The sequence below is a fragment of the Scardinius erythrophthalmus genome, assembly GCF_964197995.2.
Source record: "Scardinius erythrophthalmus genome assembly, chromosome: 11".
Taxonomy (NCBI): Eukaryota; Metazoa; Chordata; class Actinopteri; order Cypriniformes; family Leuciscidae; genus Scardinius; species Scardinius erythrophthalmus.
This window is the reverse complement of record NC_138231.1, coordinates 41,803,350-41,947,528: the sequence shown is the minus strand read 5'-3', so window position 1 is coordinate 41,947,528 and position 144,179 is coordinate 41,803,350. Positions and strand designations below refer to the sequence as shown.

Here is a 144,179-nt window from a genome sequence, read left to right as displayed (position 1 = left end):
TCAACCATATTATAAAAGATGCCACAGAATGGTCTGTGTTTGTATTAAACATCATTTTAAATTATCTTAAAAGAAATCTTACTTTTAAAAAAAACTAGTCATAATTTTGTTCATTTCACATTAGGTATCAGTGACGAAAAAAGTGAACGGACAGCAGAAAATAATTCGTAAGATGGGAGAGGGGGAACATTTTGGAGAACTGGCTCTTATACGGTAACCATAGTCACTGTTACTTAGTGACAACATCATTAGCACTGTATCAGGACTAAATATTTGTTCTGTCTGGTTTAAACGTAAAATTCAACCAAATCTTCTATTGTGTATAATCCAGAGAGATCCTCAGGACAGCCACATGTACAGCGGTTGGAGTTGTCACTTGCTTTTCCATTGATAAAGAGTGAGTTTGATGTCAGTGATGACAATATTACTTCACTTAATTTGTATATAATGCCTATGATTTAGGATTTGTTTAAAATTTTTATATTGTCCTTAATTTCTCACAGAATTTTTGAGGAGACCATTCCATTTGAAAGTCTTGAGCTCCATGACGAGTGAGTTTTCCTGCTTTGTGACTTCTATATTTGTAAATATATTCAGGCTAGTCTTCTGCTTAATCACTTGTAACATGTAGTGCATTTTTCCCCCTACTTGTAATCAAGAGGAAAAGCAGGTCCTTTTTGATTGTGGAGTCGAGACTGTGTTCACTTTACTGAAATACAGATACGCCTGCTGGTTTTGTGCAGGTCTAAAATAACTGATAGCGATAGTACCAAAATAAATATAATTTGCTAAATAAACACAAAATAAATGAAGTGAGAAAAGGCAGTGCCTCCACATCACTGTGATCGGCTGATTAGTCTGCCATTGTTTACAAATCTGCATGCAGGTCAGACTGGTGGAAATGAATGGACTTGGTCTCCGTGTCTGCAAGATTCAGGGCACCTGTGGTGCTATTTGTAGGGGAGAGAAATTATTTTGTCCATAAACCAATTTTTGCACAAAATGATTCATAAGCAGAAAGCATTTCTTCGCTAGCTGTCTAACTAGTAAGTGTAACATATTTGACAGGCGGTAGAAACATTTTGTGCTATTCCTGACCTGTTTACAGGTGGCTCATTATCAACATTTAGTGTGCATTCAGTTCTCCAACCAGCTTTTTTGCTAAAAATATTCCTTTTTTTTTGTGTTTTGCATCATTGGTATTGGTTATTTTCATGCTGAAAAATATTTATTGATCACAAAATGTTTTTGTAGTGTTGATTCACTGGAGGATGATGAAAAGCCAGAGAAAGTTGGGTAAGATATTTTGTTAATAATTCAAATTGGACAGAGAACAATTTCAAAGTCATATATTAAGCTTGTTTCACATACAATACTGGTCAATTGTTTGGGATCAACATTTTTTTTTTTTTTGGCTGCATTCCATTTGTTAAAATTGATTTCTATTCCAAATAAATGCTGCTCTTCAGATTTTCTCTTCTTCAAAGAAAATTGATAAGACACTGCATTGTGGTTTTCAGATGTTCCAGGTTTCCAGGCACAGCCATTTTTAAAGGGTAACTCTCGCCAAAATTGAACCTAGGCTCTTTTTGTTAATATACCCGAGTCAAATTTTCTTTTCAAAGTTTCTTGAGCAGCAAAGCATCATAGTAGAATGATTTCTGAAAGATCATGTGACACTGAAGACTGGAGTAATGATGCTGAAAACTTAAACTAACCCAAATTCAAACTATTAGGAAAATGATGTTCTATAGACTGTATTTCTTTACTATTAATATTTAATTGGCATTAATGTATAATATTTATACATATTAGTTCAATATATAACATCTTTTTAAAGCCTTTCATTAATCTGAGTTTGAATGAATCTAGTTTTTCCTATACACATACTGCAGGAATTATTGTGATCTGCCGGTCTACTGCTAAATAAAGCCTTTAAAATAAGTTAGAATATGAATTATACATAATGTAGTAATTTCTGTTGAATATATGTATTATGTGTATTGCTGTCTCCAGGCCAGAAACATCTCTAAAGCTGAAAGAGCTCGTCCCTGTACTGTACCAGGAGGGAAGTTATCAAGGAGAGCCGGTCACTCTTGGTGTTGGGGGATTTGGAAAAGTGGAACTGGTATGAGAGGAGAGTCATTCTGAATTAAAAACACTGTTTAGTCCATCCAGACTATAGTAATGTTGTTCTGATTTGACCTCCTGAAATACTAATATATTTGCTTGTTTACTAGGTAACTACCTTGCAGCACAGAAAATACTTTGCTATGAAGAAGATCAGTAAAAAGCATATTGTTGCAAAGAAGCAGGAAAGACACATTATTTTAGAAAAGAAAATTCTTCAGGCAATCCGATGTGACTTCATTGTCAGGTTGGTGCTGCTATCTACATAACTGATAATCATACATATTTTTTCAAACCATTCGAAAATTGTTCACATACAGTTGTAATTGAAATTATTCAACCCCCATTGCAAATCAGGTTTATTGACAAAATTGACAGACTGTTTACAATGAACAAATCAGCAAAACAGGGAAAAAGCTGAATGATTTATTTGAACTTTCAAATTCAAACTTTCAGAATTGATTTGAAAATTAGTGTGAGCCCTGTGCTTGATGTTTTTCTGCTAATTTCTTTACTGCGGGTTGCAGAGATGTTAGTTTCAGCCGTAGTGCGCCTGAGGCATGCAAGTCCAAGCGATTGCGGTACTTACACTGCATGTGGATGACCTGGCTGAATCCCTGCTCAACGAGATATGTAGTTGGAAAAGCAAGAATCAATTCAAATTGTTAAAATATGCTATTATAAACTCGTAGGGGCAACAAATAAACTTCCTACTCTCTGAAATGGGCTGTAATTGGACAGTAAAAACGACTGTAGGCTATACGGTCATTAAAGCGGTAATGTTATTAATTACAAATTACAATTAATTTGGTTTGTCATGATTAATTTGTCTTCATGATCATAAAAAAAAATCTTCTAACAAGAATAGACACATATGAACAATTCAATTATTACTGTATTATTTTGAACTATCTTGAAACTATCCAAGTAGCGTTTCTCGCTCAGATGTGACGGCGGAATTAATACATTACCAAAATGTGATTACAGAATACATTTAAATTATCCATCAAATTGTCATTTTCTCCTTGCAGTCTTGCGAGTTAACAATAATGCATGACCAGTAAATTACTTGGTGAACAAAGAAAACATTTTGGCATTAGGCATTAGTTAATGCCTAAAATTTTTAAAGTTTTACTGTAATGGCTTTCCAATGCCGTTGCCGTTGATAATAGGAGTAAGCAAGTTTAGAACGCGTCCATGCAAACGGATGTAGATTCAAACAAATGTCTTTCTTTATTACTTGTGCTCCATTAAAGGAGAACTCCGGTCAATTTTAACATTGAGCTCATTTTTTGTAAATTTGGAGTGCTGTCAATACAGAGAACAACGACAAAAATCGGTGTTGCCTACACCGAGTTATTCTATTTTTAAAATTTGCACCCTGTTGACTTCAATGGGGCAAGCTTTAAACCTGCTTTTAGCCTCTTAACATCCTTGATGTGTCATTACAAGTGCACAGGTCATGTGAGTGATTCCTTCGGAGTGAACGCGTGTGAATCTGACTGCAGTAGATGTGAAAGATATTAATCAAAATGATAATAATTCAGCCAGCGCTCATACCTGAATTTACATCCTGTTTTCGGTCGAAGTCCATAGTAATCGATTGTCGAGTTCACAATCTAGTCTCAGCCTCAGACGTCACGCCCACGGAACGTTGGCTAAACGTCTGATGCATATGGCACACTTTTCTGGAAACACTTCAGGAGTTTCGAAGTCACGACCTGATTGGTTGAATTCTACAGGATGTCCGCGAGACGTGTGTGTCGCGTTCTTTAACGGTCCGTCTGAAAACAAATGCCGTGACGCCAAAACCCCTCGTGGAAGAAGAAAGCCGTTGTGTTTACAACTGAGACAAATGAGCGCTTACCAGGATCAACTAAACGCTGGATTTTCAAAAGTATGTTAAGTTTGCGGCTCCATTGTTGCAGTAAACTTGCACAACGTCCTTGAATGAATAATTTATTAAATGCACGCTGGTCTGTTATTGTAGGGACATCGACATTATATTGGCACGCCCCTAAACATGACGCGGAACAAAGCGAACTGTGATTGGTTGCGTTATATGTCAGTCAAACGTCCTCTTGGCCAAGAAAAGCTGCGATAGAGTCCAGACCTTCTGCCGTCAGTCTGAAGGTCTGGCTACGCGAGACTACCTATGATCACGCGCGTGAACTCGACAATCGATTACTATGGACTTCGGCCGAAAACAGGAAGAAAATACAGGTATGTGCGCTGGCTGAAATAACATCATTTTTATCCATATCTTTCACATCTACTGCAGTCAGATTCACTCGTGTTCACTCAGAAGGAATCACTCACATTGGCTGTGCACTTGTAATGACACATCAAGGATGTTAAGAGGCTAAAAGCAGGTTTAAAACTTGCCCCATTGAAGTCAACAGGGTGCAAATTTTAAAAAGAGGATAACACGGTGTAGGCAACACCGATTTTTGTCATTGTTCTCTGTATTGACAGCACTCCAAATTTACAAAAAAAATGAGCTCAATGTTAAAATTGAGCGGAGTTCTCCTTTAAACATGATCTCAAAATTTCTTGTGGCCTTTCCTTGTTCACACGTACACACAAAGTCATACCTTATAGACAGCATAAAACTAAAACCCACCTTGCGAGCTACTCTGCCATAGCCTGGTTCTACCAGACTCTCGTACATTTCATTTGTACAGAGAGTCTGGCCTCGCTCCATTGAGAAACGTTTACTTCCTTGTAGGCGGGTTCTCTGTTAAAGTTCAAAACTATTGGATCTGCCCAGAGTCACTCAGGATCTGCCATAGCCAATCGCTAACGTGTGGTCGTCCGAATGATCAGAGGATTATGTTTAGAATAAGATGTCTGTCTTTTATAAAGTTTATAAAGCGACGAGAATACTTTTTGTGCGCAAAAAAAAAAAAAAAACGACTTTATTCCACTATTCATTTCCTTCTCTCTGTTCCTCGAGTCTTGATAAAGCAGCGCGTCTGTGTGTTGTGCGTCACACGTAGGCTCACTATTGGCCGACGCTAGTCATGTGTGTGATCACATGAACGTCATCGTTCTCAGCCACTCCCTCTATTCGCTGATTGGTCCTACAAAAAATTTGTTTCTGGAAACCTAAGAATATACAGCAGTCCCAGACGTAGTACTGAAGGAAAATGAAATTGAGCGGAAGTACGTAGGAGGGCGGAGCCAGGCTAACTCTGCCATGGGGTCAAAAAACTGTGTGCTTCCCAATTACCAACACACACACTTGTTGCTCAGGTGCTCTAATTATACACAGCCACAGCACCACCCAGTGGACAAAAACTTTAGCATCCAGCAAATGGCTCCTACATTTACCTTATAAATAGAATTTAGTTTAATAATATTAAAATTCATTGCCGGAGTGAATGGGAACATGATTTATTGAAGAATTGTTATTAAGTGGTTCTTAAGTCAATACTTTTTAAATGGCTTGTCAACTTTCCATTCCTCCGCTGTGTGATTCTAGTCAGCGCTGGATGCTAGCCACCACCGGATTGTTGTCAGCGCGAAACACATTTTTGAGCATGTGAATGCTGATTCTTGTCAGCGCTGAATTCTAGTCAGTGCTTGAGTCTATGACTGGAAAAATAATAGAGTCGTTGCAAAAGAAACGATACATAGCTTACATGTCGCATTAAACTGGCAGATTTTAGAATGTTGTTGGCATTACATGTAATTCACAAGTAATTACATGTTTAATCTTGTCTTGCCTGGATCTTTGGTGTAAACTCGTGAACACCTGAACGCCCCCCTTTCAAAAATCTTGCTTCCAATGTCCCCCGTTGTTCTCTGAACGCCCCCGTTGAGCTCCACTATCCTAAGAGAAAACATCATGCCGTCAGTAAGGAAGCTGAAGCTTGGGTGTCATTGGACCTTCCAACTGGACAATGATCCCAAGCATACCTCAAATTCCACCAAAGCTTGGTTTCAGAAGAAGTTCTGGAAGATTCTACAGTCATCACAGTCACCTGACTTGAACCCCATAGAAATTCTCTATGGAGATTATACCTCAAACTGGAGGCCATTGCTCATGAGGAATGGGCTGAGGTTCCTCAGAAACGCTGCCAGAAGCTGCTGCCTGGTTATACATCTCGTTTGCAGCAGATCATAACAACAAAAGGGTGTTCTACTAAGTACTAAAGATGCTTGCCATGAAGAGGTTGAATAATTTTGAGACTGCAGAAGTCAGTAAAAGTTGCATTTAAGTTAAATTTGGGAAAACCAGAAACATTAGCTGTGTTGAGCTATTTCAATTGCTTTTGTTTGATTTGTTCATTGCAAACAGCTGAAAGTCTGTACATTTTGCCAATTAAACCTGATTTGCAATGTGGGTTGAATAATTTCTGTATAACCTTCTGTCTGACTTTTCTCCTCTTGTTCAGGCTGCATGCTGCCTTCAAAGATTCTCGCTACATCTATATGATAATGGAGTTTTGCCCGGGTGGGGAAATCTGGACCAAGCTAAAAGAAGCGTAAGATATTCATGAGTTTGTAGAGTTTGATTAGGAAAGCATGCCTATTAAGCCTACTTTTGTTCTATTTCTGTATTGCATATAAACTAGCAGGAACACCGTAGCAACAGCATAATGCATTAACAACCACTCACAACATCTTGGATAACGCATAGCAACACCCTGGTGAATAACCACAATAACCACCTTGGAATCAGCTTTCTTGCTCATTTTGCTTGAATAATATGGTACACTTTAGAATCCATTTCCAGTCTCTCTCTAATGACTGACTGCGTTTATTTAAAGCTAATATCACAATTCCTAATTAGTGCTGTTTGAATGTGTGAATGTGGGTGTATTTGTTGTCATGTTGCAGAGGACGCTTTCAGGAAAATATAGCTGTGTTTATAACAGCCTGTGTGGTTGAAGCCTTTGCATACCTCCATAACAAAGGCATCCTGTATCGAGACCTGAAGCCAGAAAACCTCATGCTGGACTCCAAAGGATATGTGAAATTGGTAAAACAAATTATCTGTTTTTATACTTTTCACAAATAGATAAACTACAGGCATTTACATTTATAAGCTGCTAATAGATAGATTTTAACAAGATATATTTCAAGATTTACCATCTAGGATGGATGCCCAAACATTACACAGGGCATCTGAATTCACTGAGGAGTTTGGTGATACACATATTGTTCTTGCTTCCTTCTTTACAGCACATGCCAAATTTGTGGAATGTGAATGTTAGTGCAAGTTATCTCTTTGAATTCCTCCAATCTCTGTCATAGAGAACTGTAACTCCTTTTTAGAGTTGCTATAAGTGACAAATTTGAAACTGTCTTTAAAAAATAACATGTATCTAAGACAAATTCCAAGGCATCCACTAAAAGCTGGAATACCCTACATTACTTTTAAAATCAGAGCAGATTGTATACATCATACACTTGCAGACTTTGTAGTTACAGAGAAAAATGCACTTAACAATGTTCTTAAGAATGTTCTTAGAAGATGCATGACACATTTAAACTATATGTCTACTAAAATAGGCTCAAAATATCAAACATGTTTGGTATCCTCTTGATGGAGTCATGGTCTGAAGTTTAAAAAATCTGAGCCTGTGCCCATTATATACAACGTGATTTTCTGTGAAATTTGCCAACACTATCTGCTCAAAATCTGCAGTCTGGCTCTGACTTTCAGCAACTAGTGTCGACTCTTCCAGACTGTAAATCGTGGAAAAAATCTGGGCAAAAGTTGTGTAGTGTATTCCAGCCTTAAACGTGAACTATGCAGGATTTCTGTTACTGTTTGTAAACACAACGTTCAAACCTGGCCCCTTCTCACAGGCGAAACACCGCCAGAAGAACAAGCCCTCTCCCCTGATATGATATCAGCACACGCAGCCCAACCAACTATGTTTTGCAAATATTGTGTTTATCATGCATAAATAGCATTTTATGTGCAGCCTACATGAAAGAACAGATCTATTAGAACATATCTGTATTAGACATGCGAGTTTTAGCCATCTTCAATCTAGCTTGCTAATAATTACAGTATGTGTCATCATAAAAACGTAATTACAATGCCCAATAATCTAACTCGAGTTAAAGATATCAGACAGTCAGTAAGGCAATAAGCAACATAAGTGAATTGTTTTTGTGTCGAAACTTACTGAGCTTCTTAAGCTTCCGACACAGGTTGTCAGTTTGTTTTGATTTATGTTCTTGTCTGTGTTTGGTTAATCTGTTAATTAGTTCAGTCTTTCTCCACACCCTGCCGGTTTGTTTCCACGTTTACTGATTTGATTTGAGTTTCAGTTCAGGTGTGTCTCGTTGGTCTCGTGTTCGTGCTCATGTTCCCGAGATTAGAGATGGGAAACCGAGGCTTTCTGAAGCATGAGGCTTTCATCAAATTGTGCCTAAAAAAGGTTCATTACTCAAAGCTTTTAACACAATGCGGATTAGCGACATCTGGTGGTCAGACTTGTTTTCTCCACCATATCTAACAAATCACCGCAGAGCAGAAAAAGCATGTGACCAAACAAAGCATCAGAAGTCTGTGAGTGACATACAAGTGTGGGATCGATACAGTTCAGATCTAATCTCATCTAAATTAATTTGTGCTAATGAGACCACAACTCCTGTCATGTGTAGCCTGGTCAACAGATTCACATATTGATCAATAATATAAAAATATACGTGTGTGATATACAAGTATGTGATCATAATTATAGTAATTGTAATTATAAAACAAATTGGGGTGTTCTGTTTTAAAAAAATATAAATTATGTTATAGGGAAGTGTAGTGTTAAATAATTTAAATAATGCCTCCCCCACCCCCGACCTTCCGATACTGCATGACGTTCGAAGCTTCAAACGTCATCAAACACGTGGTATTGTCATTTCGATACAAGCATCGGTACAGTGTGTGATACAATAGTGCTTTGAAAACTGCGTTGGAGCATCGGAGCCCCGGTCTCAACCGTCCCATCACTACCCGAGATTCTGTTTTGTGAAGTTTTGAGCTTGTTTCCAAATAAAGCTGCTGCACTTAGATCCTGTTTCATCTCTGCTGCAACCACCTTGTAACAGTATGAGTCTATTTCCCCCCGAAAATCCTGCATAGTGCACTTTTAAGGTGATGAAAGTGGAAAAAATACTGTATCAATATGCCAAAAAACTGGCCATCCATCAAAACTGAGTGTCAAGACAAGAATGCCAATAAGAAACTTTTACTTTTACTACAAGCAACACTTTTCATACAATAATTTAATTTTTACTTTATACAAATTAAACAGAGTTGAGAGTGAATATTCTGTTAATATGTGACAAACACTGCCAGAAAAAAATGTTGTAACAGTCAAGTACAGTGAAGTTTACTTTTATCTTATTTTCTTGTATTCTTTTGATTTCAGATTGATTTTGGTTTTGCAAAAGAGCTTTCTCGGGGTGAAAAGACATACTCGTTTTGCGGTACTCCTGAGTATATTTCTCCAGAGATCATTCAGAACCAAGGCCATGACTTTGCTGCTGACTTCTGGTCACTTGGTGTTCTAATCTATGAGCTACTCGTGGGCAGGTATAAAGTTTTCTCATATATTGTTTTCTGCATGCCTCAAGAGTAAAGCCGGGCGTACTCGGTACGCTTTTTTTTTTCTGTCTTACGAGCATGCAGGCTATTTTTTTTTCTCTCAGGAGAAATCATATGGAAATAACTGATGCTCGTATGGTCGTGGCTTGAGGAGTTACGAGCCGAGCATAGTATGTTATGAGCACCTCCCGACCTACCAACAATTTTTAAACATGTTGTCCCAATTTTGACCAGTGTATAGGTATTTTTTTATCTGAAGCTCCAGTCTCCATGTTTAGCCTAAAAGCTCCCCAGTCAACACTTTGATCTCACAGTGATCTCTCCATATGAGCACAATGTGAGGTCACAGTGAGCTAAAAGTGTAACCACAATGTGAGGTCACCCCAGCAAGAAATGTTATTGGACGTGGACTCCAAATTTTTGGTTGAAAATTAAAATAGGGTTGACGTCTAAACATTTGATGTCAGACTCAAACGTCATTAAACAATTACTTATTACTTATTATTAACCAGATTTACTTCTGTCATATGTGTACAAAAGTCCTTATTGAGATTAACAGTGGTTTAGATGTTGATGATTTATTGAAATTACTAGTTTGGTTTGATGTCACCATTATGGTGATCAGTGTTTGCTTTAGTTGTGCAGTTTGACTCTTGATGTTTTAATGTTTGTTTTTCTCTGGCTGATGTAACTGTATGTTATGGCAAGAACAGTCAGAGAAAATGTGATCAGATGATGTCAGCTACTTGATAATTATGCAATCATCATGTAGTGTTCTGATCAGCTGATCTCTTCTAGACCGTCATGAGTGTTATTACTTTTGTATAATTGACTATAGTAATGTTTCTACAGCATAACATCCAACAGTGTTTAAATAAGAAAATCTGTATAATAATTAAAAAAAACTAAACATTTTGAACTGCTGTTTCACTTAGACACACTCAAACCTCAAGAATCAGCGCGTGAATCTCAATAACGGTGACATGCTTCATGCTGCAATGTATTCTGGGAGCCACTGATGAGTTTTGTATGATGTCTCAATGAAGGAGTTTAAAACTTATTGTACACAGATTCTGTTTTTTTATATTAAATAATCCAGATTTTCTGATTCAAATGCTGCAGGATCTCATGCTTTAGAAATCCTGGATTGTTATGATCAACTAAAGCAAACACTGACCTCCACAGTGGTGACCAAACCAAACTATTACCTTCACAAACTTCTTTTAAGAGGTTCAGTCCTGTGTCTGCTGGGAAACTTTATAAGACTATTAGGGGATAATGTTCTACTGTATCAATGTTATCACTAAACATGTTTAAAATGTTTTTAGAGAGTGTTATCCTACCTTTTAGGAGAACATTCTTGTAACAAAAAATAAAATTAGCTACAGAAAACATTACAAGAACAACATAATGCTCTCAAAACATAACATTTCTAGCTGGGATGAGCTCATATTGCTGTGAGGTTACACTTTTAGCTCACTGTGATCTCACATTGCTGACGTTGTGACCACACGGTGAGATCACTGTGAGATCAAAGTGTTGACTGGGTCATGCGACCGCCACCGACGGGGTATGGGGGTTTACAAACAATAACTTTTAGGGCCCTATCATACACCTGGCACCCAGGTGTATGTTACAGGCTTTTCCCAAATCACGGAAGTGACCTCGACGTCCGGGTTAGCAGTAGCATGAGCCGTCAGGCAAGTGTTAATTGTTATTAACTCCTGATGTACTTTCAAACTTTCCAATGCCTCGTTTTATTAGTACAGAACCTATTTGTACTACTGTAGAAGTTTGGTGCCATTTTGGGCATTATTAGTGGAGTAATTTACAAGATACAACCTTGGATCCATTAGCGCCTGCACTAAGCCATTCGGCTGATATCTCTAAATAAGCTCTAACTTTAATAATGTTCGACCAAGTGAAAAAAGCTTCTGGGGGTGTTTGGCTCGAGGTCATGGTGCAAAGGTTGAAATTACTCCGAACCATCCCTTTAAAGAGCGCGTTAGTAATATGCGCCTATAGGCGGGTCCACAACTCGCGTAAACTTTATCTCGTAGATGGTCTGCTTGCGCAATTTAACCTAGCGCACGAGCAGATCCGTTTCCTCACTAGAGAAGCGTTCACTTTTTCCGCATATAAATAGTGAATCCGCCATGGCGCGAGCGCAACAGGCTTTTAAAGGGAATGGTAGATGAGACTCTGATTGGTTTATTGCACGTAACGCCTAAAACATACCCATTACTCATTAAGAGAATAGGGACAACCCTTTTAGACCATACGCCAGGTGACCCATATTTCCCGTCGTTAAACTAGCAAAAGTGGATTTAGACGGCCCTGTTTTCACACCCTATAAGTGTGCTTGCACTGTGCGCTTTAGACCATGCGCTTAGATTGTTAAAATAGGGCCCTTAGACTTAGTAAATCAATTTGGACACAGTGGACAAGGTGGAGCTAATCCAGCCAGTCACATTGCAGATATTATATACGGAAAAGTCACTTGTGTGAATTTCTTGCTTGCATTTATTTGCTTGAACTTTTTTCCCCCCGCTTTTAGTCGGGACTGCCACTTGACCACAGACAAAGGACAATGTCTGCAGACACAAACACCACCACACTTCTAGTGGACCATAATGCCTTGTAGTTTGTGCACCTCGTCAACGTTGTGTTGTGTAGTTTGCACACCACAGCAATTCAGTTAGTCTTACAGTCCTGTACTGTGAGCTTGCCCTAATTTGATCAGCTCATACAGTATTTAAAAATGTGTCCTATCAAGTTTGCACTTTTTTTTTTCTCATGAAAATCTTTAAATCAGGGCCCATAAGACTTTCTGGGTGAAAATGAATAAATTATTCCTTTTATGCGTGTTTAAATCAGAGTTTCTCTTGTTTAGGGCAAATTTAATTACTTGTAATAATATAGTTTTATTTGTCCTAAAGCCCACCGTTCTCCAGTTCAGAGCCTCAGAAGATCTATGCCAAGATCTTGGATGGTGTGCTTAATTTCCCTTTATATATGGGGGAAGGTGCCAAATCTCTCATCACTAAATTGTGCAGGTAATTACAGAAACTATTACAAAATCTCTGGCTTGTTTTTACATGTGGTGAATTTATTTGGCGCAGTTTGTGATTTGTTTTCTATATGAGAAGTAATGAAATGTCTTTTATCCCAGTTTATTTTATTTGAACGTCACCATTTTTTAAACAGTTTTTTAGGTATTTACATTGCTAATTTTCAGTTTATGTGTTATTTAAATGTCTTGCAGGCCACGTCCTGGACTGCGTTTGGGCAACACGAAAAATGGAATCAAAGATGTCAGAAATCACAGGTGACCTTAATGAATGTGTATTGCGCTTAGTTCAGATTAATATTTTCAATTAATACAAATATTTTCATATCCCACAATTACAATTTAGGTGTATGTGCTAGGCTTTTGTGTAGCATTTGTACTGTTTCTATTGTTATTAATGACAAATTTTCCCTCAATTATATCTCAGGTGGTTTAACAGCATTAACTGGCATAGATTAAGAATGGGACAACTGGAAGCACCGACTGTACGACTCATAAGAAAGGTCACATTTTAACTTAAATCATATTCTTTACACAGATCATCTGACACAATGTAAAAAAATCTTTAGCAAGAATGTTTCTCTTTAGTACAAAGCTCAAAATATATTTTCAGTTATGAGTGAAGGCCAATGGGCAAATTTGAAAATCAGGTTTCAGATGCTTTTTAAACTGTTTTAGGATGAAACTCAGATCCATCTACAACATACAGTAAGCTTCAAAGTAACAAATTGTGTCTGTGGGTTTTTGGTTTTCAGGGTCCCTGCTATATAAACTTTGACCGCTATCCCTATGATAAGACTCAAGCAGAGGAGGAGTTTTCAGACTGGGATTGTGATTTCTGAACATCAGCCAAGTCTTGAGGTCTCTGACTGTGCTGACTCAAGTTATAAACTCTAAAGTATACTCAGGGTTTAATATTCTTATCAGTATATGTTAAAGGAAGATTAGAACAGTAATTTTATGACTCTTACCATACAATATGATTGAACTTTAGAGTCTTTCACAGACTGAAGTTAAAATTAAAATTATTTTAATTTTCCACTACAGGAAATTCTGGATGAATTTTGAGTCAGCAAAATTTCAAATCTCCTGCTTTTTTTTTTTTTTTTTTTTTACTATTTTGAACACAGAAGTTTTATTCTTAAATTATTTCAGATATTGTGATGATTGGAAGACCTGCAATTTATAAGGGTCTAGTTTCTTGAAGTTTCACACTTAAAAATTAACATTTTAAAAGTACATCTTCTTATTTTTCAATTTAATGTGAGAAGCTACTGACAAATCCAAATGGAAGGTACAAATCCTGGACTTCAGAGATCATATTTGTTCCCTTTCAATAACTGTACCTTTAAAAAAATACATGCACATGTAAGACCATTATGCCACTCTGGTTCAGATTTATTGGTTGGTTAATAAATAACAATGTGAATTTATAATTAAATACTAATTACTTTACTTTATTTTGAATGTACCGAAATGTATATATATATATATATTAATGTGACTTGGCAGGATGTTAAGAATTTTTATTTTACATTTTTTTGCAACCTGATAAATATTTTTTAATTCAAATGACTGCGATTGTGGTTTTGTGATATTATTGTTAAGGTATTATAATAAAGAATTATAGTGACAACATATAATGGAAATAGTAATTGAAAGACTGCAAAATGCCTTCTTAAAAGCACTGAAAAGCAGCATTTCTGCTGCAGTTATGGAACAAATAAACTTTTTTTCTGTGCTGATGCCTCTAAGGAATAATGTTTGAAATCTGTAAGAAACCAAATCAAATTAAGTCAAATTTATTTGTATAGCGCTTTTCCCAATACACGTTGTTTCAAGGCAGCTTTACATAAAGTTATATTGTTTGTCTAAAATGGCTGAGTGATTTAGAATAAAGCAAGTTTGAGATATGAAGATAGATAGATATGACAATCTGTCTATTATGCTGTATTTATTGTTCCTTTTCAGTCAGTCATGTTCAACATTTCGTCAGAACGACTGAAGAATTGGGATCTCGCCTGAGAGCCCAATCAACTTCGAGTGTAAGCTAAACAAGCCAATCCACATTGGCGTGCACGATTTGCATCATGCACTCCGCCCTGCAAAGCGGGTAGATAAGGAAGAGCGCATGCAATCACACATTCCAGCTTTCGCTTCTGAGGCGAGTAGTTGTTGTTCTGCTCTGCAATCATCAACGAGTGTGCTACGAGTTGAGAGAAGCTCTTCATTCGCTGTTGTTGTGACAGCGCTGCATTGGTGTTCGCAATCTAAAAGTGCATTTCCTGCTGTTTCTACAGCTTCTAAAATAACTCTTTTGCACACTATTTTATTTCCCTAAAAGAGCAAGCAAGGGGTGTGACACTGCATCTTTTTAAGGATGTTGCACACCGGTCGTGACTCTTCTTTCTCCGGAAAGCTTGAGTTCCCTCTTCTGTTGACCAGCCACCACTTGTGTGTAAAAGCACAGCCGCAGGTCTGCTTGACCCTATGGGAGATCGAGAATCTCTCAGCGAGAGCTTATAAGCTGGGCAAAATCCCTGTGGAACTCCCGCTCCTCTCTGGACGGGACACGGAGGACTTAAGTGGTATACCCCAGGAAGTGGTAGACACAATCACTTCCGCTAGAGCCCCCTCTACAAGGTGCACTTATGCTTTGAAGTGGAGCCTGCTTGTTGATTGGTGTTCTTCTCACCGAGAAGACTCCTGGAAATGCCCGATCAGAGTCATACTTTCTTTTCAGCCTGAATATATTAATTAACCGTGTTTGTTCATTGGCCAGACTCTCACGTAATCCTAGACCCTGGCCCGGATACGTGCCCAAGGTTCCCACCACTCCCTTAAAAGACCAGGTGGTGATCCTGCAAGCGCTACCCCTGGAGGAGGCAGACCCAGCCCTTGCTTTGCTCTGTCCCATCAGTGATTTGCGCCTGTAAGTGGACCGAACGCAGAGCTTCAGGACCTAAGACCAGCTCATTGTCTGCTATGGAGGCCAGCAGAAGGAAAAGGCTGTCTCTAAGCAGAGGTTGGCCCACTGGATAGTGGATGCCTTCGTCTTGGCGTACCAGGCCCAAGGCGAGCTGTGCCCTTTTGGGATGAGGAGTGTTGCTTCCTGGGCGCTGTCGCATGGCGCCTCACTGGCAGACATCTAGAGAGCTGCGGGCTGGGCGACACCACCTAACAAGTTTGCTAGATTTTATAATCTCTGTGTAGAGCCTGTGTCCTCCCGTGTACTCTCCACCAGAAGCAAGTAGTCGGGATGGCCCCGCTATGTATTGACTTCCCTCTAACTAGGCCGGAGATACCCCAGAGACCATCTATATGTTACATTGCCCTCTTGGTCAGTCCGTATGTGTAATCTCCACATGTTACCTCCCTACAGACAGGATGTGGTCTCCGTAGCATTCCTTTCCACTTGGAAAAGGCTCGCTTTCCAGTGATATCCAATAGTCTCACTGTATGGGTCAGAAGGAAAAGCGGTGATCGACCTTCTCTGCGTAAAGCCCTGTCCCATCTTCCACCCAGTAGGTACAGGGTGATCAAGTAGCTTACGTGGAGCGCTGGGAGGGGCAACAATAGTGGTGGTGATAGGGAACGATTGGGTTACTATTGTAACCAATGGAGACATTACGTCCCATTGCCACAATTGCTGCACCACCGCTAAGCGGCCGAGTCACCAGCTCGGCACCTCAGCACAAACTTTAAAGTGCAATTGCATTATATACCCAATTTGCGAGGCGGGTTGCGCGATGCAAATCTCGTACACCAATGGGCATTGGCTCATTTAGTTTACACTCAAAGGTGATTGGGCTCTCTTTGATCTGACGTGACATCTCCATTCCCTCCTTCAGGCCAGATTGTTATCATGCTGTGGAGGACTCTAGCCTAGAAGCCTCAGTAAAACTGGTCAAGACTGGTTTACAATCACAACCAATGAAAGGCTTGAATGCTATTGGTTTGTTCTATAGTTGGTCTTTGGAAGCAAGAAAAGCCTTCAAAAGGAAGAGACTGAAAATAAGTCTTGATGAGTCTTGGAGTGCATGGAGATGAGCAAGAAAGATTTGTTCAAAAATACTGATTTATATGATTTATTCACAAAAGAAACACCACTAATTCCCATTTACTGTCAAGATTTATTGCCACAGAACAGCCACTGAAAACACATCAATATTAAAAGAAAAAGGCTGGTCCAGTTAAGAACACATTAACAATCACACTTATTATCAGCTTTACTCCCCTTATTTTAGTTGAAAGATGCAGAGCACCAATTTACAAATAGCGAGTGTAAACTAACATACAATCATTTGTCAACTATGATTATTACTTTTCTTATTTCTCCCCTGAAATATTTGACCTTTGCCTTAAAGTTATCCTATAGTGTGAAAGTACTGAATCTAATTACAAAATGCAATATAAATTCTAATTTGCATGCTCACATATTGGAGATAACTCAAAGTCCCTGTGCTTTATAGAAACTTAAAGCATATTTAATAAATAAAAGCTTTAAGCCTGTAGAAAATGCTTCTCAGTTTCATTTGTTATTAATCTACGATGACACTTCTTCTAACCTCTGCTCTTCACCTTTTGATGCCTGAAACTGCTCTTACATTGAGATCAGTGTTTATTGTGCAGCATCTTTCCAAAGGACAGTATTTGAGCTGTGTTTGTAATTTAACATGAAGTTTTGAAATCAGGTGATCTTCAAATGTATCTCCTAAACAGACCCTTCAAAACTCATAAATGCCCATATTGCAGGGTAGGTATAACTGTACTCAAACATAAGTAGCTTCTTTTTCTTTTATATCTTCACTGTCAGGGTTACACCATCTCAAACTTAGATGCAGCCAATATAATAGAAACAAGGTTCTCAAAAACCTTCAGAAACCCATTTTTATGCAGCTTTATGGATATGTCACCATGTAGCATATGGTAAATCGAATAAACACAGCTCACTGGAAAAACATGCCTTTTTGCAAAACTCCAAAAACATACCTACTGTATTATACATAAAATTCACTGTAGTTTTCATCTGAAATTAATCCTAGAGGCAGTAAAATGGCAACTTTTATACCATTTTCTCACAAATGATGAGCACTGTGGCAGATTATCTATTAGTATTGTGCAAGGAACCATGCAAAAGTCTATGTTAAAGGGTTAGTTCACCCCAAAAATAAAAATTCTGTCAGTAATTACTCACCCTCATGTTGTTCCAACCCCGTAAGACTTTCGTTCATCTTCGGAACACAAATTAAGATATTTTTGATGAAATCTGAGAGCTGGCTTACTCCTTCATAGGCTGTGTAAGGTAATTTCATCTGCCAGCCCAGAAAAATTAGTAAAGACATCAATAAAATAGTCCAAGTGACTACAGTGACTCAACCTTAAGTTTATCAAGTGACGAGAATACTTTCTGTGCAGTAAAAAACAAAAATAACGACTTTATTCAACTATTCATTTTCTTCTGTGTGGGCCTCTGACATGAGTTCAAGAGAGTGCCACGATACATGCGCGAGAACTGAGAAGATGATGGAGTGATCCAGCTCTCAGATTTCATAAAAAAATATCTTAATCTGTGTTCCGAAGATGAACGAAAGTCTAATGGTGTGTTCACACCAAATGCGAATAGAGCGTCAAATTCGCGTCAATCGCGTCTAGTTAGACGCTTGCACATTTTAATCCATTCGCGCGTCCGTGTCACTAGCGAATAAATATCCCGCCAAAAAGAGTATCAACAACAACAACAACACTTTATTTCTGCCGTACGTTTCCGTCATGTCTAGAACGGAGCTGCGGGTCCCTAAAACGGAGGACATCCAGTGAGGGAAACTGAGGGAACGGACGAAACCGGTGACGTTTCAATGAGCTCTTTGTTGATTGGCTTGCGCAACTAAGCGTCATGCGAATTTTCCGCTCGAGTTCAATTTTTTCAACTTGCGCGGAAGACGCGATTCAGGAAACGCGTCGCTCAATTCGCGTCATTCGCACCGCCCGGCAACAATTCGCGCCGATTCGTGTCTTTGCATTGACTTTGTATGTAATCTACTCGCGCCAATAATGAAATTCGCATTTGGTGTGAACACACCATTACGGGGTTGGAACAACATGAAGGTGAGTAATTACTGACAGACAGTATTACAAACATTTTTGGGTGAACTAACCCTTTAAGGGTGTGTTCACACATGTAATTCAGTTTTCTTGGTCCTTTTGGTCTGAGCCAAAAAAGAAAAAATACATTTAGTCCTGGTTTGCTTAGTGTCCACACTATCATTTTAAGGTCAAATCTAAAAGTACAAAAAGAAAAAAAGAAAAGAAACGGCTTGCATGATGTATATTTTTTGATGGAACTTACCGCACATCCAAATCAATTCTGTGTGCTTGGCTAAATGCATCAGCTGAAATATAAACTGTGAAAAGGTGTCAATACAGTGCCAAGAGTTCCTCCGCTGCACACAAGTGAAGATCTGCTGCAAGGAGACAGTATTTCCTATGGGCAACATTTCGACTACGACAAGAAAAACAAGGTACCGTTTTTAGGGTCGCATCTTGTGACATTACGTTCTGTTATTGATTTGTTTTAATGTCTTTGGTCCGTGTTGCGTTCATATATCCGTCAAACCAAACAGAGATTTACAGATGTTACTCCATGTTGTAAATGAATCAGTTATATAAAATGTACATAACATGCCAAATATTAAAGGAACACTCCACTTTTTTTGGAAATAGGCTCATTTTCCAACTCCCCCAGAGTTAAACAGTTGAGTTTTACCGTTTTCGAATCCATTCAGCCGATCTCCGGGTCTGGCGGTAGCGCTTTTAGCATAGCTTAGCATAGATAGTTTGGGTTCTCATTGCGAGGATATGACTATCGCGATCTTGAGATCGAGATTCGCCTTCATGCGTTAAGGTGGAGTCCCCATTACCACGCCCCGCTACGGCGCCGCGTGGGATGGGTGATCAGAGGATCATAGTGAGGCTTCCCCGCTTACAACCGCGGACTCTAGTGCGTGCATCCACTTCCGTATTTATACCCGCGCCGCGGGGCAGAGTGTGTGATGCAAATCACGCACGCCAATTGCATTGGCTAGTTCAATAGTACTCGAAGATGACAGGCTCCCCAGCGTGATCCCATTCAGTCGATGTCGACTAAGTCTCCGTTCCCTCCTTCAGGGAACGAGGGTTGCATACACAACAGAGACGTTCCTAGCCATAGCGGCCTAGAAAATTGCAACTTTTCCGTTGGTCTTAGTACACGATGTAACTACAGAAGAGTCAAGTTTTAAATAGGAAAAATATCTAAACTCTTTGGTAATTTTTTTGAGAGAGATGCTAACGGTCTAATCAGATTCAATTCGATCTATGCTAAGCTATGCTAAAAGTGCTACCGCCAGACCCGGAGATCTAATGAATGGATTCGAAAACGGTAAAACTTAACTGTTTAACACCAGGGGAGTTGGAAAATGAGCTTATTTCCAAAAAAAAAGTGGAGTGTTCCTTTAAAGATGAACAAGAAACAGTTTATCTGCAGCAAAAGGGCAAATGCTGGTCTATATGGGCTCACGAATCCATTCAGACTCAGAGTCAGCACGGCGAGTACCACCGAATGTAAACGGAGACATGTCATAAATTATAGGACAGTTGCTGACCTCTAAAATGAGCTTCTCCTTCATCTTGCCTCGTCACTGAAGAGCGACGGTCCGGATCACGTGCGCTCCACTGACTACACACCCATTGGTTGTCGCTCCCGAAAGTCGCTCTTCATTTGCATAAAGTTGAACAGATCTCAACTTTGTCAAGTCACTGGACACACCCCATCCGGTTGCCAATGGTCGCTGTCGACAGAAATCGCCTGCTCTCCATTGAAATAATTCGTCTCGCTTTGTCGCTTGTAGTGTGAATGCAGCATAACAGCAATCGCACCAGGGTTCGTATTAATAAAACCAAACCCGTCAAGTGTGAACACACCCAAATATAATACTTTTTTTTATTATTATAGCATTTAAAAAAACAAAAAACAAAACAAAAAGATTACAATCATATTGAAATCAGCATTTTGTTCAGCCAGGTAAATCTACCCTTTACAACAAGACCAAGGCATTTTAGTTAATTGCTTTCAAGAAAATGTACAGACTTAAATAAATCAATATTAATTTTAATACACCAATCCTGAATGCTTTCCGTTGTGAGTCTACGACAAGAGAAATACTTTCTGTCTCTTTTTGAGAGCCTTTGACACCTTTGGAGCTCTGGTTCATTTGAGGACACATTTCATCTATAAATAATCTTGTGTCTGATTTGTCTGTCATTCCAGCAAGAGTGTCAAGTGGGTACGAGAAGGGCGAAATGTACAGTCATGGCTTGACAACTACAGTAGTCCTTGCAGTGATGCTGGTGGCTTAAAATGTGTCTCTGATCTCCATGGCAACTGTGCAATCTCTCCGTCTCAGCCCAGCGATCTGGATGTCAGAGGTTGCAGCGCTCGCTAAACAGAATAATACATTTACATTCAACTGAGCTGTAATGTGGAATCAACACAAAAATCATGTATTTTAAATATTTTGGTCTAATTGGATAGCATTGAATGATCATGGAAACAAATTCATTGCATTCAGTAAGTTCATTAACAGTAGTTGTGATGTTACAGGGCATTTTGGGTGGTACCTTGAGGTCTGATTGGTTTGGGTGGGGAAGGCTATTTGTGTCAGGATTGTGCATGTGACTTTCAGTCTGGGGCAGGAGAATCATTAGACACTGTATGAAGAGAATCAGAGATTGAATATTAAATGGCTACACAGAGACACCACCACTTAAATTCACAATAGTGGGAGATAAAACTGTAGGAGACATGCATACAAGACAGTGAGGTATATATAAGTCATGTGACACTGAAGACTGGAGTAATGATGCTGAAAATTCAGCTTCACATTACAGAAATACATTTTAAAATATATTCAAATAGAAAAAGTTATTTTAGGATGTAATAATATTTAACAATATTGGTAGTGTATATTGACATATATGATGCACTTGTATCATTTTGTTCCAAATGTGTCCTCTGATAATATAAAAACAGTCTCCATACTGGAGGGCCTTCTGTGAGCCTGTGAGGGTTGCCATGGGAAACAGTAATTAATTAACCATGAACTGAAGGCACCTGTTCCCAATTATACACTAAGCATCCTCTGAGAAAGGTATGTTCTCCCAATGAAATCTAAATACTCTTCTCATATCCTCCTTCATGTCTGCAGTGGAAAAGGTCAATGATTTGAGCTTGTCTAATCTGCATATGTTGAAGTTGCACAGATCCATCATGTTCATTAACCGTGGATCAGCTGTGAGTTGGGGATAGGTACTGTATGCATCAGCAAAAAATAAAATGGGTGTTTTGTATGCTATAATTGTATCCTACATTATTTTCAACAGAATACATTGCTATATAAAGGGCTATTGTAGAACACCAAAGCAATGCTAAGTACAATGTTAGAAGTTTAGAAACCTGGAATGTCTTGAACGTTCACTTGTTATGTCCCGTGTCACCCTTTTCTAGGTCCAAAAGCTCCTTCAGATCCCAAAAACAAACAATAAACGCTGCTAATATACACTCATGGAAGGCAATGTCTTGTGACTGTCAAAACATTTGGTAACTAAACAGAATTTCATTAAGTTTAGTGACAACATTTTACAATGTTTACATGGCACAATGACTGGTAGGCTACTGTATTTATTAGTGCTTGACACAAATTTCACAATTTCAATTCATATGCTTATGATTTGATTCCGATCTTGATTCAATATCAATAAATACAGATATAGTACAGTTCCTACATGTAAAATGTTCTCAAGGAAAAAAACAAACAAATCTCAACTAATGCTGTAAACATACAGGGAGCCCTGTCAGCTGGTATTATTATTAAATATTAAAATTAACAACTCAAATTAATAATAGTTATCTTAGACATGTAAATCTGCTTCCCTCTCAGTCGTTCACATTCGACACCACGCCGGACTGACCGAAGAATAGGAATGTTGCAAGAGAGGCCAATCTACTTCGAGTCTAACTAAACGAGTCAATGCACATTGGCATGCAATAGTTGCTTCATTTGTATATTTGCTTTGTTCCTGCTTTAAATCTTTGAAGAGTATCTTCTGAATCAGAGCCAGTTCTTCTACCCTTTCTGTTTGATCTTAGTGTTATGGCACTACAGCGGCAGTCCGGTTTCTCTCACTGAGCACTAAAAAGCTGTTCTGACAGCTGGTGAGTGGTGCACTTTAACAGAGCGCTGAAAATCTGTTCTCACTGCTGGTGGGCGGTGCACTTTCAGAGAACGCTAAAAGGCTGTTCTCATCAGAGCTGGTAAGTGAGCGTTTTCAACATCGACATCGTTGGACATCGATTGATCTGATCGATTGCTCTTGTCTGCCTCGTTGCTTCTGCTGCTGCGTTGGTTTGCTTCTGTAAGCTTCGTATATCTTTCTGTTTTAAATCATTATTTACTATCATTCCTTGTTGTTTATACTGCTAAATATAACTTACTCAACATCACACATTAACCTGACATCGCTAGCTTCAATCTAAATCGTTATCACTAGCACAACACGCTAGTAATTCGCTAGCCTGTTAACGTGCCACCCATTCGCTCTTTATTATTTTTTTCTCGCGCCCTTTACGAGTTCATCAAACAACTTAGGTGAGTAGGATCAGTCAACAGACACGGTGAGTCATGTCATCTTCTCCTCTTATTGTTACCTGCACCTCATGTAACATGTTTAGCATAGCCTTCTCTGTCAGCACAGGATTTACATGTGATAAATGCAGGGAGATAGTCAAGCTGACGGGGAAGATTTCAGAACTAGAGACACGCATCCAAACTTTAATCGAGGATAGTATGCATGCAAGGGCTTTAGATACTGCTTTGGATGCATCTAGCTTAGTGAACTCTGTACATTGTTCGGTTCCGGCTGTAGGGCCCATGCAGCAGGGCAACTGGGTGACGGTGAGGCGCTGTAGTCACGGGACAAAACACCGCTCTTCCGTTCCGGTTACTACTTCAAATAAATTCTACCCACTCAGTGAAACACCCACTGAGAATCCTGTTGAATGTGCCCTAGTTATTGGCGATTCTATTACACGGAACATGAAAATAGAGACACCAGCCACCATAGTCACATGTTTGCCGGGAGCCAGAGCCCCTGACATCAAAGCAAATTTAAAAGTGCTGGCTAATGCTAATCATAAATTCTCTAAGATTATTATTCACGTCAGCACTAATGATGTTCGACTCCGCCAGTCGGAGATCACTAAAATTAATGTTAAAGAGGTGTGTGAACTCGCAAGTACGATGTCAGGCACTGTAATTTGCTCTGGCCCTAGATACTTTTCACTCCTAGAAGACTGTCCTCACTCAGTGGCTGGTTGTCTAAGTAGTGTCCGCAAAATAATATAGAATTCATAGACAATTGGAAAAGTTTTTGGGGCAGACCTGACCTGTTGAAAAAAGATGGTATTCATCCCTCCTGGGATGGTGCTGCTCTTCTCTCTAGTAATATGGCACAATGTCTTAGAGCTCAAACATGAATTGAGGCTCAGGTCAGGAAGCAGACAGACTGACTAATCCGACCGTCGGCCAGCCGTCTCATGTCACCAAGGTCAGATAAATCCCATCACATAGAGCCTCTTTCACCTAGATATCATCATATAGAGACTGTGTCTGTTCCCCGAATTAGGACATACAAAAAACTTCCAAACCCATCTAAGGATAAAAATTTGATTGATGTTCAACAAATAAAAAACAGATATAATACAAATGAGCAAATGATAAAGCTTGGGTTGCTGAACATTAGATGCCTTACTTCAAAAGCACTTGTTGTTAATGATATGATTACAGACAATAATCTAGATGTCTTGTGTTTAGGGTTGGGTACCGAAACCCGGTTCCAATAGGGAACCGGTTCCGACGTAAACGGTAGTAACGAGACCGAATAAGAACGAAACTTTCGGTGCCTGATTTCGGTGCCTGACGTTTTTTACCGCCCCCTATAAAACATCTTGCGGCACGAATGATCCAATAATAAAACATCTCCAGTAAACCAGCAGAGCATTCATTTAGTTCGTTTCTTAAATAAGAGACGATCTAGTGCTGAAATGTGTTTTTTAAATAAAGGGATCAAAGTGCTCGTTGCCGCTGCGATCAGTGGCGCGGATACAGTGTTTTCTCTTGTGGCTCGCGCACACCGCACTGTCTTCACTCGGACACGCGCTTCAATACGTTGCGGAGATCGATCTATTTATGAGGCGCCGTCCATATGATTATGTGCGCGGAGAGTTTGTGTGTGCGTGCTCGCGTCTCAGATGAGTATGTGGACGGAGAGTTTGTGTGTGTGTGTGTGTGTGTGTGTGTGTGTGTGTGCTCGCGTCTCAGATGAGTATGTGCGTGGAGAGTTCCGCGCGTCTCGTGTGTGTAGAGTTTGCGTGTATGTTTTGAGCGACTTTAGATGTGACGTTGTGCATTTCATATTAGTTTGAGCATTCAGCAGTATACATGTATGTGTGACTACTTAGTATATGTGTATGCAAGGGTTTCATATGTGCGTGAATGAAGTTTGATTTAAGCCCTAGATGGCGCCTCATATCTATTTGTTCTGGTGAAATCACAAAATATAATGGACACAGTGTCCCTGCTTGATATACAACCACTGATGAGCATAATCGGTAAAAAAAAAACAAAAAAAAACTATGAATGCGGATTAGAACCCAAAACCTCTGACACGCTTGACTAAAGTTCAAGTTCAGCTGCCAGGGTTCCTCTTCGGGTAAGGCTAGTATTTTAATTCCAACTGCAAATCTTGCATATCAAGTATGAAGTATATCAATATCAAGTATATTTATATGAGGCTATACTGTGTGTGTTAAATATTTCTGCTCAGTGTCAGATATTTCTCTGTTTTGTAAAAGTCATAATATGAGAAGACAAAATTTTGATCTTAACTCAAGTGTTTTCGGCTACATCAGTAGCCTTTTAAACGGCACAATTTTTCATTTAATCAGAAATCAGAATCTTTTTCAGAAAATCACACACACACACACACACACACACACACACACACACACACACACACACACACACACACACACACACACACACACACACACACACACACACACAGAGGTATTATTTTTTTGATAAAGTGTGTGCGCGGTTTAGTTTTCTTAAGTACTGTTTCAAGAATCATTTAAGCACCGGAACCGTTTGAAAAATACCGAGTATGTACTGGTATCGGATAAAACCCAACCAATACCCAACCCTACTTGTGTTTGACAGAAACCTGGCTAAAACCAAACGATTACATTACTTTAAATGAGTCCAGCCCGCAAGATTAATGTTATAAACATGAACCTCGTCTGAAAGGCAAAGGGGGAGGTGTTGCTGTAATTTATAGTAATATTTTCAGAATTACTAAGAACTTTTAACTCTCTCTTTTCCAGCACTTTAGACACAGTTGCTCCATTTCACTTGAAGAATAAAGAAAATAGTCCAACGCCGTGGTACAATGAGCACACTCGGGCCCTTAAGAAAGCAGCCAGAAAAATGGAGTGCAACTGGAAGAAAACAAAACTAGAGGTATTTCGCATTTCATGGAAAGAAAGCTTGATTGCATACAGAGAGGCCTTAAAAGCTGGTAGATCTGCTTATTTTCCAACCCTATAAGAAGAAAATAAACAAAACCCTAGGTATTTATTTGAAACAGTGGCTAAACTAACGAAGGTTAGACGAGGTTGGACGGCTGGTTTCTCGGGGTGGCTCGCGCTGGTTCTCAGCGTCCTGCCCCGGGTTCCTTTCTTCTTGGAGGTGCATGAGGAGCTCATTAGTTCCTGGACGGCACCTTTTTATGGCACCTCGATGGTGGGATGGCTAGAAGTTACGCACAGATTTCCCAAGTGGAATGGGCCGTTGCTATGCAACTGTGCCCTAACTCTTCCTCACGGGGAAAACTGTCTCCTTTTCCGAGCCTGTAAGCACTCGTCTGATTTAACGGGCAAGGCTTACTAGGCTTGTGGAGAAGCCGCCTTACACGGTATGGTGTTGTTGCTAAGGCACAAGCACTGAAGGACCTGCACGAGGGTGGTCACGATCCAGAAGTTCAACAACAACTTCTTACCGCAGCAGACCTCACGCTTCGTGCGACGGTTACGGCGCAATCTCTGGGTCGTGCGATGTCCACGCTAGAGGTCCAGGAATGCCATCTCTGGCTGTGTCTGGCCGACATGAGGGATGCCAACAAGGTCAGGTTTTTAAATTCCCTCGTATCCCAGACCGGCCTCTTCGGCGATGCAGTCGAGAGCTTTGCCCAGCAGTTCTCAGTTGCACAGAAGCAGACTGAGGCCATCAAGCACATCCTGCCCCGGCTGACAGCTGCTGCTTCCACCTGACCCTTGGCCGCAGCACACCAGTCTGCTCGTCGCCAAGGGTGCCCCCCTGCATCTGCCCCCGCTCCCGTGCCGCAGCAGCAGCCTCCATCCAAGCAGCACCATGGAGCCGGTCGCAGGAACGGCGTCCAGTCCGTCCAGGCCCCTTCCAAGCCTGGCGGCAAGCACAAGTCCAAGAGACTCTGAGACGATCTACCCGGAGATGGAGGGGACAGCTCTTTGGGAGATGGTGACCGCACCACTCCCTCCCCCAGAGGAGGGCCGGGTGGAGAATCATTTGTTTCATTTTGTTTTTGTTCCCAATTCTCAATAAAATAGCAGTTTCCCATATCTCTGGTTCCCAAGAGGGCATGTAGGGCAGTGGACAGTGCAGAACCGGACCACTCTTAATCTCCTTTTCTATTGCCACCGGGCCGATTCCCTGCGTTCCACCTTGCTGCTCCACTGCGTGTACGCCTATGGTCCCGCTTGCACAGTGTCTACGAGCCTGGCTAGCGCTCCCCAGTCCGTCTCACTGGCTCATTCGGACCATCAGGCTCGGCTATGCGATTCAGTTCGCCTGCAGAAATGCATTTTCGAATGCATCCGTCCCCAAGATTGGTTTGCAGTGATCGACCTGAAGGACTCGTACTTTCATGTCTCGATTCTCCCTCATCACATGCAATTTCTGCACTTTGCATTCGAGGGTCGAGCACATCAGTACAAGGTCCTGCCCTTCGGGCTGACCCTGTCTCCCTGTGTCTTCACGAAAGTCACAGGGGTGGTCCTTGTTCCCATGAGAGAACGCAGCATTCGCATCCTCAACTATCTCGATGAGGCTCATACTAGCACAGTCCCGAGATCAGTTATGCAAACACAGGGACCTGGTGCTCAGTCACCTCAGCCAGTTGGGTCTTCGGGTCAGCTGGGAAAAGAACAAACTCTCCCCCGTGCAGAGGATCTCTTTTATTGGTATGGAGTTGGATTCTGTTCCCTCCTTCAGGGAAGACGTTTGTGTGCACAAATATTACGTTTCACAATGCCGCCTAAACATATTCTGTGATTGTCATGCAGGTGCGTATTATATACAGTGACAAAATGTATTGTGTGATTGGTACAGACTGGTTCAATTAAGAGGTTGCAGGTCTTCATTGGTTTAATAAACATACCTTGTCAATGCGTGCGTTCGACTTCATGCGGTGCTGCGCAAACCGAATGGCATATGACATCAAAATACAGCAAGAGTGACTCGAAAGCATAGCATTCTTGATGTCATATGCCCAACGGTATGTGTAGCACGTTGGCTTTTTTTATTTGACGTGAGATTTATCTGGGCAGTGTGAGAGTGTGAGTGTCTAACGCCAAATGCGTGAGAGTTGGCAACCCTGCTCACGGTGTGCTGAAAAACCATGATCTAACCTTTATCTCCATACAGAAATCTCAGTTGGCCAGACAGTGATTTACTTTCTCTGAATCATTAAATTATTGGTGTTCTGTACGCTGTGAGCCTGCAGTCTGTAGTGTACACTGTAACTTTTAAAAGTTTAGCTTAAAGGTGTGCTATAAATGAAAGGTGCTCCTAAACGGCTGTTGAGATTGAGATATTCTCAAATATGTAAATGGAGTAAAGGCTTGGACCTTGAAGCAGTATTCAATACTTAACAAGCAGATAGCAAGGACACAGGAAAAAAGTGCTGGGAGTATAGTAACGCAGCACATCAAAAACAGGATTGGGGCAAACAAGCTGGGCTGCCACAACAAATACTTGCAGTGTTACAAGCTTTGTTGATTATAATGGGAGCAATGCAGTTTTCTTCCATCACCATGCACCACTCTGTCCCAGTGTGAGAGTAAGTGGAGATTATTGTGCTTAGTGTAAAAGTTTGTCTTAATTAATTGTTTAAATAGTGGGTGGAGGGATTAGAGAATTCAACACACTGAAGAAGTCCTGCGAGCCGTAACGTCTGTTATATTATTCCCCTGTAAAATAAAGTGACTAAAAGGATTTTTAATTTTGAGTACGGATCACAGCTATATTCTTGAAGTAATTAAATAGATTAACACACAAAATCAGAATACAAGACATGAGACGAGAGAGCGTGGTGTAAATGACTCTGTGGAACCATAACAATTATGGTGAAATAGAGAAATTTACACATACAGTAAATAAATTGCCACAAGTGCATAATTTTGTTTTATTGTTATACTTCAGGGAAGTTAGTTCCCTGATCATCTATTTTAAAAAAACAACTTATTACACTGGCTGTTCGTGGCCATTTTTGAAAGGCAGGGAACAATACATGTGTTGTGACCCTTTTTAGAAAAGCTTAAAGAAATAGTTGACTTCAAAATTAAAATTCTGTCATCTTTTACTCAACCTCAAGTTGTGTCAAGCCTGTATACATTTCTTTCTTCAAAATATCTTCTTCTTTGTTCAACAGAAGAATGTCGGTAACCAGACAGTTGATGGACCCCAATGACTTCCATAGTAGATTGTACGATGGAAGTTAATGGGGTCAACAACTGTTTGGAAATTCATACAAGTTTGAAACAACTTGAGGGTGAGTAAATGATGACAGAATTTTCATTTTGAAGTGAACAATTGCTTTAAGAATGTTAAAAAAATGTCTCCCACTAGTAATGATGGCATTGTGGTGGTGTTCATGTGTACTAATCTCATAAATACGATCATTTTAACATGACTGAGGGCAGGACTGTTATAATCACATTCACTTACCTTTTTTCTGTGCATCTGGTCATGGACGGTTGGGAACGTTCAACTTATGATGTCAATGAATTTCCTCACTCCCTCGCTGCAGTGTATGCCTGCAGTTGGGACAGAGTAATACAAAAGACTTGTGTGATGTTGTGCCTTCATTATGTGCTGGGCTTTGCAGACATTGTCTTGGAGTGTGGTAGACTTGAGAGAGCTCTCTGTTTCCATTGCAGGTGCTCGGCTGCCTCATGCAGTGCCGGAATGCTGACATCCAGTAAATGCCACGTAAATGCTGTCTATACTGACTATTCTTGCAGAAGAATGATAATAAAAAAAAAAAAAAAAAAAAACCTTTCATGCATTTTAGAGCTATCCAAAAAAAAGGGGCAGCACTTGTGAAGCATCTACAGTATATTAATATGTAACTATAATCATATATATTACAAATTATTTAATCAGAATACATGGCTATTTTTGCATGGCCATCAATGGAGAACAATTCTGTTTGTCCACACAATGGTGTCATTCTATTTTCTTTACATACGATGTATGGTCTTGTCTTTGTCCTCTCATTTTTCCTTTTGTCTTATCCTTCCTTATAAATCCTATGTTTTTTGCTCTCACAGTTTGTCGGTGAATGCCTTTAGTTCCAGTTCATTTTGTTTGTATTGTACTGATATCTCGATTGTCAGCGTAATCCGGGATGAGCCCGTTGAGGTATAAGCTTCCGCTTCGTACAAATGTGTAGGGATACAACTCTTCTCTCTGATCTCCGAGGTTAACTGAATGTGCACGTTTCCCTGGTGTCATCTGCTGATTGATGGGTGGGCTGAGGTTTATTTCAGCGGACAGCTTGCGGTTGATCGATGCAGCACGCTGGAATTTGTCGTAAATGTCGACACTAAGTCGCCGACGAGTCTCCTTAAACTCAGCGGACACGTTAGCAGTCCATTCAGCGGCATGAGCTCGAAACTCTCCTACCTATGACAAAAAGAACAAGATTAATATTCTAAAAAACATTTGTAAAGGTTAGTGCGCCATAAGTCATGTCATGCCAGACCAGTATGTTTTTTTCTTCTTTTTTTTTCTGAAATACAAAAGGGGAATTTTTGAATATTTTTATACAATACCTCTATTTCCATACTGACACAGTGTCAAGCTCCAAAAAGGACAACAACAAAATAAAACAACATATGCAAATATATACCAACTATGCACTACATTCCAAGTCTTCTGAAAGCATGGTAGCTTTGTGTGAGAAACCGACAACAACTACATTCAGTAATTATATGCACATGTACAGTATATGGAAAAAATGTTAACTTTAGCTTAAAGCCAAATGCCATAGGTTCTCACATGCCTTAATCGAACACAATTTTAAATTTATAGAATGGAGAATGACATTTGAGAGCTGGACCGAAGGGGAATATTATCTGTCAGTAATGACTTAAATTACATTTTGGTCAGTTCTTTACACAAAGCTATCATATGACGTCAGAATAGTTAGTACATTAATTTAACTGTATGGATATTAATAATACATCTATGGCTCTTTTATAGTGTTGTTTTGCCCTTTTTAGGGCTTGACAGACATGCTGACTATGAACTGCCACTGGAAAAAAAGCAGTGCAAATATTTTTTAAATATAAATATATATTTCCTTTTGTGTTGATGTAAAAAAACATCATATGGGTCTGGAACAATTTGAGGGCGAATGATGAAAAGCAACGTGATATTTAATTTTGACAGTTGCTAGGAAAACTGGAGCTATATCTGATACCCTAATATAACCATAACCATAATATAAGTAAATAAAAAATGTTTGTGCTTTGTATTTAAGTATATATCATTTGTGACCCTGGACCACAAAACCAGTCACATGGGTAAATTTTATGAAATTGAGATTTATACATCAGATATTTATACATAAATAAGCTTTGCACTGATGTATGGTTTGTTAGGATATAAAAATATTTGGCCGAGATACAACTATTTGAAAATATGGAATCTGAGGGTTAAAAAAAAAACTAAACATTAACTTTAGCCGGATAATAACTTTATTCTACCACTGCTGTAAAGCCAAAACATTATCTGTTACTGTAATTTCCTATTATCACTGTAAAGCTGCTGTGAAACAATATTGTTAAAAGCGCTAAATAAATAAAGGTGACTTGACTTGACTAGAACCAAAAATACAAATTAATCTGAACGAAAGATGGTAGCACTTTATCTTACAGTCCTGTTCCCCATGTACATACTATGTATTTACTATAGTAATTGCAATAACTGGTTAATAACTAGGTATTAACCCTGAAACTACCCCTAAATCAAACCTTAACCCATGTTACCTTACATTACCCAGTACTTTGTTAGGCGTGTGACTCAACATTGATCATTGCATGATATTGTCATGAAAATAGAGGGTTTGAAAATATCCAAATAGAAAATAAAGGGATTGTTTCAACCCAATTAAAAGTGTCACAAGGTGTTTGTCATTATTCAACATGAAAAATAGATTAGTTAAGGATTTCGTTTGAAGCTTTAGGTTCTTTTTTAAAAGCAACCTATTTATTACTTCGCTTCCTTTGAAATCAAACAACTGTGATTTCGTTGCATCCCTGCATCAATAGGAAGATAATTACAATAATATAAAAAGTTCCAAGTGCAAAACCACTAATCACCATAACGGTGAGTTAAAAAAAAAAACCATTTTTGAAAAAAATAACATAAATTTATGAAGTCAGCTTATGTTCTCTCAAAGTTTTAAGTTGTATTGACAATTCAACATTTAGATGACTTTGGGAAATGAGTGAATGCAACTAGAGAAAGACAACTAAAAGATAACTAAGAAATTAGTAAAAAATCTATTAAGAATTTTCTTCACTTAAATTTTTATTTATTTTTTTGCTTGAAAAATGGCACTCAAACCAATCAAATAATACAAATTAAACTTTGGTTTTCGGAGTAAATAAGGCATAGTATGAGAATACTAGATTTTTACAATTAAGTAAGACATTAAGACATTAAGTAAAATTAACTAAAAAGTGTTAGTTAGAAAAACTGTTGCATTTTACAGTAAGTGCATGTATTGTAAAATAAAGTGCAACCTAAAAAGTCTTATGGGTTTGGAACAACATGAGGGAGAGTAAATGATGAAAGAATTGTTATTTTTGGGTGAACTGACTTTAAAGCATTGCATAGATTTGTGGGTGCAGATGTTGTTTGAAGGTGGCATCATTTATTGCATCACATGAGAACACACCTCCTCCTTTGTTTTCTTGGATATGACACGAAACCAGTCTCCAATCATACTGAGAACAGCGGCGAAATATGCTAAACCAATCAGGATCCAGAACCAGACCAGGGGCTTGTAATAGTCCAAGTACTCCAAATCAGAACCACCTGAACAAACGAGACACAATGCTAGAATCCTTTTTGAAAACAGCTGCAAACATGCAGTCATGCGTGTCCTGTGTTAATGCTCACCACTGCTCTCTTCATGGAGGCGTCGCTCACCCTCGCCCGCAACAAAATCTCCAAAGCCGATGGTTGTCAAAGTAATGACGACAAAGTAGATGGACTCCAGCGCACTCCAGCCCTCAATGTGTTTGAATATGACAGCCGGCAGAGTGACGAAGAGGAGACAACCAAAGAGAATGAAAAGAAAAGTAGAGATCACACGGATCTTGGTTTGACTCACGTTCCACTTCTGAGGAAAGAAAAAAAAAGCATGGATGGAAAGATGTAGGAGTTAATAGATGGATGGATGAATAAATAAATAAATATATAAAGGGTTAGTCAATCCATGGATGGACAGTTTGATTTGAAAGTCTGATAAACTAATTTGAAATACAATATGTGACCCGCGCTGGCAAAATAAGTCGCAATGGGCAAATTTGAAAAAAAAAAAAAAAAATTCTTGTAATTCCCATTCTCTATTAAACAACCTTTAAAATGATGTATGATTTTTTTGGAATCTCAACAAAAAAGTCGATAGAGTCCACAAAGTCAATTTTGAGAAAAATTGAGTTAAATATTTCTAAAGGTTCCTAAACAAAATCACCTAGCAAACATATACCTTACAATCCCTGGTAAAAAACACCAAGTCCAAACCAAAAATCTATAGGAATTTTTTTTTTCTGCAATAGTTTGATTAACATTAATGAAACACAGCCTATATATATTAAGATCTACGCATGGATCTGATATAAATGTTACACATCGGATGTTTTTCCTCATCAGGTAACCAAATGTTCATTTATGAACCTCACATTCGGATTGTCAGTCAGTGCAAGTAAGATCATTTTGTTTACATCAGCATGAAAAGATAAAGATAACGTAAAGAAACAAGACATGTCCAAGACTTTGATATCCTAGAGCTGATATATGACTGGGGCCTCCAAGGTCACAAAGAATTTATAATACTAATACACAGGTATGTAGCTTGTTGCAATAACTATTTGAAAGAAAAATACTAGGCGCATAAAAATGTATATGTGCCATTCTACTCTCTAAAAACTACAAATCCACTGCTCAATTTTCAAGTTATCAACTATTTCATTTGTTATCTAAAATTTCATTAATTAACCCAGAAATTACAATTAAAGTTGATATAATGATCAACATTATTATGTCAACAGAACTTTAAATAATGTTTGCACTTATTAGGTTTAATTCAATCATTTATAATTGAATGTACAACCATGCATTTATTTAAGTTGTAGTAATAGGTCCCCTGAATTTCTTTAGAGTGTAGTTGTTGGGCTAACTTTGTTGACCGGCAGCAATGAATAAATGGGGAGAGATAAAGCATTGAGAAGTGCCACGTGTGAGGAGGAGAGATGGCCAGATGGAATCAGGCCCAGGGTCCTCAGGGCGTGTGTGAATCAGCTGTTTGCCTGGTTTCTCTCAAGGTTTCGTTCTATCAGCAGATGGAGTTTTGGTTCCTTGCCACTGTCGCTCTTCGGCTTGCTCAGTGGTGGTTAAAATTCAATCACTCATTTTATTTCTAAAGCACATTTAAAAACAACACGAGCTGACCAAAGTGCTTTACAGACCCGAACTTACAACACATATAGACAAACACACCATAAAATAAAACGAAGCACTAAATAAACCACATGTAGCTAAGAACAGTTAAAAGCAGCAGAGAAGAGATGGGTCTTCAACCTAGATTTAAAACACTCAATGGAATCACAGGATTTAATGTGTAAAGGGAGACTATTCCAAAGACGCGGTGCTGCTACCGCAAAGGCACAATCTCCCTTAGTTTTTAACCGAGATTTTGGAACATTTAAAATAAAGCTTTGAGAGGATCTTAGTGGTCTAGCAGCAACATGATGCTGTAACAAACTAGAAATATATACAGGGGCAAGCCCATGTAAACCTTTAAAAAACATTAAAAGGACCTTGAATTGCACCCTACTCAACAGGGAGCCAGTGCAGAGCCAGCACCCGAGAGATACTGGAACATTTCCTGGTGCCAGTCAACAGTCTGGCCGCAGCATTCTGCACCAGTTGCAGCCATGAAAGCAACTTCTTAGACAACCCCAAATAAAGAAATTACAGTAATCCAATCTGGACTAAATGAATGCATGGATCACAGTTTCCATATCTTTGAAAGTCAGGAAGCCTTTCAATTTGGCAATCAGGGTTTCTGCAGGTTTAAGTAAGTCAAATTTAAGACCTTTTTAAGACATTTTAAGACCATAAAGATTGAAATTTAAGACCTACACAACACATTATCCAAGTTAGATAGATAGTTACCTCGGGATCATTAGAGTATCTATCTATCTTTCTATCTATCTATCTAGGATCATCTGATGTGTGTGTGAGAGAGAGAGGGAGAGGTAGATTTTTTTTTAATAGAAAATTGTACTTTTGCATATTATACTGTAAAAACACAATTATTGTTGATTTTAGTTGATCATAGTTGATCATAACTAGAGGAAATGATGAGATGATTAGTGACCAAAATGATCACAGTTATCACAGAATCCTGTTCAAAATGTACTAATACTACAAATGAAGTCAATTCAACAAGTTTTATGTTGAAAAACAGCAAAAAACAAATTGATTAGCATCAATATGCCCTTTTTGTTTACGTAAACATTAAAATACCTTTAAAAATGATGGCCAGATTTTGGTCAGAGCAACATGTTATCTACTAACATGTACAAGTTCAAATAAAGTTTTGACAAAAAAGGTTTTATACAAAGATAAACCTCATATTTCAACCTTTAAATAATTTTCAAAAAAGAGTCAAAAAAGATAAATTACTGACATTTACACATTAGCTTATATTTATTAGTAGTGTTTGGGTGCACCCCCATCCTTCATGCTGACTGAGCTTTCAATGTTATGGAAAGGGGTGATTGGTTGGTTCCTGTCACATGACCTGCTGTGCGTTTGCGGCATTCTGAAAAGTTTAGATTTTTTTCATCTCGTTGCGCCCAACCGCCATTAAACTCCGAAAGAAGAAGAAGAAGAATCTCGTTGCGTCTGGTAAAAAAATTCGCGGGTCGCTTCAATTATGAGCGCGCTTGCCGCGCGCCTAGATTTGAACAAACTTGAGCGCGCACAAGCCACGAACTATTGGTAGCACGCAAGCGACGTGTTGGAGACCCCTACTCTTTTGTAGGCTACAACTCGATACTTTTTTGCTACTTTGTAATAACTTTCTGCGGCCAGCGTTTCTGGAAATGAAAGAGGGTAAACACTTTTTAAGACCTGACTAAATGAAATTTAAGACCTAGGATGAAAATCTGGCCATTTTTAAGACTTTTTAAGGCCTTAAATTTAAAGTTCAGAATTTTAGACTTTTTAAGACTTTTTAAGACCCCGCGGAAACCCTGGCAATGCTCCTCAACTGAAAAAAGCTACCCTTAACCACAGCATTTGTATATCGAATTTCAGTTCGGAATCAAAAATCACACCAAGGCTCCACACCTGAGTATTAACATTAGAGGCTAAAGGGCCCAAGTCAAGTGCAATCTGATTTGCTAGCTTTGTTGGGCCAAAAATCACCACTTCGTATTTAGATTCGTTCAACTTAAGGAAACTTGATGCCATCCACAGCTTTATTTTGTCCAGACAGTTAAGCAAAACTGACCATTTCGAGATGTCATTCGATTTCAAAGGAAGATACAACTGGGTATCATCAGCATAACAATGGTATGCTACACCATACTTTTGACAGATTAATCCCAGAGGGAGCATATATAAGGAAAACAAGACAGGGCCGAGACACGAACCTTGAGGGATCGCAGAGATGATGGGACGAGTGGAAGGAAACAAGAGCTCCCTATTTCCACCGCAAAGGTTCTCCCCTGTAAATACGATGTAAACCACCTTAATACAATCCCCCTAATGCCCACCCACAGACTCAGACGCTCAAGGAGAATCCCATGATCCACTGTATCGAAGGCTACACTCAGATCCAGCAGCACTAAGGCAGCACAGTTCCCAGAATATACCTACAAAAGCCACTGGTCACCTTGAGAAGGGCAGTTTCAGTACTATGCTGAGGTCGGAAACCCGACTGGAATGTATTAAAAATATTGTTTTTATTCTAAAAAGTTGGTTAGGAACTACCTTCTCCAGCATTTTAGCTAAAAAAGGCCCCTTAGAAATAGGTCTATAATTGCAGACGGGTCTGAACTAGTTTTTTTTAAAAAAGAGGCTGCACAAGAGCGTGCTTAAAATATGATGGTACCCGCCCCTCTATAAGACAGTTAATATATGATAAATCATGATATGCTCAGTTGCGACATACATAGCATATGGAAGCATGAGGTACACAGTCCTAATAAAGTTTCTGCGGGTCAGTCTAGGTCAAAGTTAAAAAAAAAATGTTCTAGTCCTTCCTTGAGGTATATTTCTATGTATAACTGAAATGAATGTAAGTTCAATTCAATTAAATTCACTTTAATTTGTATAGCACTTTTCACAATACATATTGTTATAGAGCAGCTTTAAAGAAAATGCATGTCTACATTACAATTTAGTGATCTGTTATCAAAGGTGAGGTGACCGTCTAAGTTATGTTTTTCAGAAACGTACATATACAAATCACATATACAGCTAACAGTGTATTTATTTAAACAATGTATCAATTTAAGGCGGAAACAGTGAGCTCATTGAAGTAAAGAATACTTCTTGTTAACAAATGATTAGTATATATAGAACAATTTAGCATGGTTCTGCTCATTATGGGATCAAACCTTAGGTGTACCCAGAAATGAGAAGTAGAAATATCATTAAAATAATGTGTACACTCACATGAGACCAAGACTCCAGATATATCAGTCTTTTAAAAAAGCAGTTTCATTTTACATGGAGTTGGTCGCCTTATTGATGTCACATGACAAGTCATGTCATTTATTTAGTTACTGATAATAATAATAAAAGTAGTACTAATAATAATAGTAATAATAACAATAATGTGTACTATATGGAGCTATTAAAAACATAAGCTGATATGCTTTATGCTTTATAATGCAATAAACAAGCCATATCAGTGGAGCCAAAGTCAACAGCACAGTTCAAAGTGATAGAAAACAATAGCATGTGTGTGATGGAACAATATGATGTCCAAACAAGCAATCTCTGCTAGAGTGATGAAATAAACTGCAAAGACCCATAGCTTTCATGCCACAGATTATAAAAGGGAATAAAAAAAACAGACAATAAAAGCTTTAGAATCAAGATCCAACTCTAGACACACAGCAGTAACAGTTGCTAAATGTATCTTTAACACACAGCCACTGCCGACGAGAGTATGAGCATGTACCAGTAGCCAATATTTGCCGCATTAAGACCTTAAAAAATTAAACAGGTCATAAAGCATCATCATACACCCATTCAAAAAGACAAATGTAACCGTTTATAATGTTTATTCAGCCTCAAACCAAAGTGGCATGCCATGTCCAAATGCAGGTAAATGTTTATTTAACAAGAACAAGATCAAAACAAAATGAGAACCAGAAAACAGAAAAACACACTAGAGCTTATACAAAGAGGGTAACGAGGCATAGGTAAGAATAATCAAAGAGCAATGAGGGAACAGAAAACTGGGGCTGAATCTGAAATAACCCCTATGCCCTCATAATAGGGCATTATTTGAGGGGACATCCATTTGTAGTGGTGTCCGAAACCAGAGTGGACGTTATCAAGTGCACTCATTCAATCCCACATTGCACCGCAATAACGAGTGTACAGCCAACGTACACTCAACAACCGTCCGAATTCGCTCCCTCGTTTTTATTCAGTTCAAGTGAACTGTATTAGTGGACTAATGTAGGGAACAGGGATTGAGGGTTTACAGGTCGATTTTGGATTCAGCCAGGGACTAGACAAAAATACAAATAAAAAATCTACAAAACTACAATACAGACACAAGACAAATTGACCTTAAAACAGATAAATAACTGAAAGTCCAAATAGACAAACAAGTTGCTAATAAGCCTCGTTGATATCCACCATTTTGTCCATCAAACCTAGAGAACTTTCTGGAACATACTTTGCAATATTCCCAAAATTATGGCAAAAATATGTTTTACATGTAATTTTGATATTACGTATAGAGGTTAGCGAATGTGCAGGTAGCACAAACAATTAATCTAGCACATTTTGAATGATCGCTCAAAAGCAAAAAAAATCTGTATTTGAGCAAAAGGAAGAAAAAATAGAATAGTGCAGTGCTTCTCAAACCTGTCCTGGGGACCCCCACCACTGCACGTTTTGGATGTCTTCACCCTCTAACACGCCTGATTCAACTCATCAGCTCATTAGTACAGATCGCAAGACTTGAATTGGGTGTGTTCAATGAGACATACAAAATGAGCAGTGGTGGGGGTTTGCAGGCAGTGTTTGCACTTTAAGGTATCTTATGAAACAGCGTTATGGTTTAATGATCTACAACAAAATAGAGTGAGCTTTAGTGAAAACTAAGCGAATATTTAATTACTACAATAGTAATTTCTAGCTTGAAATGACATCAAAAGTGGAAAACGTTGGTCAAAAATTTACATTTACACACAAAAACTCATTGACTTCAATAGTAGGAAAAAAATATACCATGGAAGTCAATGAGACCAGAAACTGTCTGGTTACTGACATTCTTCTAAATATCTTCCTTTCTGTTCAGCAGAAGAAAGAAATTCATACAGGTTTGAAACAACATGAGGGTGAATACATGATGACAATTTTCATTTTAAAGTGGAGTATCCCTTTAAGCAGTTTATTTAATCTCAAGTCTCAATGAAATACTGACATTTTCTATTTCTCTCTTATACACTCTTTCTCTCTTATATATATATTTCTCTTTTTTACCTGGATGTGGCATTTGGATGATTCGTGGTATTTTATGGCTTCCAGTTTTACGTTTTTAGTCCCAACAATGAAACTATTAGGCCCTGTTTACACGAGAACGCTTGCGGGTGAAAACGTAAAAATATTTGATCAGATGTGCCTTTCGTTTAGACGGCGACGGCGTTTTTGGGGCTTAAAAACGCAAAAAAGTGAAACCACCCTTCAGAGTGGAAATCTTAAAAACGCTCCACCGTCGCGTTCCCGTCGGTAAGTTCACACCGGACGCGAATAGTGCGTCAGGCGCGAGTGATTTCAATGTTAAGTTAATGCAAAGATGTTTTCTCTGCAGACCTCTTAACCAGCAGCTCTTAACGCCTGCGATGTAACGCCACATTTTTTTTTGAAAGTGTGCCTCCTCTAAAAGTGTCCCCCGTCTGTGTGAAACAGTATGCTATTTTTATTTACCCGCCATGGTGGCCGGTAGGTGAAGCGAGTTTACCCGCCACAACACAAAATCACCCGCATTTGGCTGGTGGCGGGTGCTAATTTCCATCCCTGCTGGTTAGTGCCAGCAGATTGCATTGACAAAATCCTCGAGCCAGAAGATGCATTCACTTTACATTTTAGAGTGAGTGAAATGTACAAAGACAAGACCAACAGCCTTTACATGCATTTTTTATATATATTTTTTAATAATAAAAGCTGTCAACAAATGCTTTTAGTTAGAGACCGGTGATAGCCTTGCAGTTTTTAGGGATCTCAACCAGTTGTACATGTCAGCAATGGAAAGTGTAATCAAGCCGTTGATTACGTGTTTTCCGTATGAATGATGAACAACTCAGGGAATTAGACCTAAAATCCTCTAGTATATACCTTGCACTTAAAGATGCTAACTTGGGGACCACATTTAGTCAGAAGTTGGAGGCAAATGCTCTGTCACTTGAAAAAAGCAGGTGGTCTTAACATGCTTAACACGAAACAACTGCTTACAGGATTTAGCACTTGGTGCAAATAAAATCCTCACTCTACCCTTAACCAACACTTAAGTTGAAAGACCATTTTCTCAAGTCACTGCTAAGAGATGACACCAGAATTTGAATGGGATTGCCGCTCCTTTCGATGTGCGTTCATGGCTGGCATGGAAGGGATGGACATTGGCTACTTTTCATCCTCCCCAACAGCTGCCAAATATTGCTCGCTGTAAAGGGACTTAAAGACGTGAAATATTATTTCCAAGCATTTATATTGTCCCGCCGAGCAAGATGAGGCATGGTATACAATTTCTGCTAATAATCTCAGATATTGTAACGTAGGGCCAAGCAGGAACAGAATGAGCCCACCAAACATTTCAGCCAAGAAGGACAAGACTTGGCAAGGAACACTGGGGTTTAAATGCAGAAGGGGTAGGCAAACAAGACACACCTGGGAATAATAACAGAACTAATCATCAAGAACTACAAAACATGGCACAGAACGGGAAGACATAAAAGCTGTTAATATCTAATATCTGTTCATATTTAATATGAGTTGAAATGAAGTTGCTTCTGGTACCGGCATGGCGCCAGTGTTTGGCTTCGCCGCTGCGGCTGGAGGTTCGTCACGACTCCTCGTTTTATTTGTTTAGAATTTTGCCAAAGGTATTCTGGTGGTGGTTTTGAAAGTGATAAATGACACTTTAAAAACACTTTAAAGACGTCTAACTGCATGCTTTATGCAAATCATTTCCACAGGGGAAAGAAGGGTGGACAAACAGACATTTGACATTTGCAACAAGGTTAAGCTCCGGAGAGCAATCCTTCACTTCAAGGTTCCTTCGTCTAAGTGTTCCAGATTGTTAAGAACCTTCTGCACCTACTTCAGGGCCTCATCTGCGTAATCCAGATTTTAGGACTATTTGGTGCTCCAGGAGATCAGCATCCCATGAAGCTTCGTGTTCAAGGCTGTTGAAACTGATTCCGGCTCCTTTCCCCACTGCATTGTCACCTAGCACAACCAGTGGAAGATGTCACCGCAATCGGACTGCTCACTCGACAACGTGGAACGTAAATGTCACTTTACCAAACCTCTTTCCAGAGACCTTGGCATTGTTGTTTATTATCAGTATATGATTTTCTAATTTACATTAGAGGTAATATAGCTGATAATAGTTAATAACAAATGATCTTTCATTTATTTGTTTGATGCATAAAAAGTTTCTTCACCTAATTCATTTCAGAGAAAAAACAGTTTATCTTTCCATTAGATAACATAAGACTTCTGTAGCCACACTCAAATTAATCACTTGTATTTTATGCATCTCATGCACTTTATTCCTTTATCATTCATGGTATTCATTTAGTAGTTGTGTTAGTTATTCTTGTTTGTCTTTTGTTATATATTTTAATATTGTAATACATATTTTCCCACCGAATCCCGAAATGAAAGCAGAATATTAGCAACATTATACAACATAAAAAATTGTATATTTTAAATATTTGTTTATTGGCATCTTTATACTAAGTGGAATGAATGAAGGCCAGTATCTCCAATACCAATACTGCTACTTATGTCTTTATTAAGTGGATTGTTTCTTAATTTTTGGAAATAAAATAAGAAATCATATATATAATAGAACATTATACTTTTTGAAAAAAACATTATTATTATTATTATTATTTAACATTTAATAGGCTTAAACATTTTATAACATTTATAAAATTAGGTGAACTTTATAATAATAATCATAAAAGCCCATTTAAGAAATGCCACAACATATGTCTTTGTTGTATATAGTGTATAAACTGATTAGCCACAACATTAAAACCACTGACAGGTGAAGAGAATAACCTTGATTATAGTATTACAATGGCACCTGTCAAGGAGTAGGATATAGCAGCAAGTGAACAGTTTTTTTTTTTTTTTTTGTAGAATTGAATGTGTTGGAAGCAAGAAAAATGGGCAAGCGAAAAGATCTGAGTAACTTTGAGATCTGCTGCTAATGTCTTAGTGCCAGATACCACAAGACACAATATTAGGCAGATGGTTTTAATGTTGTGGTTGATCAGTGTGTATAGTACTACAGTTATATTTCTTGGTCAATATCAGATCTCTTTGTTTGAATAAGAGCTGTCAGTTAATTTCTCCCCCACTAAGTTTATTTTGCACATTCATTTTCATATTAAGTAAGAAAATGACTAGTTAAAACACAATAAACTGCTTGCTTGCCTTTGGATCTGCGACTCTCGTTCTGACAGAACGAATTGACCACATCTTGTCAACTGTTTTGTCAATAAACCTGTTAATACTCGTTCTGCATTTGAGTCCTCCTTCATAGATCCGTGACAACTTCATGATGTTGTTTTTCACACAGTGTGTTTTTTCAATGTCTGTCACCCAGTATGGGTCAATATCACACTGAAACATTTTTTTTACACATGGCCACAAAAAAGAGAAATAACAACAAACCTACATTGACTTCGCCAGGATAAGTACTGCATTATGCTGTCAGGATGGTTAGGGGGAGTCATTAAAAAGATAATGTCATCACTTTTTTAAATAAAGAGAGTGTTAAGAACACTCTAGAAATCATCTATGATACATTTTGAAGTGTGTTATTTTAAACTGGTATTTTAAGAGCTAATGGCAGATTAAATTATGGGACAGGTTTTGTCACATATCTCTGTGGAACGCCATTGATTTTGCTGTATAAACAGTCAACGAACAAGTCAACGGAGAGCAAATATATAACATTTTAAATTGGAATGAATGGAAACACTCATGAGAATGAATGAGGAAAACTCCCGCGGCGAGTAGAAAGGCTTACGGTTGATGAAAAGAGCTTCTGGGCAGCACATCTTCTTCAATGCTGTTACATCTGTACACCACCTTTTGTTGATGTAGAAGCATGTCCCACCTGATTCTGTGTCGCGATCCGCTCTGAACAGCTGAAAGCCCGGCAGATGCAGCGCGCTGTCCAGAATGGCTTCATTCTGCCAGGTTTCCGTGAAACAGAGCAGCAGAGTTAAAAAGTCCTTATTTGTCCGAGACAGCAGAAGAAGTTTGTCCATTTTGTTGGGTATAGAGAGGAGATTTGCCAGATAGATACTAGGCAGCGTGGTCCTAAAGCAGCACTGTCTGAGCTTGACTAGCACGCCGGCTCTCTTCCCACGCTTGCGCATCCTGGGGCGCTTCAGCAGCGCCGCTGCCCCTCCAACTAATATGTGTACTGCCGAATGTTCAGCAATTCATCCCTGGTAAAACTAATTATAGGGATATAACTAAAGACAGGACAAACTAACAAAAACAGTAAAACAGCTGTGTACAGCGACACCCCAGGGCAGCCTTCAGGGGCGCCATCTTATTCATCATAGACTCTCTGGTCCTGACCAGTTCCCTAGCCCTTCCTTCCCCTGCTGGTCCCATCCAGAAGTTTCCTCCTCGCCTCCGGTCCCACCCAGCCTCAAGTCTCCATTGCCACTGGTACCCCCCAGTCTCAAATATCCTTCATCGCCACTGGTTCCCCCCATCCTCAAGTCTTTTTCTTCGCTGCTTGTCCCGCCCAACCTCAAGTCTCCTTCTTTGTGGATGGTCCGACCCAGCCTCCCATTTCATCCACCTCTGCCAACACCATACTGTTCCTCGGATCCACCTTGGGCGTCTCTCCATGTATCTCTACTTTTAATCACAGGTGTATTCACTATTGTTGCATTGAATTTCTTTTTTGGGGCCTATATTTTCAATATAGTATTTGTTTTTAGTTGTTTATAAGAGGACATTTGTTTTATAGTATTTTCAACTTAGAAATATTGTAATTATTGAGAGGTGATACAATTTATAATCATTTGACATTTTAGTGATATTGCACTGTAGTGTACTCACTTCTTTTGTATACTGTAAATCTTCAACCCTGCTTTTGGAGTCCCATTGTCCTGCAGAGTTTAACTCCAACCCTAATCAAACACACCTGAACCAGATAATCAAGGTTTTCAGGATCACTTGAAAATTAAAGGCAGGTTGGAAATAGGTCTTGCAGGACATTAGGTCTCCAGGAACAGGGTTGAAGATATCTGTAAATAATGTAAAAATGTAAAATTGTTTTGTACAGACTAAACAAATATTTATTATCGGTGTAAATATATATATATATATATATATATATATATATATATATATATATATATATATATATATATATATATATATATATATATATATATATAAAAAAAAAACTGCTTTAACTCACATCAATCATACCCTCTACTTTAGCGATTGCCTTTCCGAAGATTGTTCCAAGCTGGTCTCCCACTCCTGCCAGCAAGAATCCGAACAGAGGAATTCCCAACAGGGCGTAGATAATACAGAAGATGCGTCCACCCTCTGTGTGAGGTGAGATATTCCCAAATCCTGGAGTCAATAAAAGTAAAGTTTAAAAAAAGTATTTATAAACATAGTTATTATTATTATTATTATTATTATTCAGTTTCTCTTGAGGTGAAGTTCTTCAGCATGAGAAAGCCTATCAAGTGATATGAATTATGCATGTCTGCGTCAAACAATGCATACATAATACGACAATAGCTGTTTAAAGCTGATTGGGTGATTGTGGCCATGTATTTTGTATTTCTTTTTTGTACCAAACTCATTTTGTTCAAGTTACAGCTATTTAAATAAAATTGGTGAACCCTTACATTATTTATTTGAACTCTTGTAGCCATAGAAGATTATCATAAAACATGAATAGTAGAGAATGTATATAAATCTGGTCACCAAAAGCACCTTAAGAAGAGAGAGAGAGATGCAGTGACGCCTAAAGGGGCCCCAAACACCTCTGATACTTTGAGAAAAGCTAATTAGAATTGGTGAGTGCAATTTACACGTGCCAATCCCCGGACTTACAGGAATAAAAGGAGATGGTGTCCATCTACTCATTCAGATTTGTTCTTTGGAGCTGATTGGTTGCTCAAGCAATTGCTCAATCCATTCACCTCTGCAAAAGGAAACGTTTTAGCTGTAGTTTACGGCACATATCAGTGGTCTCTCTATCCTTTCCATTGCACAGCTAACTGCAGAGAGTTCCCCTTGGTTTCCAAGAGCACGACTGCGTACAGAAAGGCCTTAAAAACTTCTCAATCTGCTTATTTTTCGACTCTCTTAGAAGAAAACAAACACAACCCTAAGTATTTATTTGATACAGTAGCTAAATTAACATGAAATAAAGCTTAAACTTCTGACATTTCCAAACAGCACAGCAGTAATGACATTATGAACTTTGTAGCATCTGGACTGAATCACGATGACCGATTCATATCTAAGCTTCAGAAAGCTTTTAACCTTTTGTACTTCATGTAAATCACAGGCCTAGCACCCGATGAGTCTGGATCGAATTGCCCCTTTAGTTGCCTGGCAAATGCTAAACAGAAAACAACTCAAAGCTCCTTCGTGAGGTTCATAAAGATCTTAATCAACTCAACTTCCCTCCTATGGCAGGAAAGTAAGGCCATGTGGCATGGACATTGGATAAACTAACCCAATATACATAGACCTATAAATTCTTTCCATATAACTCATAATTAAGTCATTCCAGAATGTATATGATATATTATGTATGTATGTATTATGTATGCAAATTCAAAATGCCGGTAACCGGAAGTACCAAAATAAAAGCTCGAGGAGGTCAGTGTGTGTTTATAGCTGTCACATTCACCGTCTGTCATCGTCCTGTCTACACTACACTACCCAGAATCCTCTGTCATCATCACCTTCACCTGTACATCGTCATGATCATCACCATCACCTGTGTTCACCCATCATCATCTCCTTCACCTGTTGTCTTGTCATTTTCTCTGTGTATTTAAGTTACCCTTGTTTCTCTGTTCACAGCCGGTTATTGTTTGAGCACACGCTCACGGTTTTGTGTTTTTCTTTATTATTAATAATATTTTTAATTATTATTAATAAACCTTTGCTATTTTGTATCTTCGCCTGACTTTCGTCTTCTTCGATCTGTGGACGTTACAGAATAACCAGCCCCATCATGAGCTGGGAGCTCGCTGGACAGATCGCAGCTTTGGCTCTGGATAGCCGCGATCTGTTCCAATTCACCTGGGGGTTTGTTCCTCTTGCTGCCTCCTGCTCGCTGGGCGATGAATCGATTAAGGCGTGTTACCGGCTGGGGGCTAAGACCGTCGATCCGAGGGAGCTTCCAGATCTCTCCGGTCTGGACTGGAGAGAGGCACTCAGTTGTCTGGAGAGCTTCCTCCCGTGGCACGCCATGTCACCATCTGAGCTTCACGTCAGCCACGCCGAGCCTGCACTTCAGGCCAGTCCAGCCGAGCCTGCACTTCAGGCCAGTCCAGCCGAGCCTGCACTTCAGGCCAGTCCAGCCGAGCCTGCACTTCACGCCAGATCTGCCGAGACCAAGGCAGTATGCGTCATGCCCGCCGCCCCTGAGACTGTGAGCGTCATGCCCGCCGCGCCTGTGACAGTGAGTGTCATGCCCGCCGAGCTAGAGACTGACAGCGTCATGCTCGTAGAGCTTATGTTTTCTTTTATCCCGCCGAGCTTGAAGCTCCCTTCGCCACTGGTTCCGTCCAGCTCAAAGCCCTCTTCGCCGCTGGTTCCGTCCAGCTCAAAGCCCTCTTGGCCGCTGGTTCCATCCAGCTCAAAGCCCTCTTCGCCGCTGGTCCCGCCCAGCTCAAAGCCCTCTTCGCCGTTGGTCCCGCCCAGCTCAAAGCCCTCTTTGCCGCTGGTCCCGCCCAGCTCAAAGCCCTCTTCGCCGCTGGTCCCGTCCAGCCCAGAGCCTTCACCGCTGGTCCCGTCCAGCCCAGAGCCTTCACCGCTGGTCCCGTCCAGCCCAGAGCCTTCACCGCTGGTCCCGTCCAGCCCAGAGCCTTCACCGCTGGTCCCGTCCAGCCCAGAGCCCTCACCGCTGGTCCCGTCCAGCCCAGAGCCCTCACCGCTGGTTCCGTCCAGCCCAGAGCCCTCACCGCTGGTCCCGTCCAGCCCAGAGCCCTCACCACTGATCCCGTCCAGCACAGAGCCCTCACCGCTGGACCCGTCCAGCACAGAGCCCTCACCGCTGGACCCGTCCAGCACAGAGCCCTCACCGCTGGACCCGTCCAGCACAGAGCCCTCACCGCTGGACCCGTCCAGCACAGAGCCCTCACCGCTGGACCGGTCCAGCACAGAGCCCTCACCACTGGACCCGTCCAGCACAGAGCCCTCACCGCTGGACCGGTCCAGCACAGAGCCCTCACCGCTGGACCCGTCCAGCACAGAGCCCTCACCGCTGGACCCGTCCAGCACAGAGCCCTCACCGCTGGTCCCGTCCAGCGCAGAGCCCTCTCCGCTCGTCCCGTCTGCCCAGCCGGAGACTGTTCACGTCCAGTCTGCCCAGCCAGAGACTGTTCATGTCCCGGTCCCAGTTCCTGTCCCAGAGCCTGTTCCAGAGCCTGTCCCAGAGGCTTGTCTTGACGCCGTCACTCTCCCTAAGAATTTTTTTGGGGGGGGGCATATGTCCTCGCCGTGGCCACCCAAGGGCCCAAGGCCACCAGAAAAGTCCTCTCCACCGTGGCCGCCCAAAGGATCCTCACCGCCGTGGCCGCCCGAAGGGTCTTCACTGCCATGGCCGCCCGAAGGGTCTTCACCGCCATGGCCGCCTGATGGGTCTTCACCGCCATGGTCGTCTGGACCATCCTGGAGTCCGTCCATCTTCACCCGGTTCACCTCCTCGTCACGGACTCCAGGATGCCCACCCCCCCTCCCGTGTTATGCCTTCTGCGGCGCGGGTTGCGCCTAGCGGGAGGGGGGAGTAATGTCACATTCACCGTCTGTCATCGTCCTGTCTGCACTACACTACCCAGAATCCTCTGTCATCATCATCCTTCACCTCTACATCGTCATGATCATCACCATCACCTGTGTTTACCCATCATCATCTCCTTCACCTGTTGTCTTGTCATTTTCTCTGTGTATTTAAGTTCCCCTTGTTTCTCTGTTCACGGCCGGTTATTGTTTGAGCACACACTCACTGTTTCGTGTTTTTCTTTATTATTAATAAACCTTTGCCATTTTGTATCTTCGCCTGACCTTTGTCTTCTTCGATCCGTGGACGTTACAATAGCATGGTTTATAGTGTCAAATAACGAATAAAAACCATTTCATCCGAGGAAATGGACTCTTGGACATGGATTATCATGATAATAACTACCTAAAATAATAAACACGTTTGGAGAAACTGTATTTGAAGAGTAGACTAGTGTCACTTTTATGAAAAGTGCGGGACTTATGACCTGTAGCCATACTAGCCAGCCACGAGGGGGCTCACTTTGACTGAATGTCATGTCATCACTCTCATCATGAAACTCTACAGTTTCTCCAAACGTGTTTATTATTTTAGGTAGTTATTATCACGATAAACGTTCGTATCCTCAACTACCTCGACGACTGGCTAATCCTGGCCCAGTCGAGAGACCAGTTGTGCGAATGCAGGGACATGGTGCTCAGCACCTCAGCAGCTTAGAGCTTCGGGTCAACTGGGAAAAGAGCAAATGGGGCATATGTCACCCGCAGCCGTTGTGACACCGCTCGGATTGCTTTATATGAGGCCACTTCAACACTGGCTCCACGATCGAGTCCTGAGATGGGTGTGGCAGAGCAGCTCGTGCCGGGCTCCTATCACACCTCATGCACATCACGATGCAGTTGACTTAAGTTACTGGGAAAGCACGACCTGATCGTCAGGTTCCTGAGGGGGACGAAGAGACTAAATCATGTCTCGATGCCCTCTTGGGCTTGTCTCTGGTCTTTCGGCACTTCAGAGACCACCCTTTGAGCCTTTGCATTTAGCAGAGTTAAAAATTCTGTCCTGGAAGACAGTACTCCTGATTGCATTGGCTTCCATAAAAAGGGCAGGGGACCTGCATGCATTTTCGGTCGACGAATCGGTTACTATCAGGTTATCCTGAGACCCTGGCCCGGATATCCAAGACGCAATGCGCCTATACGTGGACAGAACGCAAAGCCTGAGGACCTCAGACCAGCTCTTCGCCTGTTACGGAGACCAGCACAAGGGAAAAGTTGTCTCCAAATGGAGGATGGCCCAATGGATAGTGGATGTCATTGCCTTGGCGTACCAGTCCCAAGGCGTGCATTGCCCACTCGGGTTGAGAGCCCACTCCACTCAGAGTGTTGCCTCTTCCTGGGAGCTAGAGCACGGCACCTCGCTGACGGATATCTGTAGAGCTGCAGGCTGGACAACACAAACACGTTCGCTAGATTCTATAGTCTAGGTGTAGAGCCGGTTTCTTCCCGTGTGCTCGCCTCAAGCCAGTAACACCGAAGAACCCGCTCTAGTGTCAGCTTGCTCCTCCCAATGGAGGAGAACTAGGTTTGAGAACAGTAATATAGTGTTTGCTAATGTGCTTGCATGTGTGTTTGTGTACTTTAGTACCTATAGTTGTAATAACTGTTCCAGCGAAGAAGAAGGAGTTGCTGAGGTCCCATAAACTGCTCTGATTGGAGTTTCCTGAAGGGTTCACTCCTACTCGTAATGCTGACACCACTTGCTGTTATAAGAGAAAAAAAGGTTTGTATAATTACACATATTTCAAAAATATTTATAATTGCATGCACATTTTAAGTTAATACTGTTTCTGCCTCTGTGTATATATTTGATCCACCAAATCAATGACAAAAATATTGATCCAAGCAGATTTCTTAAACATTCCTTCATCTGTAATTGTTTGGGCAAACACTTGTCACACACTAAGTCACACCATTAGCTGAGCAGGAAGTTCATATATTGAGCTGCAGTTTTCAACACTAAATTAAAGATTAATATAATCTATATTAAATTTACCAACCTACTAAACATATGTAGCATTTATAATAGAAATATTTCTGTGAAGCAACAACGTGAAAAGAGATCACTTAAAAATGATGACATCTTTTTTTCAAGAGACTTTCAATGGTTATTTAGATGTATGGACATTAACACTCACCATACAAACCTCAACAATGGTGACAATAAACAATATTCAACATATGTATAACAATTTCAGATAAAAATATCACCTCTGAATATTGCTAAACAAGCCACTAAAATAAAAATATGCAAAAAATATGCAAAAATAAAAGCAGAAAACAGTAAGACAATTCATCTGCATAATTTATGCATGCTGGGAGTCATGGATGAGTTTTGTACTATGCTGGTACGCATTGCAGCATGACACTTTTTTTTTTTTTTACTGTCACCATTGTTGAGATTCAGATGAATAATCTCGATGTTTATGTGTCTAAAAGATCCAGTAGCTCAAAATGATTTGTGCACACTTTTAGACTTTATCTGATTGTTTAATGCTATTGGATGTCATTCGGCAGTTTCACAGGGGTTGGTGGCACAAATTATAAACATAAAGTTAAAAGCATATCACTATTAAAACTAATGAGGAGATTTGAGATCAGTAAAAGCTGATTTCATGATGTTTTTGTTATTATCAACAAGGAGTTGACAACTCCTATGGCCTGTTGTATGAAGCTGGATTCAGTTGCTACCCAGGTAAGTTTGACATTATTTTGTGCAAGTTCTGTTTTTTCGGCTCAAGAAGGTGGATTGGTTTTAAGCGCGTTTCATTGCCATGGTAACTTACGCTACATGGCTAACCTGCTTCGGAGCAGGTTTTTTTTCTGGGTTAGAGATCGCAAACCCAAACTGGATCAATCAGCTGTGAGTAAAGTGAGGTTTTCTCTAGCGAGAAGTGAATCAAACTGACGCTCTCCATGTTCCATGTGATTGGTTGTTCGCTGCACGTGTCACACTTTCAGGTGCACACGCTTCAGAGTTAATCACAAACTCTGGATCAAACCTGCGTTTAGAGAGAACATGTATACCGAGCGTTGGATTCATATGGATTTATCAACTCTAAACCTACTCTGAAACTCTGGCGTAAATAAAAAAAAGCTCGTGCAGCCGCTCTGGAGAAGCTGCGCTGGCTGAATCGCCCGGCTGCTCTCAGATCGCTCTCACAGTACTTTGATGCCATACGTTACAGTAATGTGAGGTTGGCGCTGTCTCAAGTTGCACAAAATTTCTAACCGGCATGCACTGCATCAAGTCAGACTTCAAGTCAGATTGGTCTGTGCAGCACTGCATGAAGTTGAATTTTTGTTGTTGTTTGTTTGTTTGACCTAAAAACATAAAAAAATTCTTATACATAGTATGTGTCTTATGGTTGTGATTAAGGCAGGGGTGGGCAAACTTTTTGGCTCAAGGGCCACACTGGGTTTTAAAAATTTGACAGAGGGCCGGCCCAGTAGCAGTAGCCGGCCCAAAAATCTTTTCTTTTTTTTTTTTTTTTTTTTTGCGTGCATGCTACACACTGTAAACCCCTTGGTTAGGATTAGGGGTGTGGAGTGCGTGCCTATTTCACGCCATAAAGTGCATATCATATGCACGCGAAAACATATTATGCACTACAAATACAATTCGTGGTATTCGCACTTTCATAAGATCGGGCTGAGCAAACAGACAATGTTGTGGCAATGTCTGTGCGAAATTCAACAACTGAGAGACGACATTCTGACAATAATTTTTTTTATGGTAGATATCCCCCATTTAGCATGTTATGTTTTGATGTTAATTTTTAAAGATGTTAGATAATTATAGCCTATACTTTTTAAATATTGTTTATCCTTATTATTATTTAATGGCCTAACAGTAAATTAGAAACAAAACATCTGCAAGTGTACACTTAGAAGAGTAAAAATTACAGGTTACGTTAATTCAACTTTATTAAAACTGAATGGCAATTTGCACTTCCAAAAGTCATACATTTGTGGAAATAAACGAATATACAAATTTATTTTAAGAATAATAAAATAAAACATAAAAGGCAAAGGGAGATCAGAACATTTAATGAAAGAAAAAAAAAAAAAAAACGGGTTCTGTATGGCAGACAGGGGAGCGAAGTCAAAAGCCGGACGATAGGTCGGTAAACGGAATCGGGCAGGATACATCCACAAATCCAGAGGAGCAAAGAAACTAAATAGCAGACAAATCAAAGGAAAAACTAAGGTGTGCAAGCGGTTACCAAACATTTTTTTTCTCATTGAGTTTCCAAAAAAGGAAAAAACATTAACGTGCAACAAGTCTATGCGCTTAAGGCGCTGTCTGTTTGGTTTCCATGGTGACGCGTCATTGCTTGTTACGTGACACACCGCAGCCACAACAGCGCTAAATGAATGATGATCTGCTTTTATGTCATTTTTCCTTTTTTACATTTGTTAGCTATAGGGTGACCAGACGTCCCGAAAAATTCGGGACAGTCCCGAAATCTAAGCTGTTGTCCCGAATCCCGAATCCGGCCCTAATTGTCCCGAAAATTATACTAAAGCAAATTCTTGAGTAGTTATTGTCTGATAAAACATTAAAAACTGTCCGTGGAGGTTGAGTCGTCCTGCAGCCAGCCCCCGCCGGCTGCTTATTGGCTGCAGCATCTTTTTCTTTTTCTTTTTTTGAAGTTCAACAAAGATACCGTAGGCGCGAATTAAAATGCATTGATAAGCGAGCGCGAGTTGCCGCAACCGCGAGGACAGTGAATGTGCAGGAAAGGAGTGATTGATTGGTCGCGGCACTGTGTGCAAAAAAAAAAAACTTCGGCCTAATGTCTGATGTTGGGTTACACAAAGCAAATCATCTACACAATTATTTAGTTTTCTTATTTAATGACCGACAATTTCGTCATAATAATAATTTTGGCATAAGGCTTATTAGCGTTAGACTTTACTATAGCCTGAAATGTCTGATTTACGCACTGTTACAACAGTCTTTTTTTTTTTTTGGTCACAATGACATTTGAGTTCATGATTTTAATATTGTTTTTTTGTGGCAGACTAAATATTAATGACAAACTGTTATTGATCTTTGAATAAAAATATGTTTGGTTCAGGTTTGAAAATTCATTTTATTATAGGCTATGTAGTCTAATATCATAGTAGGACTACCCCAAAACCTCCCCAAACAACGACCCCCCCCCCCCCCCCCCCGTCCCGTCCCGTCCCGTCCCGTCCCGAATTTCAGCCAATCTCATCTGGTCACCCTAGTTAGCTATGGCATGCAATATCTGATATTCCGATTGTCAAATATATGCAACGCAATATATATATATATATATAGATATATAACGCAAAGTATTGCAAGAAAAAAGGCAAAATTAATGCGATCTTAAGACAATTTTTTTAAATACTCGGCGGGCCGGATTAAACAGCCTAACGGGCCGCATGTGGCCCGCGGGCCGTAGTTTGCCCACCCCTGGATTAAGGGCATCACAGTGGCTCAGTGATGACTCCCAGCTGAGCCAGAAGGTCTTTCCCTCAGATCTGGATTTCATAACAATCCAAAAATGGAATTATAGACACTAAATTGTCTATTGGTGTGAATGTGTGTGTTACTGCCTATGGATGAATCCGTTGGCTGAGTATTTTGATGGCATTTTTGTGGCTTAGTTTTGGGGTTTCTGGTTAAAGACTGATGTGTTGATATGGTTTATTGAAGGCTAAGATTTGGTACCACAATTAAAACTTGGGTACGAGAACGGTACGAAAGTATTTTCAAAACATCAGATGTGGCCATAATCAACAAGTTTAGACAATGGGGCACCACAATAACATTCCAAAGAACAGAGCACCTGTCCAAAATTTATTTAATTAACACTTTTTATTTATCCACAAAAAAAGCTGCATCTTGTACATTAACAAACTGGTTTAAATAGGTGCAATCACCACTTAAATATCACTGCACAAAAGCTGTTATTGTGCTATTTAAGTGGTGATTGCACCTATTTAACCAGATGACCTGCTTTAGGCCATCATCCAAAATATGGCACTCTGAATCAGCCCAGAAGAACTGCACTGTGCAAATTGTATTCAGCACAGACTTTGTGGACATGTTTATGCCATTGCCTGATCTGGACAATTCCTTAAGTGAATCTAGTAAACTGTCTCACTGTAGCAAATTCTCAAAAGGCAAATTCACTGGCACAAGTATTACTATGGTGAAGATAATGTGGGGAAAGGAAGAGAGCAACTGTGGAAGCAACCAAAGTTTACACTGCTAGTTTTTGTTGTTACTGTATGTCCCTGAAAGTGATTTTTTTTTTCAAGAGTACTAGCAGTAGATTCAGGAGTACTGTCACAAACAAACTAACTACCATTTTTTCACAAGTTCGCACTTACATATAATCATCAGATATATAATAGAATATGCATATTTGGCGTGCTGTCCGAGGGGAGGGATCTGAGCTTAGAATTTGGCCTGAACCCAGAGTATATATATATATATATATATATATATATATATATATATATATATATATATATATATATATATATATATATATATGCCTCCTCTCGTGCTGATTGGGTAGATTGTCAGAGTGTGCTCCTCCCGAACTTTGTTACCATACCATATACTTGGCATCGCACAGACGCCAGTGCTCTTAAGTTTTTACATTTTTTTCATTGATATTTAATCATTATTTTATGGATATTAATGAATGAAAATGAAAATTTGTGATGATCAAAATAAATGTGATGATCAAAATAAATGTGATGATCAAGAAAAATTAAACAAAATGTTCTTATTTATAAAATAAAAACAAGTAAAATGAGCCCAGCATCAGGTCAATATAAGATGACATTATGGACAGATAATTAACCTCAAATGTGTAACCCAAGTAGCCCAACATGTTTTCAGTCCAATATTTGGTTTGTGTGCAAGTCTGCTGTTTTACCTTCACTAAATATTCCAGATCTGAGGAGTTCACACATGGATGCTGCTCGAGGAATTCCAGTTTTTCCACTAGGATGGCCAGTTTCTTTGACATCTCATGAGGCTGTTCCAACTCTTTAAACACAGTGGCTCCAATAATTAAGTACAGCACTACCAGCAGGAAGACGGTCAGCACTGTTTTCCAGCGCATGACGGTTACACGGGTCTCAAAGTCTTCAGAAGACTTCAGCAGCACTGGCTGAGCCGAAAATGAGAGACGAGGTCTGGAGTTATGAGCGGCTGTTTTAGGATCAAGGAGGTCAGGAGCAGCCACTAAAAGAAAGAAAGAAAGAAAGAGCATGAGATAAGCTAATGACTGTGAATTGAAGAACACATTCTGAAGATTGTTTTGCTCACCAGATTATACACACAATCACACCAGTAGCCCAGTGGTTTTCTGATTAGCAGGATTTGTGTGTCCGTTCAAGTGCTCTTGTTTCAATCTTTCAAATTTGCACAGAACAGAATAAAGATGCACTGTCAAATTGAATGAATGTGTTTACTAAGTTACATAATTTACTGTGATGAACATGTTTAAATAATCTCAAACTTTACTTTTATGCTTTTAGCATTACCTAAAGCAACATAATTATGGAACAATGCAACATACTGTACTAGTACCCAAAATGTTATGCTACTTTTAGAATTTACATACTATATAATATATTGCATAATAATTGAAAGGAATTATTTTATATGCATATTGAGGACCATACAAAACAAGACACTTTAACAGCTTTCCATACCAATTTAAGATTGATCAGTCTCGGACTGCAGAATGGGGCTTAAACTAATATATGTATATTGAACCTTGCAGACTTTACCAACTAGGTACAGATAAGTGCAGATTAAACCTTAATGATTGATTTGATTTAATTGATTTTGTTATTTTCTTTCTACACTTTCATGATTTGTTCTGTGAGTTTCCTGGACAGAATCAGACAGCCATATCTGAACACTTAAATCTTACCCCGCCATTGACAAGATTTTCCGTAATTTATGACACAACTCTTCCCAGCCATTGATGAGTTTTTCCTGCAATCCATGTTTTCACTGTTATACAGTAGAGGGTGAAGTTGTAAAGCACTGGTGTAAGCACTGGCACTGATCCCCTTTACTAATGTTATCTAACCGTTAGTGGTTTATGAATAAAACTAATCTGTGGAGAACATTTCTCAGATTGGCTTGGAATTGATTAAAGTTTTGAAAACTTAAGTCCCATTTACTATGGAAGATATAAATATCTCTTGTTCTGTTTGTACTGACTTTTACATTTTCTTGCAGACACTCATTTGGTCTGGCAATTATAATTACTGAAACTTCTGCCACTCTGCTCACTCTCACCCACATTTTAATTGCACACACCTGGCCATCATTACCTGCTCAACAGGGATGGCTGCATCCTAAAATTTTAAAATGCTACCTTCAGAGCATGCATTCCAAGGTAGGAAAATCTGAAGTTAGCTTCACTTCCTGTCTCCTAAGGTTTCTTCATCTGATCGATTTTTGAAGGCAGCATCGATGTATACTTCACCTTTGATATCCCACAATCCTATGTGCTCCATTCGTTGACAGTTGAGCTTGAAAAAGAAAGATGGCGTCTGAAAGTTGTGGTTGCTGGTCAGTTTGTGTGTAAATGTACGTTTTTGACCAACGTTTTCCACTTCTGATGTAATTTCTAGCGAGAAATTACTACTGTAGTAATTCAATATTTGCTTAAATGTAAAGCTCTCTCTATTTTGCTGTAGATCATTAAACTGTTACGCTGCCTCAGATGTCTGTCCGAAATCAGTTTTGTGAAGTACCTTTGTGCGCAAACACTGCCTGCAAAGTCTTTGCATGATAATGCAGTGAGGCAACAAGTCCGCTGCCAAAGTTTGCGGATGAAGCCCATTCATTGTTTACCAAAGAATGTTCAGACTCTTGTGTTGATCTTACCTGTTGGATATACTTACATAGACATCTCCATCGTCTGTTCGTAATCGTCTGTTCACCATTACCTGTTCTCCATTGTTGTTCTTCATTGCCTGTCTGCTCCTTTGTTGATCCGCTGCGTTTACTCCCTGGTCTCCTTGTGTGCTCGTCTCACTTGACAAGAGAGAACTGTTAACATCAAGTCATGTGCTTTCCTTGTTTTATCTATCCATATACTTACCTGCATTACCTGTCATTCCACAAACCTTTAAATAAAACCCTACTGTTGAGTTCATCTTCTGTCTTTGCCTCTGAATGAGAAAAAGACCAGACCAATCACACTGAATTCAGCGGGAATGGATTTCATCATTCCAGAATTTAGCCTCATCAGCCTCACCCAGGCCAATTTTACCCTCAAGGAACAAATTTGTGAATTTTTACTAATGGCAAATGTTGTGAATTACTGATTACTGTTGTCAGTCAGTGGACCACAAGGAATGCTCTGCCAGTTTCTGGTTCTGGCCCTTTAACAGAATGGATTCCTCTTTCATCATGGGAGAAGTGGAAAGAGGACCTCAGCTGGGCTGATGCAGTTTCTCTAGTGCCTCCACTGTTCCCTGTGATTATCCCAGAACCTCCAGAGTCCACTCCATATTTCCTTCCCGCTGACCCCTCTCAGTCCCCATCCTCCAGTCTGGACAACGCACTGACCCTAGCACAAAGGAGGAGACCGAAAGAGGAAGAAGTCTGCCTCTGAACACTCTAGAGAGCTATCGAGTCTGGTGGGCTCACAGCTCCAAATCCAGTAGTCCCAGAGCTCCCAAGTATGACATTCCCAGAGTTCCCATGACCGGTGTCTCAGAGCTCACAAGTCCAGTGGTCCAGGTAGTCCCAGATAATCTAGTCTGGGTGGTCCCAAGTCCTGTGATCCCTGTCACAGCCATGGAGGCCACTCCTTACTCAGCTTTCTCTCATTTGTCTTGGCCAAAGAGTCCGTTCCTTGCTCATTCATCTTGGCCGTGGAGGCCATATTTTGCTCCCTCATCTCGGCCACGGAGGACGTTCAATGCGTAGTTGTCCATGGCGTCAGAGACCGTGTGTGTCACTCTCTGTTACCCCTTTTCCACCAAGGCAGTGCTGGTGCCGGTTCGGAGCCGGTGCCTACTCGCGAACCAGTTCTTTGTGTTTCGACAGCCAAAGAACCGGTTCTCGGCCAGGAAAATTGGTTCCAAAGCGGCATCAAGTCTTGCTTACGTCAGGGGCTGGGGGCGGGGTAATTGTCGACCTTCTTCTCGAACGTAACCTCCATCTATAGTAATCCAGACGAGCAGCACAAATGTGTTCTAAACGTCTTCTTCTGACCCCAATATAGGACCGCAAAGCCAGGAGAAATATTTGCAGAAAGACGATGTAGTCCGCCATTGTAATTGTTATGCTTGAAGTTGGCGCAAGTGTTTCTGGGAAAGCTAAGGCCTATGGCAACGTACACAGTGACGTAACAACGTTGTTCGCTGGGCTCTCTAGTCAGTGGAAAAATAAACAGGTTCTGAGAAGGTTCGCAAGTTGAACCAACTTTGAACCGAACCAGCTCTTTTTTGGTGGAAAAGGGGTATGTGTGTCACTCTCCTTCTCTGGTTCCATCTGCTCCACCCTGGTCCTCAACCCTGCTGTCTACGCTGTGGTGGTATCCATCTCTGCCAGCTCCACTATGGTCTCCTGCTCAGCCAGGCTCCCCATTCGGCTGGCACTCCAGAGCTAAGCTGGAATTCCAGACATCTCTCGCTCACACGGCACGTCTCCCACTCCGCTGGCACTACTAAGATCTCCCACTTCGTCCGCACTCCCAAGGTCTCCCGGTCCACCACCACACGATGACACACAGACGACTGAAGAAGACGAAGACGAGACATAGGTGAGTTTTCCACAGGTAGGTAGTCAGGTAAGAGTCCAGTGTCGAACAACAAAACCAGACAATGTGAACTGTGGTGTGCTGGTCTTTATGCTAACTGTAATGATTGTATGCAAGTGGTGCTGATTAGTAATCAGGTGATTGGGAGCATGTGTAGGAGTGACGGATGGTGTGGCTGATTCTGTGACAATACCTATGTAATACCTTATACTGGATAAATGTACCTCTTGCTTCCTATATTTACTTTCCACTGTGAGACACAATTCTGTTCCAGGTGTCCTTATCTATGTCACTATTAATGTCTCTTTGCCAAATCAATCTAAAATTTTCACAGTTCTTATCACCAATCCTTAAACTGAGTTGATAAAATTTAGATGATTTTTGAAGGGGTCTTGGAAAGCTTGCATTCCTCCCATTCAAATCCCCTGCTCTTTTTCACTGTTGCCAAGACTTTCTCCCTCGTGGTATAACATAGAAATTTCACCAAGTTGACGGTTAATCGTTAGCTCCAGGGCTCGTTGTTTTCCGATGTGTTTGCACTACTCGAATTGGTTGCATGGAAGATATCATTTTGTCATTTGTCAGATGCTTCAAGAAAAAATATGTTATCTATCGAAGTTTGATTAAATTTGCAAAGCAAATATATACTAAATAATCTAAATAATGGTGGGTATCCGGAGCGCTGCTCTAGCGTGCTGCCATTTCCCAGCTTGCCATCACGCGACTCTCCATATCTTTTCAGTCTTTATGACATGGTGCAAACAAAATGTATTAAAAAAAATACAATTAAAATAGGGTCATATCTTCATATCTTTTCAGTCTTTATTTTTTGACAGCTTCTTTGCTATCTGTAGATTTTTGGACAAAACTAATGTGCCAATAGTGTCACTTGACAGTCAGGATCTTAGTGGGCTGTGAAAACTCTCTCAGAAGCTGAGCTTGATGCTGGAATGCAATGGTAATATTTGGCAAACATTGAAAGAATAGGGAGGCTTGATTCATGCATTTTCCACCAAGAAAGTGGAATCTGTGGCATTGGTCTCTTCCATGAAATTGTATGTTTGGAGTTCTTTGTTTAGTCTGTCAGCTGGTATCTTTAGATATTCTCTCTCGGCTTGGCATTCATATCCTTTTCCCCTCTCTTTTCTTGTTTTTCTCTTATACAATAGTTGACAGGAGACTACAGGAGTCTTGTTTTTGTTTTGTTCTTCCTGCTCTGTTTGTTCTCCATCGATGAGTGTTGATTCGGGAGATCAGCTGTTTCAGCTTTTTGCATATGTACTTCCGTCACTTCCTTCTCCTTAGTTACAAATGTGTTCTTAAATCAAGGATCAAAGAAGGTTGCTGAATTAAGAAGGATTTGTAACTCAAGCTGTGTCTCATCTCCAGATATTTCCTGATCTCAGTTTTCATATTGCAGGTTAACACAGAGTCTGTATCACTGTCCTATACATGTGACAGTATCTTCCACATCACAGGGATGACAGAAGAAAGTGTTGCCACTTTTTCTGCACACAAGGCATCCATGGAAGTAATTAGTGGGCCCAGGGCCTCTCGCACTGTCTCCAGTGTGGTGATGTCTGTGCCAGTAGGCATTAGGCACCACTTATTCACAGATGGCTTGCTGCTGTTCACAGAAACGGTCCACCATATCAACTGTAGAACCCCAGAAAGAGGTGAAGGCTTCAAAAGCCTTGTCATTTTGTTAGATCTAGAAAATGCAAATATAGTCTTTCTAAATCTAGACGCCACCCAGGCTTGTAGCCTTGTTCACTGCCAGATGTACTGTAGGTTGTGGCCAAAGCATGGAACCCAGTGGCAAGACTTCCCCTTAAATGCCTTGATGTTTGAGGATGCATTATCAGTTGTGATTCCACTCAGGAGTGTCATATCCAGTTTCCATGTTTGAGTTACTGTTTCTTCAAGAACCTCCCTAATATTCTCTCCTGTGTGATCTGAATGTATTGCTGCACATCCAAGACACCAGGACTGCATTTCCCAAGAGTCACTTATTAACTAAATATTCTACTGTTCAACTCTGTTGTACAAGCAAAGTAAGGCTATTTGGACAGTTGAGACTCAATCACATACCTTGTTTCATTGACCTAGATTAATAAATGCTATAATACTGTAAGGTAAAGTTACCCAAAAATGTTTACAAAGTGTAAATATTATTAGACCTTCATTGGTTCTAGTGTGTCATGCATGCACAGCTGAGCTTTCGTCTTTACCGTGTCATATTTAATTTATACACTCGCATATTTGTGCGTTGATCAGTGTTGTGAATAAAAGTCTAAATTAAATCAGTTGAATGATGCACTCACCTGGCAATCTCTCAACTCTTGGAACAATTTAGGAGGAGCAAGCGACAAATGCTTTGGCTAGATTTGATGTGTTGCCTCCCGTGAAAACACATGATTTATAGCAGCGTTTGCAGATTGGTGCATTAAGGTCTGTTGGTTCACCTTTTTCATCAATTGAGAAATTGAGCAAAATTATGATAACATATACCGGTATAATTATAATTAAATATAATATATACCGGTATTTTTTTCAGAATAGTCACAGACCTGGTGGAAAGATCATAAGCTGGGATCTGATCTGTAAGTGGAGAGGTCATTTGGTGTATGTGATGGACACATAAAGAAACGCTTGAAGGTTTCTTTGTGTGGGCAGACTTTCACCTTTTGAGAGTCCAAGTCCTTGGGGTGAAAAAGCTTGCATTTCAGTGATGGTGTTTGTGTCAATTTTATGCAGTTTAAGATTTGATTCAAAAAGTGATGCCAGAGTGTGCTTGAGCAGATTGATGGCCTCAGAATCTGTGGGAACAGATATATGGCTGCATTGTCCATGTAAAAAGTGCCTCTTTTAATTATTTTCTCTGCAGCCTGAAAAAAAAAAAAAAAAAAAAAAGTACAGACCATCTATAATGGTCTAAAATAGAATATACCTTTTAAAATTTTATTTTGTGTTCCACTGAAGATTAACACCCATGGCCATAAAAAAGGCTCAGGGTCAGGGTTAGGGCAAGGTTTGTGAGTAAAATTTCACTGGTCGGTCATCCTGAGCAGGTAGGTCTGAGTTTTAGATCATCCTACTCAAAACAAAATTTCATTTAGATTTTCATATTTCATTAAAGGGATACTTCACCTCTGGGAAGATGAATGTGTATTTAAAATAGGTAATTTAAGTAGAAGAAATGTGGAGAAATTTTTGAATTTGGAGCTTTCTAGACTGAGAAAAGCCAGAAAATGTATTTTTGGCTTATGTGGATGAAAGACAACAACTCCCAGAATGCACTTGCTTCGCTGCCTTAGGAGGCCACGCCTACCGGTTAGAGAGCACAGTTGAAAACAAACAACAAGGCTAGCCTACGTGATGAGTTTGCCAGGGATTTAGAGACCCAAAATGTCCGGGATTCGGCTTTTGCGTTCTACAGTCGGCATTCATCATGTTTACTGTGGCGAGCAGGACGAGGCTGACGGCCGCGGGAGAACGGCGCGAGGCCGGTGGCTTCATTACTGAGACGCGCCGGGTCTCGCATCTCTCACGGAGGAGCGGGAATTTTCTTAGCAATGTTAAAACGCACATCAACCAATCACTTGTTTAGCGTTCATGTAAACACTACAGTCAGATTCACCAATCGGAATGAATTCAGTTAGATTGAAATGAGAGGTGTGCATGTAAACAATGAATGGCGACCGCAGAACGCAAAAGCCGAATCCCGGACATTTTTAACAGTCTCGCCCGCCGGACAAGTCCGGGAAAAGGAAGATGGTAACCCCTACTTACTCAGCTTTCTCCTATTATTCAGCTTTCTCCACAGAACAAGAGCATGCTAGCTTAGCTTCCAAAGAAAGACGGCTGATACTGTGTACATTCTGTGAGTGAGATCCCACCCTGTATGGGCGGGTTGAAAACATGCGGAACAACGCCATCTACTGGCTGTAGTCTTTAGCCTCTGGACAGAAAATCCTCCGATGACGCAAAATGACGATTTTTGCGTCATCGGAGGATTTTTTCCAGACAAAAAATACATAAATCTCTCCTCTCAGGGGGATATGAGGGGGGAAAGCATGGTAATTCGAAAATACTACAGGTTTTCTACTAATACAAAGCTTAATGCTAAATCCTGAAGTAACCCTTTAAGGTTTTATTAGGGTAATTAGGGTTTATTAAGGTTTAATTAGAGCCAACAGACACAAAGATGATCACTTCATCTGACCAACCCTAAATTATGGCCATTTATATTCAGTTGGTAATCAACAGTATGTACAGACATTACTAATCCAGGATCCAGAGGCAGGGAGCTCTGAATTAAATATTTAGAGGCATTAATTAACCCTCTATGTCTGAGGTGTTTTCTGGGCCCTGGAGGTGTTCTGACATGCTCTGACATTTGTGCTTATTTCTGTAACTTGTAACATTTTCATGGCTAAAGTCTGATTACACTGTATTCAGCACAAACTCTGCTTTCAGCAGCATGTATGTAAAAGTTTACAGGTCTGCATTCCTTCACGTGGACGATTTGCATGTGAAATGCTCTTGTGCGCGTGGGTGTGGTCAGATTAGAGCTAATGAAGAACTGTACATCTCATTGCTTTCATACAGATTACTTAAACTGAGAATATTTGTTTTTGATGTGATTTACATCATTTAAAAATAAAAATTATTAATTTTAGACATTTAACAGTTTTGAGTGATGTAGAACACTTGCCTGTATGACAAAATGGTGCGACCGCATGTTATATTAAATGTGTTAATTTACACATGTAGGGATAAGTTGTAGATAAAAAAAAACTAATAAAAAAAACTTTCATTTGATGCAGATACATCTGCAAACTCAATACCTAAAAGCGGTACACTTTGAAGTCATCACAGAACAGGTTTATACCCAACAGAAATCTTAATTTCAAACTGCAAATAGTGTATCTTCACTGCACTTTACCACCGATGGATGGCTACGGCCATCACACAGCATTTGTTAGATTACACAACAAAGGCTGAGAACTAAAAAAACTACCAATTAAACAGAAACGCTGAAAAAATATAATCAAGCAATCACATTGCTATCAAGGAAAATCAGCAAATTCAGTAAATCAGGGCTAAAACACACAAAACAGATGCACAAATTACAACAATTCGTCTTGAGGGTGTCTGCACCAAATGCCATGCAAAAAAGGTTTGCATTTTCAACTTTTGAGAAAGGCATTGAAATGAACATTTTACTTAAAACAACTTTTAAAAGATTTTTGTCAGTGAGGCACAATGCAAGTGAATAGGGCCAACTTGTAAACATTCAAAGTGTTCACTGTTTTAATAGCATAGCCACAAGACTTAAATAATATCCAAATAACATGACTTACTGTTAACCTACTAACATTTTCTGTGTGAAGTTTTTACAACTTTGTTGAAATTACAATGATATGCCTTAAACCCTATGACTGTAAAATGATGATTAAAAAACTGTACACCTCAAATACTATACATGTTTTAACAATAATTTATGTAAATGCTTTTACCAACATAAGCTTTACATTTCTGCTTGTAAATTATTTTTTATTGTAAGTGTCTCGCCATAATCTTTTTTTTTTTTGCATTAAACCCTGAACAATCCAGTCTATCACTCTGAAGAATGAATTTGGAAATTATTTTAAATTAACTGCACCATTTAGAAAAAAAAAAGTTGTCTTGGTAATGACAGTATTGCCTAGGTTGCACAATTGTTATTGAGTAGAAATCCACCCCAGAAAATCACAGCACCCCCAACTCAAATCATCGCATTTATATGTCCCACTCATATCAATACTATTGTTAAACAGTTCTCCAAATTATCACAAACTAATATTCAGGTGATATGATTCGAAATATGGTATGATATGAGCGTACGCATGCATCACATCTCTTCGTGATACGCAATACATTGATAATTTATGAACCATTTCATAAGGCTGCCCGGTAGGTTTTTTCCCCCATGTACTGATTTGCTTTTTTAATCCAAAGAAATTATTCACTGATTTGGTTAATCTTGTAGGGTAATATTAATCATTTTCGTTTATTATCTTCAGTTGAAATAAGGACTAGACTATATCAAATCAAACCCCACGAGTAGCCTACCCTCTCTCTCATACACACACTTACACACGCATAAAAACACATCTGATGTATAACGCCGGCTGTGTTCCTGTGTTTATGTAACTTACTTCTTCAGTCCTCTCCTCATCGACGCTCGCGTTACCGTGTGGTCGCAGCGGTTCGGTTCAATTTCTGCAACTCCATTTCTTCTGATCCGAGATAGGGTAGATCTTTTATTGCTGTTAAACTGTCCGAGCCTCTCAGAAATGTACAGCTTGTTGAATGAGTGAGGCGGATGGGAACCGAATCGCACCTCCTCTAGATCAGAGACTTCAATGACGCAAGACGCGCGAGAGCGGTTCGTGATCTGTGATGGTAGGTTTCAACCAGGCTGAGCATAATTGTGCTCTTGACTCTTAAACTCAGATCAGCCCCTGCTCCAGTGCTGTTCTGAAATAATCCATCCAGAAATTAAAATTAAAATGCTTTAGGTAAGGGTAAGGCAATAGGCTATTTATTATTCGAACTAGCTTCCATGCCAAAGTATGCATATGCTTTCCTGTTCAAATTATAGTTTGATGTGATGTTAAAGCTTTTATGCTGGGATGTGTAGGTGTTTTTAAGGAGGAATCGCATCTTGCCTTACCCTAGGGTTGGTCAACCTTCCCCCACCGTCCTCTCTCTCTCTCTCTCTCTCTCTCTCTCTCTCTCTCTCTCTCTCTCTCTCTCTCTCTCTCTCTCTCTCTCTCTCTCTATATAAATATAAATATCATGTCCAAGTCACTTAATGTTGTCACATTTTCCTGCTTAACTAAACATTACCATGCTTAAAAGAATAAATAAAAAATAAATAAATAAATTGTATTTTTACATTAACAATGTAATTAATGTTTTATTTAATAAAACCAATCTCTCATCAAGTTAGTGCTTTTAAGCATTTTTACATTTACTCCAAACATCAAGGTAGTAACAATTCAAAAATATATTTTATTTGTGAACTGATGTTCAGCTTTTCTTTTTAATAGTCAACTTATGTTCGGCTGTCATCAATCTTGATAAACACTGGTCAAAGACACTAGGCCTACCTTTAATTTCACCAAACTGATTGCTCACTTAACCCACTCCCCTTCATTTCATTTATGAATAATTAAAAATAAAATAAAAAATATAGGCTACTTACCAAAACTCATAATTTTGTTATATAATATTTGATGTAATGTGTCCACTTAAACACAGACAAGCAATATGTCAGAAATTGCAGCCACATCAGCAGCAGAAAGACTTTGTTGTGCAAGCAGATATTTTGACCCAGAAAAAAAGGCACAATATGAGCGAGGGACAGAATAAAAAATATAAAATAGAAGGCAATGTCTCCATTCAAAGCGGTTACATTCTTCAACCCCGTCACACTAATCTCAACTATTCTTTTGGGGAAAAAATAGGGAAGATGATTAAATGGCAAAAAAAAGGCATTTCTTGCTAATTCCCACCTGACATGTTAAGGACTACCACGATAAATTAGTGGTTTTAGTTAAACATTTAAAATGATTTTTTTTTTGAAAAATAAAGAGACCACAGACAAACAGTATGTCTATTTTTAACTTCAACCCCATAAAAATGTGAGAATTATCACATATGATATTACATTTGTAGTTATTGTTATGAGGGACATATGAGATGTAGGTAGATGTTTGTTTTATTGCAAGTTTTGTGTAAATCCTTTTTTCCTTTTTAAACCAATTCCATTTTGTCCATTACGGGGTTGAGAATAAAAGGTTGCCTCATTTAGTATACACAGTTCTATGAATATGCAAATGAGCCCCGCCTCCACTCACTTACTCAGCTCAGAGATCCACTTGTTGACAATCACACGTTGATCTGATGGGTTACAAGGTAGTTTGTGACATCAGAAACCCCAGTGATTTCAAACCACGTTTTTGAGACAGTCTTCGGTTCACTGCAGTTTTAAAGGTCCCGTTGCATGCGATTCCATGTTTCAAACTTTAGTTAGTGTGTAATGTTGCTGTTAGAGCATAAATAATATCTGTAAAATTATAAAGCTCAAAGTTCAATGCCAAGCGAGATATTTTATTTAACAGAAGTTGACTACAAAAAACGGCTCGATTGGACTACACCCCTCTACATCCTGCATTAGTGACATCACCAGAACCGTTTCTTGACTAACCTCCGCCCACAGGAATGCTCCCTCAACTCTACTGGCTACTTGCGCACTTCTTATAACTTAGCCTACTGTGTTTACTCAGCTCTTACGGTGATTTTCTGAAGTAAAACTGACGCTTCATCTTTTGTGTGATGTACAATAAACTTTATTAAACTCATCAGTACATGTTTGATCATCATTCAGACAGCAGACTTGTAGGCTATTAATAAATAATGGATACATAGCCTACAAGCAGATGACAAATACGTTATAATAACCGTAATTAAACTACTAAACCATACCTGTTTCATCTCTATACAGCACTCTGACTCTGTAGGCATTATTGTCCGACTCGAAATGAACGCCGTTACTGAGAGTTTCTGATATTATCATCATTCCGTGAGATGAATTTTTCCTGACAGACTGAGCACGAGCTCATGAAGCTCCGCCCCCTGTGCCGTCCAGCAGCACCTCATTTGCATTTAAAGGGCACACACTAAAACAGCTCGTTTTTCTGAGCCCCAAAAAATGTCAATTTAAACATGCTGTAAAAAATGATCTGTTGGGTATTTTGAGCTCAAACTTCACATACACACTCTGGGGACATCAGAGACTTATTTTACATCTTGTGAAAAGGGGCATAGAACGGGACCTTTAAGGAGAAAACACTCAGCAATGGTGTGTAGCAATAATGACTTTGCACATGATTTGTCTTAAAGCATATTAAAAAACACCACGTAGAACCAAACTTAACAGTAATCAAACGAACAAAGCAAACCAAGCAAAACAAAATACATGATCTCCTCAATGACACACATGGAGAACTTATATACACAAAGGACTAGTCCATTACACATACACAGCAATCACTTAACGTAATTAAAATAAATAAAGTATTTAATTTCAGAAATATGAAGAAATGGGTCATAAACAAAGTAATATACACAAAGAATTATAGTCAAATAGTACAAATAACAAGATCACATGAGACAGCCATCTTCTAACCATATACATATTGGGAACTATATTCTCAGAATTTGTGTTATTTGTAAACGCTGTGACTATACAAATCACAACATGTAAATAGTAAAATGTTGGCGTTAATTTGTCACTTATTGGGAGCAGTATGCTAGCTGGAGCCGTTTACCTCCAGTCTTTGTGCTAAGCTAGGCTAGCGGTGGGTCCGTCAGACAGAGTTATGGCACACACGGAAATGAAAAGGGTATGCGTGGACTTATCTAACTCTGGGGGATACGGTGAATAAGCTAAAGTCACAAAATGTCGGCGTGTTCCTTTAAGGTCTAGGCCAACCCGAAATGTAGGGCTGACAGCCTGACACAATAAAATATCCATGATGGAGAATATGCTAAAACACATTCACAAAAGAATGAAAGGCTTAAACAATAATACTTTAATATAGACTAAGCATGCTTACACACACATGCACACATTTTGTTTTAGATACAGACATTATGATGGGTAACAAAATGTTTACTGCAAGTGTCTTCTGTAAAACACCATTTCCAGGTTTCACATTACTCATAATGTAGCACAATTCAAAACTAATGTTTAAATAGATATGAAGTGATGGATTTTGATAAAATATGATTGTAAATGTTATAATAGTGATTTTATCATTTGTAAATATGAATTATAGAAACACATTAGTAAGCAGTAAGAAAAAAAGACCAGCATTAACTCATTAGCTTGCTTTCATTTAAATGTGTCTGTTTTGTCTCCACTAAAGCAAGGCACATTTAACTCCATTAAACATGCTTACACACACACAATTTTTTTGTTTATATAGTTATTTGAAATAAACAATAGTTAAATAAATGCTTATTTCAGGCCTCCAATTTAAAATATAATTTTTCAGGTGTCATTGCAATCCTAATGTGATATTGCAAAATATGATGCATAAAATGAAGAACTGAAGAGGTACATTTTGACAAAGTCATTTGTAATGTTATTTTAATGATTTTATAAAGTTTAAATATTATTTAAAACCCTTGAAAATAATTTTTACAGAGCAGAATGAGCCAATGAGTGCTGTCCTCTGCTATTGTGTGGTGGTTTTGTGTTTTAGATATAGATATTAAACCCCTTTATAGGCAAAGATCGCAGATGGCCCCAGATTATTGTTAAACATTCACTGCATCTTAAAACATCACACTCGATCTGGACACACTTGAGTATCATTAGAAAGATTAAAGACTCCAGCTTTGATATTTGACCTGTTTATGATAAAACTAGGTTGCAGTGACATTCATTTCTTAATTTATGTCAGGATTGCAAAATAATCAATCTGTAATGTATGATATTTGAAATAGAATATCAGCACTCATATGAATTCACTTATGTCTACTGCGGTTTATTTGTGTTCACATACATGCAGACAGCATCCGTTAGGGCACTTAGTTTAAAGGGTGCATATTTGGAGAACTATTGATTTTTTGCCAAGTTTGCAAAATCTTTTTTTACCCTTTTTATTTATTTCCCACTGAATTATGCGATCTGAAGCGCTGAAAGAGTGTTCAGAGCGAGTTCTTTCTCTCCTCTGCCTAATTTGCATCAGTTTATGACTCGTTTCATTTGATCTCTACAGCTGTCAATCATTGTACGTGAGTCAACATAACCATAACCCTGCCCTTTGCATGACACCGTCCTGTACATTTCCTTGCCCTGTGCTCAGTGAAGAACGAACCAAAGAAACATTTCTACACTTGAAATAAGAAGCTAATAAACACACAAATAAGATGGTTGATGGTTTGTGTGTGATTTTCATATTTTAGTATTTTCATTTGAATAAAGAATGTTTACATTATACATTCTAAACAGGTGTAGCGATCAGCCGCACACTGTAAAACCCAACAAGTTCGGCTTACTCAAAACATTTGAGGACACTGATTACCTCAGTGCAATTCATTTGATAAAAAACAATAGTTATGAGTACTCTGAACTTATTTTAATTGAGTCCACTAAAACAAGGATACGCCTTAATACACAATTAAACTTCACTGCATTCAAATACTTTATATAACTTAAACTTCACTATATTGAGTAAAACCACACTCACAATATCACACACAAAGTAAAATCCAATAACTTAAGATAACTCATAACATTTAAGGACACAGATTACCTTAATAGACCTTTCTCACAATAACCGGAAATACTTAATTGTTGTGGAAGCGGAGTTCCTGTCAAGCGTCAACACACCAGAAAAACATAAACGCGGGCAAGTTTAAAATGGATCAAAGAGTCTACACAACTTCATTAACGGATTTGCCAAATATTACATTTGCTGATGTAACGACTAGTAGAGGAAAACTCCGTGACCAAAAAGAAAAAACGAAATAAAAGGTAAAAAAATTTCCACACGGAATTTGTCCATAAATATCAAGGTAAGTAGAGAGCGAGGCTAACTGTTACTGAACTGTTAACTAAAATGACACATCATTAGCGTGTCAATAGCTCTTGCTAGTTGCTTGTGCCATTTGTTTATGTTGCCTTGACTGCGGAGGAAGTAGATTACCATGACGATTGCGTATTTCCGGTCACAAATACGGAAGTTGTGAGAAAGGTCTATTCCTTAAATTATTTAGAAGCCAATAGTTATGAGTACTCTGAAGTTATTTCAGTTGAGGTTACTAAAAGAAGATATACATTGCAGTCAAGAAATTAAGTGATTCATTATTTGCTGTGAAGTTATAAATATTACTACAGTATTTTTTACGGTAAAGTACTGGCAACCACAACTGCCATTTTTTTACCATAATCTTTAGATCACTGCCATAATACCTAAAATCTTACTACCATATTTTTTTGCGGTAAATCACTTGCAACCAAATGCCATTTTTTTACCGTAAACTTTAGTTCAGTGCCATAAAACATAAATATTTCTACCGTATTTTTTTACGGTAAAGTGCTGTCAACCACAGCTGCCAGTTTTTTACCGTAAATTTTAGTTCAATGATGTAAAACCTAAAAATTGCTACCATATTTTTACTGTAAGGTACGGTAAATGCAACGGTAAGTTTTTTTTACAGTGTACTTCCAAAATCAGTACATTTAACAGTATTTTACTGTAAAATTACATGAAATGTCCTGTGAGAGCTATTACAGTTTTTCACTGTATATAGTAAGGTTATGTACTGTTAAGCAATTAACGTCTTTTTTTCCATTGCTTTTTTACATTTTTTTACCATTAAAATTCTGAAATTTTTTTACAGTGCAGGACAAGCATTAGCTGCATAAACGTTATATAGAAAACAATGACAGTTTATAGAAAACATTGACAATGATTAGACAAAACCAATAAGAGCAAAACAAATCACTTATTCTAAAAAGAATATGAAGTATAGGCTAAGTTAGAAGAGCCTGACATATAACGAGGGGTTGTGTTATGGTACGGTTATGGTAAAGTGTCCATCATTTATCGAATTTTAAAAACACAGATGGAAAATGCTTCTCACATTTTGACAGAAAAAAACACAAGCAAGAACAAAATTTTAACCTAGCACATTAATTTACATTTTGACATGCTCAGTCCTTTCCTCTTCTTCTTTGTTGTCATCTGGAGAACTTCAAGCACTACAAGTACAGAAATGGCCACAAAAATTTCCCATTTCAAGTTTTCCATATGATGTGGAAGTGCAGCTTCAAAGTGGCAAAGACATTTCTGTTGAAACTGGATCAGTCCAAGGCTCAAGTCTGGATGTGGGTCAAAGTCACTTTCACCTTATGGCAAATAGCCAAGATTCCAATACACAGCACAGATTTTGTGCTTTTTTCTAGAAGTGCCAAAAGTGAATTACACATAACACATTATAGACTTCTATAATTCAATGTTAGGCTGCATAGATTAGGTCAGCCGGAACCGGGAATTCCTATAAATCCTGATGTACTTGTTACATCATAAGAAGGATGGCGTCTACGCTAATATTAGTCTCTCTGTTTATCCGAGGTTTACCGCAGTCCGCCGGATCCAGGCCGTATCCAGATCTGATGAAGGACCTACGCCTGGACACGTTGACAGCGCAGTCCTGAAGTGTCAACCAGTCCCTCCCATGAAGGCCTCCTTCCCCTCCCTTTACCTCAGTACAGATAAAATGTTGTCGGGATAATTCCGGTTCGCATGGCTACGTAGATGCGGGAAAACATTTCTGTATTATAATTTTTTTAAGGCCAGACAAGTAGTTTATTGAGGGTTGATTTGTAAAGAAGGACTACAAAAAGGACTTTAAAGGTGTCATGAATTGAGAAATCAAATTGACATATAAGAGGTAATCATATTACAAGAAACTTACTTATTAGTCCAAAAACAGCTTTTATTGAAACCAAGCTCAGAAAACGACTCGTTGGGGAATGTGCCTATTTTTTGGTGAAAGACCGCCTCTGCAGAAGATGATCACCGCCTACTTCTACATCGTTACCACTGTAGCCCCTCCTACTGATTTGCACATGACAAGTAGTTAGTAGTAAATAACTAAGGTAAGTACACTCTAAAAAGATTAAAAAACAACACACAGCATGTGTTGATGTTATTTTGACACGTTCATATATATATATATATAGCTGCTCTGGAGTAAACCGTGATGTCATCGTCCAGCTTAGTTCAGTTCTTGTATAATAGTGTCAATGCAGGCAGATCAATAGTATTGTTGAATATTAAATTAAATGTTACATTTAATGTCCCCAACTAAGCAAGTCAAGCCAATGGCAACAAAGGTGGAAAAAGGCAACAGTGGCAAAGTGGCAAACCAAAAATCAGGTGGCAGAATGAAGAGAACCCAGAACTCTTGGGAGAACCCAGGCTCAGTCGGGGGGAGTTCTCCTCTGGCCAATAAACGAATAGTGTATGATTATGATTCAGGTAGCATTATAGGTCAGAAGTCAGATTGGTTTGGAACAATCAGAATATTACCCAGTTACATCTGGTTGAAGATCGGAGTCATCACACCGGGATGGAGACGGTTTTGTTGAGGATCAGTGCCGATGGCTGTCGTGTCGATGAGGCCTTCACAAGGGAGAGTCTAGTTGACAACCTCTGCTGACACTTTAGGGATGCGTTGTGGTCTTGTCTAGGTGCAGTTCCTCCATCTGGTCTGGATTTCTCAGGATCTAATTACCCTCCTTCATCCCCAGCTCTTCCTCTCGTCCAGTCAGTATTTGGCATTCTGATTCCCCTTTGAATCAGACTAAATTCTCAAATTATTTTGTACATTAAAATATTGATATTAATGATATATGTAATACATTCTTGGTTCTGTTCTGTTTACCCTAATTGCTGCTCTCCCTGTTCTTATCCATGCTAGACTGCATGGATGCGCAGTGAGTTCTTGCCCAGAGCAGAACCATACTGCCGATCCAAACTGTATGCTAATTGTCAATCATCTTTGACGATAGTGTCCTGACAGAACTTACTGTGAAAATCGATGGAATGAGAAAACTCTTCAACTCGCACCTGTGAAGCTGACTGGAAACGGCGCATGTATTTACGCGCATACGCAGAGAACCACCTTATTTTTTTCTAACTGATACTTCACATAGCTTGATTCAAAACACATGTAATTCCCATAAAACCAATTACTATTTTTTTTTAATTAAAATAAAAAACGAAATTGTAATTATTTAAACAAACACAATTTAATTATCTTTAATTTAATTGGGGCCATAATAATTTTTTTTCCAGTGCATGAGGTAATTTAATGCAGTCTCTTCCTTGTGTCATATTTCTGAAATAACACTGGTGGCAGTGTTGCCATAGCAACCAAGAACACATCCTTAAGCAACTGGAAAAGACAGAGTCAGTCACGGTGACTTATGCATTTTTTTCCCCTCTGTACTGCAGAGTTTTATATTTGTCATTTGTCATCATGAGGACCATGAATATGCCAATGAAGTTAAAGAAGCCATTATAAGAATAAGATCATTGGCCAAACTTTTGGTTTACCTAAATCTACTGTTTGGAACATTATTAAGATTAAAGGTAGCATTGGTGACCTGAGTAATTTCAAAAGGACTCGTAGACTTCCACAGGGGATGACAGAAGAATTATCACTATAATGAAAATAAATCCACACACCTGTCAGTGACTATGTTCGCAAAAGATTTCATTAACCAAAAACAGTGCAACACTGCAAGATGAAATGCAATGCAGAGCAAAAAAAAAGAGGGAAAAAAGAGGCTAGTTTACAGTTTGCCAAACCGAACTTAGAGTAAGCAGAATTCTGGAAAAGGGTCTCTTGGGCAGATGAGAACAAGATTAACTTGAAATGGTGTGAAAGCAAGAGCATTTTATTTAAAAAAAAAGTACTTTGCAGCTAGTCTGGGAACTGTTACTTGTTCTATGTTCAATGTTTGTCTCCGGTGGCACACTTAAACCCTCAGCATATAACTGATAACCCTCAGTAAACCTCTCACCACCTCTTTGTTTTCTGTTCCGTTTCATTCGTCTTGACAGCCAGAAGCTGTGCTAAGCACTAGTGGGTTATTGCATCGCCAGCTAGATAAATCTTGGATCCCAGCCTTAGGGCAGGGGTGCCATTACGGGGGTGCAGAGTATGCCAGGCATATGGGTCCAGAACAAAGGCGTAATTTGCGGATGGGACGGGTGGGACGACTCCCCACCACTTTTTGCTAAGGTCGATATTGTCCCCAACACTTTTGAAACATCTCGCGGCACGAATGTACCAATACAAATAAATAAAACATCTCCAGTTAACTAGCAGAGCATTCATTTAGTTCGTTTGTTAAATAAGAGGTGATCTAGCACTGAAATGTGTTGTTTTTGAAATCAAGTGATCAAAGTGCTCGTTGCCGCTGCGATCAGTGGCGCGGATACTGTGTTCTCTTGTGGCTCGCGCACAATCTTAAACCTATACGAGTGCGGATTAGAACCCAGAACCTCTGGACACACTTGGCAAAAGTTCTGCCACTGGACCATTTAAATAGACGCTTAAAATTGCTGGATCTATTTATTTATTCACGTGAAAATTCTCAGCACTAACATATATTAGACCTCATTAAACGACAAATTAAACCCAATGTACTATTTAAATCGATGGACATCGTAATGTTATTGTACATACAATCTAAAAAATGCCGTTGGCTTTAATTAACTTTTTTATGTCAACAGGTTCCACGTAACTAGGTTACGTTGGATTTATGTAACATTATTTATTTCAATTAACTTAAGTTAATTACATAAGGTTAATCTAATGCTGTTTAATTGAATAAGGTTAACAGTCTTAATTTTGTCCAAAACAATTAAGTAAATTAAGTTCAATTATCCTAATGTAAAAATATTCATTTTAGGATAATTTAACTTAATTGTTTTGGACAAAATTAAGACTGTTAACCTTATTCAACTAAACAGCAAGTCATCTAAGTGAATGAAAACATCCTGCAAAGTTTTAAATCTGAAAAATGAAAGTGCACCGTATATAAAGTTATTGTCTTTCAAAGGTAAGAGTCGACTCTGAGTCAATAAAATTAATCGTTTGTCAAACGAGTCATAAGCCGTTTCGTTGTGACGTCAAGACGAAACATTAGCATTTTGCCTGTCCACTTATTGCGCGCGCAGACACCAGGGAAAACTTGAGCCTCAAACCAACAGCTGATTCCTGTGATACTGGAGAGCATTATGTCCAGAAGATGCTGTGCTCTACAATGTGAAGGTAAAGCCAGTTTCTTTTCACTGCCCATGGATGAGCATGTGAAGAATCAGTGGTTAAAATTCATCTTTACCACAATACCACAGCAGTATAATCCTAGACTTTTGCTGTGTTCCCTTTATTTCACTGATGACTGCTGCTCAAATCTCGGAGTTCAATACAGGATTCACGAAACGCTTGAAAGATGGTGTTCAAAACACGTTTTGATTTTATATTGTGTAGGTTTCCTGCTTCTGGCTAACTCACGTTATCACTGTCTTACTGAAATACTTCTGCTGATCAGTTGTGGGTCACTATTACCTATAACTGTGTCTATAAAGGCAGATTGTCTGTCGTTCTCACTACTTTGAGGAAAGATTAGGCATGGAGCAAGATTTGTTTTACCAACATTTATGTTACATCAGTCATTCACGCTAGAGCTCGGCTAATGTGTGCACTGTTATTGATACAGTTTCCGCATGTTCACCGCAATAAATTAGAAAAATACTCGGTAAATAAATAAATAAAATAATCGGTTTGTTGACAAATTGTTAATGCTGATGGTGAGGAATTACAGTTGCAACATCTCATAATGTCCCTCAAACTGAGTAGTGTATCACTGAGAAACGTCCTGCTTGAGTCGTCCTTGCGATGGAGGTTCAGGTTGAATAACTAGTTCTTCCAGTGTTTCATTATTGGACTCGCGCTAGAATTGATATGGTAAAATCAACGCCATTGTTCGTTACTGTGTTTAGTTTACGGTGTAGGAAGCCTCAAGACAGCTGACGTTGTTATGGCAATGGGCGTACACGCGCGCTGTACACGGTAGTCCAATAGGCCTATAGAGACAGAGCGCAACGCGTCATAATCTGAAGACCACGCCCACCCAGGGGGAAAACAAACCAACGGTCTCCATTGACTTTGCATTGCGAGAGGCTGCCTCCTTGTCATTTCTTGCTTCTAAGAAAAGACGGAATAATGCCTAAAAGCTACTATGTGACAAGGTGTACAGCAAACAAGCTAAGAAACCCAGAAATAAGTTTTCATAAGCTGTCGACCCCAAAAAACGAGTGTTTAGGACATAAAAGTGGATACAGGCTGGAACGAATGGGTAAATTGCGGGATCCTGACACTCAGTATGCACTAAAAATACACTACGTGTGCAGTAAGTTAAACATTTGGTCACTGGTGAGTCAAATATCCAAATGTCAGTTTTATATATTATATTTCTGTAAGATAAACTATCCTGTGTTGCCGATTACGGTCTCCTCCAGCGGGCGTACGTTAGTTCTCAGAGTAATGAGACACGTGACGCTCTGTCTCAACAGCCTGTATCCACTTTTATGTCCTGAACACTCGTTTTTTGGGGTCGAGAGCTAATAAAAACTTATTTCTGGGTTTTTTAGCTTGTTTGCTGTACACCTTGTCACACAGCAGCTTTTAGGCATTTTTCTGTCTTTTGTTAGAAGCAAGAAATGACAAGGAGGCAGCCTCTCGCAATGCAAAGTCAATGGGGACGGTTGGTTTGTTTTCCCCCTGGGTGTGGGCGTGGCCTAAATGCGCTCTGTCTCTATGTCACAGAAAAATTGAAGACCGGAAGTACGTCTTTTAGTAGGGATACGGCTCTTCCGGTTAGCTTTTTACAATGGCGGAGTCCGATAGATACCGCTGGACCAAATCTCTCCGCAACCAGCCTGAAGTCACATATGACGATGTGGTTCGGATGGTAAATGAAAACTCTCAAGTGGAAAAGCGAGAAAGCTGAGTTATGGCTGTCTACGTCCTAACGCAGAGCAACCCGGTGCACTACAACAACAGCGGCAAGCCGTTCGCCAGTAAGGTAAACGTTTCTATGGTAACAGCGAGTTGGACTAATCAGCAGAAGTTGCTGCTACGCTTAGGATTGTGGGTAGTGTAGTTTTTTTTCATAAGATCGCGGATAAAACGTGTTTTTCTTAAAACGTATAGCTTCTACAGGAGCAAAAACATTTGTTTCACAACCTCATAGCTCCTGGTCAGTCTACCTCGGATGGTTTAGACATTATGGCTGATAATCTAAATCCTTATCGAGAAATACTGTTGACCGGAAGTTCTGAATCCCTACTCTGCGTTCCGGAAGCAGGAAGTGTGACATAGGCCTATCACAACAGACTGAGCTGTCTGGCCAATCAGAGCAGAGTAGCTCGTGGAAAGGAGGGATTTAGAGAGATTGATTCCTCTGACGAGTTGTTTGAGAGTCATTGAAGATGTGGTGATGTGCAAATGTATATTATGTGGAAATTAAACAGTTTTTTTACCTTTGATGCATGTAAACCTGTTGTAGGAGACTCCACAACAACATTAGGAAACTTTAAAATAGTATAATAGGGGCACTTTAAATGACTGACTGTAAAGGAGTGAAATATTGAGCCTCACCAGCTTTGGTGTAACCTGTGCCATCAAAATAAGTTCCTTTCTCTGGGTTGGCGAAACAGGAGCCCACACGGTTGCTGGATGTGTGATTCTCCATGTCCAATGCCTGACCCATCATCCTGAAGTTCCTGATGCAAGCGTCAATACTGTACAGCGCCTGCAAAAGCACAGGAAGCGTCACATGATGCCAACCTGACACAAATCATTCACATGTGTATTAAAATGACATAAGCAGAGTCATATAGCCTACAGTGGCCACTAAATGACAATTCTGTCACAATTTATTCTCCCTCATCGGTTTAAGTTCATATGATGTTTTTCTTATTTCTCTTGTTTTTATTTTGTTTTTTAAATGGGCTTCAAATGACAGGGTGAGATAATAATGACAATACTTGTTTAAAGTATGTTTTTTAAATGTATTTATATCATTTTGAGAGGTGAGTTTTTCATTTAGAAATCAACACAGACCTCATTTTCTAACAACTGTTTTAACAGTAAATGTGCACTAACAGTGAAACACACAGTGAGAGAAATCAAGCCCTTGATACACATCTAGTCTGATGTATTAAGGGTTCTGAATGAAGGATTTGGTGTAAAGTGCTCTCAAAACGTGGAGACTGGTAACCAGCCGAAAGCTTTATAACAAAGCTGTAGAGATCCCTTGCAAGGTTTCATTTGTTTAATGAACAACACTACACCTGAGAGAAAGTTTAACATTTAGAATACAGCCTCTTTTTTGAATGCATTTATTCAGGAAACACAACACTCCATTTGTAGTCAGACTGTCAGATCTGCTAGAGGAAGAACATTCACTGTCAGACTCGTCTGGTGTCTCGTAGGGCAGCATACTGTGCCATGTTAGGCAATCCTGATGCTACACAACAGCTAAGAGCACTGCGGGGAATGGCCATTTCATTTGCAGCAAACCTGTATAGAAAACAGATGCAGTGAATGCATTAGACTTACACTTATATCTAATGCAGTGTGAAATGATCTGTGAGATTTAGTGTTTGTAGAAGTTACCATTGATCTGTCTTCTCATCGTAGCGCTCCACATCAGAGATGATGCTTAATCCGTTATAGCCTCCGACAGCAAATAACTGACCATTAACTACCTGGATTTTGAGGAAAGGAACAAGGAAAATGAATAATGTACAGCTAAACTCTTTAACTTGACATCAATAAATCTTATAGATGCAACACTTCAATTAAACATAGTAGAATTTTCTGACTCTTTGAATTAGGTAGATGTTTTTATAGTCACACACATTGATCTTTGAAGCCTTCAACAATTTTAGGGTGCAACTTTTTCCTGCATATTCATTATCATCAAATCATTATTGTATTGTTATTTCATTGTTTCACCAGATACAGATATTAACTGTCCACATAACACCTCAATGCCAAAGCTGCTGCGTGGATTGCACATTGATGCAACATCACTCCAGATGTTAGTGAGCGGATTGTAGGCCTCCGCACTCCGCAAATGACTGGCACCATCAAGACCACCAACCTTTAAATAAATACACTCTTTATTTATGTATTCTGAGCATTTGTATATGCACATCCATGCATGCATTTACAGAAGTGCAACCTTTAAACTGTGATTGTTCCATATTTCTGTATTTGTGTCATGGTTATCATAGCTAATTAACACTATAAAACTGATGTGTGTGTTTAATACTCACAGCATACACTCGATCTGCATAAGCGATCACACCTAAACTAATGCGGCCGCTACTCATGGGAGCGATGAGAGTCCACTGGTTTGTTTCAGGGTTGAAGCTCTCAGCAGAGGAGAGATACTCGGTCCCAGTAAAACCACCACAGATATAAATCTGACAAACACAAACATAACATGCATGATGTTTGTGTACAATCACCACAGACTGATCAGAAAAGTAGTGTTTAAAACAGTCAGTAAATTTTATGATATTCCTTCCCATGCATGCCATATCCCCATTTCCCCTTTCCTTCATGCTTTACAGGCATTAAGAGTCTCCAGCAGAAGAGTGTGGGATCATGGGTAAGTGCTCTTACCCTGCCCTGCAGTGAGGTGGCGCTGGCACAACTCCTCTTTTCATTCATGGGTGCCATCATTGTCCACTGATTGGTGTTTGGATCGTAGCGCTCTACTGTTTTAAGCCACTGGTGTCCATCAAAACCACCAATGGCATAAATTAGCCCGTCCAGAACAGCAACAGTAATAAAGCCTCGGCGTTCATACATGGGGGCCACCTACAACACACCAAATACATCAGTGTGCGAACACACACCAATACACCATCTCATTGGTTCTGTCCTATCAGTTGCAAATAAATACAATGGCATTACTATTATTATTTTTCTTAATGGTATTTTTTTGACACAGTCATGATGGTAACTCTGGTGTATTGTATTATATTATATTATATTATATTATTAAGCTACAACAATTGCTGGAACACAAACAAAAATGTATCATGGTTTGTATCTATTCTTTGAAGTAATGTGGAGTACAGCACATCATTCAGCACTATGGTCCATGTCAAAGTGCAATCCGGTACCATCACTGTACCACAATACTGTTTTGTGAAGGAAGCTAAATTAAAGTTACATGTTGAGCTACAACATTACTCACCTCATGCCAAGTGTGAGTGATAAGATTGAATTTCCTCACACTGTTGAAACACTCCAGGGGGTTGTCATAACCACCAATAAAGTAGACAAACTCATCCAGGACTGCTGTACCAAGATAGGCTCTGGGACGCTCATCCTCTTGAGTCACACTGACCCAGCAGTCTGCCTTCGCATCGTATGCCTCAATCCCATTGGTGTAACTAGTGCCGCCTCTCCATCCTCCGATGGCCAATAGGATCGATGAGGGCAGACGTGGACGTGTCAGTTGATGCATGAGTTCTGAGTTGGTGGGTTCATCCATGTTGAGGTCAAACAAAGTCTTCATTGCATTGATGATAACAGGCATGCAGGCTTCATTCTCCATCACTAACGCATTGCACTTTACATTATTGATGAAGTAGTCTGAGGACATCAACCCCAATCGAACCTGAAGCACAGGGGAGAGTTTAGACTTTCAGAGACTGTTGCAAGACTGTTACTAAGCAGCAAATTAAGTGAGTTACTGCTTAAAACAAGAAGAAGAAAAAATCTGTCAGAAGGGGAAGAAAAATAAACTTGTTTGCCCTTTGAATTAAGTTTATTTTTCATACCACATGCCAGGATTATTGTAGTTAAACTAAAACCCTAAAATAAAATTAAAAACCTTTTCTCGTTTTCATTTAGTCTGATGTATACTAAAATAACAAAAAAATATGATATTAAATTATAGACAAATTTAAAAATATATATATAAATGGCAAAACCACAAAACAAAATTTCTAACATTTAACTAACATTAAAATAATAGCAGAAGAGTTTTAAGATATTTGTAGAGAAAAACAAGACAAAAATCTCTGTTTACCTTTGGCAGAAGCACGGCAATGTGTTGCCTCCTGTTTTCTGGTGCATGATTGATCCAGTGGAGGACGGCTTCAAAAACCACCTCCTCCTGTCTGACATTCAGCTCATCCTCATCAATGATCTCCTCCAGCTGTTCCAGGGAGAGCTCCAGGAACTCCTCAGGTGCACGCAGAACCTCCTCAAAGTGCTGCAGGATGTAGTGCTTTGCTTTACAGCGGAGCTTTGAGCAGGAGGAAAAGTCCTCTGTCAACTTGCAGATGCCAATGCAGTTCTCTGGGCATAACTGTGACTCCAGGAACTGACAGCATGCATCTACAAGACCTGAGACTAAGGTCATGTCAGCTGCCACCATGAGCTCCATCACATTCTCTTGAGTAATGAGCACAGATCTTGTGTATGCATACTGGATAATAAGAGGCATGATGTCTCGGGATATTCCTAGAATTTCACAGAAATGTTGTGGTCTGCTCCAGTTGTTGGAGAAAAGAGCCCTGTGAACAAATTTGACAAAGAATTAATAATGAGCATAAATAAAATAACTTTTCGTTATTTACATTTTAATTTCAGCCAAATTTTCTCATGTAAAGAATCCAATTAGTTTCACCATTCATTGTCACTCTTCAATTCCATTAAAATGAAGAATTAAATTTCAAGAAAGGGTATTTCCTAGATACCGTAGTTACATTCTTTGTTCTGGCAATACACATTCATTTTCATGCATTTATATATTTGGAAAGCTTAGGCAGTTTCAACAGTATGATGTTAGCAGTGGAAATGATGTATATAATTATTTCTTAGTAATTTGCGCACAATTGCGGTTCAAATGCTTCTTCTCACCTAAAGTAGGAGCTGCAGCCACACATGATGATCTTGTGCACTTGAAATTCTCTGTCATTTGACTTGATGATCATGTCAGTGTGTTCGTCCAGTAAACGTGCTTCATCAAACACGTCAAAAGCTGTGGCTCTTACGTTCTCCATGTTCTCTCAGGACTGTAAATGTATTCAGTCTTCTCACCTCAAACTCTGATTAAAGTCACCTCAGGATTTTGCCTTTGTGGGACTTTTGCTCAGAAGAGTTCTATAGAATGTCTCTGTGACATCATAGTAGTGGAGCTTGAATATATATATTTTTTCAGTTTGTGTCTTAGCCACATAATTATTATAGAGTTTTGTTTTATCGATTCCTTTTGCATTAAACATCTTCACAGTCACAAAGATATTAAAAATTATTAAAAGCTCAGTGACAACCCAGATAGCAAGGTGACATTGATTAAATGTTGAAATTCCATCAGAATCATCATTTTGGTTGAGGTTGAAAATTTAATGCTAAATAATATTGGATCAATGTTGAAAAATCAATGCTAAAATAATATTGATTCAATGTTGATAATTCAACATTGATTCAATGATCTTTTGGTTAATGCATTAAAGGTCCCGTATTATGCCCCTTTTCACAAGATGTAAAATAAGTCTCTGATGTCCCCAGAGTGTGTATGTAAAGTTTCAGCTCAAAATACCCAACAGATCATTTTTTACAGCATGTTTAAATTGTCATTTTTTGGGGCACAGAAAAACGAGCTGTTTTAGTGTGTGCCCTTTAAATGCAAATAAGCTGCTGCTGGACGGCACAGGGGGCGGAGCTTCATGAGCTCGTGCTCAGTCTGTCAGGACAAATTCATCTCACAGAATGATGATAATATCAGAAACTCTCAGTAATGGTGTTCAGTTCGAGTCGGACAATAATGCCTACAGAGTCAAAAGTGCTGTATAGAGATGAGTTTAGTAGTTTAATTACGGTTATTATAACGTATTTGTCATCTGCTTGTATGTATCCATTATTTATTAATAGCCTACAAGTCTGCTGTTTCAGACCAGGTCCGAATGATGATCAAACATGTACTGATGAGTTTAATAAAGTTTATTGTACATCACACAAAAGATGAAGCGGCAGTTTTACTTCAGAAAATCACCGTAAGAGCTGAGTAAACACAGTAGGCGAAGTTATAAGAAGTGCGCAAGTAGCCAGTAGAGTTGAGGGAGCGTTCCTGTGGGCGGAGGTTAGTCGAAAAACGGTTCTAGTGACGTCATTAAAGAAGGAAGTAGAGGGATGTAGTCCAAACGAGCCGTTCACTGTAGTCGACTTCTGTTAAATAAAATATCTCGCTTGGCATTGAACTTTGAGCTTTAAAATTTCACAGATATTATTTATACTCTAACAGCAACATTACACACTAACTAAAGTTTGAAACATGGGATCACGAAGAACGGGACCTTTAACATTCATTCAATATAGATTCAATGTTGGTCTGCAATCTGGGAAATGCAATAATTAAAGCATGGGCAGTCTGGCAGATAAAGTTCCGATGTCCCGCCCGTGGGCCATTGGATATTTAACAGAGTTAACCTCTTGAAAGACAAATATGAAGGTATTTTGGTGCAAAACTACTGAACACATGTGAGAGCGGAATTTGTAGCTGTAGAGCATACCACACATTTGAAGTCACAGAGAAAAATCTTTTAGGAGTTGTAAACTTATAGATTTTTTTCCTCTCCTACAAACACAACACAACAGTTACACCTTCACACATTCTTCACTGCAGGTGCACAAATCCTATTCTACGAATCACACATGAAGAAACTCATCCACTCACATGTTTTGCTACAGTTGCTGCAGTGAATATGGTGCAAAACGCATTCACACACCCGTATCAAAAATGTGAAGTCACGGACAAATTTTGCACACCTGCAAATTAATATGTGAATCAATGAGAGTTGCACTGTAGAATATCTGGTCACAAATGCATGACTTTTCTCGGATAGTTTTCTAACACAATCACAAGTCCAATCACTACAACTACAACAAGTTCCACGCGCTCTCACTTTTGCACCATACACTCCGTGAAATGTGGAGCAAAAGTGATGTGTGCTTCTGTGAGGAAGTGGCAGGCCCTGTTCAGAGAGCAGAGAATTTCGGCCAATCAGAAGAGCTCGTTTGAGCCGTCAGCGCGCGACCGAGAAAAATAAAATAAAAAAAAAATAAAAAAAATTTTTTCGAGCTGGCGATTTGAAGGACCAATAAAGGTATGTTTTTTTTTTCCTTATCTTACCCTGCAATCACTCACCGATATACATTTGTTTAAGGAGTTTTAATATGTGCGCTGGTCGGCTAAGTTGGTAATCATTGTTTCTTAGTTGGGTTAGCCTTTATTGTTTCACGAAATGTAAGTTAAACCAGAGAATGTCTAATATGACATATTATAGCCGTAGACGGGCTCTGGTTACACTAACGCTAATGCTAGCCTATCTGTACTGTTAAGTTTGCTATTCAATCGTCTCATACAGTACTTAAAGATAGGCCTACTCTCATATTAAACGATGTAGGCTATTCCTTATATTCTCTTCTGCTTTACCTTCGAGAAAAATGACAGGACAGGGTGGGTCTTCGCAGGTCAGTATCATATCTTATCAAATGTGTACAATGTTTTTCTTTCTTTTGGTTTGGTTTGGTTTGTTTTTGGTGGATGATAACATTTATAGGAATACCATAGTAAAGTAAAGGTATTTTATTTGCCCAGTAGGCATATTGGGAAGCTGCAGTGAGTCACAGAGCAGGTCAATTAACATTTTATAAAGCCAATGCGATTTAAAGCATGTTTTAAATCCAAAATTACTGCAAATTGGTGTTTCATGAAATATAAAATCACTTTACATTTAACATTAGTTGGTTCACTTCCATGTGCCCTGCAGTGTCTCAAATCAGCTGACCTGCAACAGATGCTTAACCACTTGGAAACAGGCGCTTCCTCACAAAACTAAGCTAGACTGAATGCAATAATGTTTGGTCATATTTTATCATTGTTTCTCTGTGCCATGACTATAACATAATTCCAGTATTTTTATTTCAGGTTTGACTTATGCAAAACTTATTATAGTCCAGTCATGTTTGTTTTGATAATTGTTTATTGGCATAAATGTATCATTTAGGCAGCCAACAATGTTGAGATGCTAGAAGGATTTGTTTGAACTGTTTTTGTAATATAGTTTTGTTCTCTCTTGGAAATGCTACTCAGTCATTTACTTGACAGGCTCTACATCAGACTATCAAGTTGCCTTGATCGTGCCCCTCAGGACCTAGATTATTTGGAGTTTGTATGTTCACAGGAGCTTGTTGCACTCAGTGCAGCGTCAAGCCAGCTTCAGATCCCTCAAGAAGTGTATGATGCCTTACGGAGTTACATCACCTAGTCTCTGAGCAAAATGACAAGGAAACATGTATAAAAGTTTCCCTGGAGATGGGAAATAGTGGCCGCCCCAGAGTTATAATATCCAAGGAATATGTGGCTGAGCTTCTTAGTATGGGCCTATCTGTGAAGTGCATTGCAGATTTTGTAGGGGTTTCTAGGTGGACGCTGCAGAGACATATGAGTGATTGGGGATTATCTGTGAGGGGTCTGTACAGTGACTTAACTGATGATGAACTTGACGTTCTGGTATCAGACATTCACTCCAGCAACCCACACGCCGGGTATCGAATGATGTTGGGACTGCTGCAGGCTCGGGGACATCGAGTTTAGTGGCGAAGGGTCCGTGCATCAATGCACAGAGTTGACACTGCAGGGATTGTATCAAGAATGTAAGAGTTGCGGAGTGTGGTACGCAGGACATACTCAGTCCCAGGCCCCAGATCACTGATGCATATCGACACAAACCACAAACTTATAAGGTTGGTTATGTTTTTCAAACAAATCTATTACAGGGCTAGTTCAATATAAAAGTAAGGTTATGGATGTTTATACACTTTTTTCACTTTTTCTATTAAGGTACAATATGGTGATATTCGGAGGAATTGATGGCTTCTCCAGGAAGGTACTGATAATTATTTGATGGATGCAGGTCTTTTTTTTTGCAGTATATCTTAACAGTAGCATAACAATTACTTAACCCCTTAACTTGCACCCCCTTTTTCACATAGACATGAAAATAAAGTTGCCTATCTAAACTTAAATGGTTGAAATTCAAGCATTCTTTGGAATATAGACATTTGGTTGGTCTTGCTTTTAAGAAGACATTTGGCAGATAATTGTAGAAGCGGAATAAATGATGAAAGTGAAAAATAAATAAAAAATGTATGAAAATATACAATGTAAACATATAATTTTTATAATAAAATTTATAATTTACAAAACATGTTTGACTCTAAAACTGAATATCAAAGCCAAATATCTGAACAAATTTGAGGTTGATATCTCAAAAAATTAGCTTTCTGTGAGATTTTGTTTGGGCGCAGTACCAAAGTTTTTCACTAGATGACATCCTCCATTACTGACCATATAAGGGTGCCTCCATTGCCATATATGGTCTGTGCAATCTTGAACCATATATTTCCATAATTTTCATACAATTTATGAAGTAGACATCCTATTCAGAGGTAGTATGGGCAGTTTGGAAGTATTTGATTTGAACTTAACCTCTAATAAACGCATAACGTATGTGCGCTATAGCTCACCGCATCACAAATGGAGATTATATTTTTTTTATCTTTACATTTAAAACATTTTCAGACATGTTTTTCTCCAAAAATATAATAAATGTTATCTTTTAAACTTTTGACATGAAAACAAACTGAAGTTTCTACCAATCTTTCATGATTTCAAAATAAAGGTCTGAACATGCCCTACGAGTATGAAAATATTCATCAACGGAAACCTCAATTCTTTTTCAATGTCACTGTTTAATATAAAGGGGGGTACACAGTGGCGGACTGGCACCAAAAAGAGGCCCTGGCAATTTTAGCAGAGAGGCCACATTTGTCTTCTCAAGTCATCTGCAACCAACAAAGAAACATAACATTACACAAACAACACACTCTTCTTCACACGCTTCTTCTCTCTCTTTTTTTCTGCTCCACCTTTTTCTACTCGCCGTTTTCTCATTCCTCGATCCATTTTCTTTCACTCCGTGTTGTTGATATGCTCTCATTACCCATCATTCACTTGTCATTATCTATCATCTCATCAGGTCAATGATCGCGAGAAATTCCACTGACTAAAAACATTCAAAATACCTTATAAATAGAGAGATTAGCCTACATACATTTAGGCTATTTGTCCTTCACAGGAAAAATAGAAATAAAAAGTCATTATTATTATTTAGTTCATAGGGCTATTCTTTTTCAGAGATAGGCCCGTGGTGTTTGTTTGTTTGCTTTTTTCCTTGTTTTTTTGTGGCCGCCTGCAGCTCCGCTTAATTTATTATTATTTTATTCACATTTACATTTACATTTATGCATTTGGCAGACGCTTTTATCCAAAGCGACTTACATTGCATTCAAGGTACACATTTTTACATTTTGTCAGTTCATATACTTAGTCTGTTGATTTGCGACGGCCTATTGTTGCAGACACTCCGCTTTATTTATTTATTTAGCCTTTTTATATGGTTGTGATGAGCGCCGAGCGAGCCGCTGGCTGTGCTGCCGGTTGCGGGCGGCCAATCCGCCAAAAGGCGGCCGCATCTCCGCTTTATTTATTCATTTAGCCTTTTTATATGGTTGTGCGCCACAAGTTGTGATGAGCGGCGAGCGAGCCGCCGGTGGTGCTGCCGCTTGCAGCCATTGCGCCAATAGGCGGCCGCTTCCTCGCTTTATTTAGCCTATTTATTTGTTTGTGATGCGGCCACAACAAGTGATGAGACCAGGCGGCCGCAGTGGCATTTGCCCACATTGCCCAATGGCCAGTCCGTCACTGGGGGTACATTAGAAATCGTGACTCTAACAGATTGGGACACAAGCGGTGACACAACAGTAAACGCTCCATTTACCCAAACGCCAGTTTCAATTAGTTTACTCACCAAACTTTCATCTTTAAGGAGAACTACCACGGCTTTGTTCATCCTTGACGACGCTGAAATTACATTTCCGTATCCAATCTTCATCAGGTACACACCTGACTCCGTGGCGGAGCGAGAGTGAGGCTACACCCCCACTCGGGTGAGCCTCCATCTCAGGCCTCCGCCACGAAGTCAAAAACATCCGAAAACCGAAGCGTATGTAATACTCGAAATTAAATGAATCAATTTATACACAAAGCAAAATAAAACTTAAAGGAAGAAAAAAAAAATAATAATAAAGAAAAACAGTAGAAAAACCCAAATCACTCTTCTCACCCGTTTGTTGCTCCCATAACCCAAACCCCCAGCATGCAAAGCGAGAGAGAGAGAGAGAGAGAGAGAGAGAGAGAGAGAGAGAGAGAGAACACAGTACACAATACATAATGCTACATCACATCACCAAGAATGCAAATAAACAACAACAACAACAACAACAACAACAAAACTTTACATCTAGGGACGTAACAAGAAGAAAGAAGAATCAACTTGAGAGTTCAGGCCAGGGTGTATGTGACGGTAAGTTAACCTTACTGTCTGGAAAACCTCATCTTCCAGAACTCCTCCGTGGGACTCGTGACTCACAGGTGTTGCTCATGTGACCGGTCTTTGTTGGAACTCTGCGTTGTGTTGAAATTGAGTGAGACCGGGCAACAGAAATTGCACAGGCTGGGTTTTATTCTGCATGAATAAAAGATACATGAAAAACAAGCTGGAATCTGTGGCCTTCTTTCACAGTTCAGCCTCTTCAGTCGCATTTACAGCGAACTGAAAGACATTTTACTCATTTAACATATTTCATAAAAAAATAAAATAAAGCATTTTACATAAATAAAAAAACAATATAAACAGAAACATGAAAGTGAACATACCTGCATGGATAAAAGATACATGAAAAACAAGCTGGAATCTGTGGCCTTCTTTCACAGTTCAGCCTGTCAGTGAAAGGCATTATTTTAGCCAACTCATGCTTAATCCTCTCCGAAAATACATGCTAGAACTCATAACATCATTCACACAAACTTCATACATGTTTGAGTAAGATTAAAGTGCATTTTAGAACAAATTGCATGATATATTACAATAAACAAAACTCATTTCAAACTTTTTAGACAGAGCGTCATTACAACCCACCTCTCTTCAGTCGCATTTACCGCGAACTGAAGGAGAGCAACGGGAACATGAAAGAACATTAAAGGAGCCACGCACCCTATTTAACAAAACTGAATAATGACCATGTAACCATAGAAATATGACATCTTAATTAATAGAAATCAATATTAGATGAATAAATGAAATTCCAGAATGCAAAATAATGAAAGAAATATAACAAATGATAATAAGAAAGGGAGATTTTGAGAGAAATTAATTAATAAATATAACATCTGTTACACTCTTTAACCTCTCTCGCTCTGCTCCCACTGCTCTCTGCCCGACCGGGATCATGACAGTGTTTATGATCACAGTTCTTCAGTGCACAGGTTCCAATGAGCCTAGAAGGAGGTCAGAAATGGCCTGTGCTGTAGTTTCAATGGCTTAGGCCAATTCTATTAAGAATTCTGAATTCCAATTCTATTCTAATAAGAAAAGGTGATGATTTTCCTGGTATCGTTGCGCGAGAAGTACATAAGCTTATGCTTAATGCAGATGACATTTTGTTTCTGACCCTGGTAGGTCCATACCTTGTCTGCTTGGAATAATTTACGTTTTTAGGTTTACGCTAAGTTTTCAGTTTTCAGGGTGAATTGGTCTAAATCAGAAGCTCTTGCACTGACTGCATTTTGCCTTGCTTCAGCGTTTCACTCTGGCCCGTTCCAGTGGCCTAAGTCAGGCATTAGATTTTTAGCCATTTTATTTCACCCAAATTTGAATGATTTAGTGAGAGCTAATTTTGACCCCTTAATGAAAACAATTTCCTGTGATATAGATTGATGGGTTCCACTCTATATGTCGATGGCTGGAAAAGTCAATGTAATTAAAATGAGTTGTACGCCCAAACTGAATTATTTATTACCGTCTCGCCCAATACAAATAGCCTACTGCTTTCCTATTTTTAACAGTTTGACAGAATATGTAAGGTTTTTATTTGAAATGGTAAGCGACCTCGGATGCATTCTAATAAGTTACAGGGACCTGTTGAGAAAGGTGGTCTAGGCCTGCCTAATGTTTTGTTTAATTATTATGCTTTCAATCTTAGACACCTGGCTCACTGGTCACTTCCTCCTGAGTGAGCTCCCCCTTGGTAAATGATTGAACAATCTGTCTCGCCTTCGATCACTATTGCAGAGTCTGTCTAGTAAACTGGATGGAGAGGTGAAAAAACATCCTATTATCCCACACTTGCGTGCAGTAGTTTCAAGCATATGGTTGAACCCTAAATTGTGTATTAATAAAACCCCCTTTCTATGGAAGAAATGGATTAAGAAGGGTGTTATTATTTATGAAAATGGTAGTCTGAAGTCATTTGAACACATACGACAGCAGTATGGTATATCTAGATCTCAGTTCTTCCGTTATTTACAGTTATGACATTTACGTTGTTCTACATTTGGTTCTAATACACAGCTTCCTGAGTCAGCAGACGTTCACAGTATGGTAATTTTGGCATATGGGAAGGGTCATGATGAAGCATCAGTGTATTATTCCTGGTTGAGGAGCTTTCTTAGCTCTTAAGAAAATTTGAGAAAGAGATCTGAACCTAAGATTTGATGACGAGGAGCTTATTAACTAACCTGAGAAGTGCTGTCTCAGTGCTGTGGAGAGTGTGAAAACCTGACTGGAAGCATTCATAAAGGTCGTGTGAAATCTGTGATGCTGAGCAGCGACCACTTTCTCGAGTAGCTTCAAGAGAAATGGAAGATGTGAAATTGGACTATTCTCTCAAAAAAAAAATTTGTGTCTGTGTCTAAACATAAGATTTATGTATTTGAATTGCATAACAAATTCCCATGCATTTGGATTACATAGTTTTAACATAAACCAATCAATAATCTGAATGTGATTCATATTTTTAAGTCATACATAAATGAAACAGATAAGATTTATGTAATTGTATTAATAAACTGAATGCGATTTATATTTGTCAGTCATATGTAAATGAAACAGGTAAGATTTATGTAATAGTACACAGAAAACACCCATGTTAAATTAACACTGCTCAGTGTTCATATGTGTGCACACTACAGAGGTAAAGCAGTCTTGATGGTCAAGAGCCCAACTAAAGCAAACGCTAACCACCATCATGGTGAATTTAAAATACAACTATTGATTTCATTAAACCGGAAATGAAATAAAGTCAGTCTGGTTAGTAATAAGTGAAGCTGGTAATGCTGTTTGTGGAGTTGTTTAATCCTCCTCTGCTGAGATCTTCACAGATTTAATGTCTTCTTTTCAAGTCAGTTGTAGTTCTTGTGTTTCTCTTTCCTTCAGTGATTCTGCTTGTGAACAGCAGGTGTTCATAATTAATGCTAAATCATCACTTAATTATCTCATTAACTTCAACACCGCTTTAACTCTGTACTGTGCTCACATATGAACACTGAGCAGTGTTAATTTAACATGGGTGTTTTCTGTGTACTATTACATAAATCTTACCTGTTTCATTTACATACGACTGACAAATATAAATCACATTCAGTTTATTAATACAATTACATAAATCTTATCTGTTTCATTTATGTATGACTTAAACATATGAATCACATTCAGGAGTATTGATTGGTAAATGCAAAGCAAATGCATGGGAATTTGTTATGCAATTCAAATACATAAATCTTATTTTTAGACAATTTTTTTTTGAGTGTACATATCTCAGGTGTTTATATATAGAGGGTAGGATGGACTGAAAAGAAAAAGGCTACACGTGTCTGTTTCAAAGAGAATTTAGAGGGAAACTTCGGTCCTTTGAGTTGTTAACTAATTTTTGTCTTGTTTGTTACCACAGTAAACAGGCCTGGGCCCAGTTGCATAAACATAGCCATTATGTTAAGACTGTGTCTTAAGAATTAGTATGACCAACTAGCAAATAGTTAGGGGAAATCAGACATACTTTTCGGTATCTACATTTTATGTAACTGACTTAAAAAAGTTATGAACAGTCTTAAAGAAAAAAAAAAAGACTAACTTGTAAGACTAGTCGTAGCAGACCTCTGGTGTAAGCTGCATTTGGGGTGTTAATTGCTCTTTAGGGACAGTACCTAAAAACTACATCATGGTCTGATTATTGGGTAATTTGTTAAATATAAAAAATGATTGTGTGTCTGATCTTTCTCTCTCGCTACAAGAATAATGTGCCTCTGCTCCAGAATGAGACTGCAAAAACTGAAAGCTCTCTCCGATGGTGCGCTGGAAGCTGCAGAGAACTTGACACATTAATTTGCTTTATTTTGGAAACTCCTGACATCTTTAACACCACTGGAGGACATCCTTGGGCCTGTATGCTCCTGATCTGTCCAACTTGACCTTTAATTATCTTGCTATTTTTAAAGCTAACGGCACGTTGCTGTTCATGGTATTAGCCTACTCCCATTCCGTGAAGTCTTGAAAAGAAGCCTTTATCACTTTCCTCTGTGTGTTCACAGCTTGTCTTTAATTATGATCAATCATTTTTAACGGATTTAGTTTGGAAATGAGGAATATTGCTATTTTGTAGAGCATGTAAATGCCATTTGCTGACCAATTGTTCAGTGACATTGGTTCATCCAGACATTGCACACAAGTCGATGCAATTTCAGTTAGAATGCAGTCTCTTTGCGGACATCTGTGCGCCTCCCATTTTTTGCCACTTTGCTACAAAAGCACCAACTCATCTGCTCTATAAACAACATGGACATTGAATTTAAAGAGAGGCTGTGTGAAGAAGTCTATCACTAACCGCACCTCTACAATCTGTTGTTAAAATGACAGCCAGATGTGCAATAATTCGTGGAGGGAAATTGCGTGTGGAAGTGTACATGCCGATCTACTGCACATGTGTGGAACACGTCCGCCGAGCGTACCCCTGCAAACACTTTCAGTAGTATAAATACAAGTAGCCCACTTGTTTTTTTTCCACATCTTCCAGAAGAGGGCTACCTTGGAGTGTTTTAGCCATCACATCATATGAGAATGCATGTGAAAGAGTGACATTGAGTACGTGAGCAGTACAGTTCAGTCTTGTGAAGCAGCGTAAAGCTGCCACAATGTTCACTCTTCTGTCAGTGACGAACACAAGTTTTTTTTTTGCCTGTGAACTACCTATTACAAAAACTTAGAGATTTTGAAATAAGAAAGCTCAAATGTTTTTGAAATGCCTGCATCGAACAGGGATGCAAAGAGCACCCTTGACACCAAGTCATAAGTTGTAACGTATTGTGATAGGAAGGAGGTTTTCCTATAGATTTCTGTCCAGATGTCAATTGTCAATGTGCAACCATATTGTATCGGTTATGTCATCAAACACAGCTCTTCTTAGTGTTTGTGCCCTTTTACTCAGATAGCTTGACAATGTTGTTGGATGAGGCAACATCTGTCACAATCTCTGTTCCAATCTAGGCTGCTGTCAACGAGGACACTTTCAATTGATTTGCATAAATCACATTGAAGTTTATCCTTTCGAAACTGTGCAGACATTATGCTTCAAGTTACATACTTGTGTCCATTACATGTGCATATCTTACTGCATTTGTCACAACACGCAAAAGGAAGGTGTCTTCCCTGGCTGTCGTACACTACCAAAAAACATTTCCAAATATCAGATTTTCCTTTGGTTGGTTTTGTATGTTTCCTTTAATAACAAAGTGAATGTGTAGCACGAAGGGATCCACGTGGGAAAAAGCAAAACAAAACAAAACCCGTCATTCTGCGGGTGGGGGGTTGCGGGGGTGGACACATACGCAGGGTTATTATAAAAAAACAAAACAAAACAAAAAAACATAAGTGCTGAGGCATTGGCAATATTAACTTTACTGCTTGCCAGATGTTGTGTTGTTACTCTGGTGGTCGCATTATCAAAAAAGCGAACAAGAACATTTTGTCCATGCTCTGGCTAGAGGCTTCATCAATATTCAGTGAAAACATGCAGTTTTTGAGCTTCGCAGACAGAAGTTTCTTAAACTCTGGTGTAATGCCATGTGTATTTATATACCTGGCATGCTGATTTGAAAAGGACAGTTTTGTCAAAGCATATTGTCTGCAGCTAATTTTTTACAGAGATTTACAAGCGGTTGAGAAATTGTGAATGATAAATTGTGTTCTGCAAGTCACAAACATGGTCAGTCTATGACGGTTCGTCAGCTGTGTTGCTCCCGGTAATCATGTGTTGGAGAGCGCGGACAGCTCCACTATGACAAGGGTCTAATTCGTGACGTGGTAGATATTTTTAACTGCTAGTTGCATACATTAGCTTTCTCGAGAATCAAACACCTGGTTCTCTTAATTTCTTACACCAGCTACCAAAAGGCTTGCCATCTCTGCCTATTTCTTCTATCCATCCCCAACACCATTTATTTTGAAGTCCTTTATCAATAAGGACGTCTTGCCCAGGCTTCATAAACTTACTCTCCATCCTGCCGACTATGTTTGCTTGCTACTCTCCAACGTGACGTCTCCGCTCTGGCATCTATGCAGCTAGATCTCAACTACACTTTTTCCAAGACCCGCCACGTTCTACTTCTGATTGGCTAGTAATGTTAGTTTGGTTGAGAGTGAAAGCTGTGTTCCTCTCATACCACTGGTAGGCGAACTCATGAACTCAAACGTGATATCAACAAGTTTTTTTAAATGTAGGACTATCTTTTTTTCCTGCAGCCAAACACTGGAGATTTAGCACGGTGCTGGAAACTTTAAGCCCTGGATCCAACTGTGTCATGCTCAGACATTTTGGCTCAGTGTGGTACTCTACTTTCCGCCACATGGACCATGACAGAAAGAGTTAGCCTCCAACTTTGCTCCTGTGAATCATTTTTATTAGGGGTTCAAGCACGTAGTTCTGAAATCTTATTGTTATTGTTAATTTTCCCATGATGCAGCATTCTCTATCTAAAACTGATCGGTCAGACTGAACCGGAAGTCATAAAGACTTAAAACTTTGAAGGCTGGTAGTACTCACACCGCCCACAACGTCACCAAGGCCCGCCCGATCTGCCAGCGGTCTAAAGTACGAAATGGCTCATAACTCCTAAACCGTTAGGCGTAGGCTCAAATGTCTTATATCATTGGAATTTGGATTTGCTCCAAGGGTGCTCATCACCCTTGGAAAATTTTCGGGTATTTTGGGTTTTCCCAAAAACCTACTTTTGCAAACTAGTCCTAGATTTTTGGCCCGACCTGAACCAAACCCAAAACGAACCAAAAAAGTGGAAATTTCGGTTCACGGTCCCTGAGGGCCGCTAAAACGTTCGAAGTGGTAGGAGCCATTTTTTACTAAAATGGCTATAACTTGTGAAGTAAATGAGATATCTTCACCAAACTCGGTACACATATGTATGAGTTCAATCTGAGGTCACAGTAAAAAAATTGGTATGCAGTGTCTTGGTCCAAGGTGCCATGTATGCCTATGAGGACATTGGCGTATCTCGAAAAACATGGCCGCCATCGGCCAATGAAGTTTGAGCACCTATTAGACAAGGTTAACGGAGGCCAATCGGAACGAAACTCGATGGGTGAGTTTTGTTCCGATCGGCCTCCGTTAACCTGTGGTAAACCCCGGAGTCCCGTGAATCATTTTATTCTCCCGCAACCCACACACACATGAGTGTCTTACCGCCTGCTGTCCTCCATCACATCTTGTCCCCCATTCCATAATTTTAAATCTCTTCAACCCTTACCAGAAGGTGTTGCTTGCAATTCTACCAGGGTCATCTCTTAGTCTTAGCCCATTTCATGGGGAGTTTCCTTGGCAGATGTCTGCGCTTCGTAAGCTCGTACGGTAATGTGGCTGATGTGAGCTCTGCAGTTCTTTTGGGCAAACTTGGTGTTTTCAGGTGGGTGGCATTTCGCATGACTTGTGTTGGTGTGTGTCATCCACTGGTGCTTAGAAATGCCTCTGGCAGTCATGAAGAATGAAAGAGAATGTGTACTGTAAGAAATGACAGACTGCCTCGACCCGAATTCCACTTCAAGATAGATGGTTGAAAATTCTCATTTCACAAAATGGCTTAAATTCCTTAAGTCGACAGTTTCATTGTTTGTGCACCTTTTGTGTTTTCCCAACCTTTTTTTTTTTTGCCACGGCACAAACTAATGTTACGTGTATCTCAGTACTCAGGCTCAGTGGTTGGGAAACAATGTCCTAAGCAAATGGTCATAATTTTTCAAACTGCATTAAAAGTTCTTCTTTATCAAGGTCTTCAATGTCCTCTTCATTTCATATTACAAACAGTAATTTTGGGAAATATTACAATTTAAAATAATTTTCTATTTTAGTAAATTTACTAAATAGATCCTTTAGAAATCATTCTAATATGATGATTTGCTGCTCAAGAAACATTTCTTACGATCATCAATGTTGAAAATGTTGCTGCTTAACAGGTTTGTGGAAACAACAAAACCATTAAAATATTTGTGGTAAGAAAATTTAAAGAGAAAAACTGTTTTCAACATTGCTAATAATAATAAATGTTTCCTGAGCATCAAATCATCATATTAAAATTATACTTAACAAAATAAAAGCATACTTACACAAAAATGTTAATTCAGCTACCTAGCAGTGATTTTCTTTATATATACATGAGAACACTGAACAAAAACATGTAACTAAACTGTTTATTACTTATAAAATCCACAAACAGAAATAGGCAAATAGTAAACCGAACATCCACCAATACAAAACAGATTTGATTAATTATATTCTATATTCTAAATCAATTGAAAATGTTATTTTAAAAAGTGATAATGATCTATAAACTATTTATACAAATAGACTATTTATAAAAATAATTTATACGTTCCTCAAATTTGATTAGTTAAGTGGATTTCCACTAGTGTTGAGTATAAAAGCCTTGAGATGTTTCACTGTGTTCATGGTTTTCCAGACTGTGCATAGTTGAAGCAGAGCTATCCAAGAACCTTTTCTTTTGCTATCTGCTGGAATTCCCCTTGTGCCTGTTCTGCATTTCATTGACTTCTGCTTTGTTCTGTGACTACAGTACCTTTGCTCTGTTTGTCTGGTTATCAGCTGTTACTGTTCTAATTTCATAGATGCTTAAATTATGTTATGAATTATTTTGTTTTCCCTTTTTGCACACTTGCACTTTGATTTTCAATTCCATGTTGTACAGAAATACTTAATCAGCCTCCCAAACGCATTACTGAAGAAAGTCTCTCCATTTGCTGATTAAATTCAAGTGCAGTCTGAAACGGCACACACCATTTACATTATTTCCCACGTATTTCTTGTTTGAGCTGCTCTACATATGCGTGGTCCTTTCCATGAACAACCTCCATGATGGCCAGCGCCTGTAACACAAACAATAATCACTTAGTACTGGCATTTACAGAGTATTTTTATTTTATTTTTTTACTTTTGTCTATAGTCCTAAAACCTGAAAGAGAATTAGAATTTTCTGTAGTTTAAAAAATGTAAGTTAAGGGTCTTAACAAGTTGCTACAAAGTACAAGATAAAATTTCGCCTTATGTATTAAGAAACCTTGTGAATTTTGATTCCCAAAGTCTTAAGAATAGAATCAACTCATATAGATTGCTGCATCCAGGACAAGCACAAGTGAACAATACAACACACACGCCCTCCCACTCTGCTGTAAACAAACTTGGCGTCAGCTCACGTGTGAGTTTGCTTGTCATTTGCATATGTGCATATGTGTCATTATGCGACAAGAAGCTCGTGCTCCAGACTGCCGTGAGCATGCTCAGGACCGTTTGCCGTCAGGCTGTGGATTGCAGGTAATAATGATCAAGCGTAGCGTCAATTCTGGCATGTCACGTTAGTAAAGCTCGCATCAGCTGACTCTCAGCTGATCCACATCTATCTATGGGAATACGACACCTATCACTGTATACATATATAAGCTCAGAATTATCAGCAGCTATCACGTTTCTCAAGAGCTAATTACCCTCCTCCATCCCCAGCTCTTCCTCTCATCAGTCAGGATTTGGCATTCTGATTCCCCCTGAATCAGACTGAAATTCTCTAATTATGTTGTACATTAAAATTAATTAATGATTTCTGCAATACATTCATGTTGGTTCTGTTCTGTTTACCCTAAGGGGGGTTATTGCTGCTCTCCCTGCTCTTATCCATGCTAGGCTGCATGGACGCACAGGGAGTTTTTGCCCAGAACAGAACCATACCGCCAATCCAAACTGTATGCTAATTGTCAATCGTATTGATGATAGTGGTCCTGACAGAATTGTAAATAATGTTCAGCTCCCATTTAGTCAGTCACGTTCGATGTTACGTCGATACTGACGTAATGGTGTCTCGCCACGGAGCCCAATCACCTCCAAGTGGTAACTAAACAAGCCAATGGACATTGGGGCCAGTGCGATATGCATGCCTAGTCACACCCACCCCGACATACGGGTATAAATATGCCCGGCATTAGTCACTTCATTCATATTTTGCTTCGGAGCCGAGTGGTTATGACAACAATCGCTCATTCCAATCATCAAAAGAGAATTTCTTCAGAGAAAGAGCAAACAGCTATTTTAAATACTTAAAAGGAGTTAATCTCCAAAAACAGATATTTTAATTGCTTTGAAAGCAGTTCATTTCGGGAGATTTCTCTGCTGGTGTGAAGGCGCATCCAGAAGTGATTTGCATCCAGCCTGTCCGTGCACGAAGAAGTGCAGTGTTTCACCCCTCGGCGCTATGCCGTTCAGAGCAGACTTACTAAAAGAGTAAGTACGGGCGGTGAGTGTCTTTTTAAATATGTCTTTCCGTCCATGTGTTTCTGGATGCGACTTCCTGACTCTGATGGCCATGATTGCTGTCTCATATAGCGTTTATGGATGGTACATGCTCTCACTGTGAGAACATGTCATTGTTGGCACTGAAGTTGTGACTGCTTGTCGCTGAGGGCATCCCCCTGCGGCGTCTACACCAGCTCCGGGGCGACCGGAGTCATACCGTCAGCCCCATCGAGGTACCCGCAGGAAGGCGACGCAGCCTGTCCAAGCTCTAGAGATGGCGTAGAGATGGTGGGAGCTGTTCTGAAACAGGACATGGCGAACGCACCACTCCTTCCCCCAGAGGAGGGCTGGGAGGAGACGTGGTCCCACCAGGTTCAGCGGCATCCTGTTTACCTAAGTGGCAAGCAAAAGACGTGTCCTGCGTGCAGAAATTGCGGTTCTCCTGGTGAAGGACGCAATAGAGCCTGTCAGCTCCTGTAGAAATCCTCACAACAGCCCCTCCCAGGCTAATTTCCCTGAGGAAGGAACTGCTTTCTCAGGGACGGGGCACTGGCGGTGGTAGACACTATCATTCAAGCTAGAGACCCCTCTACTAGCCATATGCTTTTCTTAAATGCTTTAAAGTGGAATCTGTTCGCTGAGTGGTGTTCTTCCCGGCAGGAAGAGCCCCGGAAATGGCCGATCAGCTCTGTGCTTTCCTTGTTGCCTAGTGGAGGCTGTCCTATGTTGCCGTCATCGCAGCACATCACGATGCTGTTGATGGTAGGTCACTTGGAAAGCACGACCTGGTCATCAGATTCCAGGTGACAGGAGATACAATCTTTCCAGAACGCACCTCATTCCCTCCTGGGAGCTCTCTGTGGTCCTTTCTGGCCTTCAGAGAGCTCCCTTCGAGACGCTTGAGTCAGCTGAGCTTAAGATTTGTCACTAAAGACAGTGCTCCAGACTTTGCCTGCTTCCTTCAAGTGGGTGCACATGCAGGCATTTTCGGTCAGTGAATCATGCCTTGAGTTCGGGGCGGCCCTGTCTCACATGATCCTGGCCCTGGCTCCACTCCTTTCAGGGACCAGGTTGTGAACTTGCAACACTGCCTCCAGAGGACGCAGATCCAGCCCTTGAGTTGCTGTGTCCTGTTCGTGCATTGTGTTTACGTGGACTATTCACTGTATGCTTTCATTGTATACACAAGATAACATTCTGCTAAATATCTGCTTTGGTTTTCCACAAGAGAAAATCATGCAGGTTTGGAATGACGTAAGGGCCAGTCAGTTTTGGAGGAGCTTGTACCTTTTGAAGGGCACTGATGCCTGTGGACTTCCTGTCCAGAACGATGTAGAGTCTGCCCATCTTCAGATACATAGATGCAATATTCAGAGAGTGTGCTGGGTAAAGGACACTACAGATAAAATGCAGACGATATAAATATTAGTATACGCACAAATATAATTTATTTTAACATAATGTATGCATTATAAACATATACATATTTACCTTCACATATATTATATTTGTGTATGTGTGTGTTCTTACGTGTATGACTTCATGACTTTTTCGCCATAGCGAACTGCTCCATCGTAATGCTCCATGTAGAGACAGATGCCCATGGCCTGGTACATCATATGAAGGATGTAGACATTGGAGTCATCAAACACGGTACTCATCTTATCAATACTGAGCTCACACATCTCCAACAGCTCAGCCGGGCGTGAACGACAGTCAAGATTCAATAAATGATTGACTTAAAGGGATAGTTCACTTTGAAATTAAATTTTGGTAAGTTTTAGCTTAGCTCAAGGGCATCCAAGATGTAGGTGTCTTTTTTTTTGATATTTTTAGGTCAAACCGTTCTTGTCTGTCAGTCGTATAATGCAGGTCTATGGTCACTGTCTCAAAGAGCATGGAGAGAGAAGTCCAAATTAAAACAATTCCACATCGTCCAAATTAAACAATTCCCCATCGTAAGTACACATTGATGGCCTAAGACACGAAACGAGCGGTTTGTGTGAGAAAACGAACAGTATTTATATCGTTTTTACCTCTTATACACAGCCACGTCCAAGTGATCTGAGGGCGCGGGCGCTTCCTGCTGTGTGACGTGTGCGCAGACTGGTGCATAGATATATACACTAGATGTCGCCTTAAAGACATTTGTTCCAATGAACTGCCGTAGACAAGGCGTCATCTAGTGTACATATCTATGCACCAGTCTGCGGACACGTCACACACCGGGATGCGCGAGCGCCCTCAGATCACTTGGACGTGGCTGTGTATAAGAGGTAAAAACGATATACATACTGTTCGTTTTCTCACACAAACCGCTCGTTTCGTGTCTTAGGCCATCAATGTGTACTTACGATGGGGAATTGTTTAATTTGGACGATGTGGAATTGTTTTAATTTGGACTCTGTGCATGCTCTTTGAGACAGTGACCATAGACCTGCATTAAATGACTGACAGACAAGAACGGTTTGACCTAAAAATATCAAAATTGAAACTACTGCGGAAACAAAGACACCTACATATTGGATGCCCTTGAGGTAAGCTAAAACATACCAAAATTTAATTTCAAAGTGAACTATCCCTTTAACCTTTTATGTTATTTAATGACCTTTGACTAAACATAAAAAAACACTATTCAAAAACAACAACAGTTGTGAGCTAAATTGTTCTGGTTGGTTTCTAGGACATTGCAAGGCTGATCTAGGTGGCTATGATATTTTAAAGGCCAAAATTTCCCTAATCTTTTGACATATAAGAGGTCTTTGTACCAATTAAACATTCTGTAAGTTTTATAGCTTAAAACGTTCTACTCATTAAAAAAAAAGCATGTATTTAATAAAGCTTCAAAAATGGCCCGTTCAGACGTTGTGGAAACTGTGTCGTCACACGGGCAAATACAGTTGTATATGACTGCCTCCAAAGCAAGACATTGCCAAATAGTTTTACATCATAAGCCCCAGCCACTGGCGTTCAGTCACTGAACAGCTGAATCCTGTCTACGTGAGTGTCACGTTAAAAGCAAAAAAACAAAAAACAAAACATTAACAGTTTTTTTGCATCTCTGTACAGCCTTTAGAAGGACAGGGTGTCAGGAACAAGTGGATGGTTTATTTTTAATGGCGGTCTAGGTCATGTCGGAGGATTATATCTCTGTTTGGAGCATTTTAATGCAGATTGTTTTATAATAGAGACCCAGTGTAATGAAGAGTACAATGAAGATGAAGAAGTCAACTGTATCTGACAGCAGCTACATCGTAAATCATAAGTAAGGTTTAATAATGCTTTGTCTGTTAGTGAGTGAATGTTGATACTTTTTCCTATGCAATGACGTTAGCCAATCTTAACAGTCTGTTTACTGAAAAGCCTTAAAAAATCCCTTAAAAACTGAGAATTTCAGACAAATAGTCAGAATGAGGGTTGAAAAAATTACTTTCCTTCTTTTTTTTTTAGCAAAAAAACGTTAACATTATAAGCGAACCTTAAGTAACATTAAAATAATAAAAAATTCATGATATTTTTGCCTGTTTCATGTTCTGTCCGATAAAAATCTTACGTTTGTTCACTTGAAAAAGCAACATAATATGAGACAGAAGTTTAAATAAATGTTTAAATCACTAACCCTAGCACTAGTGATAGTGATGCTTGACTTAGCAAACATTATTAATCACAACACATACACTGAACAATAATATTTTGAATAACTGACAGTATTATGAATCAAACAATCAAGTAACACTGTAGTTATTCAAACAATTTTGCACAATATTAGCAAAAGGGTCAAAAAAGGATATTTTTCTCAAGTTTGGCCCTGCGGAAGTTTTCCATTGTATTCCGGGCATAACGCACCATATCCTTGATATCCTTTTGACTGATCTTATCCCTCAGCTTCCGCACCTTCATCTTCATCACATCCTACAGACCCACAAGAGCAAAATGATGTGATCAACATATTATATTATAACAATACATTGGAATACCATATAATTTAATTCAGTAAAATCTCTCTCTTGTACATGTGATGGATACATATTTTCACACTCATTTGAAGCCTTGCTAAATCCAAAAAAAATATTTTTAAATGGTAGTTTATATTTTACATTGTATTGCTTAATTATGTTGTGCTATGAGGTTTATATGTGTTAATTTTGTATATGTGTAATTGGGTCCAAAACAAATTTCCCTAAATGGGTAAATAAAGTGTATTCATCCATCCCACACACCATGGATTTGGTTGTGCACTCTTTGCAGTCACAGGTGAAGTAGTAGACGTCTCGGAGTTTCTCGATCCTGTCCTCTGTAGGGTACAGCAGGTCTATGTAGCTGGTGTATATCTACAAACACAGAGGAAACAATAACATACAGAAAGCTGTCAGTCACTGAAACTCAACGATAAGGATACCTGCAGAGTGCAAGACGTCAGGATCATGACAGATTCAATTTGAACGGCTAATTTTAATTTTGGGTATCCCTGTTGATAAATCTAACATAACCCAGCATGAATTCCATGTTGGTCCAAGCTGGTTTATAGTGATTAGAAATGACATGGAGCTAGTCTAGCTGGAGGAAGCAAAACCCTCAAAACTGAGGTTCTCAAGCAAAACTGAGCTGGTGTTACTGGTATTATTAATTTGACTGCACTGACACTGTTAGATGAGAACAAAACTGCTGAGCTGAGCTGAGCTGGATGATGACACCACTGTTTTCTGCAGAGCTGTTTTATTGCTGATTCGGCTGAAGCCTTTCCAACTTCAACACTGTTCGTGAAATGAATTAAAACAACATTGACTCAAAGTAAATAACAACACTATTGTCTTTTGTCGAGCTGCTTTAAAGATGAATTGAACTCATTTCATAATTGATTAACTTTAAACAGAACTGAAACAACACTGAACTGACTTCAGCTGAATAATGACACTACTGTCTTTTTTTAGAGATGCTTTACAGCAGAATTGAATTATTTTTGCATCAAATTATCATTTTTCTGTTTATCACTGTAAAGCTACTTTGAAACAATCTGTATTGTATAAAGCACTACATAAACTAATGTGACTTGACTTGACATTGTAATTTTGATTTTTGTACAAATTGGTGTTATTGTGTTTATAGTTGTGAGAAAATGGTGACTTGTTTCATAAATTGTGTGTTTTAACAATCGTGAAAAACTGTAGCTTTCCTCCATTGATCTAGGTGGTCACACTGGTCACCCAGGTGTAAAAGTAATGTATTGACGGGCTCAAATACAGGTTGATTTTCGATTTACGTCTTTGTTGAAGTTCACTTTGCATCATTTTTTGCAGATGTAGGCCGAATATTATTTTACATAGGAAGCGTTTGGGCAAGTTTAATGAGCAGTTCTCAACATTATTGGCTATATTGATTAATTGAAACATATTGTTCATAGATTTGTTATTCTTTAAAAACATTGTTAGTGCATTGTTAATATTTTGCAGTGTATTTTTGTCAACAGTATGTTTTAATTGAAATTAATTATCACAATAGTGTGACTTTTTGCCTCGTCTTTGTAATGCTTGACAATTTACTGACATTCTGTGAAATTTTGTGACTAGATTAACACTGATAAGATGGCAATGACATACTGACCTCTTGCCCTGGACTGATCTCCTGCACAGCCCGCACTTCAGCGTTGACACCTCTGTATGTGATTATCACATTGGGAGAGCAGCTGTGGTTCATGAGGGCAATGCTAAGAGAGCAACAGAAACACAATACAGGAATGTGGGAGACGAAAAGTGGATAAACACAGTGTAACAAGCACATCACACAAGTTCCAGTGGTTCCCTACAACGGGTTCTCTGGCCCTTGACCGGTCTATAACGTTCTAGTAATCCTGACGACCTACTCTGTAACAAATGGCTGTAAAATTTACAGCAACTTACTGACAATTTTGGTTGCACACAGAATATACAGGCTGCGTGCAAACTATGCTGATAATGATATCTACGTCACACGCACTGTACACACTCCCTAGCGTACACATAAAAACTAAAGTGTACTGTAGACTTAAGAGGCTTTTGCTTGCAACATCCTGTAAAGTATGACCTTTTTCATGTCAGTTTGGTTATTCAGATTATTCCTTAAATAAACCTCTGCAAATGGATTTCCAACCTACTAGTGTCTCAGATATGTTAGATCATAAAGGCAAATAAGTCAAGTCAAGTCAAGTCAAGTCAAGTTTATTTATAGCGCTTTTCACAATACATATTGTATCAAAGCAGCTTCACAGTATTAAATTAAAATAATACATCAATGTTTGTTTCTAGAGGAAAACGTCCACGTTTGGTAATGCTGATCAATAGTATTGTTGATTGATTAATTAAATTAAATATCCCCAAATATCCCCAAAATAGACACTTTTATATCATTTATACTGTGTGTGAGTAAATATTTAATTTATTTGATAAATAAACTCATTTTAGAACACAGCTATTCTTTTTATTTGTTTTATCTTTCACTCCAAATCAAACTCCAATTCAACTTCATGAAGCATGGCATTGACTGAAAGGGAGCCAATTCTTATTTTGCTCTTTGCGCTTTGCAAAAACATAAAGCCTTGTGAGAAGAGCACATTGTCAGAGAGATTGTGTATGTGTTTACTTGTGCTTACTCTGGAAAAATAGCTAAACCCAAGTTTGAGAGCTCCTCGTCCTCCACAGTAAAGCCGTTACAGTGAACCTGTGTGAAGGAGACACAACATATCATGCCAATCTTTTACTTTAATTGAACAATTTAGGGTTAGATTAATTGACCTGACTGTTGCTACATCTTACAGAATATCCCAAGAAATTAATTTAGTCAGATTTTTTGTAAAAAAAAAAAAAAAATTCATAAAGTACCAATAATGGAATAGATTGTTGGCATTTATGGGGGGAATATGTGGAAATAAGATAGACAGACAGACAGATAGATACACTGAAAAAAAATCATTTTTGCTGCTTGTTCAAATTGCTTAAGCAACACAATTGCTATACATTTTGTCCTAACTTAATTTGATTGTGTTCAGTCTGCTTAAATATATGTAAAATTTAAGTTTACTTAATCCGTTTGTGTTGGATTACATTAATGATTTGTGTTGCATTAACTGAAACTGGGCGGTGCTTGTTAGTTCCCAGCATGCTTTGCATATGGTTGAATTAATTGAGAATAAATGTTTAAATTAAGTGTTATTTTATTGGGGGGTTTTGTTGAGAAAATTATAAAAGGGGAAGACTTGATAGTGTGCAATCGTGTTTAATGTTCAATTACATTGGAATTATTAGAACATTTTGTTAGACTGTGGACTGATTCTAAAAGAGCATGTAAATCTTAGCATTTAAGAACTAAATATGTGCTATTGCTATCAAATAGTTAGCTATAGTCTATCAATTCAATTGTGTATCACTAAAATAAATGAAATTTGAATGGAAGAATGAAATATAAATAATAATACCTGAATCATGTCAAAAATTCACTTTGAGAGTACTTAAATGTGTTGCTTAAAATGACTTCATTCCATGCCTTCCACTATCCAACAGTTTTGTTTTTAGATCCTTGTCACAGTTGACTTTGTCTTGCACATTATGGACTATGTATTAAGTATTATTACATATGTATTAAGAATTAAGGCATGACTTCCAATTCACTTTTCAGCTAAACAGCCTAGAGTTGTAAATTAATACAGTACCGCACTTCAAGCACTGAAGCCAGGAGCTTATTTTTAGTGCTTATTCTTTGACAGCTCAAAATGCATGACATCTTTACATTGCCTGAGATTCCTCACAGACCCCTGCCCCCAATTTCAAAAACTCATCAAATCTACACAATTCACCACAATTTTGGATTCAAAACATCAATTGTTGCCAAAAGGTTTTCATCTCTTTGGTAGATTACCGGGTCTTTATTGCCCAGTAATTTATTTATTTAAGTATTTTTATTTATTAACTGGGAAGGACAGAGCAAACAGTCAACTGTCACACTTCTTTTACAGTATGTTTACCTGTGAGAAAAGTGTGAGCAGGGCCTGATGATCAGGGAAGTCCATGTGTTTGGAGAAGAAGTGATGAAGGCCAGCTATATGTGCTTCAGTCATCTCCCTTTTCTCATTATCCAAATCCTCCATGTCTGTGAGAAGATGAAGATATCATAACATTATCCAGCAACTGTATACATGCTTAAAGTCAACACAAAAATGGCATGTCAACATTTCTCATTCCACACACATTCATATTGTCCATTTGGAGACACTAGAGCTGTAGCTGTGAAATACATAAATATATATTTGAAGAAAAGGAAAAACATGGCAAAACGAAAAATTGACAAAATCATACATGGGTATGTAGTGTGTAAAAAACTTAATGAAAGGTGTCTAACCTAAAACACAGAGATCAAAACAGCATAAATATTCACCTTCTTTACTCTGAAACACTACAACACAGACTCAGTTTTTGTTGACTCAAATATTGTTTAACCAAATAGCAGAAGTTGCCCGCATACTGATTTTTTTTTCAAAAACGTATCTTTAATTTTACTTTTTGCCCGTGAAAAAGGTGGAAAGTGTATTAAAAACTGACCAGAGAGCAAACGTTTCAGCCCACAGCTTTCTTCAGTGCTCATAGAAAATAATGTTTAATACAATGGAAACAGAAAACAGAAATTTAAAGCAAAATGAAATGAAATGCTATAAAATGATAACACTAATTTTAGCACTAGGATTAAAAAATAAATAATAATAATTCAATCGTCATCTTAAAATTATTCAACTAATTATTAAGGACTGATAACATGATAAGGACTTTAAAAATGGAGAAAAATATGACCACACTAATTACATGCATTTGTGTGAGCAGAAAACTGTGGAAGTTATTAATAAATAAATAAATAAATAATAATAAATTGAATTAAATTAAATTAAAAAGTAAAAGGACAAAATACTAATTTTCACTTCCAACACCACAACTGGACGCCACTCATTTGTATTGTGTGACAACAATATACAGTAGCATACTATTATACAATACAGCATAACATTCATAATGCCTAGTATGCACAGTATTCAGTAAATTAGTAATCCATTTCTAACCTAGCCTCTCTGTCAGATGTGTCTAATGTGTTTCTGGTACTTACGCGATTCCATATCCTTCAATAAGAGTAGTTTTTCTGATGGGCTTCTCTCTTTCTGGTCTCTCTACATCAGCAAAATACACGTCAAAAACTCATTGATTCTGTATCTCTAAGAGGAGTAGGAAAATCGTGCTTGTATCTAACCAGCCTGACGATGATCCTGGCCACCAGTCGCACCGTCTCCGATGGGCACCAGCTCTCTCCAAACGTACACATGGCATTACACTCCAGCTTGTGCATGGGCCAGTTCTTCTTCTGTCAAATATACACAAAACTGACACATGAAACACTATCTCACACATACACACAAAACACTGCATGAATGTCTATAGTGCTGGGGTGTCCAAACTTGGTCCTGGAGGGTCACTGTCCTGAATATTACGATGTGTTTATTAATATTCTGTTTACTTTTATTAAATCAATAATTAAAGGAGAACTCCGGTCAATTTTAACATTGAGCTCATTTTTTTGTACATTTGGAGTGCTGTCAGTACAGAGAACAACGACAAACACCGAGTTGCCTACACCGAGTTATTCTATTTTTAAAATTTGCACCCTGTTGACTTCAATGGGGCAATGTTTAAACCTGCTTTTAGCCTCTTAACATCCTTGATGTGTCATTACAAGTGCACAGCCAATGTGAGTGATTCCTTCTGAGTGAACACGAGTGGATCTGACTGCAGTAGATGTGAAAGATATGAATAAAAATTATGTTTATTCAGCCAGCGCACATACCTGTATTTACATCCTGTTTTCGGTTGAAGTCCACAGTAATCGATTGTCGAGTTCACGCGCATAGGTTTAGTTACCTATGATCACGCGCGTGAACTCGGCAATCGACTACATTGTATGCGTTCATGTATGCGTTTCCTCCATTATTTTTATTTGTTCCTTTGCCTAATTTGTTTCTTTGTATATATCAGCGCCGCCGCTCCCACCACGCGCATCACGCGCTGTGCGTAGGGCACCAAGTGCTGAGGGGGCACCAAAAATAGCCTAATGAAAAAAAAATTATAATGCCGATATTATTTCATTAGCCTATAGAAATATTATTAGGCACATTTTAGCCATTATTATGTAACAAAAAAGGGGGAACAAGATAATTTAATTGCTCTAGTCTAGAAAGTACTGCCCCCCCCCCCCCGCGTTGCATGGTCCGTGCCGGTTGTTTGCGCGGGCGCCTTTGCGAAGGACGCGTTCGCGCGGACGAAGTTTGACAGACAGACAGTAGGCAACTTTTTTGGAAATGGCTCCTAAAAGACAGCAGGAGTTAGGATCTGAGAAAAGAAAGAAGAGGAAACTGCGAGATGATGCCCGTGCATCACTTGCAGGTAAGTCCATGTTTAATCATTCTTAAATACGGGAAATGTGCTGCATGTGCTGCTGCTAACGCGCCTCGAACTTGCTGACTTATGTTATTATAACTTATAACTTCGGTGCAAGCTAAATTGAGATTTTACTGTTAAACATTACCTAATACAAAGCAATACAAATAACAGACGCCAGCTAGCTGTTACTTTCTTTACTATCTTTCTTTAGATATTGAGCAGTAGTTTATGGTTTATTTTGACGTGACGGTGGTTGATACTTTCTCAGTAACAGTTAACATTAGCAGTCAGTGCAGTGCACATGGTAGGCTAACAATTCCTGTTAAATATATAAAAAATATAAAATTTCATTATGAATGATATAAAGCAAACAATACTGTTTAATTGTGTGCATTATTGCACCTCATTCTATTATGCTTTTATATTATATTATATTATATTATATTATATTATATTATATTATATTTATCAAATAGTTGATACATAAGGAATAAAGGGGGAGAACGTCTCAGGTTACGACTGTAACCTATGTTCCCTGAGAACAGGGAACGAGACACTACGTCAGAATGACGCTATGGGGAACGCCTCAGGCGTGACAGGTGTCTGAAATAAATATCAACTCACGTCAATCATGTTGACCGGCGACAGCCCGTGCATCATCAGCTTGAATGATGAGCGCGCGACCTGGATGTATAAAGGGGAGCCTTGCACACATGACAACATCCTATCGTCTGAAGGGACTGTTGCAGGCAGGCCCCGAGGCATGGCAGGAAGACGTAGTGTCTCGTTCCCTGTTCTCAGGGAACATAGGTTACAGTCGTAACCTGAGACGTTCCCTTTCGAAAGGGAACTCTACACTACGTCAGAATGACGCTATGGGGAACGATATACCAACGCCACCATGCTGAGGGGAGTGCATGCCCAAAGGCAGTGACAACTGTCCTAACCAGTAATTCAGAAACACTGAAACCACTCACCCTTAGGTCACATCGGGCTGTCAGTGACAGCACTCCCTACCGATCATAGCCCAAGCTAATGAACCAAGAAACCGCCAGAACATAGTTAATGGGGGTATATCTGGGCCAGCTCAAAGGCTTAGGACCACAACTTCCAATAGAAGGGGTCCCTTCTAGGGAGTGTGGCTAGGGGACCCAAGGGACTCCCAGCCAGTCACTATTCAGGGGAGCATGCCTCCTGAAATGCCACCAGGCTGGCCTGGTGATCTATACTAAGACTCACAGTCTGGCCATTGCCTGTCTGTCCAAGACAGAGCCTCTGGAAGTTGCCTTGGATAAGGCATCCAGAAACTGAAGGCCTGTAAAGCTGGCAGAAACCATTCAGTTCCGGATCACAGAGACGGGATCTCCCGGAGAGTGTGACTTAACCTCAAGAAACGACGGAAGTCGTCCACTCAATCCACGGGTCTACCTAGTGCTCGATCCGAACACTGGGGAAGTAAGAGAGGGTTCAAACCAAGGAAGGTCTACTGAGACCTAAGACCTGATGACCCCCTCATGTGGGGAGCTCCAGTACATGAGGGCTCATATCAGGAAGGCCGCTGAGGCCTGTAACCTGGCGACCACAGCGTGTGGGAGCTCATACTCAGGAAGGCCTGTGAGGCCTGAGACCTGGTGACCACAGTAAGTGGGAGCTCGTATTCAAGAAGGCCGGAGAGGCCTGTAACCTGACAGCCACACAATGTGGGGCTACCTTCAGAAAGGCCTAATGAGGCCTGTAACCACAGAATGTGGGAGATAGCCTGAAAGGAAAGCGCTTGTCGTAAAACATTGCGACAGAAGACGCATCTAGAGTGGGACCCAAGGTGAAGAACCGGAGTCTGAGCCACGTAAAAAAGGGAATGAAGCGGACAGCGCATAACCCTTACCATAAATATGGATTTTAGAAAGTACACGAAACGAAAGTGCGTGTACTTAGCCATTCTGAATCCAGGAAGGCCTGGTGAGGCCTCTAACCTGGCGACCACAGCGTGTGGGAGCTCATACTCAGGAAGGCCTGTGAGGCCTGAGACCTGGCGACCACAGTAAGTGGGAGCTCGTATTCAGGAAGGCCTGAGAGGCCTGTAACCTGACAGCCACACAATGTGGGGCTACCTTCAGAAAGGCCTAATGAGGCCTGTAACCACAGAATGTGGGAGATAGCCTGAAAGGGAAGCGCCTGTCGTAAAACATTGCGACAGAAGACGCATCTAGAGTGGGACCCAAGGTGAAGAACCGGAGTCTGAGCCACGTAAAAAAGGGAATGAAGCGGACAGCGCATAACCCTTACCATAAATATGGATTCTAGAAAGTACACGAAACGAAAGTGCGTGTACTTAGCCATTCTGAATCCAGGAAGGCCTGGTGAGGCCTCTAACCTGGCGACCACAGCGTGTGGGAGCTCATACTCAGGAAGGCCTGTGAGGCCTGAGACCTGGCGACCACAGTCAGTGGGAGCTCGTATTCAGGAAGGCCGGAGAGGCCTGTAACCTGACAGCCACACAATGTGGGGCTACCTTCAGAAAGGCCTAATGAGGCCTGTAACCACAGAATGTGGGAGATAGCCTGAAAGGGAAGCGCCTGTCGTAAAACATTGCGACAGAAGACGCATCTAGAGTGGGACCCAAGGTGAAGAACCGGAGTCTGAGCCACATAAAAAAGGGAATGAAGCGGACAGCGCATAACCCTTACCATAAATATGGATTTTAGAAGGTACACGAAACGAAAGTGCGTGTACTTGGCCAGTCCAAATCCAGGAAGGCCTGGTAAGGCCTCTAACCTGGCGACCACAGTATGTGGGAGCTCATACTCAGGAAGGCCTGTGAGGCCTGAGACCTGGTGTCCACAGTAAGTGGGAGCTCGTATTCAGGAAGGCCTGAGAGGCCTGTAACCTGACAGCCACACAATGTGGGGCTACCTTCAGAAAGGCCTAATGAGGCCTGTAACCACGGAATGTGGGAGATAGCCTGAAAGGGAAGCGCCTGTCGTAAAACATTGCGACAGAAGACGCATCTAGAGTGGGACCCAAGGTGAAGAACCGGAGTCTGAACCACACATAAAAAAGGGAACGAAGCGTACAGCGCATAACCCTTACCATAAATATGGATTTTAGAAAGTGCATGAAACGAAAGTGCATGTACTTATCCATTCTGAATCCAGGAGGGCCTGGTGAGGCCTCTAACCTGGCGACCACAGCATGTGGGAGCTCATACTCAGGAAGGCCGCTGAGGCCTGTGACCTGACGACCACAGAATGTGGGAGCTTGTATCCAGGAAGGCCGGTGAGGCCTGTAACCTGGGAACCACAGCATGTGGGAACCAATGATCAGGAGGCCAGACGAGGCCTGTAACCTGATAGTACAATGCGTGGGAGCTCACATTCAGGAAGGCCTGATGAGGCCTGCATCCTGACATGTGGACGCTCACAACCAGTGAGTCTTATACCCTAGCGACCACAGTGCGTGGGAGCTCACATCCAGGAAGGCCTGGTGAGGCCTGTAACCTGACATGTGACAAACTCATAACAGGAAGGCCTAGGAGGCCTGAAGCCTGGTGACCACTGAATGTGGGAGCTTAACACTCAGGAAGGCAGAGAGGCCTGAAACCTGGCGACCACAGCATGTGGGAGCTCATACTCAGGAAGGCCTATGAGGCCTGAAACCTGGTGACCACAGTATGTGGGAACTCACATTCAGGAAAGCCGGATGAGGCCTATAACCTGACATGAGGAAGCTCATAACTAGGAAGACCTGCGACCACGGTGTGTGGGAGCTCATACTCAGGAAGGCCGGGTGAGGCCTGTAACCTGGCGGCCACAGTATGTGGGAGCTCACATTCAGGAAGGCCGGATGGGCCTGTAACCTGACATGTAGAAGCCCATCACCAGGAAGGCCGGTGAGGCCTGTAACCTGGCGACTACAGTATGTGGGAGCTCATATTCAACCACAGTATGTGGGAGCTCATACTCAGGAAGGCCTAGTGAGGCCTATGACCTGATAACCACAGTATCTGGGAGCTCATATTCAAGAAGGCCTGGTGAGGCCGATAACTTGATAACCACAGTATGTGGGAGCTCATCCAACCACAGTATGTGGGAGCTCATAACCAGGAAGGCCGGGTGAGGCCTGTAACCTGGTGGCCACAGTATGTGGGAGCTCACATTCAGGAAGGCCGGATGGGCCTGTAACCTGACATGTAGAAGCCCATCACCAGGAAGGCCGGTGAGGCCTGTAACCTGGTGACCACAGTATGTGGGAGCTCATATTCAGGAAGGCCTATGTAAGGCCTGTAACCTGCGACCACAGTATGTGGGAGCTCACATTCAGGAAGGCCGGATGGGCCTGTAACCGGACATGTAGAAGCCCATCACCAGGAAGGCCGGTAAGGCCTGTGACCTGGTGACCACAGTATGTGGGAGCTCACATTCAGGAAGGCCGGTGAGGCCTGTAACCTGACATGTGGAAGCTCATAACCAGGAAGGCCTGGTGAGGCCTATAACCTGGCGACTACAGTATGTGGGAGCTCATATTCAACCACAGTATGTGGGAGCTCATACTCAGGAAGGCCTAGTGAGGCCTATGACCTGATAACCACAGTATGTGGGAGCTCATCCAAACACAGTATGTGGGAGCTCATATTCAACCACAGTATGTGGGAGTTCATATTCAAGAAGGCCTGGTGAGGCCTATAACTTGATAACCACAGTATGTGGGAGCTCATCCAACCACAGTATGTGGGAGCTCATAACCAGGAAGGCCGGATGAGGCCTGTAACCTGATGACCACAGTATGTGGGAGCTCACATTCAGGAAGGCCTGGTGAGGCCTGTAACCTGACATATGGAGGCTCATAACCAGGAAGGCCTGGTGAGGCCTATAACCTGGCGACTACAGTATGTGGGAGCTCATATTCAACCACAGTATGTGGGAGCTCATACTCAGGAAGGCCTAGTGAGGCCTATGACCTGATAACCACAGTATGTGGGAGCTCATATTCAAGAAGGCCTGGTGAGGCCTATAACTTGATAACCACAGTATGTGGGAGCTCATCCAACCACAGTATGTGGGAGCTCATAACCAGGAAGGCCGGATGAGGCCTGTAACCTGATGACCACAGTATGTGGGAGCTCACATTCAGGAAGGCCTGGTGAGGCCTGTAACCTGACATATGGAGGCTCATAACCAGGAAGGCCTGGTAAGGCCTATAACCTGGCGACTACAGTATGTGGGAGCTCATATTCAACCACAGTATGTGGGAGCTCATACTCAGGAAGGCCTTGTGAGGCCTATGACCTGATAACCACAGTATGTGGGAGCCCATATTCAAGAAGGCCTGGTGAGGCCTATAACTTGATAACCACAGAATGTGGGAGCTCATTCAACCACAGTATGTGGGAGCTCACACTCAGGAAGGCCTTGTGAGGCCTATGACCTGATAACCACAGTATGTGGGAGCCCATATTCAAGAAGGCCTGGTGAGGCCTATAACTTGATAACCACAGAATGTGGGAGCTCATTCAACCACAGTATGTGGGAGCTCATTTTCAGGAAGGCCTAGTGAGGCCTATGACCTGATAACCACATTACTCCTTGTCTTAATTCCTGGGAGCTCACCTCAGGGAGGCCCAAGCGCTGTCCGGTTGCAAAATGGGGACTGTATGGTCAAGGAGGCCTGTTAAGACCTACTACCTGACCATCGAAAAAGTAAATCTAAAGATTTTCTTACCCAAAACATTTTGCCCCAGACTCTAAAACAGGAGACGTGGTCTGAAAAGAAACAGAAATATGTTAATTTCACATTCTACAAAAAGACCAGAATTACACCTGCTCTTTTTGTTCGCTGCTCATCATTTTAATTCCTAAATTAAAATGCAGCCAAAAACACTGGATAACGCGATCTGGATGATAGGCTGAATTACTAAATATCTAACTTCTTAAAAGTCAGATAATATTCCATCATTTTAATTCATAGAATTAAATGCAGCCATAATCACCAGACAATACTGTTTTAATATTTATACGTTCTCGTAATCTACACACTGCCTCGGCAAGCGCGAGAACGAGCCGTTAAAATATATTTGGCTTTCATCCCTCGAGAAGAAAGTCAACAGGTGCGAGGTTGAAACATCCGACAGCGCACGGATTTTTTCTTTGCACGCGCGCCGAGATATTTCTTAATGAACACTGTCAGCACCCTCAGGAACTGCTGTGAACGCCTCGTACCCAAACAGTATTGTTTCACAAATCGCGTGCACCACGGGGCTCAGATGCTGAACCCTCCTCCCTCGAGAAAAGGGTCCGACGAGAGCGGAGCATCTTTAAATGAAAAACGCTCACAGTTTGCACAAGAGGCTCTCGAGAGAGCCTCCCGCACGCTTCAGCGATATTCTCAAAACAGACAAACAGTCCCTGAAGACGAAAAGATGTTGTCATGTGTGCAAGGCTCCCCTTTATACATCCAGGTCGCGCGCTCATCATTCAAGCTGATGATGCACGGGCTGTCGCCGGTCAACATGATTGACGTGAGTTGATATTTATTTCAGACACCTGTCACGCCTGAGGCGTTCCCCATAGCGTCATTCTGACGTAGTGTAGAGTTCCCTTTCGAAAGGGAACTCCTTGGCTGCCATGCTTTCAGTTTTAAATGTTTATAATTTTTTCCAGTATGAGATTCTTTGTTTGAATATTTTGTCTAATAAATGTAATTTATTCAAAGTGACATTGAATTTGGGAAAAACATGTCTGGATTATTTTAAGAATTTTTTTATTTTGCTATTCTGTTTACTGAAGAAAAGTTTGCACTTTCAAATGTGTAGTGTGTGTTGGCTATTCTACATATGTTTACAAAGTCAGCAAAGCTGTGAAGATTTTACTTTCTCTTTTTAGTGTTCTTAAGTTTTATACTGTGATGCTGCTATTGTGTTATTGGTATTGAGTTTTATGTTTGGTAATATAAAGTTAAACTGGCAAAAACAAAAGTTTTTTTTCTCGGGGTCGGGGTGGGGGGCATCATAAAGGAATTATGCTTAGGGCACCAAAATGGCTAGCAGCGGCACTGGTATATATAGTATGTGTATGGCTGTGTTCGTGTGTGTATTTTTTTACCTGACAGTTCACATTGCAGTAGAATGCTTTTTTGCACTTTCCACATTTTGCAAGACCTTTTTTCCTGTACGTGATAAATAAAAACACAAACAAACACCAATGATCACTAAAACTCTCAATGATAAAAATGATTGTGTGTGTGTGTGTAAGAACAAAGTCATAATTTCATATAACAATGAGTGTTTCTTGTGAAAACACATTCATTATTACAATTTGAATATGTAATTTGTTCATTTTAACACATTAATTCACTCTGTCTTCAAAGTCCCCTCTGTAACTACGATTCATTTAGAGCTGAGAGAAACTGTAACAGAACACAGCGGAGAACAGCCATTAGACTAAGCAGCTGTCAGAATGAGTCAGCTACTTTTAACAGGCACTGTCACTTACACCCACTGATCCTGGCCAGAGCAAATGTCCTAAGGTTTGGCCAGCTGCTTTTAGATGTTGGGTTGTATTTTTAGATGTGTCCTTTTGGAGCTTATCTATACTGTTCGTGAATCAAAATGGCTAATTTATCGTGACTTTAGTAATGTATTTTATATCTCAAAAAACTTTTTAAAGACCATGCCAAGCCTATTTCACACTAAAATCTAGAGAAAGAGGCAGATAAGATTGAATTCAACCATCTCTCTCTCTCTCTCTCTCTCTCTCTCTCTCTCTCTCTCTCTCTCTCTCTCTCTCTCTCTCAGAGTTATATTGTCATATACTCATGATGTTAAATCCTGTCATTCATTCAGCTTTACCAGAATGTTCATGTGGTAACAAAGGAGTACATGCCAATTAAAGTTTTGTAGCTGTATAGATCAGACATTAATTAAGGAATTTATTAGAAAACAATGATCATAAACGTATCATAAAAGTAACAAAGTAGTCTACAATGTATATAAATAAATAAATGAAATAAAATAAAGCACCAACATGACATGACAACTGAAACTTTGTGAAGTCAGACCTTGTAAAGCACTGTTCACAGATGAGTCCTCTCTCTTTGACTGACAGCACGTATGAATAAGCAGGACAGGAGAACAGCAGTTCACCGACTCCATAAGCTCTGCTCACCCGCAGTCCTCTGCCCTTCCCCGGGCTGTCGAACTGCTCAATGCCCGCGATGCCCGCCGCCTTCATCGTGACACGGAAATCTAGTCTTTAATGGGAGCCTGCACCGGTTGTCCGAGTTTTAAGATTTCTGAGAGATTTTCGTTTTAATTGGGCGGAGTATATATGAATATTTAAGAGTTTTCCCTGACATGCACGTGTATTTTAGTCCACGGCTCGCCTCTCTGGACCTGCGAGTGAGAAGCATTAGGGTCTGTCTGCGTCACGCTGTACTACAAACCACGCCCCCTGCGAACCACACCTACTACCAGTTACGCCTCCCGCGAAGAAACAAGCGCGGATGCCATTGACTAAAACAATCTTTTTAAGTAAATTAATTTATTTCTATATTTTATAAATTAAATGTTTGTAAGATGAGAGCTGATATTGCTTTCGTAGTAGTAAAACATAACATAAATTATGCTATCAAATTAACCTACCCCCACACCTAAACCTACCCCTTCCATAAAAATAAAATTGACTGTAGAGTTTCATAATTAAAATACATTAAATGTATGTTATACGATCCTTATGCCTTATCACTGGGTAGCGATAGTGAATCTTAAAAAACAAGAAAAATGTAAGCAGAAGAAGAGCAGCACTAGTACCCCATTGCAGGAAAAAAAATACCATGGAAGTCAATGGGGTCCATCAACTGTTTGGTTACCTACATAAAACCTTCAAAATATCTTATTTTGTGTTATTTGGAAGCCAACGACAGCAAACGTTGAGGCAGACACAACACCTGATGCATTCACTACCTTTGGAAACCTTAAGGTAGCATCTGAATTTGGGATACTACTTAACAGCAATATATCCAGAATAAAAAGGAACATCATGTACATGATCTCAAGGTTATATTTATTTCACTGTTGTAAAAGACATCAAATCAATGTTGACCTTGAGTGTTAAATAATAGCCTACTTGTTATGTTGTGAATCTGTACAATAATGCAAAATGTTATACTGTTGTTTCCAGTACTTTTTTATAATAAATGTTTGAAACAAAGCTTACAAAAAGAATATTTACATATTCATATATTTACATAAGTGTACGCAACTTCTATGGTCTGAAGATATACTATATACACAAGACATTCTGTACCAAAGGTCTAAAATCAATAACAGAACCACAATAATGCCAAAGAATCAAATCCACAGTGTTCTCCACTACAAATACTATTCCGACATCCTTACAATACTAAATGTGCTCCTCCTGCCAAGGAACACAACCTGCAGGCGAGACAAAATAGTCACACAGAAGGTTTCGTTGGATTTTCGCCGTATCTGATGCATCGCTTTCTCCTCTTTGCTCCGCCGGCTGGAAAGACCCACTTCCTTGCTTCCTCCAGGTTCCCTCAACTAAGCTGTGGTCCTCATTCTCCCAATCCGCAAAGCCTGGAGGTGTGTACGCCTCAGACCTGCGCTCGCGGAGGAAGTTATGGATGCATAGCGAGGCCATGGTTATCTTAACCACCTTGTCTGGCTCCAAATATATGGTGTTCCTGAAAACCCTTAGCCTGTTGGCAAGAATGCCGAAAGCATTTTCTGGCGCTCTACGTGCCCTTGATAGACGACAGTTCAGTACCTGTTGACTGCGGTCCGTCTGCTTGCATGGATACGGCGTCATGAGATCAGGCCTTAAAGGATATGCCTCATCACCCACAAACATGTACGGCATCATTACGTCACTGTTGGGCAAGGGTTCAGGTGGAGGGAAGTTCAGCAAACCCTGATCCATGGCTTTGCACAAGTCCGAGTGTGCGAACAGTCCGGCATCAGAGACACTGGCCTGGGTTCCCACGCTGGCATAGATGAACTTGTAATTTGCATCTACCGCAGCCATGATCGTCACAGAGAACCTGCCCTTGTAATTATGCTCAACGCTCACACTTTTTGCTGGAGGCTGTAAATAGATCCGTTTTCCACCAAGCGCACCCAGGCAATGTGGAAACTGCCATTTCGATTCAAAGTCTTGAGCTATTGTCCGCCATTCTGCCTCTGTTGATGGTGTCTAGCAATAGAACAGAAGAATAGAACAGAATAAGACTTAATTTCATTAAGTTCATTTTGTGCACTTATTCTAGAGGTATTTATGATATTTGCATATACATAAATATATAAAAAGTATAAAAAATATGTATAGCACAATGTATAAATACCTTGTGGTCATGACAGCATTATAAAGTTCAATTTATTACTAATTATTACGTACCTTAAAAGTATACATAACAAAAAAATTTTGAATCCATTCTTTTTATTTTTTTGGTATTTCTGTATAATATAGGCTAATCAATGTTATATTTTATTTTCCCCTACAATTCATGTTCTTCTTTACCCAATTAACACTCTGTATTATATTTTTCAATACGCAAATATTCCCTGTATACGTTTTGTTTATACTGTAAATAAATGTCTGACAATCATGCCAGTAAAGCTTTGGTTTTACTGTATATGACTATTTCTGTAGGCCTTCACTTAATGTGAATTTAACACTCAATGTGTTTCGAGAATGTCTATACATTGCGTGAGCAATGTAATATAATACAGCAATGCCTTAAAGGGGACATCTGTAGGATTGAAAATAATCCAAGATATTTGAAATGAACCATTACTGTTTTCCACCCCCTTTTTCTACCACATGGACCACAAGACCACAAGTTCCTAAAGGCACAGATGGGCTGATAGTGATCTAGGCCTGTAGGCCAAGATGTTTTGGGGGTCGATGAATTGTCACACCTTTAGTACGGTGGAGGAAGTTGTAATTATCTGATTGGTCAGTTTGAAGGTCTCACAACTGGGTTTTAGTCACATGGTCAGGAAAGGATAAAAGATGATTGAAACTGTTGCTCTGTCTCTTTGATGCTCTGGCTCCCTTTCTTGGGGCTCTCTTCCTTTACCTCCTCTTCTCTCTCTCTCTCTCTCTCTCTCTCTCTCTCTCTCTCTCTATATATACAGTATATATAGCAACGCTCTCCCACATATTAAGCTATTGTGCTTATTCCCGTCGTTGGTATAAGTGGCAGTGGGTGGAATTGACAAGAAATGTACAGTTTCTACCAACTTGTTGACATCTTTTCTACAGTCATTCGGCAGCCTTGCAGACTGAACCGCTGCAGGAAATCCACCCTTACATGAAATGGATGAAATGTTCACCTTTTTTTGGTCGCTTTTTTCAGTTAGGTGTCTGCCAGCTCAGAAGAGCTGAAAAGAAAACACGCAGCCAGTTTGAGCTGTCTGAGTCTGAAACTGTGTCATCCAGCGAGCGGCTTTAATTTGCAGCCAGTTTCTATGCAGATAGCTAGCTATTTGAATAAGACCGCCTCCGAGACATACACAGAGTCTTCTTCCACGGATATGGCCCGAATCTGTTTTGTGACTGTTGTTCCCGCCCACTGAAACCAGGCCCGGGCCGGGCCAGTGAATTTGCCAGTTTGAAGACGGATCCGGCTCGCAGTCATGTGCTGTCTCGGTTATGATTTCACTTTAGTTAGCATGTAATGTTGCTGTTTGAGCATAAACAACATCTGCAAAGTTACAACGCTCAAAGTTCAAAGCAAAGGGAGATATTTTCTTTTAAAGAAATCGCTTTTTAAGGACTACAACAAACAGCTGGTAGAGACTACACCACATTCCTCCTGGGTTAGTGATATCACTATACTTAATGTGCTTAGCACCCTTAACCCATAGAACTGAGACTGGCTAAAGCCTTGTTTATACTTTCGCCTGGCTCGGCAGAGCGAGTCTCCGCAGACTGCACGCGCACCTCCCCAAACGGACGAGGCGTTTATACTCGACGCGCTCGCCATTGTACTATTCTGTGAAACGACAGGGGGCGACTCAAGTAATTGTCCTCTTAACCATCAGGAATCAGCGGTGAGAAGAAGAAAGGTCCACACGTGACAATGTTTATTTTAGTACATCACCACCAATACCACACTACAAAAAGAATCGTGTAAAATCCAGTAAACCCTGAGATTATTACTTGTGATATAAAAACGTGTGTAGGCTGTACAACTAAATTAAGGATCTCTTAAATATTTTCTAATTTCACTAAACATTTCATAAAGTTCCTTGGACATTTTATAAAACATGGACCTTTATTTTTATTAAAATGGCTTATGTCTGCTATAGACTCATTTTGTAAATGTAAGCAACTAATTTAAGACGCACAAACTGGGTGTCGGTGCGGTGAGACGTACGTGCTCGACCAGACTCGTCTCGAAGTCGCGCATCTTTGGATGCGGAGCCGCGCGCGCTTTTACAAAAAAAGCCGTGCACATCGCCAAGCAAAACGGTGTCTTGCGCATCACGCACGACCACCCACACCGCAATGACGTCATATTTGCTGTGCGGTGAGTATAAACCTAGCTTAAAGCTGCTCAGAGGGAGAGAAATTATCTGGTACAGAAACAGAATTGATTAAAGTCGGAGCTTATCTTTTCACCACAGGCTACTATAATAATTTAGCCGCTGGGCTCGTTACCAGGTTTTGGTACCCGCGGCAGCGTCACATGTTCCACAACAACGCTTAGCTGCTCGCAGATGCGCCTGTCTATTAATCTGCCTAATTTGCAGCACAACTGGCCAATGCCGATTAATTAAAACATATCGGGCCGATTAATCTGCCTACCAATCAATCGGTCGACCTCTACTCATGAAGACCCTAAAGAATCACACCAACTTTGGAAAATGGGCATCTGATGTCCCCTTTAATGTTGCACTTTCTTTATGTCATTCTTAAGTATTTTTTTTATTTTTAAGTATTAATCCCCATTTCTGATAATCCCAGGTTGCTATAACCGTACAGGTTTACATATGAAACTTTATTCTCTCAACATAGGATCTGGGTCCCATGACTTCACATCGCATGGTCACAAGATACTATCATGTCCTCTTAAATTAATATGCAATACGTTAGTTATGATTAATACTACTGCAGATGTTTAGGATTGTGAGTAAATGGAAATCAGAGTTTACCTTCAGGTAGTCTTTCTTCATGACCTGGTGCAGAGCAGCACAGGTCTCCATAACGATCTGTGAAATAGTGCTGGCCCCAATCTTGTACTGTAAACTGAGGGAACTGAATGTTTCCCCTGCATAACAAAAATAACCCTTAAAATAAACAACAGCTACGTTCAATGAATTCAGCGTTATATTAATACTGCCCAGGTAGACTCACCTGAAGCCAAATAGCGCAAGGTCACAGACAGGCGATCTCTCGCGGATATTGCCCGTCTCATTTTAGTGTGTTGTTTGGTGATGAGGGCCCCGACGCTCCCCAGCAGGAGCTCGAACTCCTCCTCCGTCATCCGCAACAGCTCGCGGCAGCCGGGCTCCTCGCTCGACTAGCAATAACACATCATACATATCAGAAGGCGTTTGACTAAATAATGCTTCTGTTCTATCAGAATAAGTACATGCCACACAACTGCTTTTATTATAGTTATTTGTTTACCTCCAACACTCTCTGCGGAACGGGCGATCCGTGCTGCTCGCGTCTCTTTAAACATTCTCTCCTCCATATTCGTCTGTTGTTTTTCTTTTTTTCCTTTTCGCTGCAAATCAGCGCACAGATAACTTGGAGTGCAAGCTGCTTGTTGTTGTTGTTCGCCATATGTGCGGGCCGGGAAGAATTACAGTCTCGCGCGAGAACTTTTGTCTCACCAGTGTATTTCCTGGTACGTAATTTCCTGTATCAATTCACTCGTGTGCGTTTTGTTGTTGTTGTGAAACGTAAGGCTCGAACCTATGGTTTCAACCAAAAGACGTTTTTTTTTTTACTTTAAATGTGAATTCCAAAATACTCTTAAGTGCGATATCTGTGTTGTATGGTATTGTAGAAATAACTCTAATAGAACGTTTTGTCGTTGTAAGGCTCGTTTGAGGTTGTGTGTGTTTTAGACAGAGTAAAAGAATGAACAAACTAATGAAACCATTTTTTTTTACAGTCTATGAATGCAACACTAATCACCAATATGGTGACATCAAAACAATTACAGTACTAAACAATATAATTTCTTACAGTGGCATCTAGGGGGAACTTCTTACAGTGGCATCCCTTACGGAAAGAAAATACATTTCCATATATTTATAATTAATATATTATATGATGTACAAATATACTGTAAAATATATGAAATAATATATTGCTTTAATAAATTGTGTTATATATTATAATATATTGAATTATACTTAAGGAATTGCCGCTTTTCAAATTTTGGAAAATATATTTACAATATATATTTACACTGTAAAATGTAATTAGTTGAGTGTGCTTAGAAAACGTGGAAAACGATTGCCTTACATTTCTCAAGGATGTTTACCCAAATCTGTAAGTTTCTAATATGAAAACAAACTAAAGAAAGTCAGGACAATGATAGACAGTGCATTTATTGTTATTTATTAAACTAAAACTTAACTGAATAGAAAAAACAAAAAAAAACATCAATTTAATGTAGTTAACTGACATAACTGCACTATATTTAACTATATTTCTGTCTGTTAAAAAAAAAGCAACATGCAGCATATTATACTGGATTGAAGCAGGTTCTACTCTTCAGTACAATGGTGACCCACAAAACTCAGACAACAGAAACCCTTTCTGGGAGCTACCATATATGAATCTCATCCATGGTTCCCAGCATGCATTGCAGCATGTCACTGTTGTTGAGAACCGCAAATGCATTGATTGATGTAATAGACTTTTGTGATAAACCTTGGAATGAGATCTGTGACCCAATACAATTAGTGATGATTATGACATCATCAATCAGTCAATAAATAAAGAAATAAATGCCAAATAGATTATCCACAGAATTTCTCACAACTTTTTTTTCCTTAAGTTTCTTAAATACATAAAGTCAAGAGCCCAACTAAAGCAAAGACTGATCTCCGTAATGGTAACTACTGAAGGGGTGGATTCTGTAATCCACTGATGCTTCAAATATCTAATGAGTGGTTATAATCAAGGTACACAGCAAAATCCCCAGAGTAAAATTAACTCTGTTCAGAGAACATTTGGTCCCTCTCTACAGAGAGTTAAAATAACTCTGAATCAGAGTAAAAGTTAATGAGATACTTAAGTGATTAATTAAGTGATGATTGGGCATTAATGATGAACACCTGCTGTTAACAAGTTCTCAGCAGAGGAGGATTAAACAACTCCATAAACAGCATTACCAGCTTCACTTATTACTAACCAGACTAACTTTATTTCTGTCATACGTTTACAGAAGTTCGTATTGAGAATTGAGGTTTAGATGTTGACGATTTATTGAAAATGTATGATCACCATTATCGTGATGAATGTTTCCTTTAGTTGGGCAGTTTGAGTCTAGCTTATATTTTTGAGTGTTTATGATTTTTGTAACAGCTTTTACCAAAACATGTAATTTGTTGAAAAGAATGCCAGATGCAAAGATGTTCAGGTGATCTAGTTTTCAACAACAAAAAGTAGAATGATGCGCTTATATCATCACTGTCCAAAAGTGGTCATTTGATGTTAATAGATTATGTTCACTAACAATACTCTCTTGCCACAAATTGGACATTTTGAATTTTTTTAAATACATAATAGGGGATTTTTTTTTTCTAAGACACAGACATCAAGAATCAGCTTATGAATCTCAACAATGGTAACATGTTTCATGCCGCAATGCATCCTGGGAGCCATGAGTTTTATACTATTGTGGCTCCCAGCATGCATTGCAGCATGAAGCATGTCACCATTGTTGAGATTCATAAGCTGATTATTGATGTCTTTGTTTAAAAAAAAAAAAAATCCCCTATTATGTATTTTAAAAATTCAAAATGTCCAATCTGTAGCAAGAGAGTATTGTTAGTGAATATAATCTATTAACATCAAATGACCACTTTTGGACAGTGGCGATATAAACGCATTTTTTTTACTATCTGCTGTTAAACACTATATCACCTGATCATCTTTGTTTTTGGTTTTCTTTGTAACAAATTACATGTTTTGGTAAAAGCTGTTACAAAAACCACAAACTCACAAGAAGAGTCAAACTGCCCAACTGAAGGAAACACTCATCACTATAACGGTGATCATACATTTTCAATAAATCATCAACATCTAAACCTCTGTTAATTCTTAATAAGACCTTCTGTAGATGTCTGACAGAAATAAAGTCAGTCTGGGGTGCGTTTCCCGAAAGCATCGTTGGCCAACTATGGTCGCAAGTTCCGTCGTTACCAATAGAGTTCAATGGACATTGCGATGAACTTGCGACCATAGTTGGCCAACGATGCTTTCAGGAAACGCACCCCTGGTTAGTAATAAGTGAAGCTGGTAATGCTGTTTATGGAGTTGTTTAATCCTCCTCTGCTGAGAACTTGTTAACAGCAGGTGTTCATCATTAATGCCCAATCATCACTTAATTAATCACTTAAGTATCTCATTAACTTTAACTCTGATTCAGAGTTATTTTAACTCTCTGTAGAGAGGGACCAAATGTTCTCTGAACAGAGTTAATTTTACTCTGGGGATTTTGCTGTGTATTAATCAATATTTTTCCTTCTAAATATCACATGAGTTGAATGACTTCTCTAGGCTTATGAGATTTTACTTTGTTATAGAAGTTACCAGTGTGATTACTGAAATGTTCTTTTCATGTATTCTCTAATGTCTGTATTTGGTATCTGAGAGGTGACTGAGGGTCTGGCCACATGCCATGATTGCATTAACAGTGCTTGCTCATTTAGCCCGGCTTCCAGAAATGAAATAATGGACTTGTTTTGTTGAGAAAGGTCTTCAACATGTGTTAAAACATACATATCTGTTCTTCTAGCTCACAATGACGACTTTACAGTATGGTCACAAGGGTCATTAGAACCTATAGTTGAGGGACCATTTCTTTGTTAAAGCTTTACTTTACTGCGTTAGACTAAAGTGTCCTTTTCTTGAGAACTGTGGTTTATTAAAGAGTCCTCTCCTTGAGAGAAAGAACCTATTATCTTGATGTTTTGAGAAGACTCTCCTGTTTATAATTAGAGCCTGGCCAAATCCAACCTTGAAGAAGCTGTGTGTGTGTTAGTCTTCTTGGTTACAGGTTAAGGAACAACTGCATTATTGGAGATTGACTGACTTGTTGTTCTGGACATGCCCAGCAACCCAAATCTGCGACCTGGAAGGTCACGACGTGCCTAACTTCAGGGTCTGAGTGTCAGCTGCATAATCGATGGAGATATGCTTCAGTCTGTCTGTATGTGTGTGGAAAATTACTATGTTTATATATTTTTTTTTTTAGCCAATGATAATCATTCAACCTGAGGCAAGGACGTAGCTTAGACATTGGTGTGATCTTTGTATCTGTAAGCGGGGCTGCCTACAAACTCCTTGTGAGTCTTGAAGCTGACTTCTGCCTGATGAAACTGCAAACTATCTTCAGTAAAAAATTCTTTAATTTCTTATAATTCCGACTCTTGTCTTTAATTGACTGCACTCTTGACTCCGGGTCTTAATTAATCATATCTGGTCCTTGAGTCTTTAACTGTAAATCCCCTAACACTACAAACTTTATTATTTTCAATAAATCTTCAACATCTAAACCTCTGTTAATTCTCAATAAGAACTTATGTAGACGTATGACAGAAATAAAGTCAAACTGTTAGTAATAAGTGAAGCTGGTAATGCTGTTTTTGTTGTTTATTCCTCCTCTACTGAGATTTAGAGAGATCTGTTAGTGTTTAAAGGGATAGTTCGGCCAAAAATGATATTAAACCCATGATTTACTCACCCTCAAGCCGTTCGAGATGCATATGTCAATCATTTTTCAGACGAACACATTTTCAGTTAGAAAATGTCTTAGATCTTTCAGTGGTTATAATGTGAAGCTATGGGGTCCACTCCTTCAAGTCCCAAAATGTGCATGCATCCTTCACAAAAGTAATCCATCCGGCTCCAAGGGGATAAACGAAGGCCTTCTGAGGGTAATCCGTGCGGTTTTGTCGTAAAAATATACATATTTAAAGCTTTATAAACGAAAATAACTGGCTTCCGGTAGCGGTCGATGCGCGTTCACGGAGATGGATGCTGGCATATGACGTAGGACGTAGCGTAGGAAGCGTCGTGACGTAGAACGAACGTGACAGCGCAGCCAGAGAGCAGAGTTCTAAAGAGTTCTCTTCGTTCTAAAGATCTAAGACATTTTCTAAAATAACTGAAAATGTGTTTGTCTGAAAAAAGATTGACATATACATCTTGAACGGCTTGAGGGTGAGTAAATCATGGGTTAAATATAATTTTTGGCCGAACTATCCCTTTAATGTTCTGAAGGGTTTCTGTTGTCTGAGTTTTGTGGGTCACTATTGTGCTGAAGAGTAGAACCTCTGCTTCAGTCCAGGAAAGACCAATAATGTTTAATTGCCTCTGTCTGCTTCTTTTCTGCCAAGAATTTCTGGGAAAAGTCCGGTCCTGTCCAGCAGCACTGTAATCCTTCGTCATCATGGACAAAGTAACCTTCGGATGAGACCTTAAACTGAGGTCCTGACTCTCTGTGGTCATAAAAAATCTCAGGATGTCCTTCATAAAAGAGTAGAGGTTTAACCCCGGCATCCTGGCCAAATTTGCCCATTGGTCTCTGTCCATCATGGCCTCCTAATAATCCTCATATACTGATTGGCTTCATCACTCTGTCTCCTCTCCACCAATAAGCTGGTGTGTGGTGGGCGTTCTGGTGCAATATGGCTGCCGTCGCATCATCCAGGTGGATGCTGCACATTGGTGGTGGTTGAGGTGATTCCCTCTTCCATATGTAAAGCACTTTGAGTACCCAGAAAAGCGCTATATAAATAGCAAAATTGTATTTTACAAGCTCTGGATGGGGCCTGGGACGATCCTCAGTGTACCCCCAGCCTCTCCGCCATCAAGGGTAGAGAGTGGAAGAGCTTGTGAAGTGTGCCCTGGCAGTGAAAGGTGCCTTCCACGACTGTGTGAGCTCCTCATGCACTTCCTGTGTGCTGCGGTCCGACCTCAGGAACCAATCATCCAGCCATGAACACTCAGGGGAAGGTTCCACTCAGGCCCGATGTTTGTGAATATAATTTTTTCTGAAGTGTTGACAACTTAGTGTTAACTAATAATTGTTGCAAACTGGTACCAACAAAATATTAGTGCATTCCTGGAACTGGCCGTCGTTACACTACATCCTTATTGCTTTCTGTCAGGACTTTTACGTGCTTTTCCCAAACCGCTGAAGTGACGTCTACGTCCGGGTTAGCGGTAGCATAGCCATCAGGCAAGTGTTATTTAAATAAACTCCTGTTGTACTTACAAACTTTCCAATGCCTCATTTTATGAGTACAGAACCTGTTTGGCTCAAGGTCATGGTGCAAGGACCCTAGGTTGGTTTTACTCTGAACCATCCCTTTAAGTTAGTCAAACTATACTATTATTAGTGCTATATCCACCGCTTCGCTCCAGATGGCCTTTATTAACTGGATTATTTTTTATGATGGATATAGATGCATTTTTGCGGGGGGCTTCAAAATCTTGCCCCCCATTTATTACCATTATAAAGCTTGGAAGAGCCGGGACAATTTTAAATATATCTCCGATTGTGTTCATCTGAAAGAAGAAAGTCATGTACACCTTGGATGGCTTGAGGGTGAGTAAATCAGGGGATAATTTTAATTTTTGGTTGAATCATCGCTTTTAACACTTCTAAAACCAAAGAGATGCACATACATTTCAGGAAAGAGGCCAAACATTTTGCTACTATTATTATTATTATTATTTTTTTTTTTTTTGCTTTGTTTGCTTAGCACAGTATAGAGTTGACAAGAAACGATGTAGGAGAGAGAGGGGATTGGAAAGTACTCAAACTCAGCTCGCCTGTGATGTGCCGAAGAGTTGACCACAAGGCTATTATTTCACCCATAAATTCTGAACAGCCATTAAAATATCATGACATATGTTCTTTATCTAATGTCCCAGATTTGGAACATTTCCTTTGCAGGGCCACAATTAAAGTCTCGCATTGACCATTACAGTGGGTCTGGCACACGACAGGAAATGGGTGTTTGCATCCTCCACTTAAAGACAGACTTTCCTCCATTATGACATCACGGGCAACAGGAAGTCATTGGAATGGAAAAAAAAACTCTTTAAAGCCCTGAGCAGAGGACAGCCGTGAACCACACAATATACAAACAGATGCCAGGTGCCTGAGGAAAGACTGAGAGATGAATGAAAGGGAAGGAGACGCGACCTGCCCCAGCTCAGAGCGCTGATGGTGGGCCACGTGCTTCGTTCAGGGCCTCTGGAGTGCTGCGAAAAGCAGGATGTTTTGGTTTATTTAGAGCTTAATGTGGGTGTTTCCGACAAGGTGTGCAGTGCCCTCCTCACCACAAAGAAGTAGATTAATGAGAACGAAGACTGGTGGCACGGGGCTAAAGTGAGGTAGAATCTGACCTGTGCTACTGCTATGCTGTGAAACAGAATACATTTTCAGACACATTTGTTTAAACTGGTACATAAAAACATGAAAAAAAAAAGCATTTATCTGATTCCTTTCATAAAGAATATAGGTCTGTACTCAGTCTGTATTGTCAATTCTTTCATTTTATATAAAAGTACAGCAAAAATTTCCACTCAGTTACATATTGCTTAAAGTCCAGTGAATTAAAAATAGATCTATGTATCTATCTATCTATCTATCTATCTATCTATCTATCTATCTATCTATCTATCTATCTATCTATCTATCTATCTATCTATCTATCTATCTATCTATCTATCTATCTATCTATCTATCTATCTATCTATCTATCTATCTATCTATCTATCTATCTATCAACACGAATAAGTTGGCAAAACTCAAAACATTTGAGGTAATCAGTTACATAAAAACTTAAAATTTAAAAAAGTTAAAATTTTTAAAGTTTAAGTAAGCAGAACTGGCTGATTTTTATTTACCAACATAACAGAAACTCTTCTAAATTAGCATATACACATTAAACACTACTTAATCTCCCACTTAACATTAATCTTGCACAAAAACTTAATATATAAAAAAAAAACTTTCAGCATTTAATCTCCCTTTTGAGTATGCTGGGAAATAGAAATCTGTTTCTGTTAAATTTAAGTTTGTCTAAATTAAAATAAACAAGTAATTAAATGAAAAGTAAATTACACTTAAAATGTGTCAGTTTTGTGAACTCAAAAGTAAAAGTTCTAAAAATCTCATAAAAGAAAATATATCTATCTAAAACTCTGTATTACAAAAAAAAAAAAAAAAAAAAAAAAAAACAGCTTGACTTATTAGTTCTTTATTCAGTGTGCAGAGAGTAACTAAGATTTACTGAATGGAAAAGAGACACCTAAACAGTCTGCTACGCACATGAGCTCTCCTTTTGTGAAGATGGAAAGTCATGCAGGTTTCAGATTACAAATTTAACATTTTTGACCGAACTAACCATGTATTCATATCAGTGTTATTTTGGAGCTAATCTATTTTCCAGAGTGTAATCTTGATGTTTAGCTGTCAAAAAGTTTTATATTAGTAGATTTTGGCAAAGCTTGAATTGATTCTCACCTGTGGTTGTTATTGTTAAGATATTGTTTCACTTTCTTGTATAGACAGCAAAATGAAAGAGAGACAATTTAACCCATGAGGCACCAGGTCAACTATAATTACTGCAAGTGTACTACAAACGCACCGCTCTTATCTATGTTATTCCACAGTCTCATATCATTTAAAGCTGGAGTAGCCTTCTGTTTGAAGTAGACTGTCTGGTGACCTTCTGTCACACAATCAGAAGGTCAATAGAGAACATCAAAGAATAGGAGTAGCACACTCGTAACGTGAAAATAAATAAACAGCAGATAGATAGATAGATAGATAGATAGATAGATAGATAGATAGATAGATAGATAGATAGATAGATAGATAGATAGATAGATAGATAGATAGATAGATAGATAGATAGATAGATAGATAGATAGATAGATAGATAGATAGATAGATAGATAGATAGATAGATAGATAGATAGATAGATAGATAGATAGATAGATAGATAGATAGTAGTATTCATAATCATCATAAAACATCCTAAGCCACAGATCTCATCCCAAGATTTATCACTGATCAGAAGTGTGTTAGATCATAAAATGCATTTAAAAATTGTACAATAAACACTGTGACACTATAATAAGATACCCTTATTAACACATATTAATTTTATCAAAATATTTTTAATACTGCCATGTTCAGATACAGACAGACATCAAGAATCAGCATGTGAATCTTAACAATGCTGGCATGCTTTATGCTGCAATGCATTCTAGGATCCATGGATGAGCTTTATAGTATGGTAACTCATATAAACACACAGTTACAACAGTCAGAAAGAGTCAAGAGCCTAACTAAAGCAAACACTGATCACCATAATTGTGACTGTAATCTTTATTATTTTCAGTAAATCATTAACATCTTAACATGTTAATTCTCAATAAGAACTTCTGCAGATGTCTGACAGAAATAAAGTCAAACTGTTCGTAATAAGTGAGGCATGAAATGCTGTTTTTGTTTGTTTTTAACCTTCTGCTGAGATCTTGAGACATCAGGGGTCAGTTCTTTGTACTTCGCTAACTCAGTTAGCTAGATTTGATTGTTGATGATTTGGCATGATCTTAGATTGTTTGGTTCTTCAAGCTCATCCTGGACTTGCTGTCATAGCAGGTCCATAAGCTCAAACCGGCTCGGGAGCAGCTTATTTAATGTAAACATGATTAGATTGCGGCTTTATAAGCGGAGGTGATATGGGAAGTCCATTAACTAGTGTAGTGATAGTGTACTTTTAGAGAGATTTTTCTTGTGAGGGTGTCATTTACATCATTCATTTGTTGGAACAACACATTAAATGTTCGACTCGTCGGAGTCTGGCTTTGACAACAGCACAAACTGCGTGCATTGCCCTGAGATTCTTTGCAAGTCCCTTACTGAATAAAATATATGGGAATATACTGCAAAATATAGCGTGATATATTACATAATACATTTCCATAAATGGGAAACTAGTGCTTATATTTTTCAATATACTGCAATATATGTATGGCTATATTAATACATATAAAATATTTATAAATGAAGACAAAAATAGCATTACATGTAATATTCAAAAAGTTGTATCCTTTATTGTGTACATATATTGCACATATAAATGTGAATATATGTTCACACACACACATACACACATTCATGGAATGAGTTACAATGGATTTCTAGTTCCCAGCATGCTTTGCTTCTGACTGTTAAAGGAGAGTAATTGAGTTATTTAATGTGTTTTGCTCAATATTAATATAGGGGGAGATTTGTTAGAGTTTAATGTTCTATTATTTTGGAATTTGAAAAGGTTTTCTGGTATGTCTGAGTTTTTGGGGTTACCATTGTGCTGAAGAGTAGAGCCTGTGGTCAGGTTGATGATTGGCCTTAAAATCACTTGGAAAGTAAGTACTATAATGCTTATGTAGAATATGCACTCTCCATCAACCTAATTAGCCAGATCATGATTAGCATGATGATGTCATCTTGTTATTGTCATTTGATCCCGGATGAATGGACCCCTGTTAGTGATTAATGTTCTGGGATTTAAAGGGTTTCTGTTGTCTTAGTTTTGTGGGTCACCATTGTGCTGAAGAGTAGAACCTGTGCTTCAGTCCAGCAGAAAACCTACAAACATTGATGATATGTTACATGTTGCTTTATATATATTTTAAATTTATATATATTTATATATTTATTATATATATTTATATATATATAATATTATATATACTAAAAGGAATAATCTATTGCAATGATGTTGATTAACGTAGTAATGCTTTTTTTTCTGTTAAGTTTCAGTGTAATAAATAGAAATAAATGCACAGTTTATCATTGTCCCAACACTCGTATGTCTTTGTATTAACAACTTATAACTTTGAGTAAAACATCCTTGAGAATATATATATTTCAATATATTACAGTTTTTCTCGATTGGTTTGGCTCATTTCTTGAAACCGAGATGACATTCTCAAAACCATAAGGTCATTTGGCCAAACAGTCTTACAGTTCTGCTCAACATTATAGCTCACTAGCAAAATCAAATATCTTTCCCCAAACTCTTCTTCCATGCTTCAAAAGCAGATTCCTTTCCCATATAAAAGGTCAGTACAGTCAAAATAGCACAGATCCTTCTCAATTGCCTTGGCACATGTGCATTCATTTAGTGCTTTTGTCAAAATAACCTGGATGGTTTAGCACAACACCATGGATCCCCTGCAAAAGCTCATATCTCTCCCAAAACAGTTTATCCATGTGTCAAAACTAAATATCCTTCTCATATAAATAGTCAATGCCCCCAAAATGCATTATACCTTTGGCATTGTTTAAGCACTGCAAGTCAAAATGCTTAGACGTTTTGTCACTGAGGCACAGGTCTAGCAACAGAATACCACTATGAATAAAACTAAAAGATTTTACAGTAAAATCAGCCTCCAATAAACCACTCATACTCAAGGAAACTGTAAACATTTTTATTCGTACAAAGAAATGTTAACATTAGAGAACATACTGTGAAAAGAAAACATATACAGGATTCTGTAAATGTGAACAGTTATAAACACAAACAAAAACCCTAACTGTTTGATTGGTCATCTGAGATGTGGGAAACTGCTCCTTCGTTAGTTCTAATTTCACCTGATTGATTGTCAAGTACTGTCATAAATTTATCAAATGTTCCAAGAAATTCTTTCATGGTATTATATATTTGACTAATTTTGACAGTTGAACAGACAATTGTGCATATGATGACTTACACAATGAAACCATGCTGATATGTTTTGGAGAGAGTAACCATTTCACTGAAAAATCAACTAATCAGTTTAGATCAGCAAGATCTATTTATTTGGAAAATGTGCTAAATGTGGGCTCATTGTGCTAACTGTAGCTACTTAATCATTTGAAAAAAAGCACAGAGTCACTTGAGACATGTACTAAAGCATTTGCAATTTGATAAAACCAATGAAAAATGACATTCTGTTGTGAACAATTGCAAGGTGGTTTGGAGATTTGTCCATGTTATTTTGAGAATGTCATCTCGGTTTCAATAATTGAGCCAAACCAATCGAGAAAAACTGTAAAAGTGGCAATTCCTTATGTATTATTCAATATGTAAGGGATAATGTAGGCTACATCCATCCGGTTGTCATCTGAGAATAAACCCCCGACAGGGTGATAAGGACCCTGACACGAAACGTAGATAGGTAGGTAGATAGATAGATAGATAGATAGATAGATAGATAGATAGATAGATAGATAGATAGATAGATAGATAGATAGATAGATAGATAGATGGATAGATGGATAGATGGATGGATGGATGGATGGATGGATGGATGGATGGATGGATGGATGGATGGATGGATAGATAGATAGATAGATAGATAGATAGATAGATAGATAGATAGATAGATAGATAGATAGATAGATAGATAGAATCAGTGACTGTGCTTTGACAGGGTCACTATAATCCTGACTAATCAATGCTATGATGACCATCTCAGATTAGTGGCCTGCATGTCATTGCACTCCAGTAGTGTTTGCTAGTTGGCCATTAAGTGTGCTGCACATCAGACTCTCTGTTTTTCTCTATCACACAGTCTTTTCTCATGTAATGATAGTGTTTTCTCATGTAGTGGCTGGCAGCCTCCCTTGGGGCAAAACTGGCATGATTACCAGCTGCTTGTTCCAAAGGTCTTTTCTCCATTCTCAAAACCATCATTGCAATCATGACCTAATGATCTATATTTAAAATAAACATCTTTGTCCTCTATAAACACAGATATTCACTGATGATACAAGCTTTTCATAAGAGAACTTGGGTTTGTCAGATCTTGATCTGATTTTTCTGAATAATCATTTTGAATTATTATTTATTTTTAGTTAATTTGTATGATATGGAATAATTCCACATCGCTAGCAAAACAACACGAAGTAACAAAGATACAGATAAAAGAGAAGCGAGGACAGATATGATTGCCCGTTATAGTGTCGTCTGAACGTGGTTTAATTTCAAAGGTGTGCACTTTCCCCCCCCCCCCCCAAAATCAATTTAAAGTTGTTTTTTGATTATCTTGACATGAACTGTGAAATGTTATCATCCCTCATATTTTTGTCTGTCACCAGATAAAGATTTTAGATTAAAGATTATTTATTTTATTCATGAACACACATGGTGCAGACAAATAGTAGAGGAACTTGAGAGGGGAGCAGTTTCCCATGAGCTCAATGGCTGCTCTGATAAGCTGTTTTGCCCCATATGATCTTTAAGTCATGATATAATCAATAAAGCATTAACTAATCTTTAACTAATTTAAATAGGTTAAGGAATTTTAAACTCTTTTTTATAATTTAGTTTTATAGTTAAGTTATAGACTACTAGATTCAACTCAATTTAAAATAGTTAGTTATTTCAGGTGAAATGACTTATTTAGTCAGGTGAATGCACAGTTGGAATATCCCGCTGGGTGCATTGCTCTTATTGGTAGGTTCGGCGTTACATCACACTGGTTTAATAATGACGCGGAGTCTGTGTTTCCTTCATCTGTGTCTTTAAGCGCTACACAGCTGGAGGAGAGCGCGCACAACTCTTCCGTCTTTATCGCTCATTTTCTCCTTCAACCTTATGCCGCCTCGCCCCACTAGAAGATTTGATCTCATATTCTGTTTGTCATCTCACAAACCACTGCAGCTTTTTCTCCAGTCATTTGCAAGGTAAGTGACCTTTTTGTCCTGTATGACAATGAATGAGTTGCAATCTACTGACGGTCACATTTTTGTTGAGAGTCCTCTGAAAACAAGTCTTCTCTCACTTCCTACTTTTAATCAGATTTTTCTTTTGGATTTTTACGCGATTGTTGTTTTCTTTTTCACAAGTTCTGTTAATTTTAAAGATATTTCGAGTTTGGGATGCTGAACATTGTAGGCTAAATTATATTTCTTTTCTTTTTTTCTTTTTCTTTTTTTCTTTAATTAGAGTTTGGAAACGTAATATGAAACGGTTACCTGAAGCGCAATGTTTGTGGCTATTTGACCAGAGGTTTAGTAGCCGTATAATACTTTTTCTCGTTGTCCTCATCTGCGGAATTTAGAGAGAGCAGTTTGATGTTTCATCAGAAACGTTTGATTTAGATATCGTTGTAGTTTTGCTCATTTGGAAAGCTGCGGTGTGTATATGCTATTTAAGACGAATTGTTCTGTATTGATACGAATTGATAATGTGACAATGGTGTAAAATAACTCAAATACAAATAAACATTGATAGGTCAATGAAGTGAAGAACATTTAGATAAAATCCCGCATGTATTAATTTATTTAAAAATGCTTTAAAAGCAGTTTTGCACTTGAATTCCCTTATGTTTTCAAGTAAAAAATGTTAGGTTAATACAACTGTCCTGATGGCATCTTGAAGGAACAAATATTTAAAAAGTTTTTTTTTTTTTTTTGTTTTTTTTTAAATGATTAAGCTGTGTACACACACATATTCTCCATTTATTTATTGTGGTTTATTATTTATATGTGTTTTTAAAGAATGCAAGAAGCCTCACATGAAGTTGGGTAATTTTTTTTATGGTTAATTGTATTTTGTGTCACTGTCATTCTGGGAAAATACTTCCCTTTCTACAGTTTTTAACAATAGGGAAGACTTGATATATATATGTGTGTGTGTGTGTGTGTGTGTGTGTGTGTGTGTGTGTGTGTGTGTGTGTGTGTGTGTGTGTATGGATGGATGGTAAAACAAACAAACATTTTCAAACAGGTCTTAGTGAGGATTGTGCAGGTACACTGTGAAATCTAATTAGACTTACTTAAAGAAAAAAAAAGCATGCGAACTGATTGCCTTATTTAAAGTGGTTATATTAAAAGTGAAATAGGAATAGTATGTTGTACTGAAAAATGCTTAGTTCAATTACACAAGAGTTCTAGTAACTAACTAATATAATATAGAATAAATAAAATAAAATATAATATAGACTAAATATGTTAAAATGTCATTTTTACCATTGTTGTGTTTTTCATACTGAAGTCTGTGTGTGACTCAAGCATGGTCAATTGCAAGATATTGTCACAAATAAAAGGATTATATCAACCCAATTAAAAGTTTCACAAGGTGTTTATGACCTAAGTGTTAGGAACTAAATTTTAGAAGATTATTATTTCACATGACAAAAAAAAAAATATATACAGTGGGGCCAACATTATTAGAACGGTAAGATTTTTTAATGTTTTAAAAGAAGTCTCTTCTGCTCACCAAGGCTTCATTTATTTGATCCAAAATACAGCAAAATAAGTAATATTGTGAAATATTTTTACAATTTAATTTTTTTTTTTTTTGAATGTATTTTAAAATGTAATTTATTCCTGTGATCAAAGCTGAATTTTCAGCATCATTACTCCAGTCTTCAGTGTCACATGATCCTTCAGAAATAATTATAATATGCCGATTTGCTGCTCAAGAAACATTTATTATAATTGGAAGACAACTAAAATAATATAAATGTTCCATGTGCCCAACCACATGGAACACTAATCACCATAATGGTGAGTTAAAACTAAAACGTTTTAGGAAAATCAACATCGATTTATTAAGTTCATGTTCAAATGTTTCAGTTATATTGACAATTGAACATTCAAGATGACTTTGGGAAATGAGTGAGTGCAACTAGAGAAAGATAACTGCAGAAGTAGAAGAAAATAGGTGGCCAAATAGGAAGATTGAAGTCGCATTTTCTCTGGCTAAACAAAGCACAAAGTACAGAAAGAGGATGAAGAGGGGAAAAAACTGTACTGTACTGGCCTGTAATGCTAACTACTAATTATTGCTAAAATTATTCATTCTCTCCCCTTCCTTATAGTATTTATATTACATTTAATGAGCCATATTATATATTTTTGCAAATATTTGTTTTAGATTTTTTAATATTTGGACATTTTATTGCACAAACATTTTAGAATATTCTAGTTTTATGATTCCAGTACAAAAAACTTTTGTTTTTGCCTCACTTGTTCTGTTTTTCTGTCAGTAGGTGACAGTGATAATGGTTTGATAGTTCAGGCTTGTGGGAAATGGGTCAACAGCTGCACCACAAATGCCAACCCATGACACAGAGATCCATCTAAATCTACAGACCAAGAGAAGACGAGTGGACATTGGGGTGAAGAGAATTAGCTCAGCAGCCACATCAACACACACAGCTTCTGCTGTCATCACTGTCTCTCGTGTAGCCAAATCTACTGTCAATTCTGATGCCATGAACTCCCATCACAGTAGGAAGCAGGATGTGCTTGAGTGCCAAGGGGCTCATCTCAAGCATCGGGACTCAGGTGAGGCTAAGTCAAATGTTCTCCGCAAACTGCTTAAAAGGGCCAGCTCATTTGAAGACGACATGATACCCTTTTCTGGTGCCACTATAATCACCAAGCTACTGAACAGCAATAAGGCAACGAGAGGAACAGGAGGCAGGGAGCCAATGTTCCCCAGGAAAGCAGAACCTGAACCACCACAGGAGGACACTTGCAGCAGCTCATCCCAGGAGAGTGCTAAAGAGTGTCTCTCAGCATTTGGACAAATCGCAGGGACCCACTTGGACTTGGAGCGGCTAAATGAAGAGCACCTTCGGGCCAAGCGTGCACGCGTCGAGAACATAATTCGTGGAATGAACCACTCACCAAATGCGATGACCGGTGGAAAAGATAGTGAGCGGGATGGTGAGGGAGAAACCGAGGTTCCTGCTCAGTCCTTCAGTCCACGAGAAGGCTATCGTGAGAACAAGAGGAAACAAAAATTACCTCAGCAGCAGAGCTTTCGGCAGCTGGTTTCCACACATAACGAGCAGAAGGTTGAACAACGCAGGGAGTTGAAACTACAGTTGGAAGACCTGCAGAAACAGCTGAGACAGCTTCAGGAGAAGTTCTTCCAGATCTATGACAGCACAGATTCTGAAGCAGATGGAGGGAATCTCTCAGAAGACAGTGCACAATCTGATGGAATGCTTGGTCGTGGCGTTATCGCTGAACACCTCGTTCAAAGTTATGTGGCTGATCGACCTAATAATGTGACAGCGGACTTGGATCCAGAATGCGTTCTAGATGAGGCCAGGGTCCTACTCAGTGAACAAGTATTACTAGATGGAGAGATGGCCAAACGGGAGAGTTCTTTGAGGAGCAAAGGTTTGATGTCTATGCACGAAGTAGGCAAACATCTGGCAGAAACCCTGAAGCAGGAGCTGAACTCTGCCATGTCTCAAGTGATAGACACCGTGGTGAATGTTTTTTCAAAACCTCCACGGCCACTGTTACAAGTATTCCCATCACTTCCAGCAACCCAGGACCGCTTTGCTTTTAACGGGGACAACCCAAACATCCACACTGCTAATCAGAAGCTGCAGTGTTTTGGTGATGTTATCTTTCCCAGGCCATTTGACTCCTTTGTTGGAGTCCCTCTTCCTAGTGCCAATGACCAGACGGAAGCACTACCACTGGTGGTACAAAAGTCTGTACCTGAACACCACCAGTCCACAGATCTTGGAGCTCAAAGTGGCCACACACATCCCTCCCTACACACTTCTTCTCATTCTGGAAACACCGGCTTCATCTCCCCATCATTCCGTCATCCATTTCCGTTTCCTCTCATGGGTTACTCCTTTCAGAGCACTCTTGGTGCTTCATCAACAGAATACTCTAGTAAAGAATCTCCTGATTTGATGGATCTGTCAAGGGAGACCAACACTTTACGGAAACGAATGGCTTCCAGTCACCATCTGATGCATAACCGTTCCTGCTCACCAGTTTACTCAGAAAACACCGCTGAAGGGCTGTCACTCATCAAGTCTGAATGTAGGGAACTCATTCCACTGTCAGACATCTCGCCACTCTCAGAGAGTACAATATCCTTTTCATAGTAGTGAAAGCTCATTTTTTGGAGCTTTAGATTGTACAAATCACTTTTTCTCATGCGTCTCTCGTTTACAAGTGTAACCATAGTTTTTTATTATACTGTAAATGAACTTCTGCCCCAAATGTCTTTCTAGCTCAAGCCAATTTTAAAGCAGTTAGTTTTGAAATCAACTTATTAGGTCTTGAAGTCAGCATGACATAACAATTGACTTTAGTTAATATGTACGTCTTAAACAATCAAAATGTACTTACTCACTCCATCTCTGAAATCACTTTGCTATGTTAATGTTAATGTTAATCAGTACCCAAGTAGCATAGAAGTGAATGTACTTTTCTTTTCATGGATATTTTGTTTTATTGAACAATATAAAGAATGGCTTCAGATCTGGATGTAGAACTTTGGGATTGGATTGTGTCCAAATGGGACAATGCAGTTGAATTTGGTTAAAAACAAACAAAAAAACAACAAAAAAAAAAAAAACAAGGTTTACCATAAAGTTTTACTGAAGAATAACTATAAGTAGATATAACCTGATTTCTCCAGCTAGGTTTGATATAATATTTTTTGTTTTATATGATGTAAATCTTTTTCCACCTTGATGTAAATACACTCAGATTATTCAATTTAATTGAAATCATCTTTAAACACAATTTAATTTAGTTAGTTCAAAATAAACTAGTTTAGATGGGTCTATACAGTTTAGTTGGTTTGGGTCACATTAATTTACACTAATATTTTGATCTTCATTACATTAATCAAACAAAAGTTCAATTAACTTTTAAAATTGATTTCTGAGACTTAATTTGTTAACATTGTCATTAATAATCATTATCTACAAATTTAATGAACAAATAGCAGTAGATAGGTGTAAGTAGAATCAACAACTTGGTTTATTGAGTGTCCACAGCCTAAGCAGTGTCTTCAGCACAATGGTGACCACAACATTCAATAACAACAAAAACTCCTCTAAATGTCCAACTGAACATTAAACATTAACATAAACTACCAAAATCTTTCCCTTTACTGAAAAACACATAAAATAACACTTAAAAAAAAAAAAAAATCCCTACATTTACTCTCCGAAAGATGTCCCTTGCAAAGCATGCTGGGAACTACAGATCCACCAGGGATGCATTTCTCAAAAGCATCATGAGCTAAGTTGATCGTAGAGACCATTGGTGGCAAAGGCTTTACGATCTACGATCAAAGGCAGTGAATCTGTAGTTCCCAGCATGCTTTGCAAGGGTTATTAAGTGTTATAAAATAACACTTAATACCTAAATTTACTCTCCTAATGCAGTATTAGGAGAGTAAATTTAGGTATTAAGTGTTATTTTATGTGTTTTTCAGTAAAGGGAAAGATGTTGGTAGTTTATGTTAATGCTTAATTTTCAGTTGGACATTTAGAGGAATCTCTGTTATTGAATGTTGTGGTCACCATTTTGCTGCAGAGTGGCGCTGTCAAATGTGATTTTCACTATGATGCAACTGGTGTGTAGAACCTTTAAATCATAATATTTCATAGAAGCAAATTTTGATTAACAAGGAGGAATCAACCACAACCCTTTTCATTTTCTTTGTCCTTCAGAGCAGATGTCCTGTAGCAGGCACAAGTCATGACTATGATGCTCTATATAGGTGTGGCACATGTGTACATCATGAGCTGTATTGGAAGTTGTATATTGGGTCAATGTAAGTCAATTAAGTTAAAACAACATTCCTTTATGTTACGTTACATAATCCTGATTAAATTAGGTTACAATATATATATATATATATATATATATATAACAAAAACCTCTAAGTGCCATCTGACATTTTTTTCTAGAATGATCATTTTTATCAAGCTTGTATATTTAAGTTAAGTAATTTCACTTAAATGGTAATTAATAGGAAATTTTCATAGAAATTTAAGTGAAATTACTGAACTTAAATATACGAGCTTGATAAAAATGATCATTCTAGAAGAAATTTTCAGATGGCACTTAGAGGCTTTTGCATCTGAACTCTTCATATATATATATATATATATATATATATATATATATATATATATAAATTATAGGTAGAAACACCTCCTTAAAGAAACAACTGCAGATGTTAAATTTTTTACAGTCTATTGGGGAATGGGTTTATTGCCTGGGGAGACAATATGGTGCTCCTCTTGATATTTGGTGCTCTGTATCCTGCGTCCAGGAAGTTTTGTTTAACAGTCACACAAAATGCTTTGCGCTGATGTCAGAGCTCAGAGAGGCCTTAA

At 39.2% G+C, this 144,179-nt stretch overlaps 5 protein-coding genes across 11 annotated transcripts in view; 2 read left to right on the top strand and 3 right to left on the bottom strand.

The window, feature by feature from the left end:
- The window catches only part of prkg3 (protein kinase cGMP-dependent 3), a gene marked incomplete at its 3' end in the record, with an annotated part of 18,235 nt that extends 4,629 nt beyond the window's left edge, over positions 1-13,606 (top strand). Inside the window, exons 9-21 of the mRNA XM_081378097.1 lie at positions 125-213; positions 332-397; positions 504-551; positions 1,255-1,296; positions 2,017-2,128; positions 2,241-2,377; positions 6,531-6,620; positions 6,976-7,117; positions 9,519-9,682; positions 12,634-12,750; positions 12,960-13,022; positions 13,192-13,267; positions 13,520-13,606. Coding sequence (XP_081234223.1) covers positions 125-213; positions 332-397; positions 504-551; positions 1,255-1,296; positions 2,017-2,128; positions 2,241-2,377; positions 6,531-6,620; positions 6,976-7,117; positions 9,519-9,682; positions 12,634-12,750; positions 12,960-13,022; positions 13,192-13,267; positions 13,520-13,606 — 1,233 coding nt within the window. The remainder of the gene's footprint in view (positions 1-124; positions 214-331; positions 398-503; positions 552-1,254; positions 1,297-2,016; positions 2,129-2,240; positions 2,378-6,530; positions 6,621-6,975; positions 7,118-9,518; positions 9,683-12,633; positions 12,751-12,959; positions 13,023-13,191; positions 13,268-13,519) is intronic.
- Positions 13,607-30,276: 16,670 nt separating this feature from the next.
- kcnk2b (potassium channel, subfamily K, member 2b) lies at positions 30,277-90,411 on the bottom strand (the record flags this gene model as incomplete). Of its 5 annotated transcripts, XM_081378237.1 has the most annotated exons (9): positions 90,344-90,411; positions 90,006-90,152; positions 82,586-83,075; positions 81,746-82,171; positions 81,166-81,363; positions 80,814-80,963; positions 80,522-80,638; positions 80,149-80,240; positions 79,922-80,052 (listed from the first exon to the last, which is right to left on the bottom strand). In XM_081378237.1, exons 2-9 carry the CDS (start codon positions 90,020-90,022, stop codon positions 79,941-79,943), a joined length of 1,602 nt encoding a protein of 533 aa, XP_081234363.1. In that variant the 5' UTR covers positions 90,023-90,152; positions 90,344-90,411. The 5 variants fall into 5 exon arrangements, with proteins under 5 accessions (XP_081234366.1, XP_081234365.1, XP_081234364.1 ...); XM_081378239.1 differs by lacking the exons at positions 79,922-80,052; positions 80,149-80,240; positions 80,522-80,638; ... (3 more) ...; positions 82,586-83,075; positions 90,344-90,411 and adding exons at positions 30,536-30,862; positions 33,144-33,283; positions 33,368-33,590; ... (2 more) ...; positions 55,960-56,270; positions 79,129-79,282 and having other exon boundaries at positions 90,006-90,222; XM_081378238.1 differs by lacking the exons at positions 90,006-90,152; positions 90,344-90,411 and adding an exon at positions 89,436-89,656 and having other exon boundaries at positions 79,790-80,052.
- A 7,788-nt stretch (positions 90,412-98,199) lies between these two features.
- smyd2b (SET and MYND domain containing 2b) lies at positions 98,200-119,195 on the bottom strand. Of its 3 annotated transcripts, XM_081379578.1 has the most exons (13): positions 118,818-119,195; positions 117,863-117,926; positions 116,484-116,524; positions 109,582-109,692; positions 109,441-109,501; positions 108,314-108,438; positions 106,946-107,013; positions 105,922-106,024; positions 104,541-104,651; positions 104,112-104,232; positions 101,851-102,025; positions 101,608-101,716; positions 98,200-98,906 (listed from the first exon to the last, which is right to left on the bottom strand). In XM_081379578.1, exons 2-13 carry the CDS (start codon positions 117,906-117,908, stop codon positions 98,826-98,828), a joined length of 1,152 nt encoding a protein of 383 aa, XP_081235704.1. In that variant the 5' UTR covers positions 117,909-117,926; positions 118,818-119,195; the 3' UTR covers positions 98,200-98,825. The 3 variants fall into 3 exon arrangements, with proteins under 3 accessions (XP_081235704.1, XP_081235702.1, XP_081235703.1); XM_081379576.1 differs by lacking the exon at positions 116,484-116,524 and having other exon boundaries at positions 118,818-119,180; XM_081379577.1 differs by lacking the exons at positions 116,484-116,524; positions 117,863-117,926; positions 118,818-119,195 and adding an exon at positions 111,390-111,639.
- Positions 119,196-119,801: 606 nt separating this feature from the next.
- Positions 119,802-124,648, bottom strand: LOC308698508 (uncharacterized protein). The gene is made up of 4 exons (XM_081378621.1): positions 124,418-124,648; positions 124,142-124,307; positions 123,940-124,055; positions 119,802-120,973 (listed from the first exon to the last, which is right to left on the bottom strand). Exons 1-4 carry the CDS (start codon positions 124,574-124,576, stop codon positions 120,161-120,163), a joined length of 1,254 nt encoding a protein of 417 aa, XP_081234747.1. The 5' UTR covers positions 124,577-124,648; the 3' UTR covers positions 119,802-120,160.
- Positions 124,649-137,558: 12,910 nt separating this feature from the next.
- LOC308698492 (prospero homeobox protein 1-like) overlaps positions 137,559-144,179 on the top strand; it is a 19,890-nt gene continuing 13,269 nt past the window's right edge. The window contains exons 1-2 of the mRNA XM_081378594.1: positions 137,559-137,736; positions 140,049-141,914. Coding sequence (XP_081234720.1) covers positions 140,112-141,914 — 1,803 coding nt within the window. The 5' untranslated portion in view covers positions 137,559-137,736; positions 140,049-140,111. The remainder of the gene's footprint in view (positions 137,737-140,048; positions 141,915-144,179) is intronic.

Bases quoted from the DNA above. Each gene is read 5' to 3' on its own strand.
- smyd2b (XM_081379576.1), bottom strand. From the start codon at position 118,990: ATGAAGGCGGCGGGCATCGCGGGCATTGAGCAGTTCGACAGCCCGGGG. The intron at 108,439-109,440 runs GTAAGTACCAGA...ATCTTCTCACAG, and splicing joins ATTGAAGGATATGGAATCGC to ACATGGAGGATTTGGATAAT. The intron at 106,025-106,945 runs GTAAGCACAAGT...TTGCTCTCTTAG, and splicing joins GGTTTAGCTATTTTTCCAGA to CATTGCCCTCATGAACCACA.
- LOC308698508 (XM_081378621.1), bottom strand. From the start codon at position 124,576: ATGGCGAACAACAACAACAAGCAGCTTGCACTCCAAGTTATCTGTGCG. The intron at 124,056-124,141 runs GTGAGTCTACCT...TTTGTTATGCAG, and splicing joins CTTGCGCTATTTGGCTTCAG to GGGAAACATTCAGTTCCCTC. The intron at 120,974-123,939 runs GTAAACTCTGAT...TTCTATTGCTAG, and splicing joins TGAAGAAAGACTACCTGAAG to ACACCATCAACAGAGGCAGA.